This window comes from Lissotriton helveticus, chromosome 10, assembly GCF_964261635.1.
Source record: "Lissotriton helveticus chromosome 10, aLisHel1.1, whole genome shotgun sequence".
NCBI lineage: Eukaryota > Metazoa > Chordata > Amphibia > Caudata > Salamandridae > Lissotriton > Lissotriton helveticus.
Window position 1 is genome coordinate 696,599,085 of NC_136071.1, and position 144,179 is coordinate 696,743,263.

Here is a 144,179-nt window from a genome sequence, read left to right on the forward strand (position 1 = left end):
AAAACATTTGCTCTAACAATTGGACACACTTTGAATCGTGACACGCATTTGGGAACTCCATAGCCCAGCATGCAATAGCAAAGGAATGCGCTTCAACACACGCCCATTGAGGGCAGGCATGCTAATAAAGCTCAGTTGAAAACAAAATGCGTGCCTTGTAGCACGGTGCCTGGTAGCTTGGGATCTGGTCTACGATTTCTAAATCTTAACACCAGATCTCTAGTGAAACACCATCTATCTGTGGCTGATCTTATTTTGGATAAGACACCGGATCTGCTGGCTTTAACTGAAACCTGGCTGCAAGACACTGATGATGCTATAGTCAATCTTGCCTGTCCTCAGGGCTATTCATGTTTCAGATCTAATCGCCACTCCAGAGGTGGAGGTATTGCCCTATTTATCAAAGCTGCCTTCACATGTACCTGGACGGTCCTGCAGATTGCTGGATGCGAGAGTGCGCTGTTTAAGGTTACCATTAGCCCGCAGTTCTCACTGTCAGGGATGGTTGTGTACCGCCCCCCAGGCAGCGATGTAGCTTTTAGAGGTGCCTTTCCGGAGGCTGTGAGCTTATTGGCTAGTGGTTGTGCAAATTTTTCGATCTTGGGCGACCTAAACCTCCACTTTGATAGGTCAGAGTCTCTGGCCATCAGTGGTTTTTTGGCTGACCTAGAGGCTTTGCAGCTGATCCAGCTTGTCTCTCAGCCTACACATGTGGCTGGCCACACTCTTGATCCGTTTTTCACAACTATCTCGGATACCCAGATTGTGGCGGTCGACCCTGTGATATGGTCTGACCACTATCTGGTGTCTGCTTGGCTCCCCCTTCCTGCCAATCCCACTATTCCACCTCCTTTGCGGATACCTCGACGCCACTGGAGCAAACTTAGGTTAGAGGACTTTCACCGCATTATGGGTGTTGAGCCTCTAGGCCTTTTGCTGGATGTTACCTCGGGCTATGACCAGTTCTGTAACTGGATTACCAGAGCGTTGGACGCCCTGGTACCTATCATCTCCAGTAAGTCCAGTCCCCGGCAGGCCAGCCCCTGGTATGACAGCGCGCTGCGTGCAATGAAGTCCTCTTGTAGACGGGCAGAAAGGGAGTGGCGTAAGTCGTATGATGCAGATAAGAAATCTATCTACCTGGCCTTAGTTAAGCTCTACCATCGAGCCATATGTAGGGCCCGGGCGGCATTTTACGCAGCCGAATTCCGTAATAGCCCCAATCCTACCAAAACCATCTTTAAGACTATAAAAGACCTGATGGCAAAGAGAGTTCCCCCACAGTTGGACAGCTCCACCTCTCACTGCGAAGCCCTTGCCACTTTCTTCCTGGACAAAGTTAAGAAAATCTACCAGGCGTTTCCGAGCACACTGTCGCCAGTGATTCCCTGGAGCGGCTCTAGTAACTGTCCATCGCTGCACTCCCTTCCCATTCTCTCTAACGAGGAGTTTGCTAAATGGGCCTTGCGAGTCAAGTCTGGCTCGCCTGCAGACCCGGTAAGATCGGCTCTTTTCAGGGATGTCGCTTTTCAGGGACGCACAGTAGTGTGCTCGCTAATCAACCTCTCCCTGACTTCCGGCCTGGTCCCTGCCAAGTGGAAGCAAGCGGTGGTTTCCCCGATCCTAAAAAACCCATCTTTGGATCCGCTGAGACCTGAAAACTACCGCCCTATATCTTTGCTCCCGTGGCCGGCCAAGGTCATGGAGGCCCATGTAAATCAGGCCCTCACGGAGCATATGACCCAAGTTAATGTCCTGGATCCCATGCAGAATGGGTTTCGTGCTGGCCACAGCACGGAGACGGCCCTTCTGGCAATGGTTGAGCATTTGCGGAGTGTGCTCGATGCAGGTCAAACGGCAGCGCTTATTTTGTTAGATCTGAGCGCTGCCTTTGACACTGTTTCCCATCGCATCCTGCTACACCGCTTGCAGGACATTGGCATTTGTGGTTCAGCTCTGCAGTGGTTCCGCTCCTTCCTCAGTGATCGCTCCTTCTGCGTTGCCACCCCTCCATTTCAGTCCAAGTACCATCCTTTGGACCTGGGGGTTCCTCAGGGCTCCTCGCTGAGTCCTACGCTTTTCAACCTGTACGTGCAGCCGCTGGCTGAGGTCGCCAGGCAATGGGGCCTAACCATGGTCTCCTATGCCGACGACACTCAGTTGGCGGTCACGATCAGCGGGGATGCCAAGCAGGACGCCCTCAGGTTCCGAAGTGGACTGAGAGAGGTGGCCAGCTGGATGAATAACAACTGTCTCCAGCTGAACGCGACAAAAACGGAGGTGATGATCGTTGGAAGGGAAGCGGATCACTGGGGGGACGGATGGTGGCCTCCGGAGCTGGGATCAGCGCCGGCCCCTGTCCTGGAACTCAGGAATCTGGGAGTATGGCTTGACCACACGCTAAGCTTTGTGACGCACACGAAGAGAGTGGCGGCCTGCTGTTTTGGAGTATTACGCGGGCTCAGACCCCTGCTCAGATTTTTTGATGCTCCTACTAGACAGCTGGTCATTCAAGCAATGATTATCTCTCGGCTGGACTACGCTAGTTCACTCCTTTTAGGAGCGAACCAAGCCGAGATTCTTCGTCTACAGCGAGTCCAGAACGCTGCGGCCAGGGCGGTGGTAGGTTTGCCCCGAACCTGCCCCACCTCTAACACTCTACGGTCCCTGCACTGGCTCCCGATAAGCAAGCGAATCCAATTTAAGGCTCTTTGCCTGGTTTTTAAAATTCTTAGAGAGTCGGCACCCGTGATCCTTAACGAACTGATTTCTCCCTACGTTCCCACCCGCTCACTCCGATCCCTTGGACAAGCCTTGGTGGTGGTCCCCCGTTTTAGACTTAGTCGGATGGGGGGTCGCTCCTTCCGCGTGAAAGCTGCAACTCTCTGGAATGCGCTCCCCTTGGAAATCCGCCTCTTGAATGATTTAATATCCTTTCGTAGGGCTTTGAAAACCTTCCTGTTTTAATTTGCTCCCTGTTTTAATGCTTCTGCTTTTTGTTACTGGATCTAGTGTTGTGTTGTGTCTACCCTTTCCCTGCGCCAGGACGCTCCTTCGCTGGAGCAGCTGTGCGCATTAAAATGCAAATAACATAACATAACATAACATTGTTTGTTCACGAGCAGCCCATGAAGAAGCGGCGTGAGGCCGTGAAACGCGTTGGCAGAAATTCAGAAGTGGGAGCATGAAAGCAAGCTGCAAATCATTGCCGGATGGCGGAGCAGAGTCGTGTGCCCTCTCGTAAGCTTGGGAACTTTGTTGAAAAAATAATTGCACGGCATCCTTGCCGTGGAGGGGGAACCATCGCCAGTTGGATAATCAAGATATCCAGCTGATCGAGGCTACAGACTTCGAACTTTTCGTCAGTCGTGAAGCACACTGCTCAAAATTGCACATTAGCCTGCAGCAATGCTCCGACCCTTACTACAAGGTTAAAAAACATTTGCTCTAACAATTGGACACACTTTGAATCGTGACACGCATTTGGGAACTCCATAGCCCAGCATGCAATAGCAAAGGAATGCGCTTCAACACACGCCCATTGAGGGCAGGCATGCTAATACAGCTCAGTTGAAAACAAAATGCGTGCATCATTGTTTGTTCACGAGCAGCCCATGAAGAAGCGGCGTGAGGCCGTGAAACGCGTTGGCAGAAATTCAGAAGTGGGAGCATGAAAGCAAGCTGCAAATCATTGCCGGATGGCGGAGCAGAGTCGTGTGCCCTCTCGTAAGCTTGGGAACTTTGTTGAAAAATTAATTGCACGGCATCCCTGCCGTGGAGGGGGAACCATCGCCAGTTGGATAATCAAGATATCCAGCTGATCGAGGCTACAGACTTCGAACTTTTCGTCAGTCGTGAAGCACACTGCTCAAAATTGCACATTAGCCTGCAGCAATGCTCCGACCCTTACTACAAGGTTAAAAAACATTTGCTCTAACAATTGGACACACTTTGAATCGTGACACGCATTTGGGAACTCCATAGCCCAGCATGCAATAGCAAAGGAATGCGCTTCAACACACGCCCATTGAGGGCAGGCATGCTAATAAAGCTCAGTTGAAAACAAAATGCGTGCATCATTGTTTGCTCACGAGCAGCCCATGAAGAAGCGGCGTGAGGCCGTGAAACGCGTTGGCAGAAATTCAGAAGTGGGAGCATGAAAGCAAGCTGAAAATCATTGCCGGATGGCGGAGCAGAGTCGTGTGCCCTCTCGTAAGCTTGGGAACTTTGTTGAAAAATTAATTGCACGGCATCCCTGCCGTCGAGGGGGAACCATCGCCAGTTGGATAATCAAGATATCCAGCTGATCGAGGCTACAGACTTCAAACTTTTCGTCAGTCGTGAAGCACACTGCTCAAAATTGCACAATAGCCTGCAGCAATGCTCCGACCCTTACTACAAGGTTAAAAAACATTTGCTCTAACAATTGGACACACTTTGAATCGTGACACGCATTTGGGAACTCCATAGCCCAGCATGCAATAGCAAAGGAATGCGCTTCAACACACGCCCATTGAGGGCAGGCATGCTAATAAAGCTCAGTTGAAAACAAAATGCGTGCATCATTGTTTGTTCACGAGCAGCCCATGAAGAAGCGGCGTGAGGCCGTGAAACGCGTTGGCAGAAATTCAGAAGTGGGAGCATGAAAGCAAGCTGTAAATCATTGCCGGATGGCGGAGCAGAGTCGTGTGCCCTCTCGTAAGCTTGGGAACTTTGTTGAAAAATTAATTGCACGGCATCCCTGCCGTGGAGGGGGAACCATCGCCAGTTGGATAATCAAGATATCCAGCTGATCGAGGCTACAGACTTCGAACTTTTCGTCAGTCGTGAAGCACACTGCTCAAAATTGCACATTAGCCTGCAGCAATGCTCCGACCCTTACTACAAGGTTAAAAAACATTTGCTCTAACAATTGGACACACTTTGAATCGTGACACGCATTTGGGAACTCCATAGCCCAGCATGCAATAGCAAAGGAATGCGCTTCAACACACGCCCATTGAGGGCAGGCATGCTAATAAAGCTCAGTTGAAAACAAAATGCATGCCTTGTAGCACGGTGCCTGGTAGCTTGGGATCTGGTCTACGATTTCTAAATCTTAACACCAGATCTCTAGTGAAACACCATCTATCTGTGGCTGATCTTATTTTGGATAAGACACCGGATCTGCTGGCTTTAACTGAAACCTGGCTGCAAGACACTGATGATGCTATAGTCAATCTTGCCTGTCCTCAGGGCTATTCATGTTTCAGATCTAATCGCCACTCCAGAGGTGGAGGTATTGCCCTATTTATCAAAGCTGCCTTCACATGTACCTGGACGGTCCTGCAGATTGCTGGATGCGAGAGTGCGCTGTTTAAGGTTACCATTAGCCCGCAGTTCTCACTGTCAGGGATGGTTGTGTACCGCCCCCCAGGCAGCGATGTAGCTTTTAGAGGTGCCTTTCCGGAGGCTGTGAGCTTATTGGCTAGTGGTTGTGCAAATTTTTCGATCTTGGGCGACCTAAACCTCCACTTTGATAGGTCAGAGTCTCTGGCCATCAGTGGTTTTTTGGCTGACCTAGAGGCTTTGCAGCTGATCCAGCTTGTCTCTCAGCCTACACATGTGGCTGGCCACACTCTTGATCCGTTTTTCACAACTATCTCGGATACCCAGATTGTGGCGGTCGACCCTGTGATATGGTCTGACCACTATCTGGTGTCTGCTTGGCTCCCCCTTCCTGCCAATCCCACTATTCCACCTCCTTTGCGGATACCTCGACGCCACTGGAGCAAACTTAGGTTAGAGGACCTTCACCGCATTATGGGTGTTGAGCCTCTAGGCCTTTTGCTGGATGTTACCTCGGGCTATGACCAGTTCTGTAACTGGATTACCAGAGCGTTGGACGCCCTGGTACCTATCATCTCCAGTAAGTCCAGTCCCCGGCAGGCCAGCCCCTGGTATGACAGCGCGCTGCGTGCAATGAAGTCCTCTTGTAGACGGGCAGAAAGGGAGTGGCGTAAGTCGTATGATGCAGATAAGAAATCTATCTACCTGGCCTTAGTTAAGCTCTACCATCGAGCCATATGTAGGGCCCGGGCGGCATTTTACGCAGCCGAATTCCGTAATAGCCCCAATCCTACCAAAACCATCTTTAAGACTATAAAAGACCTGATGGCAAAGAGAGTTCCCCCACAGTTGGACAGCTCCACCTCTCACTGCGAAGCCCTTGCCACTTTCTTCCTGGACAAAGTTAAGAAAATCTACCAGGCGTTTCCGAGCACACTGTCGCCAGTGATTCCCTGGAGCGGCTCTAGTAACTGTCCATCGCTGCACTCCCTTCCCATTCTCTCTAACGAGGAGTTTGCTAAATGGGCCTTGCGAGTCAAGTCTGGCTCGCCTGCAGACCCGGTAAGATCGGCTCTTTTCAGGGATGTCGCTTTTCAGGGACGCACAGTAGTGTGCTCGCTAATCAACCTCTCCCTGACTTCCGGCCTGGTCCCTGCCAAGTGGAAGCAAGCGGTGGTTTCCCCGATCCTAAAAAACCCATCTTTGGATCCGCTGAGACCTGAAAACTACCGCCCTATATCTTTGCTCCCGTGGCCGGCCAAGGTCATGGAGGCCCATGTAAATCAGGCCCTCACGGAGCATATGACCCAAGTTAATGTCCTGGATCCCATGCAGAATGGGTTTCGTGCTGGCCACAGCACGGAGACGGCCCTTCTGGCAATGGTTGAGCATTTGCGGAGTGTGCTCGATGCAGGTCAAACGGCAGCGCTTATTTTGTTAGATCTGAGCGCTGCCTTTGACACTGTTTCCCATCGCATCCTGCTACACCGCTTGCAGGACATTGGCATTTGTGGTTCAGCTCTGCAGTGGTTCCGCTCCTTCCTCAGTGATCGCTCCTTCTGCGTTGCCACCCCTCCATTTCAGTCCAAGTACCATCCTTTGGACCTGGGGGTTCCTCAGGGCTCCTCGCTGAGTCCTACGCTTTTCAACCTGTACGTGCAGCCGCTGGCTGAGGTCGCCAGGCAATGGGGCCTAACCATGGTCTCCTATGCCGACGACACTCAGTTGGCGGTCACGATCAGCGGGGATGCCAAGCAGGACGCCCTCAGGTTCCGAAGTGGACTGAGAGAGGTGGCCAGCTGGATGAATAACAACTGTCTCCAGCTGAACGCGACAAAAACGGAGGTGATGATCGTTGGAAGGGAAGCGGATCACTGGGGGGACGGATGGTGGCCTCCGGAGCTGGGATCAGCGCTGGCCCCTGTCCTGGAACTCAGGAATCTGGGAGTATGGCTTGACCACACGCTAAGCTTTGTGACGCACACGAAGAGAGTGGCGGCCTGCTGTTTTGGAGTATTACGCGGGCTCAGACCCCTGCTCAGATTTTTTGATGCTCCTACTAGACAGCTGGTCATTCAAGCAATGATTATCTCTCGGCTGGACTACGCTAGTTCACTCCTTTTAGGAGCGAACCAAGCCGAGATTCTTCGTCTACAGCGAGTCCAGAACGCTGCGGCCAGGGCGGTGGTAGGTTTGCCCCGAACCTGCCCCACCTCTAACACTCTACGGTCCCTGCACTGGCTCCCGATAAGCAAGCGAATCCAATTTAAGGCTCTTTGCCTGGTTTTTAAAATTCTTAGAGAGTCGGCACCCGTGATCCTTAACGAACTGATTTCTCCCTACGTTCCCACCCGCTCACTCCGATCCCTTGGACAAGCCTTGGTGGTGGTCCCCCGTTTTAGACTTAGTCGGATGGGGGGTCGCTCCTTCCGCGTGAAAGCTGCAACTCTCTGGAATGCGCTCCCCTTGGAAATCCGCCTCTTGAATGATTTAATATCCTTTCGTAGGGCTTTGAAAACCTTCCTGTTTTAATTTGCTCCCTGTTTTAATGCTTCTGCTTTTTGTTACTGGATCTAGTGTTGTGTTGTGTCTACCCTTTCCCTGCGCCAGGACGCTCCTTCGCTGGAGCAGCTGTGCGCATTAAAATGCAAATAACATAACATAACATAACATTGTTTGTTCACGAGCAGCCCATGAAGAAGCGGCGTGAGGCCGTGAAACGCGTTGGCAGAAATTCAGAAGTGGGAGCATGAAAGCAAGCTGCAAATCATTGCCGGATGGCGGAGCAGAGTCGTGTGCCCTCTCGTAAGCTTGGGAACTTTGTTGAAAAAATAATTGCACGGCATCCTTGCCGTGGAGGGGGAACCATCGCCAGTTGGATAATCAAGATATCCAGCTGATCGAGGCTACAGACTTCGAACTTTTCGTCAGTCGTGAAGCACACTGCTCAAAATTGCACATTAGCCTGCAGCAATGCTCCGACCCTTACTACAAGGTTAAAAAACATTTGCTCTAACAATTGGACACACTTTGAATCGTGACACGCATTTGGGAACTCCATAGCCCAGCATGCAATAGCAAAGGAATGCGCTTCAACACACGCCCATTGAGGGCAGGCATGCTAATACAGCTCAGTTGAAAACAAAATGCGTGCATCATTGTTTGTTCACGAGCAGCCCATGAAGAAGCGGCGTGAGGCCGTGAAACGCGTTGGCAGAAATTCAGAAGTGGGAGCATGAAAGCAAGCTGCAAATCATTGCCGGATGGCGGAGCAGAGTCGTGTGCCCTCTCGTAAGCTTGGGAACTTTGTTGAAAAATTAATTGCACGGCATCCCTGCCGTGGAGGGGGAACCATCGCCAGTTGGATAATCAAGATATCCAGCTGATCGAGGCTACAGACTTCGAACTTTTCGTCAGTCGTGAAGCACACTGCTCAAAATTGCACATTAGCCTGCAGCAATGCTCCGACCCTTACTACAAGGTTAAAAAACATTTGCTCTAACAATTGGACACACTTTGAATCGTGACACGCATTTGGGAACTCCATAGCCCAGCATGCAATAGCAAAGGAATGCGCTTCAACACACGCCCATTGAGGGCAGGCATGCTAATAAAGCTCAGTTGAAAACAAAATGCGTGCATCATTGTTTGCTCACGAGCAGCCCATGAAGAAGCGGCGTGAGGCCGTGAAACGCGTTGGCAGAAATTCAGAAGTGGGAGCATGAAAGCAAGCTGAAAATCATTGCCGGATGGCGGAGCAGAGTCGTGTGCCCTCTCGTAAGCTTGGGAACTTTGTTGAAAAATTAATTGCACGGCATCCCTGCCGTCGAGGGGGAACCATCGCCAGTTGGATAATCAAGATATCCAGCTGATCGAGGCTACAGACTTCGAACTTTTCGTCAGTCGTGAAGCACACTGCTCAAAATTGCACAATAGCCTGCAGCAATGCTCCGACCCTTACTACAAGGTTAAAAAACATTTGCTCTAACAATTGGACACACTTTGAATCGTGACACGCATTTGGGAACTCCATAGCCCAGCATGCAATAGCAAAGGAATGCGCTTCAACACACGCCCATTGAGGGCAGGCATGCTAATAAAGCTCAGTTGAAAACAAAATGCGTGCATCATTGTTTGTTCACGAGCAGCCCATGAAGAAGCGGCGTGAGGCCGTGAAACGCGTTGGCAGAAATTCAGAAGTGGGAGCATGAAAGCAAGCTGTAAATCATTGCCGGATGGCGGAGCAGAGTCGTGTGCCCTCTCGTAAGCTTGGGAACTTTGTTGAAAAATTAATTGCACGGCATCCCTGCCGTGGAGGGGGAACCATCGCCAGTTGGATAATCAAGATATCCAGCTGATCGAGGCTACAGACTTCGAACTTTTCGTCAGTCGTGAAGCACACTGCTCAAAATTGCACATTAGCCTGCAGCAATGCTCCGACCCTTACTACAAGGTTAAAAAACATTTGCTCTAACAATTGGACACACTTTGAATCGTGACACGCATTTGGGAACTCCATAGCCCAGCATGCAATAGCAAAGGAATGCGCTTCAACACACGCCCATTGAGGGCAGGCATGCTAATAAAGCTCAGTTGAAAACAAAATGCGTGCATCATTGTTTGTTCACGAGCAGCCCATGAAGAAGCGGCGTGAGGCCGTGAAACGCGTTGGCAGAAATTCAGAAGTGGGAGCATGAAAGCAAGCAGCAAATCATTGCCGGATGGCGGAGCAGAGTCGTGTGCCCTCTCGTAAGCTTGGGAACTTTGTTGAAAAATTAATTGCACGGCATCCCTGCCGTGGAGGGGGAACCATCGCCAGTTGGATAATCAAGATATCCAGCTGATCGAGGCTACAGACTTCGAACTTTTCGTCAGTCGTGAAGCACACTGCTCAAAATTGCACATTAGCCTGCAGCAATGCTCCGACCCTTACTACAAGGTTAAAAAACATTTGCTCTAACAATTGGACACACTTTGAATCGTGACACGCATTTGGGAACTCCATAGCCCAGCATGCAATAGCAAAGGAATGCGCTTCAACACACGCCCATTGAGGGCAGGCATGCTAATAAAGCTCAGTTGAAAACAAAATGCGTGCATCATTGTTTGTTCACGAGCAGCCCATGAAGAAGCGGCGTGAGGCCGTGAAACGCGTTGGCAGAAATTCAGAAGTGGGAGCATGAAAGCAAGCTGCAAATCATTGCCGGATGGCGGAGCAGAGTCGTGTGCCCTCTCGTAAGCTTGGGAACTTTGTTGAAAAATTAATTGCACGGCATCCCTGCCGTGGAGGGGGAACCATCGCCAGTTGGATAATCAAGATATCCAGCTGATCGAGGCTACAGACTTCGAACTTTTCGTCAGTCGTGAAGCACACTGCTCAAAATTGCACATTAGCCTGCAGCAATGCTCCGACCCTTACTACAAGGTTAAAAAACATTTGCTCTAACAATTGGACACACTTTGAATCGTGACACGCATTTGGGAACTCCATAGCCCAGCATGCAATAGCAAAGGAATGCGCTTCAACACACGCCCATTGAGGGCAGGCATGCTAATAAAGCTCAGTTGAAAACAAAATGCGTGCATCATTGTTTGTTCACGAGCAGCCCATGAAGAAGCGGCGTGAGGCCCTGAAACGCGTTGGCAGAAATTCAGAAGTGGGAGCATGAAAGCAAGCTGCAAATCATTGCCGGATGGCGGAGCAGAGTCGTGTGCCCTCTCGTAAGCTTGGGAACTTTGTTGAAAAAAAATAAATATATATATATATTTATATGTATATATGTTTTTAGAAATTACCCTGTGCACCCTAAAAAATTATCACACCTAGGTCCCTTTAAATACCCATGCACCCCATAATCATAACCCACCCTTACTCCTTAAAATACCCCAGCACTCATAAACAGTAACCCAACCTGACCCTAAAAGTACACCCTGCACCCCAAAACCCATACCTAGCCCTGAACCCTAAAAATACCCATGTACCCCAAAACCCAAACCTAGCCCTGAATCCTAAAAATACCCCTGTACCCCAAAACCCATACCTAGCCCTGAACCCTAAACATACCCCTGTACCCCAAACCTAGCCCTGAACCCTAAAATACCCTTGTACCCCAAAACCCAAACCTAGCATTGAACCCTAAAAATACCCCTGTACCCCAAAACCCATACCTAGCCCTGAACCCTGAAAATACCCCTGTACCCCAAAACCCATACCAAGCCCTGAACCCTAATACCCCTGTACCCCAAAACCCATAGCTAGCACTGAACCCTAAAAATACCCCTGTACCCCAAAACCCATACCTACCCTGAACTCTAAAAATACCCCTTTACCCCAAACCCCAAACCTAGTCCTGAACCCTAAAAATACCCCTGCACCCCAAAACCCATACCTAGCCTTGAACCCTAAAAATACCCCTGTACCCCAAACCCATACCTAGCCCTGAACCCTAAAAATACCCCTGCGCCCCAAAACCCAAACCTAGCCCTGAACCCTAAAATACCCCTGTAGCCCAAAACCCATACCTAGCCCTGAACACGAAAAATACCCCTGCACCCCAAAACCTAGCCCTGATCCCTAAAAATACCCCTGTACCCCAAAACCCAAACCTAGCCCTGAACCCTAAAAATACCCCTGTAACCCAAAACCAACCCTATCATTTAAAAATACCATACTCTAAAAATAGACTGTGCACCCCATAACCCAAACCCACCCTTAAAATACCCCTAAACCCCTAAAACATATACCCCAACACCCCCGAAATAAAACCATATATTTACCTTAAACTTAAATATTAAAAACATATACTTTCACCATCCATGCTTTTACAACGAATTTTGTTGTAAAAACATGCGTGGTAAAAGCATAAAAGATATAATGGTATGCGTTATAAAAGTATTGCGGAGTAATGGTAGTTTAGTTGTAATGGTATGTGAAGTGAATGTATGCGGAAAAAAAGTTGCGTTATAAACGTGTTTTATCATATTTCAGTTGTCAGCAACATAAATGAACAAACAGTTTTTAGGATAATTTACAAAGAAAGTCAAAATCAACAATTTGTAATAGAAATTTCATCCGAGATTCCGGCTTCAGTCTTCACAATGTCAATAGCCCTGCCCAGTGCATTCTGGGATTTTAACAATCCCTTCTTCAGGGGCCTATGTAGGAAATAACATAAACATGATTTTGAATTTCTCATTACAAACAAGAGACTACAGAGCACAGGGATAGACGTCCCTTCCACCAGAATGTAATCATTTATGGCAAAAAGACCGTGTGATGAAAAGACTTTGTGGTGCAGGCTACCACCCTCCAAAACCATGGTGTCAAACACTAAAATGTTGACAAGATGCCCTCATGCCAGCCGTATTGACTCTAGGATCAAAGTCTACAAGGAGACTTATTTAAAAACCACAACCTACCAAAGTGTGCCCCCGAACAAAATGTGTACACTAACGTGAAAACAAAATGCTTCTAAACTGAATGACCCTCAGTGCAACAATGTCCAAGCTGTCCAACATACTCAAGCCAAAAGCGAAACACCGATGGCCGTGTGCATACAAAGCCAAAAACCGGACCTTCTCTGTAAAGAGCATATAATGCCATTAAGGATAACGTAATGCTGATGTTACCAATTGCACACATGCCCCTACACTGATACTATGTAGTACCTGTAAATTCGAATGCAGAATCACTTGCGGTTTTCTCCACACGCCAAACTGCCTCCCTGGCATGCTCTGTCTACTATGCTTTATATGCTCCCTAAAGTCCACAAAAACTTGCTTGATCCGCCTTTTCGACCCATAGTATCCGGATGTGGATCTGTTTTTGAGACTCCAGGCAAATACATTGATTATTTCCAACAAAGTTTTGTGCAGAATTGGAAAACAGACATAAAAGATACCACCTATTTCTTACAATTGATCAATCATTTGGATATGTCCACCTATCACGAGTGGCCATTGTGCTCCATTGATGTAGCCTCATGATACACGTCCATACCTACAAAAGAAGGCTTGGAGGCCTGTCAATGGGCCTTAACTGACACAATAACAAGGAAACAACCACAAGCGTAACACGCATCAGCAACACAATTCATAAATAAGTTTCAACAATAATCACTGTGGGAAAAATAAATAAGATAAAAAATAATTTTCCAACGATATTTCGTATCCGAACTGTGGAAAAAATATATTTAAGCAAGTAAGCTCGTCATTTAAAAGCTGAAGATGACACAGGGCGGCCCGACATTTTCTAATATCTAAGAATTTTAGCTATGGTTTTAAAAAGGCGCGTCTTTCATTAGTGTACAGTTTACAAAAGAACATAAAGTGCAATGTGCTCTGTGCTGATTCTGAGTCCCAGGGGCATAAATCCAAATTGGCATCTGAATATACATCTCGGGGATATGAGACCAACAGATGAGAGATTCCAAACCTGAACCTAATAAGATAATACAATTTGGCATGGCTAAGGTGAAGGGATAAATACAACTCCATGCCTGGAGAGCAGACTAAAAGTGAGTGGTCAACAACACTTTTTTTGTTGTTTCCTGTGTGTCTCTCAGAAAACATTAGTGAGCTAAAAAATCCCTTTTCTGCTTTGCCCTCGATGTTTTGGCAATATTCCCAGGGTTCTCAAGACAGCCCAACAATCCCAGAGTCTCCAGTTGTACCTTAACATAAGAGATCCATGGGATTTTGCTCACCCTTTCCAATTTTAAGCAGTCTGTAATGATGGCACGATTTAAAACTGCTGCTTCCTTTAGCCAAATGTTGTGCCACAATAACAAAGGAGCCACATTTATACGAAAGGACAGAGGAAACACCCCGAGCTCGCTGTGACAAATAGTAGCAGCGGTGGATTTAGGGACACTCAGCAAGAGTTTCAAAAACCTATTCTTGGTTCCCTGAAGGAGTTCAACGTCACCTAACAGGGTGACAGCACAAGTGCGTGCCCTATAGATTTCAGTCATTACCTTAATAGGTCGGGAGCCTAGTTTTTTTGTAAACCTGAAAATTGCCTCCACGCTTTGATTAAAACCCCTAATCCTTGCCTCTAACAGGTGGGACCAGGTATTTCTTGATTCAAAAAGAATTCCCAAGTAGGAAAAAGTGGGCACATAAAGCAATTTCTCGTTATTTATAAAACATGTCTTTAACATTGCAGGGGATTTATCTACCACCATAATGTGAAATTTGCTACATTTGTCTTCAGGCCAAGGTCATCCATAAAATTATTAAAACTAATTAAAGCCTCTACAACCCCATTCCAGTTCTAGACATTAAGACACAATCGTCTGCATATAATAACGCTGGTAACAACCTGCCACCTATCTGGGGAACATCCACATTCCCAGTTTTAATGTGGCTCTCTAGGTCGTTTATATACAGACAGAATAAAAACAGGGCAAGCACGCAACCCTGTTATACCCCGCTGTTCAAGAGTCAATACAGCTGGCATGAGGGTATCTTGTCAGCATTTTAGTGTTTGACACTGTGGTTTTGGAGGGTGGTAGCTTGCACCACATAGTCTTTTCATCACACAGTCTTTTTGCCATAAATGATTACATTCTGGTGAAAGGGACTTCTATTCTGTGCTTTGAAGTCTCTTGCTTGTAATTAGAAATGTTTATGTTATTTCCTCCAGAGGCCCCTAAGAAAGGATTATTAGAATCCCGAAATGCATTGGGCAGAGTTATTGACATTGTGAAGACTGAAGACGGAATCTCGGATGACATTTCTATTACAAATTGTTGATTTTGACTTTCTTTGTGAATTATCCTAAAAACAGTTTGTTAATTTATGTTGCTGACAACTGAAGTATATATGTCACAATTGAGCATAACACATGGAATTATGAAAAATTGTTTTGGTGACATTTTTGTCAATTACAATGCATAAATATTGTTGGGAATTTGAAAAGTGAATTTATGCTGTGCAAACTGGTGTCGAGTGAAGCATCACTCGTTTATGTTGTACACATCCCTGTGTGCCATGCCTGCAACCTACAACCCTGGCATAGGTAATCCACTCCTCTAGCTGGGTGCACTAAGGCAATTCTTAAACATTGTAAGTGCAGTAATGATATTAAGAGTATCTGGTACTGGGAGTTTGTCATTACGACAGCACCAGAATAGCTTTACTGAAAACTGGGAAGTTTGGTATCAAATTTCTCAGCACATTACACCCACTCTGATGCCAGTGTGAGATTTGATGAAAAATGCACTAAGAGAGAATCTTAGAGACGCCCCCTGAAAAATGACCTAACTCTAGTGTCTTGCCTGAGTGGCTGCTTCCAGCTGCTACCACCAGACATGTTTCTGAACCACTGGGTCAAGAGCCTGCTGCTTTCCGGGGTCTGAAACACTGCACTTCCCGGGACGATGTGCCAAGCCTCCTCCCCCAGGATGGGCAGGGTCTACGAAGGGGAAGCTTTAAAGGCTTGCCGCCTTTTTTAGCTATTCCAGCCATTTGCTGCTTCCTGCAACTGGCTCCCACCGGTTTTGACCCCCACTTTGGACGGGAGAATCAGCAGGAAAACCAAGTGAGGAAGGAAGGTGTGCCCACCTTTGCCAGCCCCACCCCTCAGGTGGGGGAGGCGAGGTGATGCACAACTCTCAGGCCCCACCATCTTGCAGATTGGGGGACCCAGCCAACCAGAAAGAGGCATATGCCCCCCTCCCACTACAGTGTGGCATAATAGGGGATGTATCTACCTCAAGGAAGGGACCTATTTATCCGGACCTGTACCTACCTGTAACACCCTTAAATGTAGTATTTAGGGGCAACCCTGAACCTTGCCTCCTGTTAGACGGACCGGGAGGGTCGGCCGAGGATAAGGGGAGAGGTCTCCGGGGAGAGCCGTCTCCAGTGAATCGTACAGACAAGTAACTCCCCCCCCACAGACGGACACCACACAATGATAAAGTTCAACGATACTTTATAGGCAATTCTTCAAGTACGGTAGAATGGTACAAGGAGGTCTGGACTCAGGGGTCCCCTCTATTCTGGTCTCTGTTTGGGAAAAGGGTAGCGGGACAGTCTTGTTACCAAAGAGATGGAAATAGCTCTCAATCCTCGAGCTCGGTGGTGTAGATGAACGGGCCGCGGCGGAGCCAGCAGGTCCCGAGATGGATGAAGGAAGACGACGGTCCGCGGCAGAGCCAGCAGGTCCCGATGAAGGTGGTGGTTACAAACGGTCCGCGGCCACGCCAGCAGGTCCCGACGACGATGAAGGATAGGGTGGTTCCCAAAGCCGCGGCAGCGCCAGCAGGCAAGACGAGGGTGCACAAGACAGAGCTACGGCAGCGCCAGTAGTCCGTCAAGGATGAGTTCTTCTTTGCGTCTCTCGACTCCAAGATACAACTCCCGTCCGGCTCTGGAGCTGCCCCAGTTATAGGGCTGGTGTGCTTTGATGTCCGGACCCTCGCACTTGGAGGTCGGGAGGTCCGGGATGAGGGGGTTCAGACACCCAGCAGGGGGGTGGAGCCAGCGCCCGGGGAGGCGATGGGCGAGCGGTACTTGGCGGGGGAGAGCCATCGACACCTCTTGCTCCCATTGACTGACCAAGTAGCCCGCTCACCTCCTGGGTGGATGTTGGTGCCGGAATGTCTGAGGCCTGGCCAGGCCCAGGGTTGAGGTCGATCGGGGGCCAGGCGGCCTCGTGGTGGAGTGTCCAAGATGGCGCCCAGGATGGGCGCGCAGGCCGGTAGTGGGTCGGCCTACGCGGTCAACAGGTTCGAGTGTAGGGGTCCCTGCGGGGACGGTGGACGTGTAATGGTGGTGTGTGGTACTTGCGTGGCTGGTTCGGGCCTGGTTGGGCCGGGGGAGAGCGGCCCTTCATGTGGCCTGTCCAACATGCGTCCCCCCCAGCTGAAGGCGGGGAGAGTTACCCATTCTCTTGGGGACTCTTCTCGTCGAGGCGGAAGAACCGGGACAGGCCATCTGCGTTGGCGTGATCTGGCCCAGGCCGATGTTCAACTGTGAAGTCCATCCCTTGTAGGGAGATGGACCAGCGTAGTAACTTCGGGTTTTCCCCCCGCATCTGCATCAGCCACTGCAGGGGTCGGTGGTCGGTCTGTACCCGAAAGGGTGTGCCAAAAAGGTAGGGCCGGAGCTTCTTGAGGGCCCATACCACCGCGAAGGCCTCCCTCTCTATGGTGCTCCAGCGTTGTTCCCGTGGTAGGAGTCGCCGGCTGATGAAGGCCACCGGCTGATCACGGCCTTCGGTGTTCACTTGAGACAGGACTGCCCCAATGCCATGGTCGGAGGCATCCGTCTGGACGATGAACTCCCGGCTGTAGTCGGGGGCCTGGAGCACAGGGGCGGAGCACATGGCGGCTTTCAATTGTTCAAATGCAGCTTGACACTCTGGGGTCCAGTTGACTTTCTGGGGCTGATTTTTTGACGTGAGCTCTGTGAGGGGCCTCACGATAGTACCATAGTCTTTCACGAACCTTCGGTAATAGCCCGTGAGGCCCAGGAAGGCTCGTACCTCGGTCTGGGTAATGGGGGGCTGCCAGGACTGGATGGCGGCAATTTTTAGCTGCAGAGGGGCCACCAGGCCGCTTCCCACCTGGTGCCCGAGGTAGGTTACAGACCCTTGCCCAATTTGACATTTGCTGGCCTTGATCGTGAGGCCAGCTTGCTGAAGGGCGTGCAGCACTGCTCGGAGGTGGTGGAGGTGCTCGGACCACTGGTTGCTGTATACAGCGATGTCGTCTAGGTAGGCGGCGCTGAATCCTTCGAGCCCCGCCAGGACCTGATTGACGAGCCGTTGGAATGTTGCTGGGGCATTCTTCATGCCGAAGGGCATGACTGTGAAATGGTAATGGCCATCGGGAGTGGAAAAGGCAGAACGTTCTTGTGCCCGGGGTGTGAGGCCGATTTGCCAGTAGCCCGCCGTCAGGTCGAAGATACTGAGGTAGCGGGCAGCTCCCATGCGGTCGATTAGTTCATCTGCCCGGGGGATGGGATGTGCGTCTGTCCTGGTGACCGCATTCAAGCCCCGGTAGTCGACGCAGAACCGGAGTTCTGGTGTGGTGCCGGGGGCAGCTGCTTTGGGGACCAGTACTACAGGGCTGGCCCAGGGGCTGTCTGAGGGCTCGATGACCCCGAGCGTGAGCATTTTGGCTACTTCCTCCTGGATGCAGGCCCGTACCCGATCTGGCACGCGGTAGGCCCGGTGGCGGATAGGGGGGCTGTCCCCCGTGTCCACATCGTGCGTACACCAGGAAGTGACACCTGGGGTGAGGGAGAACAGGCTGGCGAATTGTGACAGGAGAACTTGGCACTCCTGGTGTTGCTCTCGGGTGAGGGCCTCTGAGAGTCGGACCCCCTCTACGGAACCATCTTTCTCCCGCGTTCGTAGGAGGTCCGGGAGGGGCTCGGAGTCCTCTTCAGCCCCATTGTCTGTGGCCATCAGGAGGCTGAGTTCTGTCCGTACAAAGTGCGGTTTCAGTCTGTTAGCGTGGAGGACCCGGAGGGGGTTCCGGGAAGATTCCAAGTCGATGAGATAGGTAGCCGGACCCTTGCGCTCGACCACTTTGAAGGGCCCTGTCCACTTGTCTTGTAGGGCGCAGGGTTCGGTGGGGGACATCACCCATACCTGTTGCCCCGGTTCAAATTCGATGGAGGAGGCATTCCGGTCATACCACCTTTTCCTGTCCTCTTGACTGGCCTCTAGGTTGGCTTTTGCTAGTCCTCGGAATCGCCGGGTCTGGTTGCGGAGTGTTAGGAGGTAGCGGAAAACATCTGGTGGGTTCTTTAGAGGGGGCATCTCCCAGCCTTCCTTAACTAGGCTGAGCGGCCCGCGCACGGGGTGTCCATATAGCAGTTCAAATGGGCTGAAGCCCAGGGACTTCTGGGGAACCTCTCGATATGCGAAGAGGAGGCACGGCAGCAGCACATCCCACTGGCGACGGAGGGGCTCTTCCAACCCCCCGATCATCCCTTTGAGCGTGCGGTTGAACCGCTCAACGAGGCCGTTTCCTTGAGGGTGATAGGGGGTCGTGAACCGGTAGGTAACCCCGCACTGTTGCCAGAGAGATTTCATATATTTCGAAATAAAGTTCGTGCCTCTGTCACTGACGACCTCCCGGGGGAAGCCTACCCGGGAGAAGATCCCCATCAGAGCCCGGCCGACTACCGGGGCTGTCACAGTCCGCAGGGGAACAGCCTCCGGGTAGCGGGTGGCGTGGTCCACTAGCACCAGGATGAATCGATGGCCTTGTTTTGTGCGCGGGTCCAGGGGCCCTACGATATCGATTCCGACCCTCTCGAACGGGGTGGTGACCACGGGAAAAGGTTGCAGGGGGGCTTTCAGTTTGCGGCCGCTCTTCCCACTGGCTTGGCACGTGGGGCAAGATCGGCAATGCTGGTGTACATTGTCCCTCATTTTGGGCCAGAAGAAGTGGGTCACCAGGCGGCTATAGGTTTTGTCTTGACCCAAGTGTCCTGCCAGGGGGACATCGTGGGCCAGGTTTAGCAGAAAGTCTCTAAAACGGAGGGGTACCACTAGGACTCGGCTGGCCCCCAGCTCCGCGATTCTTTGCTCACTGTACAGCAGATCATTGTCCCAGTAGACCCAGTGAGTTCCGGAGGTATCCCCTGCGCTTTGGGCTAGCGCTTGCTGGCGGAGTCCCTCGAGGGAGGGACAGGTCTTTTGTTCTTGGCGAAATTGTTCTTGCGTGGGCCCCCCCTCTTGAGGCCACTGGTCGAGGTTAGCGAGGTCTGGAGGTTGAGCTGGTTCGGGGGGGACGTCACGGTCGGTGGTTTCGGCGGGGGCGACCGGAGGCGGTGGCGCCGGCCATTCGAGTTCCTCTGGGCGGGTGTTGGCACGGGCGGTCATGGACCGGGTGGTGACGCACGCCCAGTCCGGGACGCCCAGCATCCCCAGGTGCTCTTTTCGTTCGACTGCTGCCCATGGAGAGCTTTCCAGGTCATTACCCAGGAGGCAGTCTACGGGGGCATCATCTCGGACCGTCACCTTCAACATGCCGGAGACCCCTCCCCATTCGAAGGGGACGCAGGCCATCCGACACAGACTTTCTGAGTTATCGGCTGAACGTACAGGGCAGAGAATGTTTGGTAAGTATTGTTCGGGGGTCACCAGGTGACAGCGGACGGCTGTTACACTGGCCCCAGTGTCACGAAGGGCTTCAGCCCGGCGTCCATTGATGCCCACCCATTGGCTGTACTTCTGGGTATTAGCGGGTAGGGGGACCCGCGGGACCATGTCTCTCCCCCCTAGGCAGGCGAGAGCCATGGCGGCTGGCTCCCATTCTTGGTGTTCCTGTTCATATTCTTCTTGTTCCTCTGAGATCTGTTCCTCCCCCAGAGCAGCAGCGGCTACTTGGCGGGGTCTTGGGCTCTGGTACTGGGGGCAGTTTGGGTCGTTTGCATAGTGTCCGACTCGTTGGCATCGATGGCAGGTAACATTGGCTCGATGTCCCGGTCGCGCTGGGGTGCTGCCCCGGTTGGCCGGGGGGGTGGGGCTGGTAGTGGGGGTGACCGGAGCGTTGCTTCTTCCGCGTCCTTGGCCTCCACCTCCTCGGGGACGGTGCTGACCATTGTTGTTCCGGTTCTGTTCGGAGGACCCATTTCGACTCACTCTGGTGATCTCCCACCGGTCTGCTTCGGCTGCGAGCTGCCGGGGATCCGTTAACTTGCTGTCGAGGAGGTGCTGACGAAGTTCAATGAAGCAATTGTTCGACAGATGCTCCCATACCATAAGATTGAACAGTTGTTCGTAGGTTGTGACCTTGCTTCCTTTGATCCAGCCCTCGAAGGCTCGGCTAAAGTAATTGACATAGTCCACCCAAGTTGTACCTGGGATGCGGGTGCAGTCTCGGAACCTCTGACGGTACATCTCGGGTGTGAGGCCATAGCGGGTGAGGAGTGCAGCTTTCATATGGTCATAGGAGGTCATCTGGTGGTCCGGGAGTTGCAGCAGGGCGTCGCGGCCCTCATTGAGGAATCTCCCCCACAGACCGGCCCCCCAATCGCTTCTATCGATCCGGTGTGCAGTCATAGCGATTTCATAGGCCTTAAACCATTGCTGGATGTCGTCCTCTCGGAAGTATTCTCGAACGACATCCTTGGGGATGTGTACCTTCTTCTCTGTTGCCCCTGGAGTGTGGGGTTGCTCGGGCACCCCTGCTTCTTTATTCTGTTTGCGTAGGTCGATTTCAGCTAATTTCCGCTCATGTTCATATGCCAGTTTCTTTTCCTCGAGCTCCCTTTGTCTCTGTTTCTCCTCTCTTTCTTCTCGGAGACGCAGGTGCTCTAAGTTGATTTTCTGTTCGGCCAACTTTAGTTCAACGTCCATTTTGAGCCGGGCCATTTCCAGCTCGTGTAGTCGGGTTTTTTCTCGTTCCTGGATCTCGTCTGGCGAGAGACCCGTTCTTCGTTCTTCAGGGGCCATGGGGGTTTGTGCTGCGATGTCTTGATCGGGGGTTCCGGCAGCCCCGGTTTCTGCCCAAGATTCCAGGGCCTGCTTAAAGTCATCTTTGGTATTTAGTCCGGTGGTAGCGATACCTAATTCGATACAGAACTGTTTAAGTTCACGATGGCTGTACTCGTCCAATTTCTCCATCTGGAATTTCTCCGTTGATCCGCTGTCTTTAGTTGACATCGTGATTCGCCGTGGGGTGAGCTACTCTCTGTACGGTTTATGCGGTGATTCGGATCCCGTCGCTGGCCACCAATGTTAGACGGACCGGGAGGGTCGGCCGAGGATAAGGGGAGAGGTCTCCGGGGAGAGCCGTCTCCAGTGAATCGTACAGACAAGTAACTCCCCCCCCACAGACGGACACCACACAATGATAAAGTTCAACGATACTTTATAGGCAATTCTTCAAGTACGGTAGAATGGTACAAGGAGGTCTGGACTCAGGGGTCCCCTCTATTCTGGTCTCTGTTTGGGAAAAGGGTAGCGGGACAGTCTTGTTACCAAAGAGATGGAAATAGCTCTCAATCCTCGAGCTCGGTGGTGTAGATGAACGGGCCGCGGCGGAGCCAGCAGGTCCCGAGATGGATGAAGGAAGACGACGGTCCGCGGCAGAGCCAGCAGGTCCCGATGAAGGTGGTGGTTACAAACGGTCCGCGGCCACGCCAGCAGGTCCCGACGACGATGAAGGATAGGGTGGTTCCCAAAGCCGCGGCAGCGCCAGCAGGCAAGACGAGGGTGCACAAGACAGAGCTACGGCAGCGCCAGTAGTCCGTCAAGGATGAGTTCTTCTTTGCGTCTCTCGACTCCAAGATACAACTCCCGTCCGGCTCTGGAGCTGCCCCAGTTATAGGGCTGGTGTGCTTTGATGTCCGGACCCTCGCACTTGGAGGTCGGGAGGTCCGGGATGAGGGGGTTCAGACACCCAGCAGGGGGGTGGAGCCAGCGCCCGGGGAGGCGATGGGCGAGCGGTACTTGGCGGGGGAGAGCCATCGACACCTCTTGCTCCCATTGACTGACCAAGTAGCCCGCTCACCTCCTGGGTGGATGTTGGTGCCGGAATGTCTGAGGCCTGGCCAGGCCCAGGGTTGAGGTCGATCGGGGGCCAGGCGGCCTCGTGGTGGAGTGTCCAAGATGGCGCCCAGGATGGGCGCGCAGGCCGGTAGTGGGTCGGCCTACGCGGTCAACAGGTTCGAGTGTAGGGGTCCCTGCGGGGACAGTGGACGTGTAATGGTGGTGTGTGGTACTTGCGTGGCTGGTTCGGGCCTGGTTGGGCCGGGGGAGAGCGGCCCTTCATGTGGCCTGTCCAACACCTCCCCAGATAAGAACCGACAAGAAGAAGAAGGACCGATGAAGCAGTGCTGAACTAAGAAGAGGAGGATTCCAACTGACTTGGCCACAGCACTACTCGCCGGTCCCCACCTCGATCCTGCTCCAGCGAAATCCCCAAGGACCTGCCCTGCCCTCTCAAACCAATACTTTGTTTCCTGTGAGCACTGGATTTGTTCACCCACATACTCTGGCCAAATCTGCGAGTCTGCACCCCTCTGCACCCGTCGCCTACGGCCCAAGTTTGTTAGGTTTGAAATTCCCCTTCCCGTTGTGCAATTACACATGCTTATGTTAGGTAAGCAATATGTGGCTAAATAGATGCCATTTGTATTCACGTTATGCGACCCACTGAGTTATCCTCACAACATATAAGCCTTAGTAAGCTTGGGTGACTCCATTTTGTATTTCACAATCACTAGATGACTGCTTGGGCTGTGCTCGTACTAGGCCTTATTTTCCAATCCGCTTGCTTCAGTACCACACTGTATTTTGTTATTATTTTACTCTCCTGTTCAAGGCTGCAACCCGACTTGCTAATGAATTGATGTTCTTTCTTTGCATTCCAATCTCAATGGTAGCTCTGCTCCCATATAAGGAGACACTGAGACTCGGCACAGTTGCCTTGGGCTACTGATAGTTCACCCATTTGGCAGGTATTAGCTCATCTCTCTGTACCTCCTTTGTTCATGCCCGGCTCAAGCCGGTAACTTTCAATTAGAGGCGTGGCCGAAGTCTCCAGAAGTGTTTATGATGTATTAGCGTACCCTGGGTCGTCAGTCCCCTCGGCAGACATCTTAGGGTGAAGGCCTGACTGGGCTCCTCTGCAGAGAATATACCGAATAAAGTAAGTATGTATTCTCTCCTGTCTGACCGACTCTTCATTTTGGGGAAGGCATAGCAGGTGGTTGTAAATGATCCACATGGCCCTCGAGGGCCCCGTCCTTCAGTTGGTGAAAGGGACCCCACAAAGTGATCTCCTCACCCATAATCGGGTTGTAGGGGCCGGGGTGGTGTCTGGTCGGTCAGGTAGATTGGGCCCCATATACACTAGACCGAGCTTGGTTCTCGCAGCTGCCCTGCCCTTACGATTGGGCGGATCCTTGGCTAGTGGTCACCAGCTGGGACCCTGAGAAGGCGAAACCTTGGGGCTGACCATTTGGTCTGAAGAGTCGGCAGTGGAGAATAATTTGACTCAACCTGAGTGCACTAGGTGAGTGACTTGGTTCATGGGAACATTGTGCCATTCTTAGTCGGCACAAACCTTTGGGGTGTGTCTTGATGCAGTCTCCAGATTGTCTTTTTGCAGTTTCTGGACTGCCTTGCTTGAACGACACAAGTCAACGGACTGTGTCTTGGTATGGTTTTAATACCGTCTTGGTTTGTCCTTGGTGGGTTTGAGGACCCTTGTAAAGGACACATAGTGTTTGTGAGCAGTCTGACGAACCAATCAGTAATTCAGCTTGCATTTTGAAAAAGGTCTGGGGCTGTTCACGAACAATCTGCCTGGCCAACTGGCAATTGGCATACATTCAAAAAGGTCTGGGGCTAAAGTCTGTCCTCTTGAGCTTGGTACAGTTTTTAGACTGTCGGCCTGAATGTGTTTCAGCCTCTGGGTGTTATTTGTTTGCTTGTCTGGGTACTGTGGGGTCTGTGGACTGACGTTGATGATGGTGCTGGTGAAATGCTTGGTTGAGTCAGTAGCAACTATGCTCTCCGGACAGTTGGTTTTGAGTTTTCAGTGATTCTATTTTCTTTTTCCTTATTGCAGTTGTTGGTGTTGTTTGTCTTTTAGGGACAGTGTGTGTGTCTTATATTAAGATGCCTTGTTTAAGTAAGTTAGGATGTTTCAGATGTCGATGTTGTTCTACAATGCTCGGTTGGAAGAGAGCCAGCCCGCATCACCGAAGGGTACCCCAAATGTTGACATATATGTCAAGCATGGTATTGACCCTATTATGTTTAGCACATTGTGGAATAAATATACAAGGAACAATGCTGAGCTGCAATGGCCACTTATTGGCTTGTTTGATGAAAAGAAAAGAAATTTCCTTCAGGACAAATTGTTTGCTAAAAGGAGTAGGCAGTCCCTGTTTGATTCTTTGAGAGTGTGACAGAAAGAAGCAAAGCAGCAGCACATGCGAGCAGAGAAAGAGGCTAGGAGGAAGTAGACAAAAACTATTATGCAGAAGGCAGTAGCCTATGAAAGAGAAAAGACGAAGAAAGGCATAGAAAGCGCAGATAGGAAATTCCGACTTCAGACTGGCAAGTGTTATGTTACTAGAGAGGAGGATGAGTTAGTTGAGGAACTCTTGGATTCTCGCCCTCCACCACCCTGCGCTCCACAGCGGATATATCCTACGGTTCCTACATCCCAGCCCTCTACTCCTGGGGCTGTTCCCTCTGACGCAGCAGTTTCTAGTGCTACCGCCTCAGCCCCAGCCCCACTCGCCTCCCTTGTATTCAAGCCAGCCACAGGAGCAGATGCTGTTACTTCCCCTGTTCTGTCTCTTCACTCTCCCGCCATGTCCCTGGGCTCTGTGTCATCAACTACGCCCCTTTCACCCCAACAACTTTGTCTCCCTACATGATGGTACCTGTCTCTGCCTCCTTCCCTTCCCCTGTGAGTGTCACATCCCAAACACTGTTAAATGTTGAAACGCCTGCACGTGGAATTCTGGAGCCAACAGGGCGGCAGCGCGAGATAGGCCTGGCACCTGATCTATAGTGTGGAGGACGTGTGGAGTGGTATGAAAGATTATAAGCCCTTCATACAGCAGCATGCCTTCAAGCACATGTCCGTCATGCTGATAGATTTGTGGGTACAGTGTTTCCATGGTACCGCACCACATATTATCTATGACATACGGGACAGAGTATATGTTACGGACATGGCCCCGAATTAGGTTTTTATATTAATGTGACTATGCTGGTGAGTTACCGAGGCAGGTTACTCCAAAAGGTTCCGATGTTAAGGACACAGCACCCCACAAGGGAAGTTCATCCCATCTATCATCCTGAAATACCGAAACTGCACGACTCCACGGATACTATAATAAGACCAAGAGTTGACGCTCGGTTTCAGGAGTAATGGAGCTACACTCCTTGGAAAAGGAGCGAGGTCCTTTTCCTAAAGCGCCAGTTGCCAGATCCAAGGAAAAACTCCACTGCATATTATAAGGAATTAACAGAGGCGGCCTGCTCCACAGTGATGACGCCCACTGATATAGAGTTATTTTTCGGGTTGTTGGTACCGGTGGATATATGGAGACATGTCCACATGCAGGACTATGCTTTGGAGCTGGGTGGCACATGGGACAAGATCAGAGCATGGGATAAGTATCGCAAACCTAGGGAGAAGCCCAAAGCAGAGCTATTGGCTTTACTGGGGCGTATTGTCATCTACATGCACTCCCTTATCTCACCGAAGAGAGTGAATTGGGATAAGTTGACTGTGTGTCGTCAGAAGAAGGACGAGAGTGTTTTGGATTACTTCACCAGATTTGAAGGGGTGTTTCTAGATTTTAGTGGTCAGGATTTGTCACAAGAGGGTGTTGTCCGTTTGTTTGTGAACAGATTCATTACCAATTTGCTCCCTGAGGTTGCAACTAGGTTGCAGGCCTCGGAGAGTTTCTGAATAACCTCCTCTCCGTCGGTCATATTGAGTAAGGTGCAGTATTATGAGCATAGAGAGAATGAGGACAAGGAAAAGATAGAGAAGAAGTTGAAAGATTTGAAGACAAGGGTGTTGATGCAGCAGGTTGCAAGAGGTGAAGGAAGAGGACGTAGCTCGGGTTCAGGTCCACGGCCACCTTGATCTAACCGAGGTGGTGCTTCAGGTGCACCTGTGTGACCCAACCAAAGTGTGTACTGTAAGAAAGAGGGACATTAGCGGAACGAGTGCCCGGGATAGTTGCAGAGAGCTGGGGCTCCGAGAGGTCAGGGTCTCGGAGGACGTGGAGGAGGAGGCCAAGGGGAGATGCAGTTAGAGGACGTGTCTTACAATAGACAGAGCAGGAACTATTTTGACGACCCTCGGGGAAGACAATACTACCATGATGACTATGATGTGGATGTAGTGACTAGGTTGTCTCACAGTTAGGACAGGCGGGGGCAGGGCAAGGGACAAGTTGCGGTGCCTGTTGATCACTGTGAACCTTATGTTACTGCAGATTTACAAGGTACAACTGAATATTCTAGTTGATACAGGGGCTATTAATAGCTCTGTGTACCGCTCACTGGTCCCAGAGGCAGCTCTGCCTGGCCAAAATAATGTTTCAGTGGGTTTCTTAGGCTTACCGGTTGTTAGCCCCATTTCCAAGTCTCTTGCCTTGACTATTGGCCCTTTCACAGTGGACACATGATTTCTACTGACGTCACACTGTGGAGAGAACTTACTAGGACTAGATCTGTTAAAATGGTTGCATGCGACAATGTATTGTTCCCCCGATGGTGTTTACATGACTCTTGGCCCGCAAGTGGCCTGTGCTAAGCAATGCCTCGCCAAAGATGCCCCCCTTCCTCACGAGTTTTGAGATGTGCCACACACGTTCTGGGCCACAGGAGATACTGATGTGGGGTTGCTTCAAATCCCACCCGTCTCTATACAGATCAAGGATAATGCCAGATTGCCCTGAGTTCCCCAATACAAGATATCCCAGGCAGGAGAAAGGGCTTTGTTGTAAATAATACAGGAGTTGATGTTTTGGTTGAAGAGACAGCAGCAAATATGTGCAATAGCCCTATCCTCCCTATCCTGAAAAAGGCACCCTTGGACTCTTCTGATGTCCACCCTGATGTTTATCGTTTTGTCATTGACCTTAGAGAGGTTAATAAAATAGTGGGTCCCCAGTATCCTGTGGTCCCTGACATTACCACAATCCTGACCATGATTCCCCCATCAGCTAAATTCTTTTCAGTGATACATTTGAAAAATGCTTTCTTTAGCATTCCAATCCATCCAGATAGCAGATATCTGTTTGGATTTGCAATAGCCGGTCGGAACTTTAGATTCTGTCTTTCTCCGCAAGGCTATACAGAAGGCCTAAGTATTTATAGTGAGACTTTGAAAACACAATTGGATTCTTTGAAACTCCCCCCTGGTAATGTGTTGCTGCTGCAATATGTTGACAATCTACTTGTGGCCTTGGACACGGAACAAGGATGTAAAGAAGCCACAGTTAAATTACTACTGCATTTGGCACACCATAGAAACAAGGTGTGCCTATCTAAGTTCCAATATTGTTGACAGGAGCTCACCTACTTAGGTCACCTACTGTCGAACGAGGGTCGCAAACTAAAACCTGAGTGCATAGCTGCTGTTACTAATATGCCTGTTCCTAAGACTAAAACGCGAGGTACACGCATTCCTGGGGATAACTTTGTATTGTCGGTACTGGATCCCAAACTTTTCCTTATTACCAAAACCCCTTCTTTAGCTCACCACCAAGGACATGCATGAACCCCTACCTTGGACATCTGCATGCCAGCAAGGTGTTGAACAATTAAAGATTGCGCTTTGTTCTGCTCCTGTGTTTGGGATTCCTGACTACCAGAAGCCTTTTGTGCTCTATGTACATGAGGCAGACAGTTTTTTTGGTGGTAAGCAGATACCCTACGTTTACTTCTCCGCTATGCTTGATAATGTCGCCAGAGCGCTCCGAGCTGCCTGAGAGCTGTCGCGGCAGTGGCGGGATCTATCAGACAATTGGCAGGGCTTGTCCTTGATACTGACCTCACAGTTGTGGTACCTCATGCTGTAGACACGCTTTTGAACTAGACAAAGATGCAGCACCTCACTAGTGCACGTCTTACTGGATATGAGCTAACATTATTTGCTCCGCACATTACCATCAATAGATGCGCTACCTTGAAACCAGCCATGTTACTACCCCTCCCTTCGGAAGAAAAGGACAATTATGTCCATGATTGTTTATTTCGGACCGAGGAGGAAACGAAGGGACAGGTAGACCCCACTGATGTTCCCTTATCTAACCCCCAAGGGGAACTATATGTCGATTGCTTTTGTTTCAAGATGGCACTACTACTGCAACCTACGCAATCACCACGTTACACACTGTGGTTGAGACATCTTGCATTCCATACCAATCGGCTCAAGCTGCAAAGCTGGTTGCATTCCTAAAGGCCTGTCAATTGAGTGAGGGCCTGGCTGTTAATGTCTACACTGACAGCCAGTATGCGTTTGGGGTGGCCCATAATTTTGGGCGCCTCTGGGTAGAGAGAGGGTTCCTGACCTCTCATGGGCAGAGAATACAGCATGGTCCACTAATACTTAGATTGTTATCACCATCGACACTTCCTGATAAGCTGGCTATATTAAAATGCAGTGCCCACAAAGCTATCACAGATGATGTTGGGAGGGGTATTGTGTTTGCAGACCAAACAGCTAAGGAGACAGCTAGATCAAGGATGAACAAGATGTTTGTGGCAGGTCTTGCTAGATGGGTTCCAGACAATGGGATATTCGAGGCTGAAGTGGAAAGTGTGAAGAAAATACAGAGAGAGGCAACTGTAGATGTAGATGAACTGGAAATGTGGGAGGAGGGGACAGGGCATTTGGACAAGGATGGGTATTTAACTGACTTGTCAGGAAAGCAGTGATCTTTGTTGCCTAATGCTTTTGTTCTCCCTGTAGTTACCATGGGCCAGCTTACATTAGTGCCAAAGGAATATGCAAGCTACTAGACCCAGTATGGCAGAATGATAATATCCCTAAGATTGCCACGCATTTGGTGAAACACAGTATTATCTGTCTAAAACACAATCCTGGGAGGGGCACCCCTACACCTGCTGGTAATTTTGCACCGCCTTCCTTTCGAGGTTCTCCAGATGGACTTTATCGAAATGGAACAAGAAAATAATCTGAAATATGTACTTGTGGTAGTTTGTGCATTCAGTAAATGGATTGAGGTTTATCCCACTCAGTAGAATAGGGCCATAGCAACAGCGAAGGCACTTTTACAAGAGTACTTCCACGCTACGGATTGCCACACATGATCTGTAGTGACAATGGGAGCCATTTAAATTCCAAATTCATTGATTTGGTGTGGAAGGGCTTGCAAATTACGCAGAAGTTTAATGCAGCTAACCACCACCAATCAGCAGGCCTTGTTGAGGTACTCTCAAGCTAAAGCTAGTGAAAATTCATGAAAGTACGGGATTGCAATAGCCAGATGCATTGCCCTTAGCATTGTTATCTACAAGAGTGACAGCTCTTTCTAGGACAGGGTTGTCACCATACGAAGTTGTCTTTGGGCACCCTGCTAATGTCTGGGGCGTCCCAAGACCCAAACGTTTATCCGAGATAGAGTACCCTCTCTTGATAGACTGCTTGTATCAGTTGTCTAAAGACCTTTGTTTTGTTCACCAACAGAAACACACCAATCTGCAACCAGTACCATAGGGTCCTGGGCATCGACTACATCCTGAGGTTTATGTGATGGTTCAACATTTCCAGCGCAAAACCTGTTTGGAGCCAAGGTGGAAGGGACCTGCCCAGGTGTTGCTGGCCACCCGCACAGCTGTCAAGCTAGAAGGTCAGAAGCACTGGGTGCATGCATCCCACGTAAAAAAGATACCTCTACTGTCAGGTTGCGCTCTGCAGAATTCGATTGATGCCAGTAGGGGTCCACCTCCAGACGTTACCAACACCCTGAGTATATACACATACAGGGTATTCGAACCATCAGCTGAGGGAAAAAAGGAAGGGGGTGGGAACAGCAGGGAAGGAGATCTGAAACAACAAAAGGCAAGTATAAGAACAAGACACATATATTATCTGCTCTCATGAATTCTCGCTAATATAGGACTCGTACCGGTCACAACAAGATCTCACTGGAAATATTAGAATACATCCGAGACCATATTCCAGATTCTGACAGGCACTCTGTAAAATATATAGAGAGAGATTGAGCCTTTCATTCTACATGTCAGCAGTTATACCATATTCCCTCCTGCATATGAAACAGAGAACATACCACAATATGCCAGTTTGGCCAGACACAAGATCCCTCGTATTCCCCAATCCTATGAAAAACAAATGAAGCAAAGTAACTTGGAATAGTCTCTTCCTCAAAGGTGGAAACAATCCTTAAAGACTTCCCTTATATCAAATGTTAGAAATCCTGGAAAACACAAAGCAATGTTCCACAGTCAACAGGTTTGTTTCCCAGAGCTGAGAATCCTTATAAGTATGGAAGGCAAAGAAGCAGACACTGTAAAGCTTGGATGCAACCACCTCAGAGCACAGTAAGAAAAAAAATGAAGAACTGATAATATAGTCTAGTGTGATAAATCTCTCACCCGGTATAACTTCCTTATAGGGTTATGCAATGAATCAAGAATACCGGTAATGTGTAGCTGTGACCGCCACCGCGCTCCGGTTTTATCACTTAGTACAATGATACAACTTAGCCCGGTGACGTGTGGCTGCGACCCCCACCACGCTCCCGCTAAGATCAAAGTTGGCCAACTAAACAGTCCGGCAGAGCGTGGCTGCGACCACCACCGCGCTCCGGTACTGTTTACAAAGAATCTCCGACGGAACAGGGTATAAAGAACAGCGGCGCATAGTTAACTTCACTACTGCGCTCTGTTCTGAGCATGACCAGTGAGCCTACTGGTCTATCTTTAAATAAAGAAACTCCAAATCGTACGGCAACGCGTAGCAGCGCTACAACGCTCCGCACAAGACGCAGCCTTGCCAATACTCACTGCGAAAGGCAGTCTCCGGTCACGACGAGTCACTCCACAACCTGTAGAGCAACAGAGCGAGGCAGAACCGGTCAGCAGCGATCTCCTCTGCCCGACCGGCAGCAGCAACAAGCCGAATTACGCGCACCTTCCTATGCGCAGACGTACCTAAATACTTCCTGGTTAGCGGCCCCATGAGAAATGTAGTCATTCGCTGTAATCAGGCAGGCGCGGCTAGGTCGCCCCTTACATCTACTGCTTCCATACGATGCCTGGGTTCGAGACAGGATCACCAACCAGGAGTGTTAAGTGAGCTGGTGCCTCGCTTTGTCCCTTTCTCTAATGCCCAGTTGAGAGGGGTGCAGGCGGGCGAGGACAGTGACGAGGTCTTATTAGGGGCAATGCCCCCTGACATAAGGACCCCCTGGATGCTCCAGCTCCTGGTGTGCAAACACATGAGTCCCGAGGCCCACCTGTATGTAAATTCTTGCCTCAGTTTGTGGATGAAGAAGTGCCTTACCATACCAGGTACAATCTGCAGCCCCGACGGAAGTACAGTGCACCAGCAGAGCAATCCAGGAGTTAGGGAAGGACTTGAGCTTAGGGTGTAGGTGCTGTGTCTCTGGTGCCTATTTTAGACTAGAGTAAAGAACACTGGTACACTGCCCTGGACACTGGACAGGATCGTTGAGGGTATTTGCCCAGGAGGGAGGTTGCCCTAGCCTGAAAGAAGAAGGATTTGTTTCTCAGTAAGGGCCGCAATTGTTTTCCAACAAGGGCTGCGATGGTGCAGCTCCTCCGAGGGAGTGCTTGATGAACAATGGGAGCCTGCCTGTGAGGTTCATAACGGACACAGGAAAGAAGAGTACCCCTCTGGTTGGTTGTATTTGTGGCTCCAATTCCTAAAAGTATTTTTTATGTCCCTGTTTGGTCATGCAATCAAGAGAGAGGAGTAGCCTCTAGTGGCTTCTCCGATGCAGCAGAATGGTCCTGGGTGGTCTTGCTGGTCTCCTGAAGGTAGGGTAGTAGGGGTGGTGTTCATTCTCCTGGTGATGATACCATTATTTGGAGTAGTCTCGTATTTAGAGGAACAACACCCTGTGCATACTTTTATAGGGACTACCCCGGCTCCAGCTAAGCACTTGTTTATTACATTGGTCTGCATAAAGAAAGACATAGACAAACCTACACTAAGAATGCATTCATCCAAATGCTTCATCAAGTACATAGCACTACCAATGCCATGAAGTGTTGGATGTGGGGACTGCTTCCCTCAGTTATGCATAACAATGACCTACTGATATCGTTGCCCTTTTCCTATTTAGGTAGCTGTAAAGCCTGGTTTCAACTACTATCTATAGTTTATATGCATTACTATGCGGATGCGATGAAAATGACACAGGTTGACCATGAGGCAGTTTTAGATTATATAGTGGTACATCAAGGATATACACCGGGGATAGATGGAAAGGAGGGTACCATACACCCTGACGCCTGTATGAATTTGTTTACAGTCCACAAAAATGTCACATGGTTACAAAAGGAAGTACTAGACTTCCAAGGATTCAATGTCACTGAATATTTCAAATGTGTCCAAGAGCGCACTATCACTGAAGATAAAGCTATGCCCATTCCTGTGATAAATGTAACAGCTAGTTTCTGTGTTCAAGGGTTGGGGAATGTTTCCGTAAGACAGAATCATTGCAATTATACCTATCAATTGAATAATACCAGTAGTCCACCCTTGCTGACACCTCCAAATGTATATTTCATTTTTGGGGAACAAACTTATACTTGGCTCCCTAGGGGATGGTCTGGCCGGTGTTATCTCTCCGTCCTCCTGCCTCCTGTTTACCTTGCACCGTCCACTTACCAAAAAGAGCATAGGTTGTATCGTAGGGATCTTCCTATGCACCGAGTTAAAAGAGTTGTTAATAAAGATGATATTGATCAAACTGATACCTCCTTACAGCAATTTACTAATGTAATGAAGGGTATTGTGTCATTCTGGGGTCCCATGTTTAATAACCGTGACATACGTCGCCTTGCCAGAGTATTTGAGGGAGTCATTAACACTACTGCTGGTATACTGACTAATATTACAGTCGAGCTCCAAGCTACAAGACTCATTTTGCTTCAAAATCGGATGGTTTTAGATGTCATTCTAGCTGACAGGGGTGGAGCATGCCGCATCATTGGCAGCAGTTGCTGCGTTTATATACCGGATAGTGCCCCAACTGTATATTCTGCAATACGGAAGTTACACAGACTTGCATCAAGAATCCATCACGACAATGGTTCATGGTCCCTTACAGGGTGCCTACTGACTTCATGGGGTTGTAAGATATTTATTGTCCTGATAGCTATCACAGGCATCATCTTTGCCTGTTGTCTGTGCATCAATTGCCTCCCAGCCTGCTGTAGGTATTGTGTGAGTAAACTCACCCCCAGCATTACCCTGCCCAAACAAAATTATAAGTGCTCCCCCACGATGATGCAAGAAATTCAGGCAATTATGCTGATAGACGAGGAAATATTCGAGTATTAAATGATGTTTCTTTCGTGCTCGTATTTGCTTTGACTTTGTTTTGCAATATGAAAGGCTATGTAATTCTCCTCTTCCCACTTGTAAATAACTTGCCGGATAGAAATAAAGCTTTTAGCCACATATGCTAAAAGGAGGGGCTGTTAGGTTTGAAATTCCCCTTTCCATTGTACAGTTACACATGTGATGTTAGGTTAGCAATACGTGGCTAAATAGACACCATTTGTATTCATGTTATGCAACCCACTGAGTTATCCTCGCAACATGTAAGCCTTAGTTAGCTTGTGTGACTCCATTTTGTATTTCGCAATCACTAGAAGACTGCTTGGGCTGTGCTCGTACTAGGCCTTATTTTCCAATCCGCTTACTTCAGTAGCACTCTGTATTTTGTTATTATTTTCCTCTCCTCTTCAAGGCTGTAACCCAACTTGCTAATGAACTGATGTTCTTTCTTTGCATTCCAATCTCAATTTGTAGCTCTGCTCCCTGTTGTAGGGGAAAGATACAACGATGACCAAGAGGTTATAAGAGAGATAATGAATATTTGTTATTAAGTTACAGAGAGGAGCTAGTGTCCCTTTCTAGGCTAGCAGGCAACTGCACCCACTAAGCAAAGAGAAAGAACACAACTACAATGAAGAATCTAAAAGGAATGCACATGTTAAAGGGACAGTGCAATGAATATAATATAAATACAAAAACAAGATACAACATATCCTCATTCCTTCACTTATTGTGAAAGAAAATTATTTAAAAAAAACAAATAAAAAAAAACTACTATGGATCATCACAATAATAATCTTGTAAGTAAGAAGGCGGTTTCCTAAACCTTCTTGCTAAACTTCTTTCTTCTGAACTGACATCAACCACATCCTTTCCCGTTACAATCACATCACTCACATCTTCATTGACATTCTTTTTGTAAAGGGCAACCCTCCTGAGATTCCAATGCTCACCATTACTCAAAATTACATATCTATCATGGACAGATTTAACTTTAAAAGGCCCCCTAAACTTCGTCAAACCACCACTAATCCGTCCAGATTTCACTTTGACCCAATCATTCGCCCTCACTCTCCGTGTGTCTTGATGTACCACTTCCACAACCTTTTTCTCACCACCTGCATTTTCCAAACTAATACACTCTTTCATCCAAGCTGGAATTAACTTTGTACCAGCTGTGCGTCCCCTCATCACAGTAAACGGAATCATCCCTGACAAATAATTTTCAGTTGTACGATATGCCCAGACTAATTCATCTACCATGCATTTTACTGCACCACCTGTAGTAAGAGCCATTTGGATTGCTCCCTTCACCATGCGGTTCGCCCTCTCAACCATTCCGTTCCCCTGTGGGTTGTACAAGGATGTCCTACTGTGAACAATGCCACAAGCACTCAAGAATTTTGCCATTTCATCTGAAGTTAACTGGTTCCCATTATCAGTTATTAATTTCATAGGAAATCCTTCCTCCCTAAAAATCTCTGTCAGTAAGTGAATAGTCGACTTGGTAGTTATCTCCTTACAAAATTTAACAATTAGCCACCTCGAATAAACATCAATCAACACAAGGGCAAACCTCAAATCCATATTTAAACTATTGAAGGGACCAAAAAATCCATGCACACCGAGTACCAAGGAGCAAGAGGATCCTCAATTGTTCCATGAGATGACTGACTGCCTAGCTTTAACCTGTTCTCACTCTCAAAGCAATCTGAACACCTCTCCACCCAATCAGACACATGTTTATCCATGGCAGGCCACCAAAAATACTCCCTTAATCGCTTTTTGGTAAGGGACTGCCCTAAATGGCCCTCATGCACCAATTTGAATAATGTAAATCTCAAATCCATTGGCGGTATGAACTTATCACCCTTCATTACTATATTCTCCTCCCTATCCAATATGGACAAATCATCTTTTACTTTCAGAAAAGGTCTAACCGCACTCTCGAGAGTACTCTCACGTCATATGCCCTTCACTATCAACTCCTTCACCTTACACAACACACCATCCCTTGCCATGCTCTCATTCCACTTCTCCTTTCCATCAGCACCAGAACAGAATTCCACAATATCTCCCACTGGTGCAACTGAACCTTCACTCAAAAATAACTCCACACCAGACCGATCAACCTCCTCCCATGGTAATGGGAGTCTCGACAACCCATCCGCCTGATTATTCTTCCAACCAGGAATATAATCTTCTCTGTACAAATACTCCTGTAACCTTGCTGCCAATCTCGCCAATCTGACCAAACCTTTTCCTGCTCCACCCGGCGACAATATCCTCACTAATGGCTTGTGATCTGTTTGCAATCTGAATTGAAACCCCCACAGATACATCCCGAAGTATTCACAACCCCAGGCGGCGGCAAGCGCCTCTCTCTCTATTATAGAGTAGTTCCTCTCCGAACCAGTAAGTGACCTAGATGCAAATGCTACGGTCTTTACCCCTGAAGAGTGAACTTGTGCAAGCACAGCGCCCAAACCAACAGCACTCGCGTCAACAGTCAAAACAGAGTCCAGTTTAGTGTCAAGAGGTGTTAAAATACCTGCATCACAGATCTCCTTTTTAATTCCAGCAAACGCTCTCTCCTGCTCTTCTCCCCATCTAAACTTACAACCCTTCCTGAGCAACTCTCTTATTTTCTCTGTTTTGTCCGCAAAATTATGTACAAATTTCGCGTAGTACTCTATAAGGCCTAAAAATGACCTTAACTGATCTCAATCAACCGGCGCAGGCACTCTCCGTATTGACTCCAACAAGTCACGCTTTGGTCTCACCCCCTCAGCTGACAAGGTATAGCCCAAATAGTCCACCTCTTCCACTGCAAACTTGCACTTATCCTTTCTCAGGGTCAATCCTGCAGACTCCATCTTCTCCAGCATCTCCTTCAAGATAACATCGTGCTCCTCTTTCGTCTCACCAAATAACAACACGTCATCTTGAAAATGAACCACATTCTTCACACCATTCAAAACCGATCCCATCATCCGCTGAAACACTCCAGCTGCCGATGCCAACCCAAACGGCATCCTTGTGAACTGAAAAATGCCCTCTGATGTGATAAACGCCGTAAGATGCTTCGACTCATCATGCAGCTTGATCTGATGATAGGCACTGCGCAAATCTAATTTCGTGAAAAACCTACCCCCTTTCAATAGCAGTACTAACTCATTAATATTTGGTAGGGGAAAGCTATCCACAATTATATTGTGATTCAATGTGCGCAAGTTAACACAGAATCTGTACTTGCCATCAGATTTGGTCGTAATCGACTGGCGAAATCCAGCTTGAGGTCTCAATCTGCTCAATAACACCCTGTTCCAACATTTCACCCAACATTCTCTTTACTTCACTCCTAGCTACTATAGGTACCTTCCTAACTTTATGTTGCAATGGAACAGCATTCGGTTTAAGCATGATCTTGTGTGCGTATCCTTTCAACTCTCCAATTTCCTCCTTGAACAACTCAGACATCCCATCAACAATCGACTCCGACGGTACCTCATCCACCACCATCACCTGATCTTTTGCTGTCGGATTTAACACAAAGTGTAAATCGTACTGATGTCCCCAACCTAATATTGCTTGGCCAGATTGAGCAACATACACCTTCCCTCTTACTGATCTACCCTTAAATATGATATTTGCAGACATATATCCAATGATATCAATCTTTTCGCCTTGAAACCCGCTTGGATTGATATCCTTCGATTCTAACTCAACCTTCGGCCATTTTACATTAAACAAGCAAACAGGAATGATGGACCAGAATGACCCAGAGTCCACCATCAACTCAATCTGTTCACCATCAATCATAAACGTAGCTTTAGGTCTCACTCTCCTCCTGGGGTTCATCTCTGACTCTTCATCACTCACACACAAAATCTTATTAACTCCTTCGACTCCTACAATCGTACTGGCACACACTCGTTCTTGTTGTACAACAGCAATCTTTCCTCTGCCCACGAACTTGCACATCCTTGAAAAGTGTCCCCGCTTCTCACATTTCATACAATCTTTGTCTAACGCAAAACATTTCTTATATTCCGCAGTATGGTACGTACTGCCGCACCTTGAACACATTTTCTCTCTACTCCTGTACGAATCATTGCTACTGTAAGCATTAACAAACCTCTTCCCCACATTCTTCTCACTCCTCGCATAGGATTTTTTACTGCCCACTGCTCCCACTTCTTCAACTACTTCAACACACGACACATTCTCCTTCATACTCTCCTTACGTTCCATCTCTTTCATACATGCACCAGACTCTTCCACAACTTTTGCAATATCGATTGCATTTTGCAGAGAAGGGTTCTTCGCTGCCCAGAGTTTTTCTTGCATCTTCTTATTCCTACACTGGACAATGAGTTGGTCCCTTATCATCTCGTCTCTGATGTTGCCAAAGTTACATTTCAATGATAATTCTCGTAGGCGAGTAACAAACTGATCAACAATTTCATCTTGCCGCTGAGGTTGTGTGTAGGACTTGTGTCTTGCCATGACAATATTTACTTCCTTCGAATATCGTTTTTTTAAGCGTGCTTTCGCCTCCAAATACACATTAGTTATGACTCTTCCTTCAGCATTAGTACCCGGAGTAAAAAATTTGAAAGTATGCTGGCCCTCTTTCCCCAAAGTGCTCAATAACAATGCTTTCTTCCTTGTTGCACTAAAGTCTTTGCCATCAATTGCCTCGATGTAGTTTTCAAATACCTCGATCCATTCCTCCCATTTGATAGGAGGATCACCACTTTGCTGCAAAAATAGTGGTGGCATTACCACATTATTGCTTTCCATTTTACTTCTAAAAGTGTTCCTTTCCTTTCCTGTATTAACACACACCTTTTCTCGACGTGTGTCTTCACAGATACTAGATGTACGCACAAACTAATACTTCACTAATATTCCAACTTTCTCCTCTCTTGTTTATTTTAACTTTAAAAAGTTACCGTTTTCCATACAGCATATCCTCAATTAATGCGAGCAACGTCCTTCGTGTTTTCCTTGCTTTTTCACTCGGCGCCTGGCTCGTCCCTTCTTCTCCTAGCAACCCTTATTGTATTAAAATGGCTGCCATTACGTTGGACGTAAAGCGTCAAACACGTCGGTACGCATAAACGTGACGTGTTGCGTCACTCCACACTGCGCATAATCCATGAGTGTATTCAAGAATTTGAATCTACAGGAATTTATATAGCGCACGTATACCAGGCGGTTTCATGGCGCTGGAGGATGCTTAACCCAGGGCTAGGGCAACAGAGTTACTGAGGTGGGAAGGCGTGAGAAAATAAAAAAGTCTTGAGAGCCCTGCGAAATTCAAGATAGGAGGAGATAGATCTAACGTGAAAGGGAAGGGAATTCCAAAAAGTGGGGGCAAGAACGGTGAATTTCAAACCCCCTGATTTGCTTTTTTTGAACCGGGGGACAGAGAGAAAAAATTTAGTGGAAGAGCGAAGTTCTCTGTTGGGACAGTAAGCACTGATGGCGGAAGTAATGAACTCTGGGGCAGTTCCCGCCATGGCCTGAAAGGTGGTACAGCCCAATTTAAAGAGAGCTCGTTCTTTGATGGGCAGCCAATGTAGGGATTTGAGTAGGGGAGTGGTGTGATGGAATCTGGGCAGCCCGTAAATCAGGCGGGCAGCCTGATTTTGGACTAACTGGAGGCGGCGAAAGGCATATGCAGGAGCGCCATTGTACACAATGTTCCCGTAGTCCAACCGGAACAGGACCATTGCCATCAGAATCAGTTTTAGGGCGTGAAAAGAAAATAAAACGGGAAATTTTCCGTATAGTGCGGAGGGCAAAGAAACAGGAAGAAACAACGGAACTGATCTGGGAGTGGGGAGTGAGGTGTTTATTGAGTGAAATCCCTAAAGTTTTAACTGAGGAGGAGGGTGTGGGGGGGATGCCCAAGGTGGAAGGCCAAAAGTTAGAGGACCAGGGGCTGGGGTGCTACCGGTGACGACAAGTTCAGTCTTGTCCGGATTTAGTTTCAAATGGTTGCGGTTCATCCAATCACTGATGAACAGAATGACAGACTGGAAATTAGATATGCTGGTATGCTGGTGTGACAGATGAAAAATGAGTTGGAGGTCATCGGCATAGTTATACACGGTGACCTCCATTTGCTGAAGTGCAAAAATAAGTGGAAAAATATACAGATTAAATAATAAAGGAGAGAGAGAGGAACCCTGGGGGACACCACACTGAACCGAGTGAGGGGAGGCAGTGAACTCCGCAAGATGGACGGCCTGGGAACGATCACTTAGAAAGGAGCTAATCCAGGTCAAAGCTGGGCCCCCGATGCCCGCCTCCTTGACACGGCTGAGGAGGATGGAATGGTCCACCATGTCAAAGGCGGCGGAAAGATCCAAGAGAACGAGGGCCTGGGGAGTGTTGGTATCTAGCCCCTCTCTAAGCTCGTCCATCACAGAAATGACGACCTTCTCAGTGGAGTGCCGGGGTCGAAATCGGGCCTGGCTGGACGCAAATCCCCCACTCTCCTCCACGAAGGCACCAAGGACCTGAGTGATGTGGGCTTCTAGAGCTTTGGCCAAAAAGGGAAGGAGGGAAATGGGACGATAGTTGGAAAGAGAGGTAGGATCAGCCCCAGGTTTTTTAGGATGGGAATAACAATAGCAGCTTTATGAGGGGCCGGTACAGTACCCTGTTCAAGAGAATCGTTGAGGAAAATAAGGGGGGAGAGGTATCAGTTAGTAAAAATCTTGCGAAGGATATGCGCTGGGGCAATATCCGCAGGGGATCCAGATTTGACACGGGTCACATGGGCGAGGAAGGTTTCTCTGGTCAGGAGGGGTAAGTGAGTCAAACTGGTAGAGGGGGAGGGAGGCTGGGGGTCACAGAAGGTAGGGGAGGGAAGTGGAATCTTAGCCTTAATGAGAGCAACTTTCTCGACGAAAAAATCGTTGAGGGAGTTGCACAAGAGCTGAGATGGGGGAATTTTGGAAGAGGCTCTATCAGAAAAAGCCAGTTCATGGACTATGGCAAATATTTCTTTAGACTGGTTCTCTGCAACCAGAATCCTCCCTGAGAAATAGGCTGTCTTGGCGAGAAGGATATCCTTTTTATATTCGTTGAGAATGGGGGTGTAACGAAGTTTCAAAAGTGGGCAGTAAGCATGCCTCCAAGCTCTCTCTGCTTGGCGCACGGCCAATTTTTTTGCCTTAAGGGCGGGAGAGAACCATTTGTTAGCGTCATGGGCGCGTTTGACCGTGACACACTTCAGGGGGGCAGCTTGATCGCAAGCCCTCAGGAGACAGGTGTTCAAGGCATCCAGTTGCCTAGATGGTGCAAGGCCAGCCAGGTCTGGGCCAGAAGCCGATAAGGAGGAGCAGAGGGCAGGAATGTCCACTCTGCTCAAATTTCTCGCCCAGGTGTGTTTGGAAAATGGAGAATTGGGGGTGACGCTAAGATCCAAAGAGAAAGAAATCAGAAAGTGGTCTGACCAAGAGCAGGGCTGGACGGAGGGGGCTGAGACATGGGTATTAAGGGTCCAGATTTGATCCAGAGTGTGGCCATGAATGTGGGTGGGGAAAGAGACACGGGAGACAAAATTCAGGCTAAGGATGAGTTCGGTGAAATTGCGGGATACAATGTCTTCCGCTGGGTCATTGGGCCAGAAGTTAAAATCCCCAAGAAGCAATACCGAAGAATTATTAATTGCCAAGGTACCCAGGAGATCAGAAATGGCGGGGAGGAATCGAGGGCAAGGCTGGGGAGGGCGATTAACAAGGACACATGTTAGGGGAACCTGGGAGGAGGAGGAGCGAATGACCAAGCAATCCGCCATAGGTAAGGAGGGGGAGGGAAGCATTTGGAAGTTACGGCCCGCCCGGGCAATCAGAGCAACCCCACCTCCTGTTCGACCCTCAGGCCTATCGGCCCTAATGATAACATAGGGGGGGGAGGGCTGACAACACGCTGGGGAGAGAGTCAGTGCGGAACCAGGTCTCGGTCAAAAATAGTAGGTCCGGCTTGACGGAATCCAAGAAGTCAAACAATTCTAACTGGTGTTTGACGGCCAACCTAGTATTGAGTAGGAAGGCTGAGAGATGAAGTGACACGGGTGGCAGAAAAGGGGTGGGAGGGGGCCTGGGGAGGACTGGGAAGAGAGGTGGAGGGGAAGTTTCTACGACCGGGGAAGTGAAAAGAAAAGGGGAGCGGGCTAAGCCAAGTTCAGTGATCCGTGCGCAGACGGCCGTATGGGGGAGCCGATGTACCTGTAGCGCAAGTAGTTGTGCAGCGGAGTATGAATAAAAACGGGCAGAGTGGAAGGCCCCTAGCCCCGGTCAGCCGCGGTTCGGCGCAGACGGGCTTGCCTTTGGCGCGCCGCCGGCGCGCCCGCTGGGCGCGTCCGCTGTGCGCTCGCATGGGGCGTTGTTTTTGAAGGGCTGAAGGCGCGATGACTGGTGCGCTGCCCTGAGAACACCACTGCCTCTCCCAAAATGGCACCCGCTACCCCATCAGCCCTCCAGAGCAATCGGCACACAGCCGTGCCGGACCGGGGCTAGGGGAGCAGGACAATGGCCAAGTCAGCATTCTGAACAGAGGCTCGCGGTAAGCGTTTCTCTCTCTTTTGAATGTCGCACCGTGGCTAAGCGTTTTTGACAATTTCAAAAGTCGCACTCCTTCCTTAAATTAATGTGACATTCACTGAGGCATACACTTATTTTCCAAATTGAATTTTGTACTCACTCAGGCACATCAAAGCTATTCTGAACTGCTTTTCCTCTTTTCCATGCGTTTCCTGCTCAATTGATCACTCGATCGAAATCAATTTTGCGAGCAAGGCTTCTTCTTCCTTTACGGTTTTCTTCAGACCGTATATCGCAGGCTCCTGAGTATAAATATTTATTCTTCACACTCGTTTTCTTTGCCAATTCATGAATCACGCGTGGTCCTCTTCACCAGCCGAGAACGATTTCTCACTCTGTGCTTCCTTCTTCCTTCTTCTCACTCTGCTAGCCAATAATCGCCAAATGTTGTAGGGGAAAGATACAGCGATGACCAGGAGGTTATAAAAGAGATAATGAATATTTATTATTAAGTTACAGAGATAAGCTGGTGTCCCTCTCCAGGCTAGCAGGCAACTGCCCCCACTAAGCAAAGAGAAAGAACACAACTACAATGGAGAATCTAAAAGGAATGCACATGTTAAAGGGACAGTGCAATGAATATAATATAAATACAAAAACAAGATACAACACTCCCCCATTAGGAGACGCTGAGACTCGGCACAGTGGCCTTGGGCTACTGATAGTGCACCCATCTGGCAGGTGTTAGCTCATCTCTCTGTACCTCCTTTGTTCATGCTTGGCTCAAGCCGGTAACTTTCCATTAAAGGCATGGCGGAAGTCTCCAAAAGGGCTTATTATATATTAGGGTACCCTGGGGTGTCAGTCCCCTCTGTAGACATCTTAGGGTGAAGGCCTGACTGGGCTCCTCTGCCAAGTATAAGCTAAATAAAGTAAGTTTTTATTCTCTACTGTCTGACCGACTCTTCATTTTGGGTAAGGCATAGTAGGTGGTTGTAAATGACCCGCGAGTCCCTAGAGGGCCCCGTCCTTCAAGTTCGAGTTGCCCGAAACCACGAGGAGGTCTACCCAGTGATCCTGCTCTGAGATCTGGGGATCCGTGACATGCCTCGAATCTCCAATCAATGCCTGTAGCCCCTTTCTAGAGGATCCTCCGAACCATGACCGGAAATGGTAAGAAAAACCTGATGGTTAAAGAAACTCCTGCACCCAACGTCCAACGGCCTTGGGGTGCCCAACTGATGGGGTTCCAGCATCCCCCGGCATCCCTACTTACCTCTCCAAACCAGTGGTCAGACCTTCTTCCCAAAACCTGCAGTCTTTGTTGCAACTGGAGAATCTCCATTGAAATTAACAGGGCACCCAACGATAAACCAGCACCCTGTATCCGGTCTCCCCTGTGCCACTGTGGGTGCACCTAGTGTGCTAAATAGGACCCCCCTTTTGCCCTGAGCCTGACACTAGGAGTTTTGCTCCCACAACCTTGCGGCTTGCTCATGAGCAGCCACCAACCGGAGACCCCCTAACCCATTGGATAAGATTGGGCCTCAGCACTCTGCACCCGACCCCAATAGTGCCGCTGAAGGTGCTTTAAGGGTGCATCCTCGACCCTGCGGGAACCCTGGTTCTAACCTCAGAAACCCAACTCCCACAACCAAGTACTTACCTGTAAACCGATAACTCAATTTTCCTCCCATAGGATTTCATTGACCGCTTTTCTTGAAAGGGTAAAGTTGATTTGAATGGAACTCTAAGAAAACTGCAAATATATAAAAACTGCTTTACTTACCTTTACTTACCTTTTCTCTAGAAAATGTCCCAGTGTGATATCTAGCCATATCACACTGTAGAAAAAGTAATCCATAAAGTAATCTGTAAAGTAATCAAAAGAAATCTAACAGTAATTTCAACTGTATTGAAAGCATTTACAAACCTGTAACAAAGTCATTTTCATTCAGCTTGTATGTATTATTCAACCTGCCTTGAAAAGTACCTTTTACACTTACCTGTGCCAGGCTTGCTTGGTTCTAGTAAATACATATAACTAAGTAATATTGTTTATACAAACAAATTGGTCAGAGATCAGTCTTTGAGTGTGTGACATAATTTCTTGCCTGAGTGTGTACAATAAAAGCTTAGCACTACCGTCTGTTAAAGCCTTACTACTCGCCCACACTACCACACATATAGAGTAAGGTGTTACCTACTATTACCTCTGCCTACCTTTGGGGTTTCACTGGACTCTGTGCATACTATACCTCACTTTGGTATAGTAGATACGGAGTCAGCGTCCTACAGTAAGTGAAATAAACTGAAAAAAAGGTGTACTGACATGGGACACACAACATGCAATAAAAACCTGTTTAGATGTCACACACAGTGTATCGCATTGTGACTAGTAAACTAAGGTTTGGGAAGGGGATCTTACTCTAGGAATTGATCAAAATCGTCCCAGTGGTCGGAACAGAGGTTAGCGCACAGCTGCTTACTGTAAAGAAAAACTGTGATGGTAGTCGAGCTCACACTTATGTATATCTAAAGAACAATTTAGAGCAGCTCTGAGTCCTGTGTGCACCTCTATACATACAACCTTATTGCTTATTTTATCTTTTTCTGGTGACGGGGGTAACTGTGATATTTAGACCAGGGCTCAGCGGGCACCAAGGAAAACCTTCCGGGTGTAGACATTTCTGAAACAAGGTACCTAGAGAAGTGTGGGATGGTATAGTTTGCATGGATCCCAATATTGTTTTTATCCAGAACACCTTGCAAACTATGGCTAAATTACAGATTTTCCTCATATTTCTCTGAAGGATCTGAGGATCCATAACATTCCTACCACCCAGCATTCTCCAATTTCTTCCATTAAAAACATTAACCCAAATGTTCAACAGATATTATGCATTTAGTAGACTGCAACTCATAGTGTCAATTTATCTGCTATGTCCAAAAACTAGATAAAGATAAAGCAGAATTTAAAATAAGTCAAGGCATTTCAAAAAGCAGATTAATGCTACACAGATGGCAAATTACAATATACAAAAACCAAACAATTTTCTGAGGAGATGTCCAGAGATGTCAATTATAATAGAAATGCTTTCAGCCTCAGATGCCCTGATTATGTTTCCACGATATTCGGTTCAAGGAGATTAATCCTTACTGTGTTGACCCTGGCAGCGTTATCTAGATTTTAAACCATTTTTGAGAGATAGTCTGATAAAGTATCCCTTTGTGACATGGCAGGTTATTTTGGATAATTTCAGATTCACATTACTGCTAGTTAGTGTATTTGAACTCCTCAGCAGGCAATTTACCTAACAAAATATCTGGCTCCTGCAAACAAAATAACAATATGCAGAGCATATACATTATCTCACCAGGCTATATTTAACAACAGGCTAGTCTAGGCTGTAGCAGTGCCAGTCAAATGTATGTCGTACCTGACTTGTGATAACTCTGCCCTAGCACAATAGGCTAATCAAAGTGCCATAACCACAAACATACCCAAGTATGGATCTGAAATATGGGAACCAAACATCATCAATAATGAGCTTTTTTATGCAAATAGGATGATTCGTATCCCAATAACTGGAGAGAGGACCACGGGGAGGATTCACAAAAAAGAACGGGATGGCCTCACACACCCCCTGGGTGTCATGCTTCATCATTGGCCCTCCCGCACTTGCCAGAGAATGCTGGAGTGGCAGGCGGCCCTCATTGTCAATAGTACCAATACACTCTTACCTGCAAGGTTCTTGAACTCTCACCTGTAAGGTGTTAAGATGGAATTTCACAGAGACGCTATGATTCAACTTCCCAAAACCCCTATTAGTTTACCAGTGATTATTTCTGAGACACTAGGCTACTGAAAGGAAATTAGGGAGGAGGGCCGTATTTGGACGCTGGCTAATTTCTGTAGTCGACCTGTGAAGCAACAGAAATATTTTGAGTGGATAATCTTACACTAGTACCCTGCTACTCCTTTTCTTGTTCTGAATTATACATGTAAAAATGTCCTACCTGCGTTCTACAGAAATTGAGCTTTGCATCCTGGAAGTCGTTGCGTGATGTGATGTAATCCGTCGTAGTCTTGAGGTGATGTGATGATAAAATGACACAGATTTTTCTGATATTTTCTTCCCCTAAGTGTAAAAACATGCATTAATACTTCATTCAATTATTCAACTGAAACACAACATAACACTCCTCTTCAGAAATATTCTATCACTTAGTTTTCACCTTGATGTTAGAATTATCACACACGTCTGTACTTCTGAGGAAATAAGATAGGCAACAAAACTACATTGAGCTAATACACCATAAAGTCTTTTTACAGTTAAATTCTCTTCCTTGGAGATTCCTTTTAACATTAAATAAAAAGGGTTTCCAAAAATTGTTCTGTCTTTGTTTTTATGCGTGCTGACTCCCTTTGCTGTCTTGCGTTGGGCGCCTTTTAAATAATTGATCAAAGAGTTAACTCAACTCTCATCTTCTTCTTTGCAGGATTCTGGAAGCTGTTTCAATCTTTTCTGAGTTCTCTGGACTCTGGCGACGCCACTCAGGCAACGAAGATATCCTCACCAAAGGAAGCGAAAGGCTAAGCGCCTTTTGGAATTCGGGTGTGGCCTTTTATAGGTATGCCACGCCCGAACCGCACCCAAAATGGCCGCTATGCTGCACGCGTTCCTACGCGATGCAATTTGCAGCTGAATTCTAATGTTTCCTTTACTTGCGTGCGATGCGCACACACGATGCAATGTGCAGCTGAGTTCCAATGTTCCCCTGTTCAAACGTGAAGCATTCTTAAGCAGTTTTCATCTTCTTCCAATCGTTCGGCCAAGAAATATTGCTCAGCATATTTTCATCAAAGAATGATGTGCCATATTCACTACAAACAAGCAATGACACAAACAAATCATATTGCCAAATAAATACTGAATCACAATACTATCGCAGAACACTACATTCACAAAAAGCATGATAGTTCAAATATAACTACATAATTTGGAGTGCTGGATGCACGAGATAGGGGTGGGTTTTCTCCTGGGAATAATCTACTCTTTTTTGGAGTAATACTCGTGTTTCATGTTTTTAGGCATGAATCAATACAGTATCCCCCTCGTACAATCCCCTCTAAACCCACTGGTATAGGTTTTGGCTTATCAGGGTACCGGAGATGAAAAGCTTTTACCAATTTTGGAGCATTTTGTAAATTAGCCAGTGGTTCCCATGAGGGTTCTGCAGGACCAGACCCCTTCCAATCCACAAAATAAAACAATTTCCCACGAACTCTTTTTGAGTCAAATATTGATTTCACCTCAAATTCTGGAACTCCATCAATATCTATTGCAGGAGGAGGTTCAACCATTCGTGTTGAAGGATGGAATGGTTTTAACAAAGAAACATGGATCATTGGATGGAAATTATATGTAGAAGGGAGTTTTAACCTTACACTAACAGGGTAAATCACCGTCTCCATATCAAAGGGTGCAATAAAGCGTTGACAACATTTCTTGTTACTGTTGATATGCAAATTTTTCGTAGATAACCATACTTTGTCTCCTATAGCATAAAGTGGTTGTAATATGCGATGTTTATCTGCAAATTTCTTTTGAGTTTCTTTTGCTTGTGCCAGGTGGAATTGTGCTAATTGTTGAACTGATACCAATTTGTGGAAGAAGTCATTTACAGAAGGAATTATCAAAGGAGATTTATTTTGACCAAACATAGCTTTAGCGTGAAACCCATATGAACAAAAGAAAGGAGAAATTTGTATGGAGGAATTATCCATGTTGTTATAAGTGAATTCCATAGCCCATAAAATGTCTGACCATTCTTCTTCACATTTAGACAACATACATCGTAGATATTGTTTATTGGTCTGATTTGTGCGTTCAGTTAAACTGTCCTTTTGTGGATGATAACTGGACGATGTACGCGTTTCCACGTTTAACAATTTTCCCAGATATTGCGAAAAATGGGAAACAAATTGATAACCCCTATCAGAAATTACCACCAATGGAATTCCATGTAGTTTAATGATTTCTTTCACAAAAAAATGAGTTAATTCCAATGCAGTAGGTAATTTCTTTAATGGTATAAAATGGGCCATTCTGGAGAAATGATCTACAACTGTCAAGATTGTTGTGTACCCAGACTTAGTACGGGGCAATTCCATGATAAAATCAAGAGACACAGTATGCCAGGGTTGAGGAGGTAAGGGTAAAGGTTGTAATAAACCACTGGGAGCATGATGGCTTGACTTATTTTGAATACAAGTTACACATGTTTCTACATATTTTTTGATATTGTTAAACATGGAAGGCCACCAGAACATTCTTTCAATTAATTGATTCATCTTTGTAACCCCAGGGTGTGCAGATAAATGGGTGTTATGATTGGCTTGCATAATTTGTTTTTGCAAATGGGGTGTTGGTACAAAAATCTGTTCATTCAAATATAATAGATCTTCTCTCCATTACAAGAGATGGTAGATTTCTTACATTCTTGTCTTGTCTTTGTCTTTATTTCAGTTTCAATGTCCATTAATACATCTGTGTTGAGAATGCCCACCTGAAAACATTGTGCTGGTAATATTGTTTGTGATTTTTCTTGCTGTAAATCATTCATCCCAATGCGTGATAAAGCATCCGCTTTATTATTTTCTTTACCAGGTCTATAAGTATTGATGAAGTTATACTCATTGAAAAATAAAATCCAGCGTAAATGACGGGCATACAATGCTTTGGCTGATCTCAGAGATTGTAAATTAGGATGATCTGTATAAATGGTTACGGGGTGTCGAGCACCCAACAAGTAATGTCGCCACTCTTCAAAAAACAACCTTAATTGCCAATAATTCTCTGTCAGGTGTTGCATAATTTTGTTCGTCAGGAGACAATTTTTAAGAATAATATGTTATAGGATGCATTTGACCTGTGTTTTTATGTCTTTGAGATCAAATTCCTCCTATCGCATATTGTGAAGCATCTGCTTCAACTATAAAAGGCTGAGTTGTATCTGGATGCATCGAAATAGGTGCTGAAGTAAATTGTGTTTTCAATAATTGAAAGGCTTGTTCTACTTTATCAATCCATTCAAATTTCATATTTTTTCATAACAATCTGGTAATCGGAGTGATAAGCTGCGGAAAATTGTTAATGAAGCATCTATAACAATTAGCAAATCCCCAAAAAGTTTGAATTTGATTTACTGATGAGGGACTTGGCTGGGTAGTAATTGCTTGAATTTTCTTTCGGGTCCATTTCTATTCCGGAAAACTTAGTATGTACCCTAAAAAATCTACTTTGTTTACATGGGACATACTTTTTTCTAATTTTACATAGAAGGAATTTTCAAAAGTTGCTGAAGAATGGCTCCTACTTGTTTTACATTATCGTTCATGTTTTTTTAATAAATCAGAATGTCATCAATATATACCACACAACATATATCAATGAAATCCCTCAATACCTTGTTTATAAAAAACTGTAATGCTGCTGGAGCATTACAGAGTCCGAAGGGCATTACTTGATATTCATAAAGGCTGAATTTTGTACGGAAAGCCGTCTTCCATTCATTACCCTCGCAAACTCTTACAAGATTATATGCTCCACGGAAGTCCAATTTAGTATAAACAGTTGCATCCTTAATTTGGTCCAAAAGTGTTGGTATCAATGGCAAAGATATTGATTTTTAATGGTCACATTATTAAGTGCGCAGTAGCCTATACACGTGCGCAATTTGTCCCCTTTCTTCAGTATGAAAAATAGGGGCGAAGAGACCGGGGACTTAGAATGTCTAATGATGCCATTAGCTAAATATTAATCTAAATAGTTACGTAGATGTTCATTCTTTGTCTCTGCCAAGGCGTATATTTGGCTACATGGTAGGGTTGCTCCTGGAGTCAAGTCAATACGACAGTCATAGTCCCTATGTAGTGGTAGGGTATTTGCTTTCTTTTTATCGAACACATCTAAAAGATCATCATACTCTGTAGGAACTCATTTCAATAATAGTATATTTTTAGACTCTTTGGGAAAGTCATACCCTTGAACCAGATGTTTTGACACCTCATCTTTTAAAAGCAGGTAGCAACATAATAGTCTGACTTAAATAAAACCGTATTTTGAGACCAATCAATGTGGGTGTTATGAAGAACCAACCAAGGAAATCCTAAAATCAAATGAAATTGGGGTGTGCCTATGATGTAAAAAAAAAATTCTTCAATGTGTCATGGTAAGAGGTCCTGCCTGATGTACTATGGGACTTGAAGTTAATTCTTTCCCATCTACTGCTTTAACAATTTCTGGGTCTCTTTTAGTAAACTTTTTAGGCCTAAATCATTTACTAACTGTGCGTCCACAGACCATGATCTGGTCTTATCTTCCATGGATTATAAAAGAACTTGAATGCTAAGATGACATAATGAATGCGTTGGAGTGATGGAGGCCAAAGTAGACTGTTTACTCTGAAAAGTGACCTCATTGTTTCTCGAGCAATCTAGTTTTCCGACTGTTGTGGAAGAGCCAGTTCGTTAGTCTTTGATATTGGTTTTGTTGGCCGATTGGGACATTCTTTCACAAAATGTCCATTCTTTCCGCAATATAAACATTGATTCAATTCTCTAGGTTTATTCCTTTTCTTCTTTAGATAAAGGTCCTCTAACAGATCCTATTGCATTGGTTCTCCCATATCTATCTTGTTTACTAATTCTGTTTTGACATTGTTTTTTTCTTTAAACTGAAACATTTTATGTTCAGATTTTCCTCTCACCTTTCCGTTCTGATCAGCGATGATCGAACTTCACTACTAGATCTATAAATTCTTCAATATCTGTTGGGGGGGTCTAGAATTTGTGTCACCATGTCTTTTAAGTCATCTTTAAGACCACAATAGAAAAGAGATACTTGTTTTTCTTCTGGCCAATTTGCTTCAATGACTAATCAATTGAATTCTGAAATGTAATACAATAAATCAGAAGAACCTTGTTTCAAATTAAGTAACTCATGGTCTGCTGATTGAACAAATACGTGTCCTTCTTAGATCATAAAGAATAGCATCATTACGTTCTACAATAGGTACTGACCATAAGGCTGCATTACCACCCAAATATGATAGAATTAAAGCCACCTTAGAGGAATCATACGGGAAGGCAGTAGGTTTTGCGATAAAATGAAGGTGGAGCTGATTTAGAAATATTGTAAACTTACCACTATCTCCATAAAATCTTTCGGGAGATGCTAAAGGTACGGTAACTGGAGATACTACTTGGATTTGTGTTGGCATTGTTGTGGAATTACTACTATGCAAGGATTGCATATTTGGTTGAAAAATTGGTGGTTTTAAAACTGGTTTAGTAACTGACAGAAAGTTCCAAGAATGAGCACTGGTTGCAGCCAAAGCTTGCATATTTGCCGGTAAATGAGAAATGTCTTTACGTAATTCTGAATTCTTTGTTTTTATTTCTGCCAACATAGTTGCGATATCCTGCAATGAAATCTGTGGTGTTTGATTCATAGCGTCCTGGCCAAATTGTTCTACGTGGGCTTAGCCTTATGTCAATAGTACCAATACACTCTTACCTGCAAGATTCTTGAACTCTTACCTGTAAGGTGTTTAGATGGAATTTCACAGAGACGCTATGTCTCTGGGATGATATGATGATATGACACTGATTTTTCTGATATTTTCTTCCCCCAAGTGTAAAAACATGTATTAATACTTCATTCAATTATTCAACTGAAGCACCACATAATACTTCTCTTCACAAACATTCTATCACTTACTAAGTTTTCACCTTGATGTTAGAATTATCACACACGTCTGTACTTCTGAGGAAATAAGATAGGCAACAAAACTACATTGAGCTAATACACCATAAAGTGTTTTTACAGTTAAATTATCTTACTTGTAGATTCCTTTTAACATTAAATAAAAAGGGTTTCCAAAAATTGTTCTGTTTTTATGTGCGCTGACTCCCTCTGCTGTCTTGCGTTGGGCGCCTTTCAAACAATTGAACAAAGAGTTAACTTGCCTCTCATCTTCTTCTTTGCAGGATTCTGGAAGCTGTTTCAATCTTTTCTGAGTTCTCTGGATGCGGGCGACGCCACTCAGGCAACGAAGATATCCTCGCAAAAGGAAGCAGAAGGCTAAGCGCCTTCTGAAAGTCGGGTGTGGCCTTTTATAGGTATGCCACACCCGAACTGCACCCAAAACGGCCGCTACGCAGCACGCATTCCTACGCGATGCAACATGCAGCTGAATTCTAATGTTTCCTTTACTTGCATGCGATGCACGCATGTGATGCAATGTGCAGCTGAGTTCCAATGTACCCCCGTTCAAACGCGAAGAATTCTCAAGCAGTTTTCATCTTCTTCCAATCATTCGCCCAAGAAATATTGCTCAGCATATTTTGATCAAAGAATTATGTGCCATATTCACTACAAACAAGCAATAACACAAACAAACCATATTCCCAAATAAATACTGAATCACTATTCTATCGCAGTACACTATATTCACAGAAAGCATGATAGTTTAAATATACATACATAATTCGCTGGATGCACAGGATAGGGGTGGGTTTTCTCCTGGGAATAATCTACTCTTTTTTGGAGTAATACCTGTGCTTCATGTTGTTAGGCATGAATCATGATAAGAGGGACTATTCTGAGATGTTCTTAAGTAGTGGGGGATCCTGACAACTAAAAACCCCATGCACCTACCCGTTTTCAAATTACATATTAGATTAATGGGTGATGTAGGGGTGATTAAAAACAAGTGTGGACACTTGCGGCAAAAGTATGCAAATGTTGTCCTCTCTAGGTTGACATGTTTCATTCCAACAAGGGTCCGCCGTTGGGTCCAGGGCTTTCTTCAGGACTAGGATCCTGTTTGTCCATTTTTTGAATGCCTGTCACAAGTGTCAACACCCATTCACACATGCAAAAATACTGTACCAGTTCCTAATGGTTTGTCAATGTCAATGATAGGGTCTTAAAAAGACATAACACATATATGACATTTGCATTGGCAAAACAGTACATTGTACAACCCCCAGTAATTGGGACATGTAAAATTAAAAAACACAGGCAAGATCAACAGACGATTGCCAGTCTCACAGGACTTAGCCATGCCACTCATGGGGCAGCATAACCGCCATTTTAGAAAAATGTCTATGTATGGTGTGGGGTCACTCATACAACATGCATATAATACAAGGTAGAAATTTGCTTTTCCCACACACACGTCCACATTTACAATCTAAATCTTACCCTAATTTTGGGACTTATAGACCTTGTGGAGGACTGGGATGAGGGGAGCCTTGCAGTCACACACTTTAAGAAAAAGACAAGCTTGTCACACCATGCGTGCAGTTTAATTTCTGCTTTTCAAGTTCTGCAAGTAAACAAGCATGCACACCCTATCTGTCTTACTTCATCAAAGGTCTCTCCTTGTCATCAGTACCTATTCATACGTCTCCACCCCCCCCAATGCTGCCATGTATTGTAGCGGCCCATTTTTCTTAACAAACTTGAAGGAGACGTGCATGGGCGAGGGGGCGGGCGGTCATGTGTGGTCATGTTGCCGTCCCTTTGAACTTGCTGTGAATTGTAGTTCCGTGTGCGTTCTAAACGCATAGTAAACTTTTGGGCGAATGGGCGATCGAGTATGGAAACACGTGGCCTTTTTGTCACCTTCGTGGATCTTAGCAGTGCTTTTGACTGCGTCGACCACAAGTTATTATGGTCAACACTAAGTGACATGGGTGTGGATCATCAAATTCTCCTGTTTATCAAAGAACTGTACAGGGGAGCAGGCGCTAGGGTACGCTTTGGCAGACTGGGCGAGTGCTCAGACAAGTTCCCCATTAAGAGGGGTGTGAGACAGGGGTGCATTTTAGCACCCCTTCTCTTCACCCTATACATTAATTCCATCGACCAACACCTCAGGGAGTCACATCACGATCACCCAACTATAATGGGAAAACCAGTCCCAATTTTTTTATACGCTGACGACGCTGCTATCATGTCTCGCACCAGGGTCGGCCTGCAGAAGGCTGTCCTGAAATTTACCAACTACATGAGAGACAGAGGGCTAAGAGTTAACACCTCAAAAACATACACCATGTCAGACTGTCCTGGGACAAAGAGGACACCCTGCCCGATCTTCCTTGACGGCAGGAAAATCGAGACCACAAATAGATTCTCTTATCTAGGCATAACCTTTGATAGGAAGGGCAGCTGGCACGCAGCATTGACTGCCAGACATTTAGCCTTTTCTCGGACCACAGGTGCTTTGAATACCTTTGCGGCAAAATTAGGGGGCAGACCAGTGAAAGAACTGATCCATATCTATAATGCAAAATGTGTCTCTACAGCCGTATATGGTTCAGGTCTCTGGGGGATAGAAAACGCCCAATCGATCTAATATTGCGAGAACCAGTATATTTGCTACCTACTGGCCGCCCCCAAATCAACACCTACCTACATTGCACACATTGAATTCGGTTTATCATACATCTCTGATATTATAAAAGCCGTGCCCATATTACTGTGGCATAAAGTTTGGGTTACCCCCGAGACTTCTGTGAATAGAGATTTAATTATTGACTGCCTTAACCTTGACGGGGCAAGTAACATTAAATGGTTAACCTACGTGAAGAATATGATGACTGAGATCGGGCATTTGAACTATTTTACAAGCCCACTAAGTATGGAATCGGTGACTAGAAAATCATTAAAAAAGATGGTCTTGGACCACCTAATCAACAAGAGATGGGACTTGGAAAGAGCCAAGACCACAGTCACCAGATACCAGGAAATTACTATCTGTGCAGGGCTCCAACGGCATCTAACTTCCAATCCAAGTTTCTATGCCCGAATGCTATTGACCCGTTTCAGGTTTGGCACCTTCTGCCGTTTAATTGCCTTTCCATACTGTAATAATTGGTCAATGGAAAACCTAACATGCCCATGCGATGATATCTTCTTTCAATCGAACATCCATTGTGCCTTCTTTTGTAAATTTTACCAGATACCAAGGAGGGCTTTCCTGAAACCTATCTTAAAGGAGTGGGGTATTCGTACTTGTAAACTAGCATTTATTAGATTACAACAGCTAGAAAGTGATTCTGTAATTTATGCAATATCTAGCTTTTTAAAACTTGCTATCAGGTTTCGGACTTCAATACAATAATCACGAAAACCAATTCAATTTTAAAATCCCTTTTATTGGAATATTATGGTTTTTTTTCCTTTAAAAAAAAAACTTATTTGATTTGATAATTCAGATTAGTACTGTATAATTAGTTTTCATCTTTGTTATTTTAAAAAAATGTATAACCCATATTTAATGTTTGTGGCACCTTACAATGTATGCTTTTATGATTTTGTTTTTAAAAAATTGAATAAAGCTTTTCTGAAACTGAAACGTGGCCTTTCTCTTGAGCATGCCAGTAATTGCAGTCCTGTATACATTTTAGACTATTGAATGTGTATAGTTGGTGATTGCGAGAACAATGACACAACCGCTACTGTGGGCATGCCAGGGCCAGTAGTCCTGTATAAGTTCAAAAAGCCTTGTTACCTGTTATATTAGTCCAAGGACATCGTGGGCAGTCTCGTGGATATAGATGCAGCTGTCTCCTTAAGCATATACAGCCTGATTCATGTACGGGCCGTTTTGCGTGGCCCTAATAGCGAATCATAGCGACTCGCTATTGAGGACACGCAAAACGGCATTCATGTAGGAATTGCTAAATCAATAGCGATTCCTACATGTTCTCTATTTGCGAGTAGCAATTTGCTACTCGCAAAAAAAGGAATAACTCCCCATTCATTCCTATGGGCCAAAAGGCCCATAGGAATGAATGGGGAGTATCCCTTATTTGCGAGTAGCAATTTGCTACTCGCAAATCAGATAGCGATTTTAAGGGTGCCAGGGGTGTCCAAAGGACACCCTGTAGCACCCCTAAAATGCACATTTGAACAGGTGTTGCGCACACACATGTCCAAAGGACATGTGTGTGTGCAACATGCAACTTAGATAAATGCTTTTAAAAGCATTTTTCTATGTTTTTGCTATTTACCGAGAGGTCTGACCTCTCGGTAAATAGCGGCCCAATTTTGCTAAATCGCAATTTTTGCAAGTGTCATGAATAGCATTTAAGGAATCTCTAATAGAGGTTCCTTAAATGCTAATCCTCGCATATTTGCTAATTCTTAATTAGCGATTTATGCATTTGGGATGGTGAATCCCAAATGCCAAAATTGCACTCGCAAAAGGCAAGATTCTGAGAATCTTGCCCTTTGCGAGTGCAATTTTGCTTCATGAATCAGGCTGGTAGGGACCTAGAGCCCTTTGTATGTTTGTTAAGGGCAGAAGGTTTTTATGAGATACTCTGAGCTAGAACACAAGCAATGGCACAATGTTTCAAAAGGCACAATGTTTTAACAGTTGTATCAGTGTGTAGTCTTTAAATTAGCAAGGGGAACAGACCACTTTCACAACTGATATGGATAACGCATATTATCAACAACTAGCGATATTTATCGCTAAAGAAGCTTAGCGGCATTTTTTTTATCGCCAAGCATCGCTGGATTTTATAGCAGAGATAACCTGCTATTATCAACGTTTATCTCCAATGCGATAAAATAACCGGCGAAAGCGGCAAAATGCTTGAATATCGCTGGAAAACCAGCGATATTCACGCATCAACGCCAATAGGGTCTTAGCCAGAATATCCAACTCCCTTTGGATATAATGGCAAAGAACTGGTCTGAGCAGGCTTTAGTTTTTAGCGATATTAGCGCTTAGCGCAAATTTGTTTATCGCTACACCTGCCGGGCTAATAGGCGACAGCGACGTTAGCGACTGCTTTCAGTCGCTAACTGGTTGGGTATGCCCAATTTGCATGTCATTAGTGATAAATATCACCGACATGCAAAGCGGGCCCCAAACAGCTCGCTATCGCCTAAAAGCTGTCGCTAAATGATGTTAGCGACAGCTTGCTAATAGGGCGATAAAATTATCGCTGCTTTGCACCCAAAAACGGCGGCAAAAGCGGCGATAATTTCATTTTGCCTGCCTTGATAATATGCCCCTCAGTCCTTGTATATGGGTTCTCAGACGGTAAACCCATTGTTGTTCCGTTTCAAGGAGTACCCTGCTTATGTTGGTGAAGGGAAAGGGGGAGACCATCTCTAGAACTACCCATATAATGTCTTTGTCGGTATGTTTCTCCAGTAGTGTTTTGTCATGGATGTATGACGTTACAACGCATACTTATACAACGCCTACCTTTACAACGCGGTTTTTACCACGCATACCATTACAACGCATAGTGCTTTGGGGTGCTGGATAGTGAATAGTTTAATTTACTATTCCAACTCTGGTCCCCGTGGATAGTAGGGAAGGTTATTGGATAGTAAATTAACCTATTCCCTATCCTAGAGCGCCCCCCAGAGGAATGCGTTGTAATAGTATGCGTTGTAAAAGTTGCGTTGTAATGGTAGGTCGTTGTAAAAGTTTCGTTGTAAAGGTTACATACCTTTTGTCATACAGGGCAGCACTGTTTCTACATTGGATTGTGCTCCGAGGTTCACTGATCCATGGTCAAATCTTTTGTGTTGTTATACCCACATAGCGTTCCTGGCAGGGGCATGTGATCATATAGACCACCTTTTCTGAATTGCAGTTTGTGTGATGTTTTTGTTACCCAGGGCAAACTAGTGCCAATGTCAATCTCCTTGTAGTGTATTGTGGAAGGGTCTGTCACAGCTAGTAGCCCCCATAGAGTCTCAGGCCTTTTTTTAGGAATCTCATTGTATGTGGTACGTGTAAGTACCAATTTGTCCCCCAAACTAGTGCTCTGTTTAAATGAGAACAGGGATGATGCCAATTGTTTCCTGTTTCGGTAGGATACTCCAATATTTAGTGACAATCTCCTTATTTGAAATAGGTGTGAATGTAGTAACACATGCTATTCTGTTGTTGTTCAGAGCGTGTTTCTTGGCACTCCTAATGATCCTAGTTGGACACATTTGGGCTTTCAATTTGCCTGAGAGTCTATCAGCCTATTTATCAAAGGTACTGGTGATAGAGCAATAGCACTTCCAGTGTACACCACAGGGTGGGGGACACTCAGTGTTGTGTAAAATACCCCTCACACACCAACAGGCCCCTTGGTGTCATGCTTCATCATCGGGGTCTTCGCACCCCGCTAAGGGGATGCGGCACGCTGCGACCTGCGACTACGCGGGAGCGTTGACAGGGTAGACTATGCGTGGTGTGTGTTAAGTGCAAGTGAGGGGATATATGTGAGTGAAGGGTGTTGTGAAAAATTAAAAAGTACCTGGCTAGTGGGTGATGTGAATTTTTTTTTATTCAGAACCCCTAGCTGGTGCTATTAAAAAGTGTGCAAAAGAACGAGGTTGGTTGTCTTAATTAGGGACAAAACCTCTGGTGTGCGTCGACATGTTTCGGAACTGGTGTTCCTTCTTCAGGACGGGGCACAACTTCCCAACCCTACTCACGTATTTCTATATAAAAAGTGTTATCTACCAAACTTATTATTTAAAAAAAATTGTGATAAAGATAACCCATAAGCTAACAATGTGCCTACAGCGGTATTTCGTAGGTTCATGCAATTGCATGCCTCGTAATTACTGTTGTATATGCATCATGAGCATATCCAGAACATCAAGGTAGGTAGGTGGATCCACAATGAAATCCGCCTGAATTGGCCTCCTTCTACCACCTTGTGCTGCTCCGCTGTCAATGCCAGCGGAGCAGCACAAGGTGGTAGAAGGAGGCCAATTCAGGCGGATTTCATTGTGGATCCACCTACCTACCTTGATGTTCTGGATATGCTCATGATGCATATACAACAGTAATTACGAGGCATGCAATTGCATGAACCTACGAAATACCGCTGTAGGCACATTGTTAGCTTATGGGTTATCTTTATCACAATTTTTTTTAAATAATAAGTTTGGTAGATAACACTTTTTATATAGAAATACGTGAGTAGGGTTGGGAAGTTGTGCCCCGTCCTGAAGAAGGAACACCAGTTCCGAAACATGTCGACGCACACCAGAGGTATTGTCCCTAATTAAGACAACCAACCTCGTTCTTTTGCACACTTTTTAATAGCACCAGCTAGGGGTTCTGAATAAAAAAAATTTCACATCACCCACTAGCCAGGTACTTTTTAATTTTTCACAACACCCTTCACTCACATATATCCCCTCACTTGCACTTAACACACACCACGCATAGTCTACCCTGTCAACGCTCCCGCGTAGTCGCAGGTCGCAGCGTGCCGCATCCCCTTAGCGGGGTGCGAAGACCCCGATGATGAAGCATGACACCAAGGGGCCTGTTGGTGTGTGAGGGGTATTTTACACAACACTGAGTGTCCCCCACCCTGTGGTGTACACTGGAAGTAGGATTCTCCTTGTTTAATTATCAGTGCCCGTGGATTAGGAATCCTATCTCTTTACTCTACCTCCCCCCATTGTTTTTCTTAGTGATAGAGCAATAGCGTCTGATCTGCAAAAACTGACCATATGGAAAATGTTCCCATAGAGATCTCTGTTATGACTATCAAACTAGAGCAGCGTATTCTTATTGGTGGGCTTCTAATGTACCTTAGTACCCACTTGATTGTCTACAATCCCGATATTGAGATCCAGGAAGGTAACAGGGTCTTTGTCAATGATGTGGGTGAATTTCAAGAATTTATCACTTGTGTTGATCCGTATTGAGAAATTTTTTGCTCTTTCAGGAGGATCGCCTCACCAAATGATCAGTACATCATCAATATTGCGTTGCCACAGTACAATGTTGGTGTTATATGGATTGTTATTGGTGTAGACATTTCACACTCAAATTGATTAACATAGAGACAAGCTAGATTAGGAGAGAAGGTACTGGCCATAAAATCCCCCTGTATCTGAAGGTACAGTGAGCTGTCATACTCAAAGAAATTCTCACTGAGGTCAATCCTGGTGCAGTTCATTATGCACCATGTCATACCGGAATCTGGAGCTTCCTGATTGGACATTGCTTCTTAATGACTGGTAGGTGTTGGTAGTGGTAACCACTTATGTATCAGGAATAGAAAATGTCACGAATGCCGCTGGCTTAAGAACAACATGACTCAATGTGCTGTACAGTTGTGCAATCTCTTCACACAGCAGAATCTTGTAAGACATACCATATTTGAAAGGTGAGGAGGGAGTTCAGCTCACACCTAGTGAATTATTGGCCTCCCAGCTTGACAGTGAACTAGTGTTGATCCCACCTTTCTTATTGGCTCCTCACACACAACACTGTGGCGCTCACTGGGGTCCATCATATCTCCTCCACTATTCAAGATCCACATAACCTTATTACCAAACCTGAATACATCATTCATTCAACCTCACCTTTTACAACAGTGGGGATGTCATCCAAATATTATTTTATGGGCAGTTTGTAAGACTTCTACAATTTAAAACTTGATGACTGCCTTTGGCACATAAGCACCTGGATGATGAATAACCATCTACAGTTAAATACCACAAAGCAAAAGCTTATAACCTGTGGTCAATGACAGAAAATACCAGCCTACCACCAAATGGAACATGAGACCCCTTCAACAATATCTAGAGGTAACCCTTGATTCAGACCTATATTTGATGCCACGTGTTAAGAAACATTAAACAGGTTGCTTTCTACACAATGAAAGCACTATGTTTTGCATACTCCGATACCTTGGATAACAGCAGAAACAGCAAGTCATACTCACACTTATAATATCCATGCTTGACTATGTAAACAGCCTACACGTTGGGGAACCAGCATTCATAATACGCAAAATTCAACTGATCCAAAATACTGCTACAAAGCTTCATCTCTGCCTTCACCCAAGAGAAAACATGACTTTAGTCTTGCAATCATTCCACTGGCTACCTATAGCAAGAAAGGTAATGTTCAAGGCACTTTGCATTGATCACATAGCCTCCAAGGAAAAGGACCGCTATACCTACAAGCTAAATTTCAGCAATACAAACAAATCAGGACACTGTGCTCCAGGCCTACACCCCTTATCATACCACCTTACCAGGCACTGCTTTTTCATTATAAGCCTCCAAGCTCTGGAGCACACTACCAGACCGCATTTAGAGCTTCCAGGAGCCTATACACTTCAGAACGCAATTGAAAACATGGCTATTTACACAATAGCTCCACCACCACACATCCCAGCAATAGAACCTGAAAAGACTGTTGCATGCTATGGCTAGTTCCATGACAACTGCACCACCACGCATCCCAGCAATAGAACCTGGAAAGACTGTTGCACCTTCAAGCTCATCTTTTGTTTAGAATCACCAGACTGGAAACAACTCAACCAGAAAACTACTTTTGATATGCAGGTAAGTTAAGGAGAGCTGACCTATGCTTCACCAGGGTATTACATAGCTAAGTAAGTTCATACACAGCATTTCTGTCCAACACTAATACTAATACAATAACACTCAGCGGTAGGCAAACAACTGTATCTTACAATTCGCACATTCAATTAAGGTGTATATGCTATGAGGGCCGTCCACCACCAGTATTGTGCAGCTAATAAACAGGCCATCACTAAATGAACAGGCATGGAATAGCTGAAGAGATCTGTCCACACTGCAGTTCAATGAGAGGGCTTGAAACCAGTCCATGACTGCAGGTCCCAAATATCTATACACTGTTTCCATTTCTTTAAATCTCGCAATAGCTTTCAGATGTGAGATGATAGTAACAAAGCACATCTCAGCAGATCTCCCCACTTCTCTCTCCCTATAACAATGCCAACCCTGGCCCAGAATTATACACTAGGGCAGTGCTTGTCAATCTCTTTGGAACCATGAACCACTTTTTAGTACAACAAACTTTCGTGATCCACCTAGCTTCAATCAACTCAAGGAGGGCAAATTTCTAATGTAATTAAGTATTTCGTGGCAGGGAATTGGTATTGGCAGACAGTAAATTCTCCATTGAAATGGTCACTAAATTTGCACAGACATGCAGTTTTATAGATAAAACTGTATTGCACACAAATGATAATGTGTGGAAATCAGGTTTCAGTGAATATTTATTATTTGTGCATCACCAAGTAAAGTGTCTTGATTTGTTGTTATCCTAAATTATTTAAATATATACTAAAATATTTGTTTCCATCACACTTCAGAAGTACATGAAACATTTTCTTCATTTTGCTTTCCTAATTGCTGAATATATACAATTATTTACAGGTATTCAGATGTTGTGTATTAGGATAAAAGTAGCTTTCCTTTCACACTCATTTTACTTTCTCTACCCACAAAGTCAGAGGAGATCGTAATCACCAGTACCACGTTAAAAAATCAGAAGCAGAATACATAACCTGACATTTAACATCTCTCTTTCAAGCTCAGCAACTGTGACATGATAAATACAGAATTTAAAGGCATCTTATTAATTGCCTGGAGTTTGGTGACTCACCAAAAATTGTCTCGCGACCCACCAGTGGGTAGTGACCTACAGTTTGGGAAATATGGCACTAGGGGTTATGCATCTGCGTTGCGTCATTTTTGTGGTGCAGCCTTGAAGCAAAATCCCTTTTGGTATTTACTAACCCATGCAATTCCCTTGCATGGCTTTGCGTAGTTTATTAAATACAAAGCAAAGCAGGCAGCGCACATCGCTGCCTTTCATTACCCTGCGTTGGGAAGGCACTCCTTGGGTGAAGTATGGGAGTTCTCATGCATGGACATATGGATTTGTACAGTTCATTTACAGTTATTTAAATATGTTTGTATTAGAAACAAATTGACATCCTACAATATTTCTTTTCTCACAGCGCAATTGGAGAAACCTAAGTGTGCATGTGTGTTTTTTTGTCAGCCTGAGACGGCCGGACATGCACATTCGTGCAGTTAAGTAGTGCTTATAGCACTCCTCCTCCCCATGCCCTGCCCCTCCCTGCATAAGCTGGCTCAGAGCCGAAAAATGAAAAATAAAACAATGGCATTGTTTTAATCTTCATTTACTGGGTTTGAGCCAGGCATTGTGGCGACGCTCCACCGCCATTGTGCAGGAGCTGCCCGTGCTCAAATCTATCTAAAGTTGCAAAAAATGCAGCAACATTTGTTATTGTGCAGTGGAAGGACCCGCACAAAGGTTTAATGGACACCTTTCAGTTATTTATAGCTGTAGCTGGATGTGGAAATGGTACTAATGGTAATGAAGTGATACGTTTGTCCAGACAGTGAGAACACGTAAAAATGACAAAATAATTAAGTGATACTATTAAAAATGTGCAACATTCAGCCGCATAATTTGTGTTTTCTTGCTACATAATTTAGTCATAATTGTTGTGCCCTGCGCTGGTAAGGTGACTTGGGCCTTGCTCTGGCCTGTGGCGCAGCGCGGGGGCAGGTTGCGTACCAGCTAACGAACCACACGGACACAGTGTGGTAGTCGGAAGTGACGTCCACGAGCGGACGTCATCCTTTTATTCAACCCCGCAGGCCACGCCTGGCCTGCGGATGTGGGGATGCGTGTGTGCATGCAGCGACTAGACCGCTGCGGACATTACATCCCTATCCAACTATATATTTTGAATGAACACGACAGTCTCGTAATGCAAACATTTGAAAATAAAATGCTCAGGTACTTGCATGTCCCTTGGTAACAGCTTCAGGGTTTCAGCAGGCAGGCATAGTCTCTTAGTCTCTGACTTGGTGGTGGGTTGGGCCGTAGGCTGTAACGCGGGGAGTTAGCCCTACCACCTTCGGCACCGTGGCAAACATTCCTGGTCGTGACAGGCGGTGTCGGACGCACCAACGCCAATTCGTGTCCTTCTACTTGGCTCCTCATCAGTGTGTTATCGTCTTCCTCGGGAGTTGTCATCACGTTTGAGTCGGTTTCTCCTTCATCTTCCTCCGAGTTTTGTCTGTCCCTTGGCGGAATGGCCTTGAACCAGGATGCGTTCCTTGACACTTCCTCCTCTCCTTTTTGGGCTGTGACCATGGTGCCCCTTGTGGATGTAACCGTCCAGGTGCCCGGCTCATAACGAGTTTGGAATTTTCCCCCTGGACGTCTGTTCCGAATGATCAACCGGGTCCCCGGGCTTACTCTTCTGGGGGTGGCTTTTCTGCGACGGCTAGCTCATTGGTTCCCTTGGCGCCTCCGTTCCTGAACTTCACCAGTGGCGACTGGGGATGGTGTCCACCCCGGGGCACTGGGAAGAAGGTCTCTTCGTGGTCCTTGAAACATGAGGGACCATGGGCTGCTTTGGGTGGTGCAATGAGGAGTGCTCCGGTACTCCCGTAGGAATTCGTGTAGCCTCTGCTCCGGGTCAGCCTGTTCTACCACTGCTATCCGGAATACTTTATTTAGGGTCCGCATGAATCTTTCAACGTCTCCATTTGCCTGGGGCCACTGAGGCGTGATGCGGCGGTGCTGGATTCCCCTTTTTTGAAGGAACGTAGCAAACTCAGCCCCTTGGAAGGGTGGTCCATTGTCACTCCGTATCTCTGATGGATACCCGAACATGGAGAATATCTTTTCTAGTGCCGGCCCCACGTGTGTAAATGCAGTTGAAGCCACCTTCTCCACTAGTGGATATTTTGAGTAGGAGTCGATGGCCACTAATGTGTGTCCCTCCCCTGGAAAGCTCCCAAAGTCTATGCTAACCTTGGTCCAGGGAGAAGTGCATGCTTCTTCAGTGATCACAGGTAATGGTCTCTCAGGGTCACTGGTCAGCTGACAGGCCATGCATTTCCTCACATATTCCTCCACCATGCTCTCCAGCTCCGGGAACCATACCTTTTCCCTCATGCGTGTCTTCATCTTCGTCGTGCCCTGGTGGCTCCCATGGGCAAGTTGCACTGCTCTGTGTCTCAGGCTCTGGGGAATGACCAGACGTGACCCTCTCAACAACACCCCTTCTTCGGTAGCGCTTAATTCATGCTGGATCCGCCACATCTTCGTGAGAGACTCTCTGTCTCCCGCTGACCAGGAGTTGGGGGGGCGGAGGTAGTCAGCCCACGAACCTTCCTGAACCGCCTGCAGCAACCTCAGATAGATGTTGTCGGTAGCGGCTGCTTCTTTCACTTCCTCTATTGTCATGCTTTGGGGGCACGACGTGAGTGCCACTCATTGGGCGTATTCCTCACAATCGTCGTCCACTGACTCTGGTTCTGGTAGGGCCGGATGTCGCGATAAGAAGGCTGCAGGGTTTTTGGCCCCCGGCCGATATACCACTTTCATTCTCATACGGTTGGAGTTGGATCACCCATCGTTCTATGCGAGGTGGCGGGTGTGGCGCCGTCCCCTTGAAGAGGGGTACCAGCGGTTGGTGGTCAGTGACCATGACAAAAGAATGCCCTCGCAAGTATAGGTGGTAGTGGCCACAGGCCCACTTGATAGCTAGGGCCTCCCTCTCGATCTGGGCATACCTGGTTTCGGTTGGGGTGAGGGCTTTACTGGCGTATGCTGGCGCCGTCCACTGGCCGGGTTCATGTTCTTGGGTCAACACCGTGCCGAGGCCCACCGGGCTGGCGTCCACTATCACCTCCGTATGTTTCGTGGGATCAAAGTATGAAAGGGTGGCTTTCTCCAGGAGAGCATCCTTGATTCCCTGGAATGCTTCGTCTTCCTTTGGACCCCACTGCCAGATAGCATCTGCCTTGGTCAGCGCTCGTAGAGGTTCACTCCAAGTGGCTAGGCCTGGTATGAATCGGCCACAGTAAGTGGCCATCCCGAGAAAGCTTCTTTTCTCCGTCGGGGATTTTGGCGCTAGGGCGTCCTTGATGGCCTTGGACTTTCTTGGGTCTACCTGGATATCCTCCTGATTGAAAATGTATCCGAAGAATTCAATGGAGGGCTGGAAAAATTGACACTTTTCCTTGTGAAGTGTTGCTCCATGGGCACTCAGTCTCTTCAAGACATCCCGGAGGTGTTTGTGATGTTCCGATGCGGTGGCGGAATGTATCAGGATGTCATCGCTGACATTTATTACCCCAGGCAGCCCAGACAGGAGTTCTCTAATGGTGTTTTGGAACACCTCCGCCGCTGAGGAGATGCCGAAGTTCAACCGTTTGTACCGTCGTAGGCCAAGATGGGTGCTGAAAGTGGTGATGAAATGGCTCTCCTCTGCTAATGGTAGTTGATGGTATCCGGCATTTAGATCAATTTTCGAAAACCACTTTGACCCATTCACATCAGCAATGATATCATCCATAGTGGGGGTCAGGTGTCTCTCCCTCCGGATCGCAGCATTTGGTAGTCCCATGTCAATACACAGGCGGATTTCACCCGGTTGCTTAGGCTTTTCCACAATAACCATCGGTGATACCCACGGGGTGGGCCCCGTGACCTTCTCTATGACGCCCAATCTTTCCAGCTTTTCAAGTTCTTTCTCCACCAGTGGACGTAGGTGAAAAGGTATCCGACGGTGTCGCAGGGCGGTGGGAGTGACAGACCTATCGATGTGTAATTTGATTGGTTCACATTTTATACAGCCCAAGCCTCGGAACAGTTCGGGCAATCGTCCCAGTAGCTCATCTACCTGGTGTGCTCTGATGCGATTAGCAAACGCTATTAATTTCAGGTCTTCAGCTGTGTGACTACTTAGCAAAGTGTCAGCCTCTCGGTTGATTATGTGGATTGTCGCCATCACCTCCGACTCGTCGGCCTGGATGGGTATTGTGATTTTTCCTTTGAGTGGTAGTGGTGTGTCCGCTCCATATGCGAATATCCTCGTCTTGGACGGCAGTACCTGGGGGCGCGGGCGTAATTTCCTGAACTGCTGCAGACCCATTACATTCACAGTGGCTCCAGTGTCGATTATTGCCTTGACTTCATTTCCCGCCATTTGTACAATACACGTCGGCTGCGGCCGCCGTCGCTGTTTGAGTTCTCGCGCGAACGAGACGATGTAGGCCTCTTCATCCTCGGACTCCGAGTCGTCATCCACCGTGGGTAGGCGTCTCTCTGTCTTCGATGACGACGGTTCAGCTAATGACAGCTGCCGAATAGCTTTGGTAGGCGTTCGTGATTTCTTGAAGTTCTTCAACGTGTTCCTCCTTCGGCACACTGTCGCGAAATGGTTTGGAATTCCGCAGTTCGAGCAGGTTTTGCCCTGGGCTGGGCAATCTTTTGCCGCGTGGGGCTCATGTCCACAATATCCGCACCGCGCCCGGGGCGGGTCTCTCCGATATCCTTTCTGGGGTGGTTCATGTTGCTGGGTCCTTACCGCGTCTGCCCGCTCAGTCTTGACGGTTTCTGCTTTAATTTGGGGTTTGTGTAGTACTTGTTCCATAGCGGTGGCCCTGACATTCGAGAGGTCATGAGACATGGCCAAGATTAGAATGTCTTCCAGTGAGATCCCTGGTTTGCGTAGTATCGATCCTCTCAGCGCCTTGTCTCGACACCCTTGGATGATCTGTCTCCTTATGGCTTTCGGTTGATCCTCATCGGTGCAGGAGCTAGCTAGCTCCCTTACGCGGGCATAGAACTGGTCCATGGTCTCGCCTTCCCTCTGGCGTGCCTGTCCCAATTTGAAAACTTCAAAGTCCAAATTTAGTTGTGGGTCAAAATGACCGTTGAGGGCCGCCACTGCAGCGTCATAGTTATCCGCCGCCCCCGTATTGGGCAGGTGTTTGAATAGTCTGAATATCTCATCTCCTGCATAGTGCAATAAAAGCGACCTCTTCACTGCTTTGTCTGTCTCTCTCGTGACTACAAAGTAATTTTCCAGTCTCTCGAGCCATATCTTCCACCTTGGTGATGCTGTGGACGGGTCCTCCATTTCACTGAAAGGTGGTAACACCCCGGACGCGGCGTGTTGAAACGGGATGTTGATGGTAGCTGCTGGCACATCTTCGTCCCCCATGGTGGCAGCTCATCAGGATGACCTTCCTTTTCTTTTCCTTTTTTTTTTTTCCACAACTCAGCTAGGCCAGTGCGAGCCCTTGCTGATCGTTTCCCCTCTTGCGCCGGTTCAGCGGCGTCACGTGGCAGCTGGCGGCCTACCTAGGCTCCGTCGAGTGCGCTGTAGGCGTCTGGTGGCGTGGGGAAAGTTGAGGTCTTGGTTGGGGTCCTTCCCAAGCCGAATTGTTGCTTACACTCCCTCCAGGGCGCAGAAGGACACACCCACAATCGTTTCCCGCGTCTCACGCGCAATGCGTGAGCACCGGCAGGGTGTCGCGCGGATCCGCAGCTCACGCGAGATGCGTGAGATATGGCATCTAGCCGCGTCTCCGGTCCGGTGCCGCTCTCCGCTGCACCGCGTCTCCCGGGCAGCCACAGGAGCCCCCAGTGGCCGGGTGTGCAGGGGCAGGGGTGGTCAGGAGGGCAGGCCAGGCTGCTGCAGCGGCAGACAGACACACGGTGGGTGCTGCGTGATGGAGCAGGTTGCTCCGCCTTGGCCACCGGTGCACGGGCGAGGGTTGGGCCCCCTCCGCTCGTCGCCAATGTTGTGCCCTGCGCTGGTAAGGTGACTTGGGCCTTGCTCTGGCCTGTGGCGCAGCGCGGGGGCAGGTTGCGCACCAGCTAACGAACCACACCGACACAGTGTGCTAGTCGGAAGTGACGTCCACGAGCGGACGTCATCCTTTTATTCAACCCCGCAGGCCACACCTGGCCTGCGGATGTGGGGATGCGTGTGTGCGTGCAGCGACTAGACCGCTGCGGACATTACATCAATTACCACACGATTTGGGCCTCACCTGCCACCTATTTTCAGTGGCCTTGTGTGAACCACAGAGAGATTGTCACATCTTTCACTTTACAAAATCCTCTTACGTTGCAGTCAAAGGAAGAAAAGTAAACTCCAAGAATAGGCAGCACGTTGTCAGAAGACATAGCCTGACATGTAACCTGTCTGGGAACACTCTGCAAATGTAACAAGACAAAAACAAACTTTAAAGGCATTTTTATTGCCCGTTCACCTTCTGAACTCCTGCACCTCTATACTGTGCCAAGGGGCCAAGATTTGTATGGGCTGGCCAGGCACTCAAATGTCCCCCCTCTCCGGTGCCTACCGCCCTGAGACGGCCAGGTCTGAGAAAGAGTCTGGAATGAGGGTGAGAAGCCATGTAGAAGAAGTCCTATCGGGTCCTATCAGTGCTGAGATGCACAAAGAGCCATTCTTATAAGGAGGAGTGTGGCCCAATAAATACGAACAGAGGGTCCACCCTGTCATCTGTGGCAGTAGGGCCAGCCAACATGTCGTGGAACATCAATGTATGTAGATAACCATATGTTGTGCATTTACAGCTGAAGAGCAAATTTACCTTTTGAGTTGGTGTGTTTTTCTGTTCTGAGGCTGTCGGTCAGAGTTTTCATGTTGCACAGCAAGACAGCAAGTCTGTTGTGTTTGTGTTTTTACAGCAAATCCATTGATCCAATATTTCACCGCTGCCCACAGAGCATTTCTAAATCTTACTGGGACGGGTCTCAACCAGTAATATTAACTTGTACACTGACTTTTTGGATACTCTGGGGTGCCTGTCACATGTCGAAAAGCTGGCATGCTAAGTGAGAGTAGGTGCGGTCTTGGTGTGAGCTGTGTTTCCATGCTTGATAAGTAAAAAGACCCACAATGGGGTCATCATTGTTAGAGCTGACAAAACCAGAGAGGCAAAAAAAAATGGGTTTGATCTTGTGTGCAGCAAGCCAACAAACGCCAATAAGGCTAAAGAAACAGAGGAGTTAAAAGCCCACATGAAGTTACATTAAAATAATAATAATGTAATAAGTAGGTCATCTTAGGTTAAATCTTCACACTCAGTTGTTACAGGCCCACCAATTCTTTCCTGTCTTGACCATAGTCAGCTGAGAATTATCGACATGTCAAAAGGATCTCTCTGGTTAGCTGCCAATCATGAGCTCATAAGGAAGGTAATTTCTGCAGCAGGCCAAGCTGAGTGTACAGAAGATGGAGAACCAAATATTCCCAAGGGACTGTATGGAAAAAACGTTCCTACATTTATCTGAGCAGTTCCCTAGAGCATGAATGCAAGGTCTAGACTGGAGCAACTCCTCCAGTTTCCTTTGGTAAGCAAAACAGATTTTCTTCTTCAGCAACATTATGGAATTCTTCTCTTCTCCTGTTTTTCCACACTTCCTTCAAAGTCTAATATACTGAGTGGGTGGGTTTGGTTTGGTGATGTTGTTATAACATATCAAGGCATTTCGTAATCCAGTCACTACTTTTCGATGAAGTGTCAGCTCTCTCCTACTTTCTCAACAATATGACTTGTTTCATTTTCTAAGAGAAGATGGGCATGGTTTTCCAACAGAGCAATGCCCAATCATTTGTTAACTTGAAATGACCCTTTTGCAACAAACTGATTCTACAATCTTCCATTGATACCACAGGCACGAATTCCTTCCCCCAAATAGAAAGACCCTGGAGAATCTGGAAAAGCCACTTGCTCAGTACGACAAAGTATTTGGAATACAATCGTGTCTATTTGCCAGAAGCAGGCAGACCCTGGCCCGCTCTTTGCATTATCTCCTGCGGAGGTATCCTTTACATTTTACAGATAACAGTGGGTCCTATCAAGGGCAGTGGCATAAGCTAAATACATTTCCCTTAGGCTTAGAATTTGGGGTTATCGTTTTAATTCAATCTGGTTGGGAAAAGTATAAAATATTCTATCTCTCATATCACCAACACTTTAAGAGATAATCAAACCCCATTTTCAGATTTGAGGGTTTGAGGCAAAATGACTCAAACACTTCAAAGAATTACTGAGTAGCTGCCAACAGAAATATCATATTAATTAAATCCCACAGTACACAATACATTAGAAGACTCCGGTTTCACTCTGCAGTGCCCTTATGATGCAGTTCAGCATGGTATTTGTGTGGTGTCTGCATGATGCAATGCAATGTGTTGAGGTAGTAGTGTCCCTAGTATGTGGGGTTGTGTGGTAGAATTGTGCACCTAGTTTGCAACGCCCAATGAGGTGTCACTGTTCTTATGATTCAGAGAAACCATAAATGCTTGATACCCAGGGGCATTTGTGCAGCCAGTTCAACTCCTAAAGGAGAGTGCTACAGCTGAATGACAATGAACCTAAACTGCCTACCCGAATGAAGTTTGGGGGACATTTGAGGGATATTATTCTTGACATTCCCTGCAAGACTGAAGCCTATCCCTCTCAAAAGGCTGACAAATGTAACTCTTTCACGGTGCAGAAGAATAAGGGCGGCAACAGTGCCTTAGCAGGAGCAGGGCACAAGTCGGGGGTGCACGCAGGTACACGGCGTCCACCCACTCTTTTCACAGGGTGGATGCCGTCCCCCTGCCAAAAAGTTGTGCCCCACAGAAATACGAGAACTTGTCTTGGTGTAATTTTCGGACACCAGGACACGTACAGCAGCACCTCCACGTTGTCTGCTTTCCATTCCCAGCAGCAACGTGCAGGCAGCGAGGGAGCTTTTTTTCACCTCCAGCTGGGCCAAAGTTAATGGGCCATCAGGCCTCCTTTTCTTTGAATATCCTGACTGGAGGCGGCCTGGAACCGCACACTTAAATGAAAATGCCATGGAGCCCCGGTATATAATAGATGCATGCACTGTAAGAATGTCAGTTGTGTTGGTCTGTCCCAGTATCTACACAAACAACAATTTCAATAGCACTATTTTATTTCTTTTATATAGCTATGCAACCCAATGCAGGGTGTCAGAGCTCTTAACGTAACATACACTTTATACATTGACAATAAATCATGTACATGTGTAAATCAATGTACAAGATGAGTTACATGAGACAGTGAGGGTTACAAGGTGAAGTCACATGTCCTTCATACCTCACTGTGGTCTTTTAGAAGGATTACACTTTATGAACTGTAAGTTACAAAAGGATCTCTTTGTTAGATGATGTGCTTTGCAGGAGACACATTTACCTTTTCTAGTACTTTGATTCAAATCTGGGACTTAACAAAACACAGATCTCTCCAGCAAGTGCATTAACCACCAGAGTTATCTCACCATTATTGCTATTCCATGAGAGTAACTGGGCACCTTCACAGCAGAAGCCTTAACCCAATCAAATATTTTAAAATGTAGACTTTGCAACAAATAAAACATAACAGATCTACTACCATGCTTCTCCTTGTTGCCAATTTCTTTGTGGCAGTGTTTAAAAAAAGAAATTTATTTGAGGCCCAAACGCCAAATCTCATTTCTTAAATCTCATAATTGCGCTTAAATGTACTCATGATTTACCTGATAAACATATGTGCGAGGTCTTAATATCTTACGTCACTTCCATTGAGATCACTTCCAGTCACACGCAATGTCACACGTCGTTTCATTATGTGGTGTGATGGCACGCGTTATGATCTCACTTGCAAACTGCCTAACCTGGTTAGTCCCCCCGCTTCATTTTTTGGAAGTTGTGCCCTGCGCAGGAGAGATGCGCACCGCAGTTGTCCATCCTCACCCGTGTGTGCTTTGGGGGTCCCAAGTAGTCTGGAGTGGTCAGTCAACTCAATCCACTTGATCATGATTTATACCAACACATGTTATTTAGGTTTTGATCGAGTTATGCTCAAGTGGAGCTCCTTTACTTGTCCTGAATCTTAACGATAAATGGAGGCAGTATAAGGTGCTACTAACTTTCTTTTGTTAGGGAATCTAGTCAGCCATTTTAGTTTTCTGTTTCGTTTCATAGTGCTCAACCATGGTGGAAGTGGAGCTAGATGGTTAGCTTTACAATGTTCATAGAGCACAGTTCTGCATTTATTCCAGAAAGACATCCACGGTTTTACTCTGTGGACAACCGTTTTCTTAGGACAGCGGTTTTTAAACCTTTCACCCGGGCCTAAGAAATGTCTATGTTTTGAGCATCAAACGAATACACAAAAATATAGAAAGAAGTATGCATGAAACAATTACACAAATTATGAAATATTTTATTTAATTCATCAACAAAATATGCATTAATTGCAATTTTAAACAATAATGGGAAGATAGGAGTTAAAAAAAAAACAGCTAAAAAAAATCACTTTTCCTGAACGCAAGCTCTTTTTTTGAGGGTGCATAACATTTCTCTCTTTTGACGGTGCACACCAACGCTTCAACTGACGCCAGCAATAATGCATATTAGATTTTGTTGGCTACACTTATACTGCTCCCATGAGATAAGCTAAGGAAATCAACTTAATATTTGACTCCAATTTCAAATTCATTCACCTTCTTACCTTACTATGTGCATAACAATCTGTAAACAGAGCATATTCATACCACTAAATCCAAAAGGGGCAAACGGAACTTCATTTTTTAAAACATGGTTTGATTAAAAACTACAGTCAGGATGTATAAAGTTACATCAATTGAGCACCTTGACACTGGCACACTTTTTTCAACTATTTTTTTCTCCAAGAAAGCTTTTATCAAAGTGTAAAGGAAAGCTGTCTGATGCAGACTTCATAACGTACATGACACATTTTTTGGAGATACATTTTTTTTAGAGGTTTAACTGGTGAACCATCCATTGTAAATTTCCCCCTCTTCTGCTTTTTTTGGTCGAGTGCACCTGTATCAGTTCTAAGAAGCAGGACCTTTTTCCAAGTTTTTGATCTTGTCCACTTTGATGTGAGTTTCTTGCATTGATGCTTCCCTTAACATTGTGTTCGGGCACCTTCCCTTCAATTTCTTTTGATATTTTCTGTCTCTAAGGAACAAGATAGGTTGTAAGCTTTTATGTTTGGCAACAATACATTAACCCGTCTTCATGTAAGTTCCCACTGCTCCATTTCAAATTTATTGAAGCCCTTTTGAGTGCCATGAAAGTATAACCTTGAAGAAAGTATGTTATAAGGAAATGTCGAAGACAGGTCAGGGCACCCCAGGATAGTCAGCTATGATTCCAGTTCGACAGAAAACCCGATTTATGTTCTTTTAATCTATCATATAATAGACCAGATCCATTAATTGTGTTTAAAATTCACAACAGAAATTAACAATGAAAGGCCTTGGACGAGCCACCTACGAGCAGATCGAGAGGAGGGGGATGCTAGTCGCTCACAAAAGGAAAGATTCATCTGCAGCCGGCCAGGGCTCATTATAAATAAGCCTTACAGTGTTTTGCCGTGCGTGAAATCTACCAGGTTGGATTCCTGCAGGAGTTGTAAAAAGTCTTTAATATGCCCCAGGTAGTTAAAGTAGATAGTATTCATGCTAGAATGTTAAAGTGGTTTGGAGTTCTGGTTACAACACTACTAACAAGCCTGTTCAATTGCAAGTGAAAGGAAATATTCTTGAGTGTTAGAGAAAAGTTAGATATTGCCCTGCTTCAATGAACTGTAGCCTACAATGATGGAAGCCATTCAGACTAACCTCATTGGTATGAACAATTAAGGCTTAGGGGGTCATTTTAATATGATGGGCAGTTCAGCAGATGGCTTGGTGGACCGTACACCTTGTTAGAAATCCCCAACACACTGGCGGGCAACTTTGTGTTGAAAGTGCATCCACCAGTTTAGATGAGAGAAAGAAACCCCATATTTTTTATTTTCTAAAGAAAATGCTTTAGGTTTTACAGTTTTGTTTCTATCAAGCTGACATCAGCTGTGGCACTTTTATGTCCTCAATACAGAATGTTACAGCTCTAGTTGTTCATTAGAACACTGTGTGGAGGGAAGGACAGAGGCACGGACAATGGAGGGCAGCGGAGAGTGAATAAGGGCAAAGGCTATAGGTTGACAATGCTGGAGAGGCAGGGGAGGCTCTGGTAGCACAACCTACCACGCAGGACAGGTGATCGGGCATTGACAGAACAACAGACTATGGGGGCAGGGGGAGGGGCAGGAGTAGCAAGCGAACCATGCAGGACAGGCGGGAAAGGCTGCGGCTCCACAACAAATCCTGGAGGGCAGGAGGTAGGAGCAGTGGCAGCACAGTAGACTGTGGAGGGCAGGAGGAATGGGGTTGTGGCATGGACTCAAACAATAGAGGGAAGGAGGTAGGTGGCAGGGGCAGCAAGCTACTCCCACAGGGCAGGCGTGGAGGAGTGACAGAACAACGAACTATGAAGGGCATGGGGAGGGAACAGAGGTACCAAGCCTACCATGCAGCAAAGACAAGAAAGGTTGTAACTGCAAAACAAATCATGGAGGATAGAAGGGAGTGGCAGTGGCAGCAAAATGAACAGTGGAGGGTAGGAGTGGCAATGGCAACCCATCTTATCATAAAACACTAAAATTCTCCACCTAAGGTTCAGTGAGATAATTAAAAATTGCACCACCACCATGCACTGCTTATGACCTCACACATTACATTACTCATGACATGTTAAATGACATCATTAACAACATCACTGATGACATCTAAAATAAGAATGCTGTTCAATACATTCTCAAATATCTTCTCAATCAATGCCATAACAGAACATCTGGTTTTCTGAGTAAAACATGCACTTTCAACATCAGCAAGGGCTGTCAGTTGTTCTACTGCAGTTTCACCACAATGCCTTACTGAACAACTGGAGTGCTATCATTCTTTATTTATGCAAAAGTGTGACATACAAAAAAATGCCATCTTGGTGGAATCAAAGCTGTAAAATTGAAAGCATTTGCTACAGAGGTCATAGAAAGTATGGTTAGTTAGTGGTTTAAATAGGTAAAATCAGCACATATTTTTTGAGTTCTCAAATACCTTCCTCTCCCATTGCATTAAAACATTTTGATATGCAGAGAAAATCATGTACTTCCAACACCAGCAGCAATCTTTCAGTTAATTCCCTAGTGATCAACTGCAGCTTCAGAATTCTAAACAACAACTAGAAATCTACCATTTTGTATTCAAGACAAAAGCAAGGCACTCATGAACACCATTTTATTGGAACAGGAATTGTTGAATTGACAGCCTTTCCTAAGGAAGAGGCTTAAGTAAATGGGCACTGAGATGATAATGCAGTTTGAAAGCAGTGGGCATAACATCTAAGGGGTTATGGGGTTTAGTAATTGGAGACATAATGGCTTTAAAAGGGTTAAAACTAGTTACATTTGGAAAGGTCTGCTATCTGTGTTACAGCGCCACCATCAGCAGTTCCTTTTACTAGATTTTTACTAGCAATCACATCCATCGTAGTAGTAGAGTCACTAACGACTGCTGGGATATCGCCTAATTCAGCTGGGCTATTTCCAGATAGCCGAAGTGCCATTGATTTCACGCCACCCTTAGATTGTACCCATTGTCTTATCGGGCTATTCTCCACAATTGATTTCATGGTAGCAGTTTTAGGTTTATTTAATACCTTTTTAGTTTTGTTCTTGCTTTTGCCTCTTCCTTTCTTAATAACGGCTGCATTATCTTTAATAGAAGGTGAGGTTTTATTACTACCCATGTCAGAAATGTCATAATACTCTTCATCAGATTCTGCTCCATCTGTATGCTCCAGATGTTTCACGAGCTCTTCCCCTATATTCTCCTTACACCCTATTGAGTCATTACTTTGTACCTCTCCATCTCTTACTGCCAGAATAGTAGTAGTAGTAGTAGTGAGACTTACAGCCTGATTCAAACTTATATTGCTTTCAGCAGTAATTAATAAAGAAGTCTCAGTGGTGGCACTATTTTCTGTGATGGTCACTGCAGGAGTAAGAGTGCCTGTATCATTTTTACCAACGTCATGCTGTATCTCTTCATTATTTACAATGATACAGCCAGCCACGAGAGAGCTGCTTAGCTGAGGAACCTCAAGGCTACTATGTATCAATGTATCCAAGGCAAGGTCACTTTTACCGCTATTAACATTAATAGACATACGAGATGTTAGTTTATCAGTCACAGAGTATTTTTCCACTCTCTCTTGCCTACCAGAAATTCCTGGTGTGTTCTCCACAGTGGTCAGTGCCGTCTGCTTTGTCGTTGCCATAGCCGCTGCCGTCAAACGCGTATTCCTTGCTGGGGGCTTTGGTGCCATCTTCCCACACTCCACTGTCGTTTTCAATGAGGTTGAAGAAGCAGAGTACCAGTTAACCTTCGCGTTAAGCCAGCTAATTACAGCCCGGCCGCTCACCGCTATCGGGTGCAAACGCCGCTGCAGGTGTGCGGAGCGAAGCACTTCCTTCACCCGGCTCTCGATCAGCCGGAATCGCCGCATCCGCTCTCCTCTTTCTCAGATCTCCCCAGGCTCCAGCCACAGCGAGTCAATCCCCCTCACACGGCCCGTAATCGGCCAGGGAAACAGCAGCCGTCCGACCCCGCCTCAGCCCAGCTCCAAAACACTGTTCTAAGCGCTGCGTCCCGCAGCAAGGCATCCACACTCGCCTCCAGCTGGCCTGTGTTGCTAGCCCAGCATCCAGCGTCCAAGCGGTTCGGCCCCGCTCAGTGAGTCAATCCCCCTCACCTGGCTCGTAATCGGCCAGGACGGCAGCCGTTTCGCTCCGCCTCAGTTTCAGCTCCAAACACTGTTCCCAGCACTGCGCCCCGCTACGAAAGCATCCGCACTCGGCTCCAGCTTCAGCACAGCTGGCCTGTCAGTAAGTAGTAGCTTCTTGTATTTACAGCAATTATTCCACCAAACTTTTACTCTAGGGTAGCCAGGACAGCCAAATCACTTGTAGATACTTGTAGGCACGGCCATTCACTCTGTAAGTAACTCGTGAGCAGCTCAGCTCAGACCTCGATCTGCGTCCCTCCGCACAGCGGTGTCAATCCGCCATCTTGAGCCTATCTCACACACATCCTCTTGCGCCTCTATTTCTGCATCAGAAGGGATTGTTGAGCTGATTTCATCACGGGAGACTTCACCCCTTCCTTCTATTATTTCTAATACAGAGACTGCCCCGAATTTTAAAGCACCGATCCTAGTATCTGCTTTAACAACAGCACCTGCTGAGATAACTACATTATATAATAATACTTCTTCCACAGACTGGACACTTCAAGGGGAGGTCTCCTCCTCATTTCAAACGATCCTACAGCTTTTGAATGAGCAAAAACAAGAGGCTCAATCTCATTACCAACAGATGAGGGAAGATAGTAATAAGACCCAGTCCTCTCTACAGGAAATGTCATGCAAACTTGGTGCTATCTCTCAAGAGATGGTGGAGCTTCAGCAAAGAGTTGAAAGGAGGAGAAATCAGTCTGTACTGAGATAACCGTAAATAAACACGATTCTCAACTGCGCCAGATGCGAGCTAAGCTCGAAGATTTGGAAAATAGGCAGCGGCGACAGAATCTACGCTTATTTGGGATTGCGGAAGGAGCCGAGGGAGCTGATGCTAGGGCATTTACTGTACATCTGCTTCAAAAAGCATTTCCTGAACTATCTGATTGGGACTGGGACTCACAGATACAGCGTGCTCATCGACTTCCGCTCTTTCAAAAAAATAAGAATAGTAAATTCCCTCGGCCAATTTTGATATATATTGGTAACTTTTTGCTACGTCAGGCTATCTCCCTAAAAGCAAGACCAAATACTCCTGTTACTATCGAATCCATTACTTTTTTTGTAAGATATGATTTGAGTAAATCTTCTATGGAACGACGATGGAAACTGAAGCAATATATAGACCCAATCAAGGAGTTAGGTGGCCAAGCTTACCTGCAAGAACCAGCTAAGCTGAAAGTGCTTAAAAATGGGCGAACATATTATTTTTTGGAAGAAAATGAAATAGAAAGAGCATTGGCTGAGTGGAAATTGGAAAAGAGAGCTATTACCGAATAATTCTTCCCTTCCCTCTTTCCTTTTCCTTTTTTTTTATTTCTCTCCCTTTTCTCTTTTTTTTTATGGCTGTGATGATTATGCAATAACAAAGATGTAAATGGGATTTTAGATAAAACAGGAATGTCTAATTTAAGGTTATGATTGATAGAGCAGATAACACAGAAAAGCGAAAACTTACTTTTTAAAGCTCAGACATGGCCTTCAATAAATTTCTATTAATATTTGAAAGCTCAGACCTCGAGGCGGTTAACTCCGCACTAAAGCTGCCAATAGAACGGCGGCTGTTTACATGAGGGGGCCTGCAGGTAGGGGTGGGGTGGGATGGGTCAGGACCATGCCTGGCAAGGGTAGGATGGGGGGTGATTTATTTTGGGGAAAAAATTGCATCACGGGGTTAAAAATTTATATTATTTGGAGTTACAACAAGATGGATATGGGAAAAAAATTCGGGGAATACTGTAAGAATAGGGATTTACATTTTGTTCAATGCATTCAATAAAATGTTTAGTATGGAATGTGGCAGGCCTAAATAATAGGAATAAACGAAATTTGGTGTATGAAGAACTTAGGATGTACAGCCCACAAATTGTGGTTATTACGGAAACACATATAGCCCACAAAGATAGAAAATTATTAAATCAACTTGGATATGACACTATGGTCTGCACGGAATTTAATGCTCCTATTCGCGGGGTGGCAATATTAAAACATAAACATTTTAAAGCGGAAAAAAATAAGACATTAACTGATAGGGCTGGTAGAAGGGCAATAGTACAGATAACATGGGAAGGTCACAAATTTACTATCTGTGGAGTGTATGCTTCAAATCAGGATGAACCACATGTCATTGATCAAGTGAATCTGGAATTGCTATCATGGGATGGGGAATTTATTGTACTTGGTGATTTTAATTGTATTATGAATTATAATTTAGATATAACTAAAAAAGGTGTATTTCAAAGAATGAAGAAAACTAGGGCGGCAATTCTAGATCTAGCTAGAATTCACTTACTTAAAGATGCGTGGCGATACTTACACCCTCTGATACCGGGTTATACGTACTATTCTGCTCCACATAAATTATGCTCACGGATAGACATGGTATGGACTACAGATTCTATCTTGGAAACTAGCAATATCATAATATATCCGAGAGTCACTTCGGATCATAATCCTATTATTTTGACTTTTAAGACATCTACGGATCGACCATTACCCCGTTCTTTTTCTTTTCCTAGACAGCTATTCACAAACATTAATTTTATTAAGCAATTAAAGGGTCAAATAAAGGAGTTTATAGATATAAATATTAGCTCAGCTTCACCCTCAATAGTGTGGGATACATGTAAGGCCAGTATACGTGGATTTACACAACAATATATATGGCGGCAAAATAAAGAACTTCAAGCCCGAAATGAGCAAATGACTACTGAAATATTAAATCTTGAACACCAACTCTCTGAAACTTTATTAGCTGGGGCAGAAAACTTAGAAGCTTTAAACTTGAAATTGATTGAACTAAAGGTAGCGATGAAAAATATTTTCATGGAAAAAAGTATTATCAAAATGAAAAAATATCAACTTAACCAATATGAAAATGGGGTGAAAATTGGTAAAGTTTTAGCTTATAAAGTAGCTGAAGACCGTGCTCAAAACGTTATCAAAGAAATTAAAGGGGACAATAATCAGATATTCCAGGACTCTAAGCTAATACTACAACAATTTGCATCTTATTATCAAAAACTCTATACGCCAGAAGTTGTAGTTAAAGAAGACAATATCAAAAACTACATAACACTAAATAAAGTTAAGACTTTGGCGGTGGAACAATCCGATCAACTGGGGTTGGATATTACAGCAATAGATATTAAAACAGCTATCAACTCGCTAGCAAATGGTAAAGCTGTGGGAGAGGATTGCATCCCATTAGAGCTATATAAAAAATGCATGGAAGAGCTAACTCCATTGCTTATTAGGGTTATACAAGCTATTGGTAATGGAGAACAAGCTCCAAAATCATGGAATCTCACCCAAATTATTTTTTTTTTAAAGAAGGGTAAACCATCTCAGGAGAGAGGTTCCTATCGGCCAATTTCGCTTATTAACAGTGATGCAAAAATTTATGCCAAAATATTAGCAACCCGACTTGCACCACTAATGTCTTACATGGTTTCCCCTCAACAACATGGGTTTATACCTAAAAGAGACACCACGGCACATATTAATATGGCCATTTCTGCGTTTGACCTGGCAAGATCTGTACCCACCTCACTCGGTATGATTTTATTAGATGCAGAGAAAGCATTTGACCGAGTGGGGTGGGAGTTTATTTGGGCAGTGCTGCAAGCGTTTGGCATACAGGGTAAATTTCTAAGATGGATTCAATCGTTATATGATTTGGCGCTGGGGAAAGTCTCCTATATGGGCAAATGCTCTTCCACCTTTATGATTGGGCGAGGGACGCGACAAGGGTGCCCTCTTTCACCCTTATTATTTGCTCTAGGTATGGAACCTTTCCTTATTGCACTTCAAAATCAAGCTCTTATTCAACCTTTTGTAAATGGTTTAAATTCTTTGGATATAACTGTGTATGCGGATGATATTGCCGTCTTCTCCACCAATATTCCTGAAACTATGACAGGCATTTTGGTAGAAGCAGGAAAATATGGCTTAGTTTCTGGCTATCGCTTAAACACCAGTAAGACTCAAATTATCCTGAATCATCAATTACCATCATCGATGACAGGGATATGTAAAGTAGCAACTTACCTAGGGGTTAAAATTTCGTCAAATATAGATGAAATTGTAGCACTAAATTACGAACCGTTACTAAAGGAAACTGCTATTTTATTTAAGAAATGGCATAAGCTCCCACTTAGTATTATAGGCCGAATAAATTGGTCAAAATGAAAATATTGCCTAAATATCTTTATCTTTTTCTTTCTATTCCCTTAAGGGTAAACAATTCTTATTTTTGTAGGCTTGAGGGCATTATTAGCAGCTTTATTTGGGGCTACAAGAAAGCTCGACGAGCTATATCTCTTCTTAAAGCTCCTTATAATGCAGGTGGATTAAATCTTCCAGATATTAGATATTATTATTGGTCTTCTTTTTTGATTCGCTTTCGTAGCTTGCTGATCCCTGATAAATGTCTCTATTTTCATAAGTTTTTGTTAGGAGCAGATGCAACTATGTTTTTTTATAGATTTAATGACCCCAATTACTTTAAACGAGTTAAATTTAAGACGGTGCGGGATACCACTTACATCTGGCGCTCCATACTTACTAAAAGCAAGATATCTCTTTTTCATGATAAAACTCCTCTATGGTCTAATCCTGGCTTACCGGAAATATTTCAAGATATAATAGGCAGTGCATTTTCCAAATCTGGCATTAATTCTGTTGGAGACCTATATGATCACAGGGGATTTTTACCGTTTGAAAAATTGAAAGCTTGTTATAAATTGCAAGAAGGGGCAAGATTTAAATATTTTCAAATCAGGGATTATTTTCTGAGGGAGATAGAACTCACTTCTTTGACTGGATCTGAAGTATGGAACTGCTTATATAGGGAAGAAGATAAGGCATTGATTAGTATAGGGTACAAAATATTCTCTGGTTATAGTGTTAATGACATACAAAAATTAGCTGAAAAATGGACTAATAAGCTTACAATGGAAATTACATCAGATTTCATTACTTCCTCTCTAAATAGCCTTAATCTTGCTGTTCAATCTTCAAATCTTAAACTACAGTTGTTTAAAACTATATGTCAGTTGTATTATACACCGGATCGGATTCTCAAATGGGTATCGAATAACAATCTTAGTGATCGTACAAAATGTCCCAAATGTGATTTGAAAGGAGCTGATATCATTCATATGTTTTTTTCGTGCCCAAATCTTGCTGAATTTTGGAATGGAGTATCGAAATTTATTTCCACTAAACTTGGTATTCCTATTATGTTTTCGTTAAAAGATGTATTTATAGGAGCGTCAGGGGAAAATAATATATTATGTGATTTACTGAATATCTTAATTACTTGTGCTAGACTGACTATTGCTAGAGACTGGGTTCAGAAAAATTCACCAAAGGTTACTGAGTGGTGGAGCCTTGTTAAAGAAATACACAGTATGGAATATGCTTTGGCTAATACTAGGGGTCTACAGGCTAAACGGAAAGTGGAGAGAATATGGGGATCAATTATATCATAAAATTATTCATTATTATTTCATTTATGTCTATATCTTGTTGTATAATATGTTTGATGTACCCCTGTGATGCAAAATAATAAAAAGATTTAAAAAAAAAAAAAGGAAAGGTCTGCACAGGACTCACTTTCCACATATGTTTACACACCCTACCTATTTTCTCAGTAGCATCTGATCCAGCATGATTTTAAAAATCATAATACACAACGTCATCTTTATAAACAGAAGACACGAAAAGTTGAAAGTACACATTGCACACATTAGGCATAGTGACTTATGAAACAGAAACAAGTGTAGTAGAATCACCGTCTAAGTGTGCTTTAAAGCATGAGATAAAGAAAACACATTCATAATACAATGCAAATACATATAAACAAGTTCTGATAATGACATTATATTGCATCCTTTGCTTATTTATTCATATTGATGAGAATTGTGCTGCTAAGTGAAGTGGCCTGTTGTTTTCATGATTTTTACTGAGAATACGCCACTTAGAAAAGTCGGTGCAAAAATGTGTAACAATGAAGTACAAGCTTGATATTATCCAATAGGATACTAGAGACTCTGTAGATAAGTATGTAAACATTAAAGCAGGAGCCCTCTATATGGTGTACGTGGCTCTATCAGCCGCATTCGACTGTGTTTGCCATGCCAAACTTTGGTCTATACTTGTGGAGATGGGGGTAGATTTGAACCTTGTAAATTTCCTGAGGGAACTATATTCAAATGCGACTGCGAGGGTGAGGTATGGGGCTAAGGGAGAGCTAACCGCGTCATTCAGTGTGGAGAAGGGAGTCAGGCAAGGCTGTGTCCTGGCCCCCTTCCTCTTCACACTCTATACCAACGGTTTGGAGAGGGAAATGATCAAGGGGTGCCAGGACCTGCCGATAATAAACAACCGCCGAATTCCTGCGTTTCTGTACGCGGACGACGCGGTGATATTAGCCCGTACCCCCCTTGAATTACAGAAAGCATTGAATAGATATTCCTCTTTCATTTCCGAGCTGGATTTAAACATTAATATTGGGAAAACATTCGTTATGAAAGCTGGGCTTGGCAGTAAAAGTAAATCAAGGGACATCTATTTAAAGAACGAAAAACTATCGACCCCTATCTAGGAATCATGTTTGACCCAAAACTTTCTTGGAAACCGGCAATTGAAACGAGGAAACTCTTCTTTATGAGAACCACCACAGCCCTCGTAAATTTCTCAAGGAAATTAGGGAAAAGAGCCCCTGTGCAAAATGTCTTACAGTGGCACTCTACGGGGCGGGTGTGTGGGGCCATGTGGCTAAGGATGTATTACAGGGGATAGAAAATACCTTTTTGAGGTATCTTCTGGCAGTACCTAGGAGCACGGCCACTTACTCCTGCCACATGGAACTGGGACTCTCCCATCTGTCTGACATTGTGAAAATACAGCCACTTTTACTGTGGCACCGAATTTGGTCAACCACCTATGAGCGCTTTCTCTTAATAAGATTTAGGCTAAACTTTTTCCATCGACTGGTTGTATTTCCAACGAGAAATAACTGGGCAAGTGATTTACCTCCTTGCTCTTGTGATGACATCTCTATTCAGACAACCATGCATACTATTCTTTTTTGCAAGTTTTACACTGAGTCTAGAAAGAAATGGCTGTTACCACCACTAAAACTATTGGGTTTCAGAAGATGTCACCCTGCCTTCCTTTTCTTACAGTTATTGGACGAGGAATGGCTGGCAAAGATCATTATCAAATTCTTGAAGTGTATCGTTCATCACAGAAATAATTTAGAATGATCAAATGAACTAAAAAGTCAAAAAGTAAAAAAGATCTGAACCATGATTGGGTTACAAATCCCACGTCACATAACAGTTTGTTCATAGCTTGATTTTAAAATTTGTATTATAAATTTTATCATAAATTGTATTAATTAAGATGTTGAAAAGTTACAAAGTTTTTATACTAAATGTGCTTTTATGGTTTTGTAAATAAAAAAAACGAATAAAGAAACTTTTGATTTGATTTTGACTCTGTAGTTAATGAAATATTGAAAACGGTTTTTGTAGGATGAAAATAAAAAAAAGCGTGCATTTCAATGAATGTTATGAAACATTGTGGTCGTAGGGCGTTTCTAATGTTAGTCATTTGCATGTGATAATATTTTGTGGAATTGTATACATTTTTATTTTGAATTGATTTAATTTAATTATATTTGAAGTAAAGTTGAAGCTTATTTTATTTAAACAAGCAATGTTAACTTAAAGGCCTTCTTGAAATGCTTTTTCTCTAATGCTGACCTTTACCCTGATTTAATACAATGGATCATACTTTGAAAATTAAATGTTGTTTATTTGTCCTGTACACGTCTACACCCTGACATTCTTGAATGTTTATTTGATGTTCACAGAGAAATATTCCTGTGTGGATAGAATTTTAGCCATGGCTACAAGTCGCAACTCTGTATTTCTTTTCTACCAATATTAGGCTTGTGTGGACGTTAGTTTTCTCATGACTAACATGGGAAACCAGCTTGATGTTTCAACCGTACCAGGTGACATGATGTGAACATAGACATGTGATAGTCTTTTGATGGTGGTGTGATGCCCAGCACTGGACCTTGCTAAAAACTCTAAAAAAGAAGAAACCCAAAAAGAGGGGCAATGCTATTGATTCTTGGCCATATGGCATGTTTTTTTTCTTCTTGAGACTCGGATGCTATGCTGATAAATCCTTTACTTGGGACTGTCTGTTGATGCTACAATTGGTAGCTGATGGCCTGAGACCATCTTTGCCAAACCATTTCTATTTCTCAATTTCCATTATATTTTTAACTTTAAGCTAATGAACCTTAAGTCTGAACTTTCCATTCCTGTAGGACATGAGCTGTTAGGAATTTGGACTGTCCTTCTGCCTTAATGGTGGCTTTGACTCTTCAATAGAACTTTATAAACACTTGATAAAGATTTGTTTAAATGTTTGGGGCTTTAATGCAAGTTGTGACAGGAGCCCTTATGAAATTTCTCATTTTAATAAATTTTGATTCTTTAATAAAATAGCCAAATTATTCAAAACATTTCTGAGTTCATTGTTCAGTCATGTTGGTTGTTCTATTCAAACTGTGCTTTTGTTTAAATGTGTTGTAGTGAGAAACAATGAGCTCAATCAGAACATCAGGTTTTACTTCTTTAGTTCTTTGTTGCTATTGCGGAGCTTTTGGTTTGCATCATCCTCACTCCACTTAACAACTTCAGGAGGTTGGGTCTTCCAGTTGCTATTCTTTATTTCTACATTATGCCCTTAAGAGTCGTGTAACTAAATTTGATTTCTAACTAGTGAATTGGCTGTAAATTGATGGTCCTCATTGCACAGCTAACATGGAGTTTAGTTGCATGATTTCCACCCCTCCTGAGCTGAGAAAGATTCATCAGAGGATCATTGCATCTGTGGTAATGGAAACGCTTCAGACTGTCTAATCGTAAAGGGCCCAGTACCGTTAGAGTATTGAGAAGAGTAAGTGTACAATTAAGTATTTTTCGTAAGCTTCGTGCTACAACATATCTGGCAGCAGAGCTATGGTTCTGCCTGGAGAGTTGACATTTTAGGGTGCCTAAAATAGTCTTCAACCCAAGTCCAAAGAGTCCACATTTTTTTGTCCAGCAGAGAGAAGGTTTGATGGAGTATCGATCTGGACAGTCAAGGTGTAGCAGTCACAAAAGAGTGTGAGGGTCAAAATGGATGCACGTTGCTATTGCTTTACTTAAGATTGCGTTTAAAAAAAAAATGGTTGTGTGTGGTTGAGTGGAGTGAAGTGGTTAAAGTCCATGTGATTAAAGTCTATGTGTGAGTGTGGAGCTCTGTTGCAAAGTTGAAGTATCAATGGGTCCATTGTGGCCTAAGATCTTGAGATAATTACCTGCGAGTTGTCTCAGTGTAGAAGACACTTAGGGGTAGATTCCAATCCGGTAAAAAGCGCTCCGAATTGCCGTTCGGAGCATTTCTCCCCGTACGATTCGTACCCGTAAGCATCCCCGTACGAACGACGAAGTACGATCCGTACCATGAGCCGTACTCCGTACGAGTCGTACAAGACACCGTATGACTCTAATCTCCGTACGACTCACCCTCGGAACCCGCTGTACGCGACATCTGTACGGTTCCCGGCCGATTTTTCTGACCCGGCAAGTAGGATTCGTGTTGGGTACGCACCGTACGACCCTTTTCCTACGGGAGCTGAAAACAGCCGTAAAAGCAGAGTTCGCCCCGAAACAGGTACGGAACGCCCCCCCCGGGTACCGCGCGTACCCCCATGATCGCAGGGGTACCGTTGTACCCCTGCGATCATGGGGGGTACGGGCCGTACACCCTGCGTACATGGGGTACGCACCGTACCCCATGTACGCTGGGTGTACGGTTCATACCCCATGTACGCTGGGTGTACGGCACATACCCCCCATGATCACAGGGGTACGGCGCATACCCCTGCGATCATGGGGTGTACGCGCCGTACGGTGTGTATGTGATTGTGTGCTTTTCCGTGCAAATCGCCCTGACGTGGACCGTACACCTCGCGTCCTGGTACCCCGGTCGGGATCGTACTCGTTGGGTCGTACGGCGTCTGTACGAGTCGTACGGAAACGGCTCTGGATGCGAGTCGTACGGACGGTGATTTTACCGGATCGGAATCGACCCCTTAGTAGGTTGTCTGCTGGCTTATGGTGTTGATCGTGAGATGTTGTGGTCAACACCTTGGTAAGGGTTCTCTTCTTGTGTTAGTGGTAAACAACTGGTATGGTTGATCACAGGTGCACAGGCTCTAACTATACCAATTAAGGGTGGAATCCCGCTGGTCAAGGTTTCATTGCAGTAAATGAGTCTAGAAAGTTTGAGTTACCTTGTGAGTACAGATATCCTGTAGTGGAGCAGACAGTTTTATTTGTTTCTTGCATCATATTTTTATATTTAGTTTGAGAAAATGTGCAGAAGAAATTGTGAAGAAGGGTGAGCTGCTGCAAGCAGCCAGTTAAAAGTCACAGGATGCCACAATGTGAGAGGTTGGTTGGTATAAATCCACCCTGGGATTGGTTGACTAGTCATGAGAGTTGCACTGTCATTGGTTGAGGTTCTCGAACAGGTGCATTGTTGGAGAATAACATTTCTTTAATTTATGGAAATCATTTGTGAAAACAGAATTGAATAACATTTTTAAAAAATCAGGCATTACGAAAATTAGCATAGAAAGATGAGACAACATTTGCCAAGACGGAGATCGAGGTGCCACCCAAGAGTACACTAGGAAACATTGTCATGACGGATAAAGGATTACGTACGTCTGTCACCCGAGTTTTGGCATACACTTACTGAGAAGGATGAGGAATTACAGTTCCCTCGTTATGGGACATTTAATTTGAGGATTTTAGAAAATGCAATGCAAATTATTTGAAGCCCACGATAAGATCCAGAAGGAGGATGTGTTGAGGGTGAAATTGAACTTTAAGAATCTATTGATGTTGGAATGGGAAGAACAGGAGTTACGCAAACCTTTAGTTAGGGCACATTTTTTTTTAAAAACAACATTTTTTATTGAACCCTACTTGGTAATTGTGAATATGCCTTTCCATCGCTGGCTCCTAACTTTGGGGCCTATTAGGATGGCGGATGGACCTGCGTCCGTCCGCCACCCCCGAGGTGGAGGGACCATGGTTCAATTAGGATGTGACCGCCACCCTGGCGGTCACATCCCGTATCTTTAACCTTGCGGCGGGTGCTGCTTGAAGCAGCACCCGCCGCAAGGTTAAAAAATGCATGCCTTACATTTACATGCACAAAGCGGCAGGCACCGCGCGGTGCCTGCCGCTTTGTGCATGTAAATGCTGGGGGGTACCATAGGTTCCCCCATGTGCACCCCCCGCCCCCGACACCCTGGGGGCTCGCAACGGGCCCCCAAACACAAAAGACCACCTGCTTTTCCACGACGGAAAAGGGGCCATAGAAAAGCATGTTTCCGCATGCATCCTAACATGGCTGGCGGTGTCTAGCAGACACCGCCAGTAGACACCGCCACCATATTTCCCAGCACACACCGCGGATCAGTGGCGGGCGGACTCGCCGTCCGCCGCTGATCCCACCGCCATCCTAATGTGTCGGTGGGTGTTTCAAATGTCCGCGGCGGTGAATCCGCATCCTCCAGGCCGGCGGTGGCTTCCGCCGGCCCGGGGGATGCGGATTCACCGCCATCCTAATCGGCCCCTTGGTCTTGCTTTAATTTGATTCATTTCACATTGGGTGATCTCCCGGGGTGGTGTAAACCTGAGGACGTAGAACCCTGTCAATGTGACAACTATTCACCTCAGGATACCTTACATTTCATGATGTTCTGTCACTTTTACACTGATATTCGCGTGAAGTTTTTAATCCCTATCTTGGGAGGAATGCATTTTTTACAGGTTAGACCAGCGTTACTCTATTTGCAGATGCTGAGCAATCATGGGCTATTTTTAATATTGGGTGTTTTCTTGTTGCTGCTGTGAGGCTCAAGTAAACTAGAAACCCAATGATGAACATTGTCTGAATCCTAATGATAATATTTATGGTAATTTTAAGCTTTGAGATATTTGGATACAATGAATTTCACAAGTCTTATTGTTTTATACATTCTGTTTAAATGTTTTTATTATTGTCTGTTGTTTGTTGCTTATTGTACTTTTATGATTTTAAATAATTGAATAAAGTGTATTGACTTGACTTAATGCAAGGAATGCACAGGATGAAAGAGCCTGTTAGACCTACTGTTCTTGAGGCTTTGAATACCTGGGAGCATAGTGCTCAACAGGAAGTTAGAGAGCAATTTCAAGGGAGGTAGAGGAGAACAATGGATCATTACACAGAAGCCTGATGGGATGCTCAACAGAAAATGTGGAGAACGGATATAATACATGGAACTCACTTGTATCCGGTGTTAGAGGTTAAGGGAGAAGTAAGTGGCAAGAGACAGGAGAAAAAGAAACATCTAGAGACAGACAAAACAGGGGCAGAGGGAGAAGAGAGTGACATAGATGGCGATCTTTTGAATGAGTTATTATTACATCGCATTGAATTAAGACATGATGCAAATGTGTACACATGATAGACCTAATGTTCCCTTCATGATTGAAGTACCAACAGAACCAATGCTTATTTCATCTGTGAGCAGAAGGACAGAAATGTCAGCTCCAATAAACCTGATTTATTCAAATGGTCCAGATGATTTGACTGTTCCTGTTACTATTGGACCTCTAGTGCCTCTTTATATGTCTGGGCCACAAGTAAATATGATTCATAATTCTTCTGTACCTAACAGAGTGCATACAGTGAGTTCTTCGGGTTTGACAGTGAAATCACTGATCCACAAGCACATGGTTCTGATATGGTCCAATAATGCTGAAACTGTGAATGTTGTCTCTAATCAGACACTAGGTGACATGACGCAATGAATGGTGCAGTGGTTTCTACTTTTTTATTGTCCAAGACCAAGTGGACCTCCTCAAATGAATTTCCATGCTTCTGATAAGACTGTGCTGATTTGTGTTTCATATATGTACTTAATATGCAACCTGGATGAGTACACATTTTACAAGTGGAACTTCACATTTAAATAGTGCACGAGAGAAAGCAGGGATTACTTCTCAAGAATTTGATGATTGGTTTAATGGATACAGTACCCCAAATAATCAGAGTTCTGCAATGGTTCTGGTTTCAGTTCCAGCTCCAACTATAAATTCAGTTTCTTCTCAATCTTTATTTTCTAGCTCAGCCCACATTTCAGATATGATTGCTGGTCCAAGTGCCGCTCACAATTCAGTGCAGATAAATAAACTGCTTCTGGATGTGAACCGATTAAAAGTTGAATTAGAAGAAATGATTACAGGGACACTAGGCCCTGTAAGATTGGAGGCTTACGAAAAGGAGAAACTATTGTTTCTCTGTTAAAATATTACAAGACAAGCAAATGTAACCTATGAGAGATTGTTTGAATTGGCTCTGACATATGGTGTAGATATTCACAATTCAAAGGGTTTGCAGAGACCTTACAGGATGGATTTTTCCGAAAAAGATATTGAGAACACGAGAGCACCAGGAAAGAAAATACAGATAAAAGAGCTAATGATATTAATCAGAAAATGGAATGACAGAGAAAAGTGGGAAGGCAGATGGTCAAAAGAGAAGGAAACAAAGCAAGTTTGAGTCAGTCACCACCTGATTGTTGTGGTGGCAGGGAAGGGTATGTGCAAATGCTCTCTATGAGGGAAGTACCTGGAAGAGGGTATGTTCATGAACCATATACAAGATATTTTGTCAATTGCAAAAGATTTCCCTAGATTGAGAGAAAAGACAGTGGAATGTACAGACAGTCAAAAAATTTGTGAAAATCTCAAAGGTTTTGTGGATTGATTTGAATACTTTGTTTGAAATTGATGTTTCTGCAGATTTGTGGGACAAATGTAAGATTGCTGTGGATTGGCCAGAGGGGTAACCTCCAAGGGATTCTAGCACAGGTGCACCATCTCCAGCGGTAATGAGGATATATCATCAGGTATGGCGAAGACAGCGAAGATAGCAGAAGATCGAAAGATGATGCATCGCGAACACTTTACTACATTGACCAGAGTCCTTAGGGGCGACACCGCTGGTGTGTGAGTAGTGTGCGACCCCACCCCCATTTGTAATATATCATCAGGTAGGCAATATCTCGCCTGAAGACTAATGTTTTCCCTAAAGGAATTGATTGGAAGCAGATGACAAGACGACCCAAGACCTAAAAGAGTCAGTACTTGCTTTCTATGAGAGGTTGGTACAGATTTTCAAACAGTACAGTGGATCAGTTATTATTGCTGACAGAGATGTGGGACCATACGTTTATAGGTTTGTCATGGGTTTGAGACCTGAGATTTATGAAAAGATTCATCAGCAGATACTTTGTTGGCAGAGTAAATTTGTAGATTAAATGTTTTTTTTGCAAAATATTGTGCAGATGATATTAATCTGGGATACAAGAAACTCAAGGAGAAATGATTGATTACACAGATAATGGTGATGCAGAAAGGGTAGATTCCAATTAGTTTTGAGAACTCAGTACAGGTACAGAGAGGTTATATATGTAATCAGGTTCCAATGATGCAGGGTGGTATTAGCTTTTAACAGCAGAATTTGCCGTATGCTAGAGATCATGGTAATCCTGTTGAAGCTAGAATTGGTATTGAGGTGTCACGTTTGAAAAAGACAAATCCATGTCATGCATGCGGAAAGCTTGGACATTGGAGACGCTAGTGTTAGTCTGTTTTGAACAATATAGGAATTCAAATGCAGAATGCAGGATTATGCACAGTCTCAAGGGAATAACATGGGACAGATTGAGTTGATGGAGGGTTAGAGAATGAAGACTTGTAATTTAATGCAGCAAATGGAAATGCCACAAGCTCTTATGCCACAACAGAATGTTCAGGTGCAAAGATACAATGTAAATCAAAATTCCTACCAAAATCAGAATGTAGCACAGCAGTATTTTATTGAAGTGATCAAGACCCATTTGCATGACGGTGCCTGAGGGTGGAGTAGGACTGTGTGCTTCATGCAGCCCCAGAGATAGACCAGAATAGCCCCTATGTAGATGGAAAAGTGGATGGGAATCCTATCTGATTTCTTGTCCACACTGGTTCTACCCACTCTACTGTAAGAACAGCAGATGCTCCAAACCTTCCCCTTTCAGGAAAAAGTAACCAGGTTATCAGAGTTACAAACAGTCAGTGACTGTTAAAAGAGGATCCTCAGAGGATCAACACCGATTTGTGATGAGTTACACAAGTCGGCTCAACCTGCTTGGATGTGATATACTTTGCAAAGTGAACTGTTCAATTTATTGCACACCCAGAGAAATTGAGTTTCATACAAATTATGAGGATTCTATTTTTAAACTTGTACAACAAAAATCAGATGTGGGCATGTATCCTTTCTTGACGTGTGAGGATTTGCCCGAAGAACTGAGAGACACTGTTCTACCTGAAGTTTGGAACTTTACAAGAAATGATATTGGGCTATTCAAAGATATTCAACTAGTCCCAATCACAATTAAACCAAATTCTGACTTCCCAAGAATCCCACACTACAATTATCACCAGAAACAATTGCTGGAATGCCTCCAGTGATTGACTCAATGATTGAGCAAGGGATTCTGAAAGAAATAATGGGAAGTATGTGTACATTTTCCATTATGGGCTTGTAGAAATATCACATTGTGTAGGATTTGCACACGGTGAATGTCATTGTTCTTTAATGTTGTCCCATGTGAGGCCAAATGTTTTTCAGTCATTGACTAGTGCCATGCCATCTTTTTGATGCCATTGCACGAAGATAGCTAATTTTTATTTGCTTTCCTTTTCGGCAGTAGTGTTTTGGCATGGTGGCGAGTCCCACAGGAGTATACTGAAAGTCCTTTAATTTTAATCAGATACTCACAAAGAATCTCTGAAAATGGTGAATCATTCAGTGTTTGTGCAGTACATTGATGAACTATTGGTGGCGTCAACTTCGAGAGAAGCTTGCAGAGTTGATACTATTGTGCTGCTAAATCATCTGCCAGAGAATGGATATAAAGGTTCCCCAACTAAGATACAGTTTTGCAAGACTGAATTCCTGTACTTAGGACATCATATTGAGAAAGGAGTGAGGAAAGTGCCACAGGAAAGAATCTCAGTAATCCTTAACATGAATCCTCCAGTTACCCAAAAGGAAGTCTGCATGTTCTTAGGAATGGTGGGCTATTGCAGATAGTGGATTTCAAATTTCTCTTTGACAGCAAAGCCTCTGCAGAGGTTGACAATCAAAGAAGTGTCAGATTTATTACCTTGGGATGACCGTTGCATGACTGACGTCACAGAGCTGCGAGAATGACTTTGCAGTGCACCAGCTTTGGGAATGCCTGATTACAATAAGTGCTTTGTGTTATTCAGCAGTGAGAGAGAAGGTTGCGCTCTCTCTGTGTTGAAATAAACGCATGGAAGTAAACATAGGCCTGTTGCGTACATCTCAGCAACATCCTGTTATGACTGCTTTGCCTGGATGTCTGAAAGCGGTTGCTTCTTCGTTTGTGAGTCTTGAGCAGTGTGAAAGTGGTAAACAGACAAAATATCGAATGGACAAAATATCGACTTCAAAATATAGAATGGACAAAATATCAAAGTATATAATATAGGTTATTAAAATTATCGAATTTTTAATAATATCGAATTCTTTATAGTGTTTTTTATGTTATTATATGTGTGAAACGTGTGTATTTATGTTATCATTTATTTTAATTAATGAATTTTATATTATTTAATTTTTGCGTAATTTAATTCTGTAGCGGATTGTGAGTTTATAGGGGAATAGGGTGGGAAATAATTTAATTATAATTAATTAAATATGTAAATGTATTTATTGGTATTTATTTTGAATCAATTGTTAATTAATTTTTATTTGGTAATTAATTGAATTTTAATTGCCAATTAATTTTATTTAATTGATTAATTGATAATTATGTTAATTTTACTAATTTATTTTCTGTTGCGGGTTGTGGGTTTATAGGGGAATAGGATGGGAAGTAATTTAATTATAATTAATTACATATGTAAATGTATTTATTGGTATTTATTTTGAATTAATTGTTAATTAATTTTTAATTGCTAATTAATTCTTAATTGTAATTAATTTGTATTAATAGGTAACTAATTGTAATAATTTATTTTAATTTGTATTTTTAATTGATTAATCATTATATTATATTAAATTGGTAATAACTTTTAATAAAGTTTTTTATAGATATTAATATATCTCTTTTTTTAAATAATATATGAAGTATTTACTTTCCCTACTGTTGCACTCACTGGAGTGGGAATAGTGATTTTTACCCCTACGCTATCCAACGCTTTCCCTACTGTTGCACTCTCTGGAGTGGGAATAGTAATTTTTACCCATACACTATCCAATGCTTTCCCTACTGTTGCACTCTCTGGAGTGGGAATATAATTTTTACCCCTACGCTATCCAACGCTTTCCCCACTGTTGCACTCTCTGGAGTGGGAATAGTCATTTTTACCCCTACGCTATCCAACGTTTTCCCTACTGTTGCACTCTCTGGAGTCGGAATAGTAATTTTTACCCCTACGCTATCCAACGCTTTCCCTACTGTTGCACTCTCTGGAGTGGGAATAGTAATTTTTACCCCTACGCTATCCAACGCTTTCCTTACTGTTGCACTCATTGGAGTGGGAATAGTAATTTTTACCCCTACGCTATCCAACGCTTTCCCTACTGTTGCACTCTTTGGAGTGGGAATAGTAATTTTTACCCCTACGCTATCCAACGCTTTCCTACTGTTGCACTCTCTGGAGTGGGAATAGTAAGTTTTACCCTTACGCAATCCAACGCTTTCCCTACTGTTGCACTCTCTGGAGTGGGAATAGTAATTTTTACCCCTACGCTATCCAACGCTTTCCCTACTGTTGCACTCTTTGGAGTGAGAATAGTAATTTTTACCCCTACACTATCCTACGCTTTCCCTACTGTTGCACTCTCTGGAGTGGGAATAGTCATTTTTACCCCTACGCTATCCAACGCTTTCCCTACTGTTGCACTCTCTGGAATGTGAATAGTAATTTTTACCCCTACGCTATCCAACGCTTTCCCTACTGTTGCACTCTTTGGAGTGGGAATAGTAATTTTTACCCCCACGCTATCCAACACTTTCCCTACTGTTGCACTCTCTGGAATGGGAATAGTAATTTTTACCCCTACGCTATCCAACGCTTTCCCTACTGTTGCACTCTCTGGAGTGGGAATAGTAATTTTTACCCCTACGCTACCCAACGCTTTCCCTACTGTTGCACTCATTGGAGTGGGAATAGTAATTTTTACCCCTACTCTATCCAACGCTTTCCCTACTGTTGCACTCTTTGGAGTGGGAATAGTAAATTTTTACCCCTACGCTATCCAACGCTTTCCCTACTGTTGCACTCTCTGGAATGGGAATAGTAATTTTTACACTTCCGCTATCCTACGGTAATAATATTGCATACTTTTTTATTTATATTATGTTACTATATATATATATATATATGTTTGAATAAATATGATTGTATTTTTTTATAACTTTAATTAATTATTTAATAAGTTTAATGTAATTTAAGTATTTTTAAGTGTATTTTAGGTATAAATTTTAAATATTTTTTTAATTTAACATTGTTTTTAAGAAATTAGATATTTTTACAAACTATATTTTTTAAACGATATTTTTAACTCGATATTTTAGTACTTACCTGTTTGTAGTTAAAAACTTGATATTTTGTCTGTCGATATTTTGTCGCCGATATTTTTGGTAGTCGATATTATGTCTGTCGATATTATGTCTGTCGATATTATGTCAGTGATCCGTGAAGTATTGCCAGGGGTCATCCATTCAGTGAAGATATTGTTGACTCATACACTAACACACTGTCTGACTAATAGTCGCCTGACAAAGTATAAGTAAAAGGGGAGTTGCAGACGTGGCAACCACTTTAGATGCCACGTCACAGCGGCAGTAAACTGCAGTTTGAAAGTATTGTCATGGGTCATCCAAAAAGCTCCCAGTCTCCACATTGCTGAGGGCATCACGAAGAAAAGCGCTCTGCAGGGCAGGCCCAGAACCACACGTGCTGCCGAAATGAACCAGGCAAAGAGCACAGCGCTCACCACACGCTGTTCTCGATCAGACAGGGCAATGAAAATAAGGCGCTCCGCCTGCCCCTACAATGAAGCCTTGAAACAGCGAAGCTTGCTGAAGCCCAGCACACAGGGCCCTGGGACAGGGATGCAGTCCCTCCAGCATATCAGCACCTAAGGCAAAGTCACAGTGGTCGGTTCCCTGCCAGCACAGCACTCCTCTGGTCCCACGCAGTTCCTTTCTCTTTCCATGGGGTCAAAGCCCCTCTACTTATAGTCCAAATGTCTTTGTTCGGGGGGCACTTTAAAATACATTTACAAGTCCACAACACCCCCCATTCACATTGTAAACCCAGGCCCCAGACACACCACAGGGGGTGGAGCCAGCATTATAGAAGGCAGGCACCACCCTATTCAGGTGCAGGTTCTACTCCTCCCACCGCTCCCAATGCAGACCGGGTGTGTTCTTGCGCAAGGGAAAACTCCTCCCGCTACTCTTAATTCAGACCAGGTCTATTCAGTCTAGCGCTGTGTCACCCAGGCAGGGCAGGACACACTTTACCAACCCGGCGACTGGTTGGAGTGAATGCACATCGCTTCTCACCTATCAGTCAGAACCAGATGGTCAATACAAATCCACAAGTAGCATTTCATTTACAGGCCCTCAGTATATGGGATACTACTGTACAAGGGACTCATAGGTAAATTAAATTAACCAAACAGGTGTAGCCCAATCTTACCAACTTTACAAGAGAGAGTAGACACTCTTTAGCACTGGTCAGCAGTGATAAAGTCCCCAGAGTCATAAAACCACAAACAACAGGTCAGAAAAATACAGGAGGACGGCAAAAAATTCTGGGATGACCTCGCAAAAAAGGCCAAGTCCAACACCATGGAACACCTATTACAGTTTAATTAATTAATTAGCTATAACTTGCACCCCATTATGCCCTGCTTGTGACCTCAGATATTACATCTCTAATAAGATGTTCAATTACATAACTTGTGACATCATTCTTTAGATTTAAATTATAATATTGTTCAAATTTCTAATGAGTACTGAGGTCCTCAAAGCCCACCATATTTGGACAACCCATCTCACTGGTGGCTGTACTTTCATCACACTTGAATACCAAGCAGGCCACCATGTTTTTCGGCATTCCTTTTTACTTTGCAGCAATCAAGCTTTCAAAGAAAAAAGTGCCTGATGTGCCAGATGTTCTCATTTTCCTTCCTGAGACCAGTGGGACACTATGGTGGAAACCAGGACTATAGGGCAGGGCGACCATCCTGATAACTATTGTATTCCCATGAACATTTGAAAATATAGTCCCCTGGATGAGATTAAGGTAGATTAACTAATGTGTTTCACTTGGTCCCTCGCCCCGAGTGTCTTTCAATTACTGGCTTGTAAATCGCCCCAGGGTGAATCTGTTTCTGCATCTATTCGAAAATTCCCAGGGCAATTTTACCAGTCATTATTGTGTTTTTCAGAAGGCCATGTGTGATATTGCGTACTATCTATTGTCCTGTGTTTCCAATGCAGATTCGTACTGGTTCCATCTGGAGACATTTGTGCTGGAATAAAATTTTGCAGTTCAGAAATTTTGCATACTTCTGAACTGATTTTTTTTTATGTCAAATTGAGAAATTAGATAACAAAATAATAATGCATGCTGGTAAATGCTTCATAGTCTGAGGTAAAAAAAAACGCGGGGGAGCTAAAAGGCATCTTCTGCTGCATTCATTATATTCTTTAGTGTAGCTGCAAAGCGTGTGGAATTTAAGATGAGGATGTTTGTAGATGAAATATAGATGCACAAAGAGAATGTATTACAAACGTAGGCGCTGGAAGTAGGGGTGCGGGGTGCTGCAGCATCCCCAAAAATAATCGTGCTGGGTTTCAGAAGGTGAATGCTTACTAAAGGTGCCTTTTAAGTTTTGTCTTTGTCTTGTAACATTTACTGTACATTTAAAGACAGATGAAAAGTGTCAGGCTATGTAGTCTAACACAATGCTATTTATTCCTTTACTGTGTAGATAAGTGTTTAAATTTCATTATCGGAATATCAAGCAAGAGGATTTTGTAAAAATAATTATGTGACTTTTTTTGCTTGATACAGGGAGTGTGGAAGGCTATAGGATGTTATTTTTTTTAGAAGAAAATGTAATGTAAATACCTGTAAATGGTCTGTACAAATATTTCAAAATATGTCAGCCGTTGTCATGTAGTTCCTACTAATCTGTAGGATCTCCACATTGCTTGGACAACATACACTAGGGGCTTGGTACCTAGACTGATTCAGGACACCCCCACAAGATATGTTGGCCTATAGACCAGCTAGCTCACTGTGCCACCGTAAGCCTCCCTAACCTAATGAGAACCTGGAAGCTTTCGATTCCATATTTCCCGCACTCAGGTCAGCCCTTCCCACCCTCCCTATCCTCGCCCCTACGCTGCCTCCGACCACATCCACAACTAACAGAGAAGACCTTGATACTCCCTTCCGCAACCCTTATCCAGCCCGACAGGCCCCCACTCCCCCAGCAATACCTCACCCTCCACGCACAGCCACCCAACATCAACAGGACACTCAATCCCCCGCCTCCACCCCTTCCTCCAACTACCTCACCTCCCCCAACATTAGTCTCCGACAGCCTCCTACAGTAATCACCCCCACGCCAACAGGCTGCCTTCAGATAACGAGCCTCTCCCCTTCGAGTCTCCCTACATCTCTCAATCCACCCCTGTCCAAACCCCCTCCTGTCCTCCTCCCTACCGCCCCCTTGTCTAAACCCCCGCCTGACCCTCCCCTGAACACCCCCCCGTCCTTCACCCTGACCCCTATCTCCCAACCCACCCTCTCGAACCCTAACACTCTCGGCCCCACTTCGGATGCCCACATCCCCTTCCTTGAGTCCATATCAAAACGGCTCGCAGCCCTGGAAAACCAGGTCAACACTATCACCCATGGTTTATCAGAAATCCTCTCTAACCTTGGTATAGTCTGTAACCCCTACAAACTCTCCCCCCGGACCACCCTCCACGTCAAAACGTCCTCTATTTCTTCTACCACTCCAGCGGGCTCAAATCACCCGACCTCCAGGCCGCTTAGATCAGAAGCTCCTATGTCAGACAGGGAAGCAGCCTTACTAGCTGCCACCTACGACTCCTCGACTGCGGAGTCACCTAAATCCAAAATCCAAGTTATCACAGGTCACTGGAAAGACCTACCCATCGTCAAACCACAGAGATTACCAGTCCTCACCGCTATACCTAGAGAGACTAAAGATGGAGCCACCAGCAATCAGGAGAAATTCTCCAACTGCCTCCTAATCAATTGCAGATCGGCCTCACTACATGCAACGGACTTAGCCGAAGCCATCCTCACACATGACATTGACGTTGCGTTCCTCACGGAGACTTGGCTTAATAAGACAGCCCCTTCCTGCCTAGACATGCTGGTTCCACCCGGTTTTTCCCTCATCTCCAAAGATAGGATTAAACAACGAGGAGGTGGGGTCACTATCATCCACAAGGACAGCTGGAGCATCACAGAAACCTCCTCCTTCGAGTACGACTCCTTTGAATGTCTATCCACCGTCATCAAGACAAAAGACAACGACTCGCTACTGTGCCACCTACACTATCACCCCCCGGGCAGAAATAATGAGTTTGGAGAACAACTATCAAACCTGATTGCACAAGACGCACTTGGCGATTCCAAAAACGTAATTCTTGGTGATCTGAACCTCCGATGGAATGAGACCCATAACCCTCTAATCAGATCGCTATCTAGCCTCCTTGATGAGAACAATCTCACCCAACACTGTACTGAGGAGACTCATTACAAAGGAGCCCACTGGATGCCATCATTGCCCAAAAGAATTCTATCACGGTCAACCACATACTACCAGTTGACTGGTCAGATCACCACATGATCTTATTTCACATCAATCACCCCATCATCTCGCTTAAACCTCCGCAAGACCCCCCTAAATGGTCGAGAAACCTCTCCCAAGTACCCCAAGACATCCTGGAAGGTCAACTAAGCGCACTTCTCCCAAATAACACACTGCACCTCTCGACCAACGACCTCGTCGACCACTATAACTCGGGATTAGTCTCCATACTTGACAATCTAGCTCCCCTAAAGCTCAAAAGAAGCCGAGCCACTCCATCCAGAACCTGGTTCACTGCGGACCTCAACGCAGAAAGAAGAAACTTGAGAACCAAAGAAAGAAAGTGGAGAAACAACCCAACCGCCATTCTCCGCCTCCAACTAAAATCAGCCCGCAGGAAGTACAACAACCATATCAAAAACAAGAAATCCAGCTTCTTCCGCGAAGCATTGGTCAAATCCAAAAACAGACCCAAAGAACTCAACAACATAATCAGACAACAAAAACAAAGCCCCTGCCCTCAACCCTACAGGCATCCAAAGAACTCTGTGACAACTTCGCCAACTTCTTCAACGATAAAGTCCTAAAAATCGAACTATCTCTAGACATCAACAACCCACACCTCCAGAAGAGCAACTCGGCCACCCCATTGGCACTCCCATCCGACTCCTTTCCCTCCCCCGGCTAAGCTTTCGCCCCGTCCAGGAAACTGAGATAATCTCGCTGATCTCGACCTCCAAACCATCAGCACACATTTCAGACCCTATTCCCCCATCTTTAATCAAAAAAATGAAGCTTACCTTAGCGCCCATCTGGGGAAGAATCATAAACAGCTCCTTACAAAGCGGAGTGGTCCCCGATTGTCTAAAAATGGGGCAAGTCACTCCTCTGCTGAAAAAACCCGGTCTCGACTCAACTGACTTGAACAATTTCAGACCGATATCCAACCTCCCTTTGCTCTCGAAAACACTTGAACGCTGTGTACTCCTGCAACTGACACAACATCTGGACAACATCAATCTCCTGGACCCCCTCCAATCCGGCTTCAGACAAGGCCGCAGCACAGAAACCGCGATGCTGAACATCATAGACGACATCCATGGATCTCTTGACGCTGACAAGTGCTGCCTCCTCATACTCCTTGATCTCTCAGCAGCGTTCGACACGGTGGACCACAAGCTCCTCATCATGACTCTTCAAGAAAGACCAGGCCTTGGCGAGGTAGTTCTCAAGTGGTTTTCCTCCTTTTTACATAACCGTTCGCAATTAATAAAAATCAAGAACTTCACCTCCGATACCCAGCAAGTCAACAAGGGTGTCCCTCAAGGATCAGTGCTCTCTCCCCAGCTCTTTAACATCTACATGGAACCGCTCGCCAAGTTACTCAGGAACGCCAACATCCACTTCCACCTCTACGCGGATGACACGCAGATTTACCTGGAAACCTCCTCTCTTAAAGACATCCACAGACTCAACGATGTCCTAAATGAAGTTCAAGACTGGCTGACAAAGAATCACCTGAAACTCAACCCGGACAAGACAGAAACACTCCTCATCTCAAACAAAGAAGATAACCCTCAAATCACCGAGTGGCTAAAGTCGATCGATGCTCTCAAAGGTAACCTCACGCTAGCCGACTCCGTTAAATCCCTGGGCTTCACCCTAGACCCCAAACTAACCCTGACAAACCACATTAAGAATTCGGCGAAAAGCGCATTTTTCAACCTCAGACTTTTGAATAAAATTAAACCTTACATTCCTAACAAGGACCTCAAACTAGCCACGCAATCTCTAGTTCTATCAAGACTGGATTATGGGAACTCAATCCTAACAGGCATCCCCAAATCGCACCTGGCACCACTAAAAACAACACTTCACGCGGCAGCGAGAATGATCACAGACTGCAAAAAAGCTGACCACATCTCCCCGGCACTCAAAGAACTCGAATGGCTCCCTGCGGAAATGCGAAGTACCTTCAGAACGGCCTGCCTAACCCACAAGGCCCTCCACACCGGCAAACCGGAATACCTGGCTAACAAGCTCAAAAAAGCAGGCCAAGCCAGAAATTTGAGAAGCTCTAACTCCCTGCTGCTCATCCTACCAAAAACCAGAAAGAAGAGAACTGCGGACTGCTCTTTCTCAGGAAATGCCCCCAAAATATGGAACGCCATCCCCCCGCACATCAGAACTATACCGTCCTATACAGAATTCAAGAGCCAACTCAAATCCTTGTGCCTTATCCGCTCCCTTGGTTGTGGATAACTTGGAGCTGCAAACGTCTTAGAATCCATGCGGTAACGTTGAATCCTGTACCAAGAAGCCCTGCTGTCCGAACTTTTCTTCATTCCAAATTGTCGTTCGCTGATTGCTTTTATTGGGTTTGTTTCAGTCTGTTCTCTTTTTCATTCCCTCTACTGTGAAGCGCTCTGATACCTTCGGGTCTTGTTAGCGCTATAGAAAACTTCTAAATAAAATAACCTACCAGGGAGCTAACAGTTTCTGGCAACCACTAAACATGACAACCCTGATCACTCAGGGATCGTGGAAACAGTAGAGAACCTTTTGTTCAGTCACTCGTGCTCACTTATTTCTCAGAGAAATATCCAGAATACACTGTAAGACGTTTTCAATATACTTATTGAACCAACGTTATCCATACTAATATTATAAAGAGAGAGCCCAAACCTTTGAGGTGGGTAATCTCAGTAAACACAGCACCAATCACAACACCCAATACAGCGTTGGAAAGGGCAGTTGCAGCAGAAGGACATAGGCTATGCAGACGGCCACCATATTTTATTTTATTTTTGCAGAGTTTTATATAGCGCGAACTTGACCCAAACTGAATCAGGTATCAGAGCGCTTTACATAGCACCAGTTATGTTACATGAGGACACACATTCATTTTTGTTAGGCACGGGGAGATTAAGTGATTTGCCCAGAATCACAGGATGTTTGGCGTCGTTATCAAGACTCGAACCCAGATCCCCAGGTCCGAGGTCGAGCGCCTTAGCCATTAGGCCAACTCCTCTATACATTTAAAAGGTAAAAGAACCGTGCCAGCAAAGTAGTCCCTTGTAGGCGTGTCTGCGTTCTGCTGTGGGCGTGGGCTGGGGGCGTGTGGTACGGCCATCACATCGTGGGATGTAGGCGTGTGCTGGGGGCGTGACAAACGCTGGGGCATGACAAACGCTGGGGCGTGTGTCCGCCCTTCATGCCATGTGAACACAATTGCGCCGCATCAAGGGGCATGCTGGGGGCGTGAGAAACGCTGGGGGCTTGTGCTACGTTCCACCCTTCATGCCATGTGGGTCGTACATTAATCAGAAGATCGTCTGCTGTGGCCGTGTGCTGGGGGCGTGACAAACGCGTTCACCTGGAGGCCTGGTAAGTAACGTTACTGCAGCCTCTCCTGTGCGCTGTTACTGAACTCTCTCATTCAACAAAATTACACGCGCCTGCTACCATCAACCAGGGCTCAAGCCGGGTTCAGGCAGTGGATCAGTACACTAATTACACGCGCCTGATAACATCAACCAGGGCTGCAGCTGGGCCTCAAGTGGGGGAACACACGCCTGCTAACATCAAACAGGCCTTCATCTGGGCCACAAGTGGGGGAACACGCAAATGAGCGTGTCTGCGTGTACAATTACTGCAGCCTCTCCTACTCGCTGTCACTCAACTCTCTCATTAAACGGAGTTACCCGTGGCTGATAACTCTCTCATTCAACGACATTACATGCGCCTGCTAACATCAACCAGGGCTGCAGCTGGGCCTTCTACGTCCCTATTCTAATGAAACAAAAACTGTTGTCTACCGCGAGATTTTAAAATAAATTGCCCTTGCCAAATACACACATTACACACATTCTATTTCATACCCGGACAACGTCGGGACGGGTTGCTAGTTCTTGTATAAAATACATATGCTGCAATGATTAGGAGACAGAAGCAAATAAAAGAGATAACAGACACCAAAAGAGTGAACAGTAGATGCATTTCTACCATGGTGCTGAAGCAATGAATATATGCAGGCATATACGCAATATGGTAATCTAACGTAGTCCTGCGATGCGGACCCTACACTAAGTTTACCTATATTGTGTATGGGTGTGGAGTCAAGAATCCCCCCTAGGGACGATTCAACCCCATTACCTGATGAGAGAGAGTGAAGGACCCTGTCTTGATCTCGAGTTAGACACCCTCACGGAATATCAGACCAGCACTTGGTGAGTTCTCAGCATGCAGGGAACTTGGGTGTCAGCAGAAGTGCCTCCTCTACCTATCTATCGGGATGTCTAATATTAATAATAAAAAGCAGCCTTTGGTAATGTGCGCCCTAGATTAGTTATGTTATGGATATGTAGATAGTGCTGTCACCCCATGGATGAAGATAGGACGACTTTTATACCTAGTGCATAGAGAGGCCTAGTACATGATGTTCAAGGCATCATGATAATGCTGTGCGAAGCTCAATGTTATGTTATGTTATGTTACAACCGCACTTTTTGAGCGCACGGCTACCCAAAAAGGGTGTCCCGGCGCTTTAGCAAAGAGGCCTGAAACAGAACCAAGAAAACCCAGAAGCGGATAGACTATGGGCGCACAGGTTATACAGAGAAAAGGACGGTCTTTAGCTCCTTCCTAAAGGCCAGAAGGTTGTTAGCCTTGCGTAGTGAAAGAGGGAGCTCATTCCAGAAATGGGCTGCCATAAACTGAAAGGACCGGCCTCCCATCCGCACTCGTTTGATCACTGGCACCTCCACTTTAGCCAAATCGGCAGATCTCAATTTCCTCCGAGGAACGTAGAAGGCAATACGCTTCCTGAGGTAGACAGGGCCAATAAAGTGGAGGGCTTTAAACGCCAGCGTAAGAATTTTAAACCTGATTCTGCTAGGCATAGGTAGCCAATGCAACCTGCCCCGCAACAAAGAGGCGCTGACTCTCCTCGGTAGGCCAAAAATTGCTCTGGCCGCCGAATTTTGGACAGTTTGCAATCTGGCCACCAGATATTTAGGCAGTCCTGCAAAAAGTGCGTTAGCATAATCCAGACGCGATCCTACAAGCGCTTGAACGATGTTCTTGCGGTACTGTAGGGAGAGCAGTGGGAGAAATTTTCTTAGCATCCTAAGGATGCCGAAGCATTTCCCCGCTAATCCCGTAATGTGTGGACGAAAGGAGAGATCGTCGTCTAACACAACTCCCAGATTTTTTACTTGGGAGGAAGGATTCTCAGGTGGAAACATGCCCGGGGGCCACCACGACTTCCAACCAGGGTCAGGGGCGCAGCCAAAAAAGAGCAGCTCGGACTTATCCGAGTTGCATTTAAGGCTCTGGTGTTGAAACCACGCAAAGACTGCACTCAAACAGTCTTTAATTCTACCGCCGTCGAAAACCTCTCCCTTCCTGCAGGTAAACAGGAGCTGGGTGTCATCAGCGTATGAAATGACCCGGGCTCCAAATGCCTCCGCGACCTTCGCCAAAGGGGCCATATAAATGTTAAAAATGGTGGGGCTCAGGATAGACCCTTGAGGCACCCCCACCTCTAGCGAAGGCATTTCCGCGGAGAACGGTGGAGCCCAGATCACCTGTTGACGGTCGGCTAAGAAGGATTGAAACCAATCCAACACCGTCCCCCGCAGTCCTATCTCCCTGAGTCTTGAGAGGAGGCCTGCGTGTGGGACGGTGTCGAAAGCCGCCGACAGGTCCAGCAAGACCAACATAGCCTTTCCCCCATGATCAAGCGTCTCCCTGATGGCGTCGGTCACCTCCACAAGAGCTGCTTCCGTGCTATAATTGGCACGGAAACCAGATTGGGAGTCATGCAGCAATTCGTTGTTCTCAATAAAGGTGGTAAGAGTATGCTGAACATGCTTCTCCGCCACCTTCGCCAGAGCAGGGAGGAGAGAGATTGGTCTATAGTTGGCCAGCTGCAAAGGGTCAAGCAGAGGTTTTTTGATCAGCGGGACAAAGTAGTTTCAGAGAAACTAATCTAAAAATGTAGTGCATGCAAATGTGTGCAAAAGGTCACCACTGAAATTATATTTGCTAGGACAATTTAAGGAATAAGCTGCTTTGCTACATTGGCCTAACCCTGGAATATAACACAGTTAAGAAATTACAAATGAAACACTTTATTGTAATTCTGAAATTTGATGTAAACAAACATTTTACTAGTATCAAAACTAATCGGGACGCTTTACTCAGTGATGTGCAACTTTTAATTATACACTGATATCCGAGTGCCGAATCTTTTCGTTTGTGCTCTCTATAGCTTTATCAGTAAAACTGAATGTCTGTGTAGATTTAGTTGCCATTTCAATGAAAAACTTATTTGTGACTGTGCTTAAAAATGCACCACCCGCTACATACTACATCCTTCTCACGCTCCTGCTGAATCGACGTGGCTCATTTGCTACACTTGTTCTATGTGTGATACCTGGTTATTTCGCAATTCCTATGACTTGGTAGATGTAAGTTCACGGCAGCACCCCATTGAAAATTTTGCTGGCACCACTATTCTATGAGACTGCTAGGAAGATCTAGTTAACCATGCCTCATAATGCATATGTACCTGCACAAAAAGTAAACTATGTTCATTAATTCAATTGCTAGGCTAGCTGAGAAAAACATTCTTTCCGAAAGCATCATACTTTTTGGATTCCTTACTTGAGAATTGGAAGGAAAAGAATTTAAATTGAAGTTTCTTGATGAGGTCTGAACACTTAGGCTATCCAGTGTAGGGTGTTTAGTTAGAAAGTCCAAATCATCGAGAGCTTGTTTACATCGTCAAGTCACCAGTTGACTGAGGATCATGTAACCATAAGGGTATCAGTAAGGACTGACTGTATGGTGTTACAACGCAAACATTTACAACGCATGCCTTTACAGCGCAGTTTTTACATCGCAACATCCATTACAACACATGATTTTACATTGCATGCCATCCAAACACATTTTTAGAAACTACATTTACAACGCATTTCATTACATCGCATTATACCTTTACAACTCATACCATTACAACGCATACCGTTACATTGCATTTAAAGTAAGTGTTGGATAGTGAAGGGGTAAAAATTACTATTCCCACTCAAGTGAGTGCCACAGTAAGGTAAGTGTTGGGTGGTGTAAGGGTACAAACGATGCTTTGTACTGGTATGCGTTGTAATGATATGCATTGTAGTGACATGCGATGTAATAACATGAGTTGTAGTGACATGCGATGTAATGGCTGCGTTGTAAATGGCATGCGATGTAAAGGATGTTGTGTTGTAAAGGTAGTGCGATGTAATGACTGCATTGTAAAGGTTGTTTTCCGGAAGGGCTTCATTAAATAGGAGTAGTGGCTCAGTTGAAGGGGGCCCTAGTTGGAGAATTTCAATCAGAAATGTTGTTTTTGTTTCAATGATGGGTAACTGCAGTTCTAGTGTCTCAACTATACTTCGAACCATTACTACAAATGAAGTAAATACCTTTGGTGGTCCATATGGCGATTGAAGTAATGTTTCAGGAGACTTATCTAGCCAACAGGTACTGTAAGTCTAGTTATGCAGTATCATCAGTATGATGAGGGGGAAGCAATCATCCCCTAACTTTTCATTATCAATGTCCTAAAGGGCAATGTGTGCCACCCGTACTGGTTCCCAGTCAGAGTCAAAAATAGAATGAAGTCTCTTCTGGCAGTGGCGCTGAGGGAGAGATCTTGGATTACAACCAGGTTGTATGTTTACTGTTACACTTTTGTAATTTCATAGTTTGAAATCTGTCTGGCCAAAATCAACTAAAAGTCTGAGATTGGTGTAAGAACCAGGTTTTCCATCAGTGTTGAAAACTGTTCCAGGGCCATTGACTACAAAGGTAAATGGCAAAGTGGGGTACAGCCTAAAGTCCCCGAAAGAGGTATGAAAAATATGGCAAATTAGGGCTAATGCAGCCAAATTGTTAGGCATGGCCCTTTTTACAGGTTTATCCCCAAATGTTTTGCCTTTTGCCTTCTATTTTTGTGACCCAATTTTGTTGGCTATAGGACTCTGAGCACTTTACCACTGTTGATCAGTGCTAAACTGCATACGCTCTCAGTGTAAATTGTAATTATGATTGGTTATCCATGATTGGCATATTTGATTTACTGGTAAGTCCCTAGTAAAGCGCACAAGTGTGCCAGGGCCTATAGACCAAAAGCTACTAGTGGACTTGCAGCACTGGTAGTGCTACCCACGTGAGTAGCCTTGTAAATGTGTCTCAGACCTGCCAATACAGTGTATGTGCACACAGTTGTTAACTGCCATGTTGACCTGGCAGGTGCACCCACTTGCCAGGCCCAAACCTTTTGTTTTCTTACATGCAAAACACCCCTAGGGTAGACGCAAGGCACCCCCATGGGCAGGGTGCAGTCGATGTGAAATGTAGGCCATGCACTTGTGTGTGTTATATGTTCCGATAGTACAATACTGTGCATTTTATTTTTCACTATTGAAAGGCTGTTGGTCCCATAGGTTAATATATAAGCTGCCTTGTAACATCTTACAAGTGTAACTTTTGATTGGGACAAGATAGAGAAATTGAGTTTAGGCTTCCTGAACTCAGAATTTAATAACACACTTTTTAGGGAAGGTGGTTTTTAAATTGTGTGTTTGAAAAGGCCATTTTTAGAAAGTGGATATTTCCTTGCTTTACCATTCTATGTGCCTCTGCTTAGTTTGTGTATTCCATGTCTGGTTTTGGATTGACAGGAGCTGGGTATGTGCCTTCACTCTAGACAGTCACAAGGGGGGTTGAGTTGTGTCCTGCCTATCCTGGGTGACACATAGGCAGACTGAATAGAACTTTCTGCATTTAGAGTGGTGGGGTCAGTTTTCACTATCACCTGAATAGGCTGTGTCTGCTTTGCACAATGCTGCCTCCACCCCCTGTGGTCAAGCTGGACCAGACAGGACAGAACTGGTTTGTACTAAGCTCAGGGACTCTGAAACAAAGACTACAATGAGAAGTTCTTGCCAAGAAGAAGAGCTGAATAGCTTTGTGAGGATGACTGCCTTCTCTGTGTGAGGGGAGGCTTGACCGCATTTGTTGCTTCTATCTGTAGGCAGAGGAAAAGGATTGACTCTATTTGCCCTGCTGTGGTATCCTGCTTAAGAAGATCTCTAAGGGCTTGTGGGTGCTTGCCTCCTGTTGGAAGTCTCAGGAAAATCAAAGACTTCAAAAGACCCTTGCAGAGGAAGAAGGAAACCTGTTTGGAAGGAGAGCTGGGAGAGCTGTGTGAGGTGCGCTGCTACTTTATGTGTGTGGGGTGGGCCAGCATGCAGTTGCTGCTCCTGTCTGGAGCAGGAGAAGGATTTGACTATCCTTCACCTTAAAGAGAAGGGAGCGCATGGTGAGCGCTTTATTTCATGGTGCCCTGGAGTGCTGTTTCTGCTCCATGTCCTGCAGTAAGAGCTTGAGTTGAGCATGCCAACTTCCCTAGAACCGGGTGAGCACTTCCACGTTGTCTGAGACCCTCGCATGGGAATGCTGCACTTGGCCTTTCATCTTGTGACGAGCGCATGGTGAGTGCTTCACATTTGGTTTTACTTTGTCCTTAAACAAGGAACAGCACTCCGTTCTGGGAGTCACCCAGAGACACAGACACAAAATGGCTGCTCCCATGCCTTCAACGTGTCTGTAATGATGATCGGGCTCCTTCCATTTGTGCGTGGATGGTACTGCATTGGGCCTTGACACATGCGTGGGTGTCTGGCTTCAGTGATACCATCCCTGCACTGCGGGTAGTTGCCCTGTTTGTCTGGTCAATCGCGCTGCATTCCAACATAGGAGGATTTTGCTTGTTTCAGCATACCCCAGTGGTGCTGGCTGTGTTGTGCTACACTGCCCACAGCTGGTTGGTTTAGATACCAAAAGGCTGGGCAGGCTGGCAACCACACTACATGACCATGGGCGATGGTCGGTGTGTGTCAAGCCGGCAAGGACCAGAGAGGCCTCCCCACCGAATTTCTCTGTGCTTGCCACTGCCTTGTGGTCACACATTCCTTGGAGGCACCGGTCCAGTTGGACTTTGTGTGGCCTACACGCAATCACAGGCAGCCCCTTCACTGTCCCTAGGGGACCCAGTGAGGTCTTCCCACTGAATTTGGCGGTGTGTGTGCCCTCACCCCAGTTGTAACTTACCTTGGTGACTGATGGCAAAACAGGGTGAGTCCTCATTGAAGGCCCCAAGTGGAAACTGGCCGCTTGTTAGGAAAACTTCCTGATATTATCATATAACCCTTATTAGGTAATCAGGGGCACTGCAACCTATATTCTGTGGGTAATAGAGTCATTCATGCACTTTTTCATAATCTGCCTTGCTTCCTTGCACACATATGATGATTCTTGGGAGTGATTTCTACACGCTGTATATGTGTAATGCAATATGGTGATTCATATGTTTCCTTCCTGACTGCTGCATTTTAATGACCTGAATATACTGAATAATGTTGTTTTGATCATTGTAAAGACAGGATAGCTAATACCATTTCAGGGCCTGCATAATGTGCACAGTGATTGTGTAGGGTTTTTTCATGAAGTGTGCTTCCTATAAGTATTTACTTTAATGTGCTAACTGTGATGATTATGACAGTTGCCTAGTTGGCAAAGTGATTTATGATTTATGTGATTGTGAAACTCCCTTACCCTGACTAGAGTGATGGTTCTGGATGGCTTAGGTGCATACCCTAGCCAACCAGAAACCCCATTTCTAACACATGTGCAAATTGTTAGTGAATTACAAACAGTAGTACAGATGAAAAGGTCTTAAAAGCCAACAAGGAAAAGTATGGGTTTCAGATTAAAAGCTCAAAAAACCTCAGAGGGAGTGAGTTGTGTGAGAAGTCAGATTGGAAAGCAAGAACTTTGCAGTAGTGCACCAGCTGCATATGACCAGCAGAAATGGGAGGTGGTTTTTTACCTCTTATTACTCGTGCGGCAACATCTGCAATAGCGTGTTTATATCTGAAGGCCACCTCTTCAGTATATTGAGACATGTGAGACACAATACAGAAAATGATTACCACATTTGTATATGGTTTTAGCCACAATTGTGACAAGTTGTGAATCTAAAAATCTGCACCAGAGTTTCTTAACCTTTCGGCTTTTGGGGACCCCCACTGAGTCTCTACTGGAAGCTGGGTAGCCTGGTATACGCAATCGCTCCTATTTACACTTCAAAACATTACATACAAATACAGAAATAGGTGTACATCAAAAACATGTGCACATTATGAAATATTGTATTTAATACACAGCGAAAAAATATAGAAAAATCAAGCTTTAAATTATAATGGAAAGGTCGGAGCTTTGCAAAGTTTGATTTTATTTCTAAACGATAAAGCAATATGGTAGGTTACAACATATCACTGTCTTTTGTTTTCCTAATGCCTGCTGTCTTTTTGTCAGCATGCGCCAGTCCTTTAATTGAGTCCATCAATCCTCCATTCTAGATTCTATTTGCTGTTCTTTTGCTGCGCCCATGAATCAAACTTAGAGTTGCCATTTTTCTTAGAAAAGAAATACCAGCTATGTATTTATGTTTTGCTATTCTGGACTGGACCAGTCAGAAGCTGGTAGGGAAAAAAGAATTCCTGCAATATTGTCAATGTAATTTGGTAATATAGCATTGCTGTAATCATTCTGAAACGATTTAGACAACTTTCACATTACTTTTAACAGATTTCTTACATGATTAATGTTTTAGATTTATGTTGCCAAAAGGAAAAAAAACTGATTTCACTGCTTTTAATAGTATCTTTACTGGCCTGGACTTACAAATACTGGCCAGACCTGTAAAAAATGGCCGAGTTGCAACCCTCAAACTAAAGATACCAACTTAATTTTAAACCTCGAAGTTTAAATTTACCTCACATTTACAGAAACATTTTATATTTTTCAATTTGCTTTTTATGTTTATATACTTATGTTAATCTGCTAATATTATTAAATTAGCTAAACAGTCGTGGGCCCGCTGAGTAGGTGCTGCAGATCCCCGGGGACCCAAGGCCTACAGGTTAAGAACAGCTGATGAACATGCATATTGAAATATAGGAGAGAATGGGGCATTAGGAGGAAAACCAAAGGTTTCTATGGGCAGCATGAATAAGGGGTGAGATCTGCACAAAGCATTCTCCTGTTAGGCTGTTCCAATGAAAGGCTAGAGGGCCTGGTTCTTAGTTTCTCAACCCAGCAACAAAGTGATGCCGTTAGTTATTGCTTTCTACTTGGGGCTCGCCAGTTGGGTCATGTCTTGCCAATGCGGTCTGCCCTCTTCCTATTAGAGTAGGGCCAAGCCTGGTCTGCATTGGGCTGACTGTGCTGTGTAAAGAGTGGCATAGTGGGCGAAAAATAATGGAACAGGATGCAATGGGTATGCCCAGATATGGGTCCCAAGCACACTGTGCAACAGGGCTCGAGCTGCACCCCACTGGAGAGGCCTAAGTAGAGCGATACCTGTCTGGGATGGCTTGTGCACTTGCCTGATGGAAACCTTGCCTGGCCTATCATTCTGGACTGCAACCACTAGAGCAGGAGCAAGATTGATTGGTATATGGGTTGTCTTTGTCTGAAGTTGCATGGCGGGTGGAAAATTGTGGCATGGAATGTGGCTCTGAGCGATTGCCAGATGCTGAGATTAACTTAAGCATTCCTTCTATCACCTTGTTGTATGCTACTCTAAAACCCTGGACCCCCTGCATAATCCTCAACATCCCACCTTCATCAATGCCTACCCAGGCCCCTGCTGCTAGTCTCTTGATCACTACCATTAACTGCTACGTCCCACTGATTCCTCGCCACGTTCCAGACCTGGTCACAGCCTACTCTTTGGGTCCTCACGTAGTGATGGCAAATAAACGAAGGTAGCATTAGAGATGGGAAACGGTGGTGGAGTAGTCATTGCTTATAATCTCCATTGGCAATTAGTGGCAGGTAAGTACCTTAAATTATATGGCAGTTCCTTTAAATCCACAATATGTGTTAGGACCTAGATCTGAAGTAAGTAGACCACCCTACTAAGGGGCACCCGCACATCACCAAGGTAATCAAACCTAAACACACAATTTTGAGAACACATTTGAAGAAAGTTTAAAAGCATACGCCTGGTCCTCAAACAAGCTACCTGAACCTCACTCTTAATTCGAAATAATAATTGATATTGAATCTCACCTATCCCTTGCCTGTACCGCAGCAGTTATGTGTAATATATTTGCTTTTTTACTCACACAGAACATGCATCTTTTAGTTAGTTTTCTCTCTATACTCATGTATGCTTTACATTTACCTCTGTATTGAATTTTGTCATGTGTTCTGTGATTCACTCAATCAATCAATCAAGGAATTTGTAGAGCGCGCTACTCACCCGTAAGGGTCTCAAGGCGCTAGGGGGGGGAGGTCGCTACTGCTCGAACAGCCAGGTCTTGAGTTGTTTCCTAAAGGCGAGATGGTCCTGGTCAGCCGGAGGTGGGTGGGGAGGGAGTTCCATGTCTTGGCTGCCAGATAGGAGAAGGATCTTCCTCCGGCGGTGTCTTTGCGAATTCGTGGGATGGTGGCGAGGGCGAGGCTGGCGGAGCGGAGCTGGCGGGTTGGTGTGTAGAATGCGAGGCGGTTGTTGAGGTAGCTGGGGCCTCCGTCGTGGAGAGCCTTGTGTGCGTGGGTGAGGAGTCGGAATGTGATTCTCTTGCTGACGGGGAGCCAGTGCAGATCTTTCAGATGGGCAGAGATGTGGCTGTGGCGGGGGATGTCCAGGATGAGTCTTGCCGAGGCGTTCTGTATGCGCTGTAGTCTTTTCTGGAGTTTAGCTGTGGTTCTGGCGTGGAGGGTGTTTCCGTAGTCCAGGCGGCTGGTGACGAGTGCTTGGGTGACCGTCTTCCTGGTTGTGGTGGGGATCCATCGGAAGATTTTTCGGAGCATGCGCAGGGTGTTGAAGCAGGATTCTGAGACGGCGTTGACTTGCTTGGTCATCGTGAGGGAGGAGTCCAGGATGAAGGCCAGGTTGCGTGCGTGGTCTGTGGGTTTGGGGGCGGTGCCCAGGGCGGGTGGCCACCAGGAGTCGTCCCAGGCAGAGGGGGATGGTCCCAGGATGAGGACTTCCATCTTGTCTGAGTTAAGTTTCAGACAGCTGAGCTTCATCCATTCCACGACGTCTCTCATCCCTTCCTGGAGGCTGGCTCTGGCGGTGTCCAGGTCGTTGGTGAGGGAAAGGATCAGCTGTGTGTCGTTGGCGTAGGAGATGATGTTGAGGTTGTGTTTGCGTGCGATGGCTGCGAGGGGGCTCATGTAAATGTTGAAGAGGGTGGGGCTGAGCGAGGAGCCTTGTGGGACGCCGCAGATGACTTCGTTAGCCTCGGACCGGAATGGGGGAGGCGGACTCTCTTTGTTCTTCCGGCGAGAAACGATATGATCCACTCCAGGGCCGCGCCTTGGATTACGGTGTCGCTGAGGCGTTGTATCAGGGTGTGATGGCATACCGTGTCGAAGGCTGCTGAGAGGTCCAGGAGGATGAGGGCGGTGGTTTCCCCGTTGTCGAGCATTGACCTGATGTTGTCGGTAGCTGCAAAGAGGGCGGTCTCGGTGCTGTGGTTTGCTCGGAAAGCGGACTGTGATGGGTCGAGGGATCCGTTTGTCTCGAGGAAGGCGGAGAGTTGTTTGTTGACCATCTTCTCGATGATTTTGGCAGGAAAAGGGAGGAGCGAGATGAGTCAGAAGTTCTTGAGGTCCATGGGGTCCGCGGTGGCTTTTTTCAGGAGGGCGCTGATCTCTGCGTGTTTCCAGCTCTCCGGGAAGGTGGCGGATGTGAAGGAGCTGTTGATGACGTCCCGGAGCTGGGGTGCGATGATGGAGTCCGCTTTGTTGAAGATGTGGTGTGGGCATGGGTCGGTAGGGGAGCCTGAGTGGATGGTGCTCATTGTACGGGTGGTATCTTCGGTGGTGACCTGGGTCCAGGTGCGGAGGGTGGCGGTTGGGTGCGCTGGTTCGGTGGTTGTGTGCGTGGTCTGTGCTCCGAAGCTGTTGTGAATGTTGGCGATCTTGCGGTGAAAGAACGAGGCGAGTGAGTCGCAGAGGTCTTGCGAGGGTGTGATGTCGTTGTTGCAGGCGCTGGGGTTGGAGAGCTCTTTGACGATGCTGAAGAGTTCCTTGCTGTTGTGGGTGTTGTTGTCCAGACGTTGTTTGTATGTAGTTCTCTTGGTGGTGCGGATCTGTTGGTGGTGCTTGCGGGTGGCGTTCTTGAGGGCTGTCATGTTCTCTGTTGTCTGATCATGGCGCCAGGTTTTCTCCAGGGAGCGGCAGGTTTTCTTCGAGTTTATGAGGTCGCCGGTAAACCACGAGGCTTTTTTGCTGTGGGGTCTGCTGGGTGGTTTCCTCAGTGGTGCGAGTTCGTCGGCGCATTTGGCGAGCTATTGTGCGAGGTTGCCGGTCGCATCATTGGGGTCCGTCGTGATGGTGGGAGGGTTCTGGCTGAGGGAGGTGGTGAGCCGGTCGGCGGTGATCTTGCTCTAGCTTCTGCGGGGGGCCTGTTGCGGGTGGTGGTAGTCGTGGTTTTCCTGAAGGAGAAATGGACGCAGCTGTGGTCTGTCCAGTGGAGTCCGGTAGAGTGGCTGAAGGAGATGTACTTGCTGGAGGAGAAGACGGGGCCAAGCGTGTGGCCGCCGTAGTGGGTGGGGGTGTTCACCAGTTGCTTGAGTCCGAGGTTGGCGAGGTTGTCCAGCAGAGCGGTGGTGTTGCTGTCATTGTTGTTCTCCAGGTGGAAGTTGAGGTCTCCTAGGAGGATGTAGTCTGGGGAGGCGAGGGCATGCGGGCTAATGAAGTCTGCGATGGCTTCGCTGAATTGAGTGCGTGGTCCCGGAGGTCTGTAGATTAGGGTGTCTCTGAGGGTGGTTCTGGGGTCGGTGTGTAGCTGGAAGTGCAGGTGTTCGGCGGCTGTGAGGGTGTCCTCCGAGTTGGTTGTGATGCGGATTGTGTTTCTGTGGACGATGGCGATGACTCCTCCGGTTTGGTTGGTGCGGTCCCTCCGGGTGATCTTGTAGCTATCGGGGATGGCTATGGCAATGTCCGGGGCTGAGGAGGCGTTCATCCAGGTTTCCATGAGGAAGGCGACGTCGGGTACAGTAGTGTCTAGGAGGTTCCAGAGTTTGACTGGGTTTCGGTGGACGGAGCGGGTGTTGAGCAGGATGCACTTGAGGTGATTCTTGGTGGTAGGCTTGGCGGGTGCCGGCCCTGGATGGCTGCAGGTAAATTAGCATTCTTGGCAGGTGAAGGGTCCGTGGGTGCGTTTTGGGGTGGCCCGGTAGCAGGCGGGGTTCCGGGCGGTGTTGAGTGCGCGGAGGGTGGCGGCATCCTAGGTTCGTCGGGTGCATTGGCATCGTCGAGATCCAGGGTTCCTGGCGCTGGCTGCGGTCCAGGTGTGGATGGGCGCAGACGGGCTTGCCTTTGGCGCGCCTTCGGCGCAGAATTGGCGCGCACGCTGCGCATATGCGCGGACTCTGCCATAAATGGAGAGTGGGAGGGAGGTGGGCGGGAGGAGCAGCTGGGGTCACAGGAGTCACAGCCTCAGGGACGGCGGCGAGCGGGCGGTGGTAGCAGGGAGACCGGGTGCACTCAGGAGGAGCCACGCGGCGGGTGGAGCGACCGGCTCTGAAGAGGTCACTATATGTATGTTACAGCTTAGCTCAACTTTGTATAAGAAAACAACAATGATCAGCACTTGCAACCATGTTCTTGTTGCTGGCTTACTCCTAACAGCCTCGCAAAAGCCCCAGGCCTGCGCGATTAAGGGGTGAAACACATGTTGGCTGAGCAATGAAAGAGTTGTGAATCTTCCAAACTAAAAAGTTTATTGTAACACGAATAAAAGAGCAATATTTTATCTACTTGAATACAATGTATTTTCCTTCTGTCCTGTGGTTATTACAATTATTATCATTTTTGGTGGCTACATATCATTATTTAAAAAAAAGTAACAGAGGAAGTGTTTGAAAGAAAGAAGAGGGCGAAAAAGGAGAGGGAGTGAGAGAGTATGGTGTGAGTGGGGAAACATCTTAACAGCCACCTGATGGCTCAGTTGGAGGAACAGTCTGTTGGACGTTTCTCAGTTGGGGTTCCGAAAAAACCATTGAACTTAAACAGCTCTGTTGTCTTCTGCAGGCAGTATCAGACGCTCAGTGACTGATCCTTTCGGATCTGTCCACAGCCTTTGATACCAACTCCCCGCCCCTGCTGCTCGAGCTGGGTATCACAGACAAGGCTCAGAGGCTGTTGGCCTCATTTCCTGAGGATAGATCTCAAAGGATGGTTGTGAATCAGTTCCAATCTGACCCATTTTCTCTGCCATATGGGGTTCCGCAGACCTGATGTAATTTAATCTTTACATCTCCCCAATGGCCAGGCCGATATGCTCCTTTGGGCTACAAGCAGAGTCATATGCTGACGACACCCAGATAATCATATTGATTTCTAAAGACATGGATGCCAGTGCGGCTAACTTTAATAGCGGTATGACACCAGTAGATGGGTGGATGAAAATAAAGTATTATCTGAAGCTTAATGGTTAAAAAATAGAGGTGATGTTCTTTGGAACCCACGCCTTTATGTTTAACAATAATTGGTTGTCTGAGTTACTGGGTATTTTACCTTTTCTTTCAGCCATGGCCTAGAATTTCAGGATGATCTTGGCCAGTAGGTTAATCGCAATAGGACAACCTGTTTCTGGATCATCAGAATGTTGAAGAAAATCTTCCCATTCCTCCCCCTTCCAGCACGGAAACAAGTAGCATTGATGTTGGTCTCCACTAGGATTGACTATTGTAATGCTCTAATCCTAGTGACCAACAACAACACCCAAGCCAGACTGAACTAGTACAGAATGCACTGACAAAGCTCACCCTGACTTTGAAATGGCAGTCAGTGTCTAAGGGACTACATGATCTGCACTGGCTCCCAATCAAAAAAGCACTTAATGTGCAAGGCCCTCTTCAAAGTGCATAAGGCACTCTATCATGTTAGTATGGAGGGAAATAAAGCTATGTTTCAGTGGTATACCCTGAGAGAGAAATCTCTCTTCAGTGCATCACAACTTGGTAACTGTCCCAAGAGTTCGGAAGAAAAGACGGGGACGTAGAGCTTTCTCGGTTGCGGCTGCCAGGCTCTTGAGCTCACTCCCTCGTCATCTGACTTGTATTAAAATACACTCCCTGCTATGAAAGCCTTTCAGACCTGGCTCTTTACTGTGTAGGAAGAGTAAGTTCGTTTGCATTCTTGTCATTCCTGCTTCTTTGCTGAGTGGTCCACTGAGACTGTAGTGCCTTGACGCCTACAGGCATTTGCTGTGCTTTATAAATTCTTTTGATATCATATCAGGGTGGGCAGTGAAAGAGGTGCAAGAAAGAAGAGTGTACGCAGAGGAGGGTACATGGAGACAGTAAAAAGAGAAATGAAGGTGAGACATGAGGATTGGACGAGTGACTCAGATGAGAGAAATAGAGAAGTGACGGAGACCCTAGGAAGTGAACAAATGTAAGTTGGAATTGGAGCGTCAGGGAGGGAAGTAGGAGTGAGTGTGAGAATGAGAAGGGTAGAGAAAGAGAGCTAGTTATTATCTGCCTTATTTAGAGTTTGGAGGGCTGGATACACCATCACAAATATGGCATATGTCCTGTCCGCCGTATTGGTATATGGTCAAAATATCGACTCCAAAATATAGAATGGACAAAATATCGAATGGACAGAATATAGACATCAAAAATATCGTTTTTAAGGTAAGTAATGTAATATCAATTTTAAAAATATAGAAAGTCAAAATATCGAAGTACATAATATAGGTTATTAAAAATATCGAATTTTTAATAATATCGATTTTTTTAAGTGTTTTGTATGTTAGTATATGTGTGAAAAGTGTATTTTTTTTTGTAATTTATTTTAAGTAATTAATTTTATGTTATTTAATTTTTGCGTAATTTAATTCTGTAGCAGGTTGTGAGTTTATAGGGGAATAGGGTGGGAAGTAATTTTAATTATAATTAATTAAATATGTAAATTAATTTATTGGTATTTATTTTGAATACATTGTTAATTAATTTTTAATTGGTATTTATTTTGAATACATTGTTAATTAATTTTTAATTGGTAATTAATTAATTCTTAATTGATAATTAATTTTTATTAATTGATAATTATGTGAATAATATTAATTTATTTTCTGTAGCGGGTTGTGGGTTTATAGGGGAATAGGGTGGGAAGTAATTTAATTATAATTAATTAAATATGTTAATTTATTTATTGGTATTTATTTTGAATACATTGTTAATTAATTTTTAATTTGTAATTAATTAATTCTTGATTGGTAATTAATTTTTATTAATTGATGAATTGATAATTATGTTAATTATATTAATTTATTTTCACTAGAGTGGGAATAGTAAAATTTACCCCTATGCTATCCAACGCTTTCCCTACTGTTGCACTCACTGGAGTGGGAATAGTAATTTTTACCCCTACGCTATCCAACGCTTTCCCTACTGTTGCACTCTCTGGAGTGGGAATAGTAATTTTTACCCCTACTCTATCCAACGCTTTCAATACTGTTGCACTCTCTGGAGTGGGAATAGTAATTTTTACCCCTACGCTATCCAACGTTTTCCCTACTGTTGCACTCTCTGGAGTGGGAATAGTAATTTTTACCCCTACGCTATCGAACGCTTTCCCTACTGTTGCACTCTCTGGAGTGGGAATAGTCATTTTTACCCCTACGCTATCCAACGCTTTCCCTACTGTTGCACTTTCTGGAGTGGGAATAGTAATTTTGACCCCTACGCTATCCAATGCCTTCCCTACTGTTGCACTCTCTGGAGTGGGAATAGTAATTTTTACCCCTACGCTATCCAACGCTTTCCCCACTGTTGCACTCACTGGAGTGGGAATAGTAATTTTTACCCCTACGCTATCCAACGCTTTCCCTACTGTTGCACTCTCTGGAGTGGGAATAGTAATTTTTACCCCTACGCTATCCAACGCTTTCCCTACTGTTGCACTCTCATGGAGTGGGAATAGTAATTTTTACCCCTACGCTATCCAACGCTTTGCCTACTGTTGCACTCTCTGGAGTGGGAATATTAATTTTTACCCCTACGCCATCCAACGTTTTCCCTACTGTTGCACTCTCTGGAGTGGGAATAGTAATTTTTACCCCTACGCTATACAACGCTTTCCCTACTGTTGCACTCTCTGGAGTGGGAATAGTAATTTTTACCCCTACGCAATCCAACGCTTTCCCTACTGTTGCACTCTTTGGAGTGGGAATAGTAATTTTTACCCCTACGCTATCCAATGCTTTCCCTACTGTTGCACTTCCAGGAGTGGGAATAGTAATTTTTACCTTCCCGCTATCCTACGGTAATAATATTGTGTATTTTTTATTAATAATATGAATTTGAATTTGAATTTAAAACATTTGTAAAGCGCAACATATACCCTGCGGTTTCTTGGCGCTGTAAAGACAAAGTTTCGGCAAAAACGGAGTTGTGGCAAACTGACCCTAAAAATAGCATGGGAACGATTTAAAGGGAAAATGCTTGTTTAAACAAAAAAGTTTTAAGATCTTTGCGGAAAGAAGGATAATGGGAGGCAAAACTTAAATGGTCGGGAAGGGAGTTCCAAAAAGTGGGAGCCAGAGTTGAAAAATTGGCACCTCCCCACTTCTTTCGTTTGAAGCGCGGAATTTGGAGGAGAGATTTGGACGATGATCGGAGCTCTCTGGCAGGAGCATAATCACTGATCAGGGAGGAAATAAAAGCAGGAGCAGCCCCCTGGCGAGCCTGGAAGATCATGAAACCCGTTTTAAAAAGAGAACGCTCCTTGACAGGGAGCCAATGAAGCTCTCTAAGGAGGGGTGTGGAGTGATGAGAGCACGAAAGGCCATACACTAGACGTGCCGCTTGGTTCTGAACCAACTGGAGCTTCCGCAAGCTGTACGCCGGAATGCCGTTGTAGAGGGCGTTGGCGTAGTCCCGCCGCGAAATCACCAGGGCTGACATGATCAGCTTAAGTGCCAGAGGGGAAAAGAAACGGGAGACAGTGCGAATAGTGCGGAGAGTGAGAAAACAGGAGGAGACAACTGAACTGATTTGTGAGTGTAAGGTGAGTTGATTATTCACCCTAACACCTAAAGTTTTGACTGTGGAGGAAGGAGTGGGGGGAGGACCAAACGAGGGGGGCCAAAAAAAGGGGTTCCAGGGACTGTTCATATATATATGTTTTAACATATATGATTGTATGTTTTTTAAGTTAAATTAATTATTAAATAATTTTAAGGAAATGTAAGTACTTCTAACTATATTTTAGCTATTTATTTTTAATATTTTTTAATTTTACATTATTTTTAAGAAATTCGATATTTTTACAAAGTATATATTTTTAAACGATATTTTGGATTCGATATTTTAGTACTTACCTGTTTGTAGACAGGAATTCGATATTTTGTCTGTCGATATTTTGGCATCGATATTTTGGGTAGTCTATATTTTGTCCCTCGATATTTAGTCAGTGATCCCACCGTATTACACGTGCACCATAGTGTATGCCACTTGTAATAACAGTGGACATGATATTCTCCACATTTTAAGGGAATATCCAGTCCGACAAACTCTACATGGAACACTTTGTCTTTAAATGGTCCTGCTGGGCACTGATTTCTCTGGCTAGTCCTTCACACATTGAGTAGGGAAGGTCTCTGAAAGGTAAGACAAGGACTCCACCCTGTCAGATATGAATTGAAAAAGTGCATTTCTGTCCCTGTAATAATTAGAGCTCTTGAATGTTTTTCAGTTGTTATGTTATGCAGATTTGTAAAGCACACTATCTCCTTAGAGGGTATGCTGGTGCTGAGAAAGTGAGTCTATTCAAACTTATGACCTAATGGGACTGCTCAAAAAGGCAGGTTTTCAGCTTCTTGTAGAATTCAAGAAGTGAGAAGAAAGCTTTTATGTGTAGGAGTGGGCGAATACCACAGTTAGATCTCCCTCCAGTCAGATGGTCTAAAAGAGGAAGCAAGGTGTTAGCCCTCACACTGCCACATGATCTGAGAGCCAGAAATGGTAGGACAAAATCCGACCTAAATGGCGAACTAACATTTAACAGACCTGGCTACACCAGTAGAATTGATTATAGTCTGGCTAACCTTAGACTCTGGCCTTTAGTTTATGACATGTCAGTGGCTAAAAGATCCGATGGTGACCAAAATGCCCTGATCCTCTCCCTAATAAACCAGGGTGAAAGTGAACCTGACATTAGGGGCTGGACTAACCTGTGTAAGCTCTCTGTCGTGAATAACTTGAGACCAATTAGTTGGAACTGGGTGGAGGAAAATTCAGGGCTCCTTGAAGAAGTCAAATACATTGTCCATGCGGAGGTGGAAGAGCTGTCCAACTCTCTAAACAAGATATAACTGAGAAACTGAGTATTCAGAATTAGCGGCTCTATATTGATATTATGGATTTGTTGAGCCAACTGAGAAAAGAGCAGAAACACCCTAAAGAAAAGAAACAGAAAAGGTGAGATCCTCTGACAGATTGGTACAATCAGGATTATAGGAAAGCAATGAGCGAGCTTCTACAGGCAGTACAATCTAAAGACACTCTGACATGGTGGTATGTAGATCTAGATATAGACAAGTACTAGAATCAGCCAAGAAGAAATGGTAATGCCCCTTATAGTCCCCCCCTCCACAGGACACATCAGTGAAAGACAATAAGACCTTTTGGAAAAATGCAGCCCACTGGTTGAATGATCGAAAGATAGCACTAGAATTTACAGACCAGCCTGAGGAGTGGGTAATCAACTTTGGGCGCCTCTATGCACCAGGTATTGGGAGGAAGCCACCATCAGTTCCTGTATTCCAGCCAGATCTCCGGGCCCGATCAAAATCCTAATGATCTTTATTGAGAGGATCCAAATGTCTGGTCTCCCTACATTAATATGCTAACTAAGGCCATCTTGTCTGGTATGAATATCCCTCCCTCGTGAAAGATAGCTGAGATTATACCTATTTACAAGAAAGGCGACAGAGCAAACCAGTCCAGCTATAGACTCATAAACCTTATTGACTCCTTGCAGAAAATCTTCTGCAAGCGGATATTGGCTAGGATCCAGGACTGGATCTCAGAGTCCAACATTTTGACGGACCTTCAAGCAGGCTTTCGTGTCAATATTAGTACCTTAGATCAGGTATTTTGTTTCCTGTGTATTTACTGGAGGGAGGTTGCCATTAAAGGGGGAAAGTTACATGTCACCTTTGTTGACCTACGCACTGCCTTTGATTTGATACCTCGTGCTAAACTATAGATAGTGTTGGCAAAGATGGGCCTTCCTCACAACCTTTAAGATATTCTAATCCGACTGCATACAGAAAAATAAAGCCCAAGTCAGGTGGGTATAGAACAACCAACTTACTGAGCACTGTCCGATACACCAGGGAGTGAGACATGAATGCGTCTTGGCGCGAACCTTATTCTCACTCTACATTAATGGGGTAATAGATTTCCTTGACAGAGATGGGTGTGATGCCCCTAAAGTAGGAGAGAGACGAGTGCCAGCACTTCTCTTTGCAGACAAAACCCTATTAATTTCAAAATCCCACAAGGCCTCCAACAATTAGATACATGATTTCATACTTTTCTGCAATGAGTGGGCCTGGTATTAAATGAGACCAAAACAAAATACATGATTTTTACAAAAGGAATAACTAAACCATCGAAAAGACGTATGTATGCAGGGAATAGCCTTTTAGAGCAAGTATATGTCTTAACAGCAGACTTAAGTTGGGCACCCCACAACGCGAAATACAGTTGTTACTTACTCAACAGACGGCTCATATAAGTAAGATCCTTAAAAGTACGGTGTCCAGGAAAGTGGCCCCTGCGCTAGAAAATTAGAATATTAAAGCTCTAGGGGGTGCATTATATGGGGCCGAACTATGGGGTAGCGGGAACACGAATTGTCTTACAATCCTAGAAAACCGTTTTATAAGATCACTTTTAAATTTACCAACTAGGACCCCCCTGACCCCAATTTTCCTGGACTTGGCCCACAGACAACTGGAACATAGGTTGGACTATAAGGACATAATGTTTTGGCATCACCTGTGGTCCACTGAAGAGCTTGCCCCTACCGAGCTGTGATGATGGGCCTTCTGAAGTAGTCCCAGGTAACCTCCATCCTATGGTTTAGTACCTTGAGAGATATGCTGAGGAGATTAGGGATGGAGGCGTATTGGTCCAACACAGAAAAGCTGTCCCTAATACCAAAGAGCAGGGTCAGAATTGCCTATTGGGAAACAATAGTGAAGAAGGAAGTGACCAAACCGGTGGGTACCTTGACCCAGGATTTTAAGAATTTTAAATCTGTTCCGTTGTACGAGGAAACTATCGATGAAATTGTTCCCCCTCTGGAATGTAAATTATTCATACAATTTCGATGTAAGTCATTACACACCAAACTATTTTGCAATAAGTGGCGCTTAAATGTTTCATTTGATGACATCTGTTCAATTTGTAATGAAGGTCATGAATACCTAGTACATTTGTTACTCTTTTGTTCCCATTACAAGTCTCTGAGGGTCAAGTGGATAATAACCCTGTGTAAGCTAATTGGTCCTGGCATCTATCTCACTGTTTTGAGAATTGTATACACCGATACTTGCAGGGTAATAGTCTTTGGCCTGGCCTAATACTGGTATGCATTTTGGATCAAACACTCTGAATACATTATATGAATTCTTTTTTATAAACCTTTTTACCTGCATATATGGAAGAATTGTCTCCTTTAAACTATGTTTTTTATCTTTATGTACATCTTACTCTGTGTTTTTTCTATGTACTTTATGAGATCTTTGTGATCAAAATAAAGTTATATGATGATGACGATGGTAGGAAAGGGTCATTCCACACTTTTGGAGCGATGTAGGAGATGACTTGTCCTCTGGACCTGGTTTTTCATTTGCGCAGGATGTGTTCAAGTTGGGTCCAGAGAAGTGGAGTTACCTTGAATGTTTGTGAAAGCAGATGTGATTGTTGAGGTATGCTCGGCAAGTGTTATGTAGTGCTTTGAAAGTGTGGGTGAGGAGGTCGAATAGTGCTTGTTTGTGTATGGGGAGCCAGTGGAGCTCCCTGATGTGTGATGTGATATGAATGCATTGTGGATGTTGGGAGTGATTCTAGCTACCAATTGCTGAATGGTCTGCAGCCTTCGGTGAGTTTTTTTTTTGATACCAACATAGAGGATGTACGGTAGTCCACCTTGCTTGTGACAAGGGTGTGCTTGACTGGTTTCTGGGTGGGGATTGGGAAACATTTGAAGATTTTCCGCAGAGTTTTCAGGGTATAGAAGCATGTGATGGTGACGTCATTGATTTGGTCACTTATGTTGGGTTTGCTGTTGATGACGATCCAACGTTCTTGGTGTGGATGGTGGGGGTAGTTGTTGGTCCTTGGTCTGTTGGCCACCAGATAAGGTTGTGCTCTCAAAGATCACAGTTTTGTTGTTGTTGGTGTTCTGCTTCAGACAGTTGGTCTTCATCATGTGGGCGATTTCAATCATGCAGACTTTGAACATGATCCGGATACTGGGCTTCTTGTCCATGACGGAGAGAATGAGCTGTGTGTCATCGATGCAGGAAAGGACATTGATTTCACAAGTGTGAATGATGCTGGCTATAGGGATCATGTATGCGTTGAAGAGGGTCAGCCTCAGGGAGATTCTGTGCGAGCATCCGAAACGTAATGTGCCAGATTAATTAACTGCATCCTTCCAGTCAGGAAGGAACCAATCCATTTGAAGTGCATGCATTGAGTTCCAATGTAGTGTAGGCCTTTGTTGAAGATGGGGTGGGAGTCTGTGCCAAATGCTGCAGAAATTTCCAGGAGGAGGAGGGCAGGTATGACTCCTCTGTCCAGAGTCATGAAGATGTCATCTCTAGCAGCAATGAGGGCATTTTCCATACTGTGATTGGGCGTGTAACCAGACCGAGTGGTTGGTGGTCGTTGAGGTATTCAGTGAGGAATCTGTTGTTGACTTTCTCTAAAGCCTTGAACAGGAATGGCAGCAGGGAAATCGGTGTGTTGTTGGCATTGAAGGGTCAACAGAGGGTCCTTGAGGGTTTCTCCAGAAATGGGAGGACAGTTGCATGTTTTCAAGCATCTGGGAAAGTGGTGAAAGAGGGGCTGGCATGTAGAATGGGTGTGGGCATGGCGCTGATGAGTTGAGTCTGCTGAAGAAGGCATGGTGGGGTCAAGGGTCCTATGAGGCCCCAAAGTGGATCTTCTGCATTTGGGTGGAGATTTCTTCTGGAGTGATGACAGGCCATGTGGTTAGCATTAGTTCTTTGGTTACGATTAGGAGATGTTTGGCAATGTCTCTTGGGTCCAGTTGTGGGCTGAAGTTGCTGTAAATAGTAGTGATTTTGCTGCTGAAGTATTGCAAGATATTGTTGCAGCTGTCCTGCGAGGGGATGTTTGAGTTGGAGGCAGCTGCAGGTGAGGTTAAATCTTTCACAATGGCGAAGATTTCTTCGCTTCATTTAGTGCTGGCATCAATGTGGTCTACTAGAGCGGGCGTCTTGTTGTCCGAATTATTTGTTGATTGCATCTCAAGGTAGATTTAAAAGTGCTCCTGTCTGCATTGTCCTGGCTCATTCTCCATTTGCACACCAGTTGTTTTCAGTTGCATTTCATTAGAGGTCCTCCATCTACTATCTGGCTCGGGGTATATACCTTGTTGCATTGCTGTGTTTAAGGAGGGCCAGGGAGCCAACACAGGAGATGATTCAATTGTTGAAATTCTTGATAGCTTTGGGAAGGCTGTTTCTATGGTTCGGTCGGTGGGTGTTGAAGTGGTGTTTCAATCATTGATGCTTCTACAGTTTTGGCAGGCTGGTCTGATTGTGGTTCATGTGCATTGGACCAGGATAGAATGCTGAACTTGATTAGGACATGGTCTGACAGGAAAACTGCTGTGGGCTTTTCAAATCTGATGTTGCTAATGTGTTGAAAATAGGGTCCGAAAGGTGTCCTGTGACCTGGGTAGGTCATTTCCTCGCTAGGTCAGACCTAGGCTACCAAGGTCAATGTGATCTTGTAGTTGGAAGTTCAGGTCTGCAAGTAGGATGTACTTGTTAGTGTAGAGGGCAAGCAGTTCGACAAAGTCCATGATGGTGTTCGTCAAGTTGGTGCTAAGTCCAGGTGGTCTCTGGATGAAAGGGCAAATTAGGGTGAAGTTGACTGTGACATGAAGCTTGAACTGCAAGTGTTTGCAGTGTATAATGACATGTCCAGGGGGGTGATGCAGCTGATGTAGTTCAATTTTGAGGAAAGGGTGATTCAGCAGATTTGTGTATAGGCAATTTTGTACTGTCATTACAAATTAGGGACATACTTTAATCAATGTATATGAGAAATAGGGCTGTTGGTTGACCAGCATGCGAGCCCTGGTTAAACAGCAACTACAATCCTTGTCAGGGTTAGGCACACAGCAACTTTAAATTAAACTGTGTTTGATCCTCTGGTAGCTTTGCACCGAGCAGTCAGACTTTGAGGCAATGTGTAAAGTATTTTTGCAACACTTCAGACCCTAATACAGTGGAAATACCACACAAAAAGGATCCCACATCAAATTAGAAAAAGTAGAGTAAAATTTAATAAATGAAACAAGATAATCACAGCAAAAATCCTATCAGTAGAACCAGAGTTTTGAATTTTTAAAGATTTTAGTTTAAAATAGTGCCAAAAGGCATAAAGCACCCAATGTGAAATTCTGGTCAGGCTGGATGGGGTCAAAGTCACACTTTCAGGCTGACCATGATGGAGCGCAGGTCACCTATAGTCACCAGTTTAGGCCCGCTGAAGTTTACCGTCTCAAAGCCCATTCCAAGAGTCCTGGAGAGCCGTGCAGCCAGGCCAGGCAGCCAGCATGCGCGAAGAGCAGGCCAGGTGTTGTGGGTGGGCGTTGCTGGAGCTTCACATTGGCAGTCGCACAGTGGTCGATGCTGGAGTGTGAAGAGTCAGGCTCACAGAGCTTTGTGCTGAACTGTGGTGTGAGCAGCAAGATCTCGGTGCGAATGGGCCTGTTTGCAGTACGAAGAGCTCAAAAGCTTGATTTCATCTCACTGAGCCACACCAACAGTCCAGGACCTGAGGGGTACCACTTGGGGGTCAGGAACTCACTGCAGCTGAGTCCAAGGGCTGGTGCAGGATGTTGGAGAGCTGTTTATGTCCCTGAGGCTCAAATCAGGAGGCCAGCAGGCTAGCCCTTGGAGTCACTCCGGGGTCCTGGGTCCTGGGTTTTAAATGAGATTGCAGGTCCCGTTCTTCCTCCCCAGGCAAAGAGGGCACTAGGTAGCAGGTCAAAACAGCAGGGCAACAGTTCCTTCAGAGTTACAGTCCAGAAGAGTGGCAGTCCTTTAAGCAGTACAGTCACAGGTCTAGAAGTATACTGAAGAGTTGGTGACTGAGGCCCATTATTTATATACAGTTGTGCCTTTGAAGTGGGGAGAAGCTTCTGGAGGCATTCATTTGAATTGCACAGATGCTCTACCTTCCTGGCCCTTGCTCCAGACTAACAACAGGGGGTATGCAGCCCTTTGTGTGAAGGCATGACACAGCCTATTCAAGTGTAAGTGGGGCTGAGCCAAGCCCCTCCCTCCCAAACCCTGCCTGTGATGGCCCATTCAGTCACACCTAAGCTCCCCATTGTGGGTGGCTATCTAAGAGGAATACACAAAGCCCAACTGTCAACTACATCCAATCATGTGACCCAGAGACAGGCTGCAGGTACCAAATGGCCAAGGCAAGAAAATGCCAACTTTCTAAAATTGCCCTTTTCAAAATAGTAAATTAAATCCTGACTCTGCCATAAGTTAGGATTTTTCTTTGCAATTCTAGAGACACCAAACATGAACTGGTCACCTGTCTTCATTTGGAAATTACACTTATAACATATAATAAGTCAAGTCCAATGTTATCCTATTGGAGTGGTAGGCATTGCATTAGTGAAAAACAAATGTAAGTGTTTTTGACTACCTGGACATGTAAGACTTAGAAGTACATGACCAACTTTTCAAATACACTGCACCCTTCCCTCCTGGCTATCCAAGGCCTACCCTAGGGGTGACTAATATGTATTAAAAAGGAAGGTTTGGGCCTGGCAGAAGGTTTATTTTATCCGGTCGACATGGCAGTTTAAAATTGAACACACAGGCTCTACAAGTGCAGCCTGAGACATGTTTAAAGTACCACTTAAGTGGGTGGCACAATTAGTACTGCAGGCCCACTAGTAGCATTTAATTTACAAGCCCTGGCCACAGGTAGTGCCACTTTACTAGGGACTTGCAAGAAAATTAAACATGCCAATTGGGTATAAGCCAAACAACCTTGTTTTAGGGAGTGAGCACAAGCACATTAGCACTGGTTAGCAGTGGTAAAAAGCACAACGTCCTAAGGCCAACAAAAAACAAATTCAGCAAAAATAGGAGGAGGAAATCAAAACATTTGGAGATGACCCTGCAGAAAGAGCAAAGTCCAACAATGTACCTCTATTCTGACCTGCAAAATTAATTGCTATACCAATATTGAGACATTCCCATATTTGACCACCATTCCAATTGTGTTCTAAACCCCCATTTTAAAATTAAAGTGAGGGCTTCCACTTGGCCTGATAGACTTCTAAGGTAGATCACACTAAAATATTTACTAGTTCATTATGGCTCTCTTCTGCCTGTATGCCTACTCTCAAACGTTCATAGAAACACTGTATTGGAATACCATATAACAGCTAAGGGCTGGGGTCCAGAAGGTGCCAAGTGCAGTACCAGAGAAAGGATCGAAATGTAGCAAAACTGGCACTGATAGACAAAGGCAAATAGAATGATCAGGTGCTGTAGGGAAGTAGTAAGAAGAAAAAGTACGGTGGAGAAATAAATGGAAGAAAAAAGGTGCAAAGAGGAATGGTGGAAGGAAGGAATACATTATACATGGAAAGGTGGCTAGTGAATGGATGGATGGATGGATGGAAGGGGGAAAAATACTTAGATGAAAGCAGAAAGAATGTATGGAATGGTAAAAGGAACTTTTTTTAGGAAGCGTCAAGCTTCACACACTAGCTGCACTCATTTCACATCTCTCATTGACCTGAAATAAGAGTGACAACATGTCAACAGTGTTGTATGTGCTTCTTTTGATTGTAGTTGAAAGACACACAGACATAAACACATCCTTCTTGTGCAAGTAAACACTTACTATGTTATACATGTTATGCACAGTGAGGCTTTCACACCCTCTGGGAAACTACTGGACTAGTACAGTACTGGATGACAGAAAAGGAAATAATTGTATCATATATATGATCTGTATTTTTGAACAATGTTTAAAGCCCTGAACATAGTTATTATGAACTTTTATTTCTCTGTTCACACATCAACATACCCATTGGATATTGTGAATTTTATGGTTTAAATATTTGGTTCCGAGTAGCGCCTACAGAACAAACAAATGAATAAGGGCCGTTTAGGTCTTTGATTTGTACAAACTTTGTTCAGTGCTTAACAGGGTTAGCGTGCACGGATTAACCAAATATGAGTACCTATTCTTGCTCGACAAAGGGTTGGTGATTGGAGGCAGCACTATTTCAATGTCCATGATATGTGGGGGTTTAAAAAGCGGATTTTAAGATTGTGATTCACTGATTGAGAAAGGCTGTTCTCTGCCGAAACACGTCTCTTTGTTTTGCTAACGGGTCCGGAGTGACCACTTATCATTAAATTAGCCAATTTGTGAATCCTCGGGTGGGTGCTCACTTTTTCCGTGTGAAGTTGGGATGTTGTCAGGATACTCTAAGGGGTCGATTCCGATCTGGTAAAAATCGCTCCGAATCGTCGTACAGAGCGTTTTTTCCCCGTACGAATCGTACCTGTAAACGTCCCGTACGTACGACGAAGTACGATTCGTACCAGGAGCCGTACTCTGTACGAGTCGTACAAGACACCGTACGACTCTAATCTCTGTATGATTCTCCCTCGGAACCCGCTGTACGCGACATCTGTACGGTTCGCGGATGGTTTTTACGACCCAGCAAGTACGATACGTGTCGGGTACGCACCGTACAACCCTTTTTCTACGGGAGCTGAAAACAGCCGTAAAAGCAGAGTTCGCTCCGAAACAGGTACAAAACGCTCCCTCCGGGTATGGTGCGCACCCCCCATGATCGCAGGAGTAGGCACCGTACCCCTGCGATCATGGGGTGTACGAGCCGTACCCCCATTGTACGATCGGTGTACGAGCCGTACCCAATGTACGATCGGTGTACAAGCCGTACCCCCATTGTACGATCGGTGTACGAGCCGTACCCCCATTGTACGATCGTGTACGAGCCATACCCCCATTTTACGATGGGTGTACGGCTCGTACACCGATCGTACATGGGGTACGGCTCGTACACCGATCGTACATGGGGTACGGCTCGTACACCGATCGTACATGGAGTACGGCTCGTACACCGATCGGACAATGGGGGTACAGCTCGTACACCGATCGTACATGGGGTACGGCTCGTACACCGATCGTACAATGGGGGTACTGCTCGTACACCCCACCGTACCCCTGCGATTATGGGGGGTACAGACCGTATGGTGTGTATGTGTTTGTGTGCTTTTCCGTACGACTCGCCCTTACCTGACGTGGACAGTACGAATCGCGTCCTCATACCCCGGTTCAGATCGTACTCGTCGGGTCGTACGGCATGTGTACGAGTCGTACGGTATGTTCACGGTTTCAGCCTTGCAATACGTACGGATCGCGACGATTCGGACGGATTCACGGAATACGGATCGTACTTCCCGACTCGGACGGACGGGTACGAATCGTACGGAGAGGGCTCCGGATACAAATCGTATGGATGTTTTTTTTCCCGAATCGGAATCGACCCCTAGGTGTTTGCGGCGACACCCTTGCACGCAACACCAGCGAGATTTGGGCTTGCCAAGCTGACTGCAAACTTTTGGAGGTGCACAGGATACCGTAGTTGGCGAGCCCCCAGGTACAAATGGGGACGAGGAATATGAGGAGAAGACTTCAGTGGAGGTCAGGATTCTGCCTGAGGAAATCTGACAGAGATTTTCAGCGTGGGATCCCTGCTTTCCGCCGTGAGTTACCTGCGTCACTCAGAATGATGACGGAAACCTTGTGCTGAGCACCACGCAAAACTTGTTGCAAAACTGTGAGGATTTGTAGCTTCATTTCTGGTGGTGAAGAAGTCTGCATGCACCGACTTATGAAGGGATTTTTGCTCCTCTTAAGGCTGACTACATGCCACACCATAATGATTTTGTTTATGTTTATTCTGAGACTTTCACTTTATGATTCACGATATTCGAACATTTTAGATGGACAGCAAAATATAATGAGGGTACATACACAAAGTGGTTGAACAGAACAGAGGAGTAATATGCAGCCTAAAACGGAGCAAATGTGAACTGCTGCATGTGGTAATGATATATACAAAGAGAGGAGCGATCTTTTGATCGGGACTTTTTAACAATGGTTAAAGCCCTGAACATAGTTGTTATGAACTTGCATTTCTCTGTTCACACATCAACATACCCATTGGATATTGTGAGTTTTATGGTTTAATTATTTGGTTCCGAGTAGCGCATACAGAACAAACAAATGAATAGGGGCCATTTAGGTCTTTGATTTTTATAAACTTTGTTCAATGCTTAACAGGTTTAGCATCCACGGTTTAACCAAATGTGACTATTTATTCCTGCTCAACAATGGGTTGGTGAACGAAGGCAGAACTATTTCTATGTCCATGATATGTGGGGGTTTAAAAGTGGGTTTTAAGATGGCGATTCATTGATTCATTGATTGAGAAAAGCGTCTCTTTGTTTTGCTGCCGAGTGACCTCATCATTAAATCAGCCAATTTGTGAATCCATGTGTGCGTGCTCCATTTTTCCGAGTGAAGTTGGGACATTGTCAGGATATATATATATCAATGCTCCTCCTCCTTTTTTTCCAAGGAATAAATACTCATGGGGTGGATATATGTGTATCTCTGTACCTCTGTTACAGGCGGTCCAGCTGACACATTTAAATTCAAGATATTACACATACAATGTTATTTCTACTTGCTTATGTATTTAAATGGTCTTGCATCAGGCCAAACTATACACTGATCATAACTTCTGTACCTTTAGAAGCAGAAAATGTCTGTGTATTTATACAAGAATATAAGGCAAAAACACAGAATATTTCACTTGCAGTCTGTCTTTAATTTTTTGCTTTGAATGTAAGCACTGAGATTTGTCATTCATGTACATGTGATCAAGGCCACGGCTGTGGCCGAAAGGCGTCATGTTTGGAAGTAAACTTTATGCATCTACACAAGTCTTAGGGAGCGTTTTTCCTTCTTCTTGTTGGATTTTTGCTTCATAAATTTGCTGGTGGGCTCGTCCGGCACAACCCTTCACCCCTCGTGGACCCCGGTAAAGTATTGAGCCCATGTCCAATGTTTTCATTGCCCTTCACAAGAAAGAAAAGGAATGCAGATGAAGCTGTCAATGAAAGTAGAATCAGTGATAAGTGGCCATGTTGGTCAAGACGCAGAAGCTGCTTAGAAATATATATTTGCCATTGCTATTGGGTGGCGCCCTCATTTCTCTACTCATGAGCTTTTCACCTACAAATAGTCTAATTAGTTCAATGGAAGCAAAGCAAGACTACAGCACCCCAAATGCATTAGGCCATCACACAAAATTCCAGGACTTGAAACAATGTCCATCATAACCTGGAGGTAAATGATCACTCCAATTCATTTGACGAGGGTATGTTGCATGAAACAATGCTGAAAAATTAGATTGAGGCAAATTGAAATAGCTGGAGTTAGAGCCCTTGGGGACATGCATGCACTTTGGAAGCCTGTGAGCATTCCCACAAACATATGGCCCCCATCTCCAAGCTCTTACAGCTCAAATAGTATGCCACTCATGTTTGCTCAGCTGTGGACATCTCTTACTTCTCCCTTCTGAACAGAAACTGAGGTTGGACTCATGCAGTAAGATGAAAAGTACCACCAGCAACCTAGGGGAGTACATCGTTTCTGTGCTGGTAGTGTCCATCATCGTAGACTCACCAGAGTCAATCAATCGATCAATCAGTCAAAGATTTATAGAGTGTGTCATGTCACCTGTTAGGGTCTTGAGGCGCTCTAGCTGCTGCGTGGTGGTATCTCATTCAAACATCAAGGTCTTGAGTTCTCTCCTGAATTGCTGGAGCGTCTGGGATGCCCTTAGGTATAGGGAAAGGGACTTCTATGTCTTTGTTGCCAGGTCCGAGAAGAAGCGTCGTACGCTGTTTTACAGTTGATTCGGAGTGTCTGCGAGGAAGCGGGAGGCAGAACAGATGTTTCTGGTTGGTGGGTGGAAGGTCAGTCATTTGTTGAGGTATGACGGTCCTTCGTTAAGTAGGGCTTTGTTGGCGTGGGTCAGAATCTTGAACTGGCAGCTCTTCTGTATCGGGAGTCAATGCAGTTTCCTGAGATGGGATGTGATGTGGGTCTTTCTGGGCAGGTCGAGGATGAGTCTTGCTGTTGTGTTTTGTATTGTCTGAAGTCTCCTCAGGAGGCGTACCATGATCTATACTACTATAATAAATGAAGAACTTTCAGCCTTTGAGGTGGGTAAACTCGGGAACCACAGCGCCAATCCACACACCCAATACACCGTTGGAATCGTCAGGGTGTGTAGATGGTTATAGGCTATATAATTAAAAAAAAAAACGTTATTTAAAAAATTGAAAGTAAAAAAAAAGTAGTCCCTCCGAAGTAGCGCCGGCCGCGACGTGCGTGCTCATGTCAGGAGCGCTGGGAGGAGCGGCGTCCAGGAGCGCGACGAGGAGCGGCGGACATGGCGCGGGGGAGGAGCGGTGACGTGAGGAGCAGCAGACAGGCCAGCGGCGGTACGAGCAGCGGACAGGCGGGAGGAGCGGCGGCTCAGGTAAGGGGACCCATGTCGGGGCAGGCGGGGCTCGGGGCAGGTGGGGGTCGGGGCAGGCGGGGGACAGGCCGGCCGGTGCCCCGGGCTGGAGGAGCGGTGACGTGAGGAGAAGCGGACAGGCCAGCGGCGGTGCGAGCAGAGGACAGGCGGGAGGAGCAGCGGCTCCGGTAAGGGGACCCATGTCGGGGCAGGCGGGGCTCGGGGCAGGCGGGGGTCGGGGCAGGCGGGGGACAGGCCGGCCGGTGCCCCGGGCTGGAGGAGCGGTGAGGTGAGGAGAAGCGGACAGGCCAGCGGCGGTGCGAGCAGCGGACAGGCGGGAGGAGCAGCGGCTCAGGTAAGGGGACCCATGTCGGGGCAGGCGGGGATCGGGGCAGGCGGGGGTCGGGGCAGGCGGGGGACAGGCCGGGCGGGGGCCTGGGCTGCTGCACAATGTCGGGGCGGGCGGGGGTCGGGAAAGCCTGTTGCACCAGGTCGGGATGGGCTGCTAGTTCCTACATAAAGTAGATTGTGTAGTCCAGCCTGCGTGACAGTCTTCTTATGATTATGACACATGCATTAACCTAGGCTGCTACATGCAAATCTTGTTTCTGTATCATAGAAGTTTTGTAGTCCTATTGGCCTTTACATAGCATAAATCAATCCAGGCACTTTGGTTTTTGCCCAATCCTACAAAGCCTGGCAGGTAATTTAAGTAGGGTCCACAGCCAGAAGGAGTACAGGAGTAACATGAAGTGACAGCAGACCTCAAGAGTGACGGTAAAAGGACCAGCTAGATATGATAGTTGTAGGAGTTGCATAAAATAAGAACAGCAGTGTTGGTTGGATATGACAACAGCAGGAGTTGCAGGCATTAATAGCAGTACTAGGAGTAACCTCAGCCGGATTTGTAGAATATTATCCAAATTGGTAATTAGACCATGACAAGCAATAAAAATGGTGCATTCACCACAGAGGAACCCATCAATGTTGCAATTTAACATAAATTTAAATCTAGCCTGAGATTGCCCTGCCCATATTTGTGGTATAAGCCAGTGCTCAGATTTGTGGTATAATCCAGTTTATTGGGGCTATGACAGAAACATTGCAATTTGTGTGGTAGCTAATATGAAACAATTACGATGTGGATTAAAAATATGAATAGCATTATGTGTGTGTTAGAGAGAGAAGGAGATGCGTATCATGAAACAGCAGTGTCCTTGCTGTGTTTTTTCATCACCTTTCTACCATCCCATGTATTTCTCTATATATAACTGCTCACCTGCAGCCGCACTTTTCTCTCGAATGTCTGGTGTCGGTGGCCGGTAGGGGGATGCAGATCACGCCATTTGCATTGGTCCTATGTTGTGCAAGTGTGTACAGGAGTGGGGACGAAGTATCTCTGACAAAGGAATTGACGAGCTCTACACCACAGAGGAGAGTCAAGACCTAAAAGCTCAAGTACATCATCCTGTTTCGCAAATCATCACACAAGATACTTGAGTCTACAGAAGTTAAGACCAACTTGTCATGTATGAACGAAGAACATGCTATACTGGGTCAAAAAAAGACATTTAAGGTACATATGTTTTTATGACCCAGCGCAGCATTTTCTTAACTTAGCAGGACAAGTTGGTCTTGGTTTCTAAAGACTCAAGTACCTTATGTGTAATGAAATTAATTGAGGAGCCTGGGGTGTGGTAGGTGCTTTAAATAGGCAGGTACTGCCCAGTTCTGAGTACCTGCATTTGTTTAATTTGAGGAGGAGAGAACCTACACTTCTCTGGCCTGGTGCAATACATCTGGGGCCATGTACGTATTGTTTTCAGTCACAAAGTGGTATTTGGCTCGTTTGCGACTGCAAAAAACGGATGCACAATGTACTAACCCTATATTGCGAGTCGCTAATCTATTAGAAACTCACAAAATAGGGTTAGCGATTCGCTATTAGAAAGGGGCGTGCCAAGGGCGTCTCTTCCAAATGCCATGTGTGAGTGTTTTGCGACCGCCTTTGTGGTCGCAAAAAACTTGCAGTTTACCACCTAGTTCAAGTAGATCCTAAAGACCACTGCCTGCCCTTAAAAAATTAAAGTTTAATTATTCTTTTTTAAATGCTTTCCAATTGCCTTTTAAGGAAAACGGGCTGCATTAAAAAAAAAAAGTACTCTATTGACAAAGCAGTCCCAGACACGGTGGTCTACTGATACTAGCAGGCCACCATCCCTGGGAGTGCTAGCTATTCCCAATGGAGTTGCAATTTGCGACATACTCAAGAATATTCATGTGGTATGTAATTTACGACCCCATTGGGAATCGCAAACAGTGTCTGAGACACTGTTGTACATTGAATTTTGTGACTCGCAATTTGTCGCGATAAGCGTGTAACAAAATTCAACGGTCGAACATCTGGCCTCTAATGTGTGAGTACCGTGTGAGTACCAGCACTTTTCAGGAGCAAACAGGTCTTCTACATAGTGAGTACCTGCAGTTCTATATTTCCATTTAATGCACTGGGTGCGGGTGAATGGTAGCGCTGCACAGCATGGCCAGACCACTATTCGTGAAGGGGCTCCCGCTCTCATGAAGGCAGGGCCACTGGAACTTAGCGGCAGAGGTGGCCCATATTTGGTGGGAAGGTTAATTATATTATGTAGCAAGAGAATGTAAATTGTGCTGCGTAATGCGGGACATTTTGTGACAGCATTATTTCATTATTTTATTTAATTTTTACTTGTTTTAACACTGTATGGGGACAGATTTCACATCATTACTACCAGTTGAACGCTCATAATTATCAATAAGCAACTGAAAGTTGACAAGTAAGCCTTTGAGAAGAGCTCTCCACTGAGCTGCTCCTGTGTTGCTGCGTTTTCAGTAACATTTGATCCCTTAATGAAATAAACAGTGGCTGCCGAATCTCATAATTCCAGTTTCACTGACTTAAGGTAACCAGTAGTGTGGGTTATTTTTGGCTAAGGAGGTGTGCCTGCCAGATCTCCTACACCCCATCTTCTTTGTCACACACCAGGGGGACAATTGTGGCTGGATAGATAGTGTAGTCTAAGGAGAATGAATATGATTGATATATTACTAGAGGCTTACTGAAATTCAGCTCTAAAGGCCGTTTGACTGACAATGAAATATTTGAATATGGTTGAATAATTGCCCTGCTGGTCGCCACTGTTTTGTGACCCTTCACTATGTGTGTGCTATACACTGAAAAGGCAACCAGGAAGGACACACAAAGGACAAGGAGGCATTGGCTGACAGTAATTTTTATTATGATCTAATTTGGAAAACACACTATGTGTACGCGTCTGTGTCCTTGGCGAACTGTCATTTTCAATCACAGAGTAATTGGCTAGGCAAATGGACAAAACTGAAACAGAAATTCTCAATGCCTTTAAGAAGGCATGATGTTTCTCAACAAAAAGTAAATTAAATTAGTATTGTCTTGATAAAAGTCACTCAGTGTTTTTTTTAATTCTTTTTCTGGGATGTCATTCAAGGTACATGGTAATATATAATAACATATTTAATCAATTAAAAAATATGGAAGTACAAATATTAGTTTGACATTATATTATATCATAATATATGATATCATATACATCCACCCTATTTTAATGTAATGACACACTATTTCTAACTATTTATAACATGCCTCTTACCAGCATTTATCTTACTTCCAAATGCTTTAAACATTTTCATAGAGGCTGCCCCCATAGGGGACCTCACAGGCCGGAACAATAACGAATGTCGAGGACCTGTAAAAAAACAATTCGGGCAGCTGCGGCAAGCCCAAAGACAAAAGGGTGGTTTGCCCCCACACCCACCCCCGAGGAACAATGCACGCCAAAAGTGGCGCAAAAACACCTGGCCAATGGGGGTGCCAGGTGAAGTTTTGAATCCCCCAATGGGGGAAGCCGACCAGAAGAGAGGGAGGGGGGTTATAAGGGCACTGCTGCCCCAGCACAGCTCCCTTTTTAGAGCTGGGGCTGTGCGTAGTACAATTTTGAGTACCTGGCGAGGTCTTGTTAAGAGACCGCAGCATCAAAGGAGAGGAGTCTTTTGAACGTACAGTAGAGTGGAGTGCTGTGTTGGGTAAGAAAGTGTTGAGGAGACTGGCAAAAATTGAATTGGCCTCTCATACAGTAGAGTGGAGTGCTGTGCTGTACATTGTTGGAAACTGTCTGAGAGTGTTGTTCAATAGAGTGAAGTGCACATTCGGAAAGTGGAGTGTATGGGAATAGAGTTGGGTAGAGTAGAGTTATATCGAGTGGAGGAAAAGAGTGGAATAGCATATAGTGGAGTGGAGTACAGTGGTGTGGTGTACGGATGTATATGAAGTTTAACAGCAATGTAGAATATGGTGTGCAGAGTAAGGCAAAACAGAACATTGCGCTGCCTTGCGGTTCAGCAGATTTAACCATCAATGCATGCCCATGCAAGGTGGCCTTGCTTTCCTTTGTAAATCGGACTTAAGTATTGCATTGCCCATGTAATACCTTGAGTGAGGCAATGATACCACAATGCAACAGTACAGCTAGGCCTTAGTTATATTTTGGGCCATGGTATACCAAGGAAAGTCTGCAGTGTACCGTGGTACGTTGCGAGGAAAAGCCAGTATACAATTGGGTAATGGCTGTTTTCAGAGAATAAATAGACATACATATTTCTTTGCTACACTTTGACTGTGTTTAGTGTTTGGGCCTTAAATCTAGGTAAGTAGTAGGCTCCTATCTATTACCACTTTATTAAAGTCGTAATAGGTGGAGAAATATGTTTATATTTTTATACATTTTTTTAAAAGTGTGCGGCCATGTACTGTGGTGGTTGCATAACAGTTTTGGGAATTCTGTGAAATACTGCGGTAACAGAGAAAATTCCTTTGTTTCCTAAAAAGGGCTTAGCCTACTTAACTGCAATACCCAAAAAGCATCATCTGTGTACCATAATGTATAATCCTGCCAAATTCCATATAAATCCATTCAGGCATTTTTGCATTATGTCAAATACAATAGTCTGCGGAAAATGCATTGGTGGAAAACACGTTTTGGTACCCCCTTTTAACTTTGCCCCCCTCAAAAATTCACCTAAAAATGTACATCTCAAAATGCTATAGGTCTGGAAAGTTTTGTGGTGATTCGTGAAATGGGTGGAAAGGTATTAGGGAGCTAAAATCTGAGGAATACAAACAATAAATACAGAGTGGCAATCATATTTAATGTGATTTCTTTCTCTCTATATGTTGTATTTGTTTATTGGTTTGTATCATCATGGGACCATAAATGTGACGTTTAGTTGCTCATGTAGCATTTCATAAACCTTACATATGTAGTCCCTAATCCTTGCTGTAGTAGCAGCCGGAAAAAATGAAGATGCAGCTCCTACTCTTCTTTGGAGCGGAAGATTTATCCAACCAATTGTGATAATGCTCTCATGTTGTTTGCTGTTATGAACAGCATGAGAGCAGTGTCTTGAATGGTTTTGAAGGCTGACATGTAATTCTGTAAAAAAAAAGAGGCACAGCAAGGAGAGGGAAAATTGTAGCTCATGGCCAATCATTGTGTGTCTTTATTCTGAAGCCACATAATGATTGGTAATTTGTCTGTGACAGTCTCTCTGGTCGTGTGCTCCTTCCCTTTGTGCTGCACAGCTGACAACACTGTGCATGAGGGAATGAAGTGAAAGCTTTGCTGCTGAGAGAGCTGGCAGTTTGTCTTTGGTCTTGGTATGCACAAGGCTGGCTAATGAAAAGATTCAGAGCTAATGTGTAGACAAGGTAGGGGCGCAGCCCTAGACAGTGCTGGAGGGAAGATGGAGAGAAAGCGCTGAACTTACAGGGATATGAAGAAGATTGACAATCCGTGTCGATGACAGAACATATATTGTCCTAAAAAATTCATGACTCACGCACGTTTCAGTCATGTCTGCTTATCAAGAGGCATTTCCTTATCCAGCCTTCCAAACTACGACTTCCATTAACCTTTCTAGAAAGGCATTATTTATAGTGAGTTTTCATACTGTTTTTGACTTAGAGCCTAACTACGAGTTTCACAGTCCCACAGAGGATGATGTAACACACCGTCCGCTGTGAGTCCTCCAAACCCATGGTGCGACCGACCCCAGATCAGGAGTTTTCTCCTGATCTGGTGGGTGATCCTACGGCCGTCTGAGAGTGACAATCTGTCTGGCTAATTAAAGAGCCTAACCGGCAGACACCCACTCTCAGAGTGCTGCTCCCACATTCCTACATGGTTTGGCATACAAGCCACACCGAGCAGGAACAGGGGATGGATATTTACAGGGGGCACTACATGTGACCCCCTGCATGTACCCCAGCCCAGAGGCACACGAAGGCCCTGTTGGACCCCCTTTGTTGCCTCACTACCAGACTTTTTCTGGCAGTCGCACCGCTACCCAAAAGGGTGGCGGTAAGCCAACTCAAAATGCTGCATTACCGCAGGATATATTGCACTGCACCACTGCAAAACCAGCACAGGTTCCTTGATACACAGTTGTGCAGGGGTTCAGTGGCAGTCCACAACTGGTTTGGTGGTCCTATGGACCACTGAACTTGTAATAGGCCCCTTCTCCCCTGACACATGAACTTCCAGTAAGCATTAACGCATTTGAATTAAAGAGTTGTATGAATATGGAAAATCAAAGCATAGCAAATAATTATTGGGTTCCTGTAAGGTATGTTATTGAAACCAAACAAGGTGGTAATGTTATTAACATTTCCCTCAGTGGAGGAATAAGCCCGAGATGCACTGCCTTTGAGCCACAGATGGATGTGAGTTAATATTCAAAATTTTAAATAGCACTTAATCTACACCTGTAAGTCAGTTTGCTAAGCGCTTCCAGCAGAGGAGGGACTTGAGGCACATGATCACACAAGTTGCAGAGTGACAGAGCCAAAATTAGATGCTTCATTACAGCTATGCATATTATTTACAGAGTCCTGAAAGTGCCAGGCAGTATACAGATTTACTAATAAAGCAGAATTTCACTTTGCAGTATCACATGATGATTGTATGAGCTCTGCCCTGTTAATCTTATGCAAATTTCTGTGGCTGCAATATTTTGAACATAAAATAGAGCTATCTAGTTTTGGTTAAAGTGTAATATTTCCATTTATTGCTGTAAATGCTAGCCTCTGGCTTTCCATGTGCCCCGGAGTTGTAAGCAGCGGTTATATTAGGAATTTATCCTTTACTAAAATAGATTTCCTCTCGTTTTTCTTTTAAGGCTAATCTCTGCCATAAACTTCTCTCACATCCACTGTTGATTATTAGATTTTTTAAGCTGCCAAAAGGGTCTCAGAATACAATATTTTTAAATATACCAAAGTTCTATTTCAGTTTGTGAACATATGTTCGGAACTCATGGCTCCATTAAGGTGAGGGAAATCTCACCACTATCGCTGATATTAAACAGTTATGTTATGTGTTATGTTATGTTAGTCAATTTGTATAGTTCAGCATATACCCGGGGGTGTCTTGGCGCTAATTTCTGCAGAACAATAGGAAATCAACTTGAGATGGAAGCCTACTGATTGAAAAGCCATGTCTTTTAGTTTTTTTCTGAATTGGAGAAGGAATGGAGCTGCACTTAGGGATAGCTCTTGACGCTCTCACCACAAAACTACTTCCTCCCCATTTTACTTTTCTTAAATCTAACAAAATTAACTTTAAA